This window comes from Siphateles boraxobius, unplaced genomic scaffold (genome assembly GCF_051911475.1).
Source record: "Siphateles boraxobius isolate OS27281-9 unplaced genomic scaffold, OSU_SipBor_1 8, whole genome shotgun sequence".
Taxonomy (NCBI): domain Eukaryota; kingdom Metazoa; phylum Chordata; class Actinopteri; order Cypriniformes; family Leuciscidae; genus Siphateles; species Siphateles boraxobius.
This window is the reverse complement of record NW_027509208.1, coordinates 14225060-14350179: the sequence shown is the minus strand read 5'-3', so window position 1 is coordinate 14350179 and position 125120 is coordinate 14225060. Positions and strand designations below refer to the sequence as shown.

The 125120-nt window shown below is 38.2% G+C and overlaps 2 protein-coding genes across 4 annotated transcripts; one reads left to right on the top strand and one right to left on the bottom strand.

The window, feature by feature from the left end:
* Positions 1-11743: 11743 nt before the first annotated feature.
* On the bottom strand, positions 11744-92579 carry cdc42bpb (CDC42 binding protein kinase beta (DMPK-like)). 3 transcript variants are annotated; one of them, XM_077219790.1, is made up of 38 exons: positions 91767-92569; positions 64109-64200; positions 54131-54214; positions 48611-48706; positions 47556-47704; positions 44387-44480; positions 42034-42234; positions 41392-41640; positions 40982-41216; positions 40100-40219; positions 39706-39839; positions 38116-38358; positions 36044-36154; positions 34743-34990; positions 32465-32570; positions 32263-32387; positions 31987-32092; positions 29125-29273; positions 28582-28679; positions 28265-28344; positions 27217-27267; positions 24587-24670; positions 24271-24345; positions 24025-24130; positions 23716-23852; positions 23443-23582; positions 22796-22877; positions 22480-22696; positions 21443-21505; positions 20754-21350; positions 19014-19111; positions 18831-18915; positions 17580-17700; positions 17379-17496; positions 15726-15917; positions 14827-14935; positions 14660-14730; positions 11744-13411 (listed from the first exon to the last, which is right to left on the bottom strand). In XM_077219790.1, the coding sequence occupies exons 1-38, from the start codon at positions 91939-91941 to the stop codon at positions 13283-13285; spliced, it is 5370 nt and encodes a 1789-aa protein (XP_077075905.1). In that variant the 5' UTR covers positions 91942-92569; the 3' UTR covers positions 11744-13282. The 3 variants fall into 3 exon arrangements, with proteins under 3 accessions (XP_077075905.1, XP_077075903.1, XP_077075904.1); XM_077219788.1 differs by lacking the exons at positions 15726-15917; positions 27217-27267 and having other exon boundaries at positions 91767-92579; XM_077219789.1 differs by lacking the exons at positions 11744-13411; positions 14660-14730; positions 14827-14935; positions 27217-27267 and having other exon boundaries at positions 15606-15917.
* A 9290-nt stretch (positions 92580-101869) lies between these two features.
* On the top strand, positions 101870-114145 carry LOC143728735 (protein LBH). The gene is made up of 4 exons (XM_077219574.1): positions 101870-102065; positions 107022-107131; positions 111011-111176; positions 113162-114145. The coding sequence occupies exons 2-4, from the start codon at positions 107045-107047 to the stop codon at positions 113212-113214; spliced, it is 306 nt and encodes a 101-aa protein (XP_077075689.1). The 5' UTR covers positions 101870-102065; positions 107022-107044; the 3' UTR covers positions 113215-114145.
* Positions 114146-125120: the final 10975 nt, after the last annotated feature.

The following is a 125120-nucleotide window of genomic DNA, read 5'->3' as shown; positions in this document are numbered from 1 at the left end:
GTTTATTTTTCAACTAATGCTGCTTTGCATTCTGAGCCGCCCACGCTCTCGCTATTTTCTCCGTTTCTCCTCACGGCTGCCCGCCACGGATTTCTCCGATTTCTTCGCTGGTATGTCACTGTCTAAGCCTGCAGCCTCTCCAGGGGATAGCCTATCACAGGCCTGCCCGGCCGCGTGTGGTGCCCTTATCGCGGCTAAGGATCTTCATCAGCTTTGCGTGGTCGAATTGCAGTTTCTCTTTTCGAGAGGCAGTTTCTGCCTCATGCTGCCTAGGAAGCTGCTTAAACGCCGTTTTAAGATGGCAGTGACACAGTGCACTGGGCTCAGCCCTTTAGACTCAGACGGGGGACACTGTGATGACGACGTGCTACCGGGGGCCTCCCGGGGCGCAATGTCTCTCATCTGGGCTGACCAGCCCAATCCCGCCTCCCCCGAGGAGGACATCTTCGAGGAAAACCTCGCTCTCGTCCACGAACCGCCCGGTTCTGGCGAAGAGGGGGATGCAGCCATTCTTGGGGTTTCAGAGGACGAGGAGGCCATCCCGCCTTCTGGTGTTCCCCAGGCTACCGCCCACGCGGCTCTGCCTCAAGCCATCCTCCTGGAAGTGTGTGAGCGAGCGGCCGGTCGTCTCAACATTGAATGGCCGTTACCTCAGAGCACCACTGACCAGGAGAGGGATATTTATGATGGGAAAGTGCTGGGACCCCCTCCCGGCCCGAGGAAACAACTCTTCCCTATCCTCCCGGCGTGTGCGAAGCACATGAGGAATTATTGGAGCGACCCGCTCCACTTCAAACACGGTCTCACGGGACTCGAGGTTAAGGACATGGCAGCGTACGGTATGGGCGAACCTCCCGCCGTTGAGCCTTCCATCGCCAGGCACCTTAACCCCGCTCAGGGCGGGCTGCTCGCTCCCCCTAAGCCGGTCTTGCCCAATAAAATGGACCGTTTTGCTGCCTCCGTTCACCAGGAAGCTTATAAGTCCTCGGCCGTGGCTGTCAGGGCCCTTAACGTTCTTTCGCTCCTCTCCGCCTACCAGGCGGAGATCCTCGAAGAATTGGGGCAACAATTGGAAAAGGGAAACCCTTCTGAAACCCTGTGGAAGGAGATCCTCACGGTGAACGACCTCGTCCTCCGTAACGCTCGGCAGGCTGTCCAAGCTTGCGGGCGCTCCATGGCGCTTTCCGTGGTGGGAGAGTGCGCGCTCTGGCTGAACCTGTCAGGACTCCCTGACAGTGAGAAACGGCGCATCGCGGGCGCGCAGGTGGAGCCCGGCCTGGCTCTCTTCGGCCCCGCCGTCGCACTGATGCAACAACGGTGTGACGATAAGAGGAAGGAGGATGAGGCCTTCAAGCTTTGCCTTCCCAGGAAGGCAGTCCCACACCAGGCGCCCCCTGTGCGTTTGCCTAACCCACCGGCCACGGGACGACAGTTTTATCAGGGCAAGGAAAAGCCCCGCAACAAACCACCCCTACGGCAACATAACCCAGCACCTACAAACAGGCACTGGGGTAAGCCCACTCCCGCCGTGGCCGGGGGACCTGCGAATTCCAACCCCACCGACTCGAAACGCAAGCGGCCTGCCTGATGTTCAGCCGATGGGGGCATCGAGTCCATGTTCATGGCCCGCGAGCCCTTCGGACTCCCCTCCTCTTCTAGGACCCCCGTCCAAGAGACCCAGGGGGTCCCGCGGATGGATCAGCTCACCGCCTGTCAAGACTGCTTAGCTCGTGTGTTCGAGAAATGTGTGTTTTCCCCCCACGTTCAGGGGGCCCTCTGTGAGGGAAAGTTTAAGCTCAGTGACACCACACTGCCCACACTCTGTTCCCCTCACTCTCTCAATAAAGGCTTCGGCCCCAGTGTTTGCCCAACACAAAACACAAAAAAATACGAATCGAATGAATTCGTTTCGGAGAGAAAACCTCTCTCCGTAGAGAGAACTCATCTAACTGCAGAGAGAGAAAATCCCTCCGAACCCCTGCATGTCGCCTCTAGTGTGTCCACTAGATGGCGCCATTGCATCACAAATAAACCTGTTGGTCTCACACAGCTACGCTCTGGCCCTAGCGGGACCATCGCGAGTCACGAAGCGGCTTGGCGAACCGTTTCAGCTCCCGAGTGGGTGATGCGTACAGTAATGCAGGGTTACAGATTGCAATTCGCAGTAAAACCCCCGCATTTCAACGGGATTCTCTTTTCTCACACGGAAAATGAACGCCTCTCACATTCTGAAAGAGGAAATTTCATCTCTCATAAACAAGGGAGCGATTCAGGTGGTGCCCCCCAATCTGATGAACCAGGACTTTTATTCCCGTTATTTTCTGGTCCCGAAAAAAGGCGGCTCTCTCCGCCCTATCTTGGACCTTCGAGTGTTGAACAAACATTTGAGGAAATACAATTTCAGAATGCTGACACAGGTTGCACTCGCCCGTGCCATAAAACAGAATGACTGGTTCACATCAGTCGATCTGAAAGATGCTTTCTTTCACATAAGCATCTATCCTCCGCACAGGAAGTTTCTTCGTTTCGCCTACCAGGGCATATGTTACGAATTCACAGTTCTTCCGTTTGGACTCAGTTTGAGTCCCCGGTCTTTCTGTCTGTGCGCGGAGGCGGGCTTAGCACCTCTGAGAATATCAGGCCTGAGAATCCTGACTTAATTAGACGATTGGCTCATCATAGCCGAATCAAAGGAGAAGGTGTTGCAGGACACCGGCCGTGTGCTCGCGCACATCACATCGCTCAGGTTCCAAGTAAATGTGAGCAAGAGCAATTTCACGCCCAGTCAGAATGTCATTTTCCTGGGCTTGGAGTTGAACTCGGTCTCCATTCGAGCGCGTTTCTCTCAAGAGCGCGTTCGCTCTCTGATGAACTGTCTGTCGCAGTTCAGAGAAGGGGCGAAAGTGCAATATCGCACATGTCTCAGGCTGCAGGGTTTCATGGCTTCATCCACCCAAGTTGTTCCGTTGGGACTCCTGAGGATGAGGGCGTTCTAGAAATGGGTTTTGTCACTACATTTCAGCCCGATTCGCGACCTTTGCCGCTTGGTAACAGTGACACGCGCCTGCTCCGCAGCCTTGCGCCACTGGGAGAGTGAAGACTTTTACGCACGGGGAACCCCTCTGGGGGCGGTTACAATTCGTAAAGTTGTGACGAAAAATGCGTCCTTAACAGGCTCGGTGCCACCCAGGAGGGCAGAACGGTGAACGGTCTGTGGCCAAACAGACTACGTTCAGCGCACATAAACTATTTAGAGCTTTTAACCATTTGGAATGCTCTGAATCATTTTCTGCCTCGCCTGCAGGGACATCACGTTCTAGTACGGTGCGACAATACCACGGCTGTGGCTTATATCAACCGTCAGGGCGGCATGTGCTCGTCGAAACTCCACACTCTAGCTTACAAGCTTTTGGTGTGGAGCAGACGGGTTTTCCTGTCGTTACGCGCAACTCACGTTCCGGGCATTCTGAACAGAGGCGCGGATCTGCTATCAAGGGGTAACCCAATCTACGGAGATTGGCGTCTTCACCCGCAGATAGTGGAAATGCTATGGATGAGATTCGGACGGGCGAGAGTAGATCTATTCGCCGTGCGCGAAAACTACCATTGTCCTATGTTCTTCTCTCTAAGGGACATGGACGCGCCCCTCGGGGTAGACGCTCTGGCCCACCCATGGCCCAGAGTGCTCCTGTATGCTTTTCCTCCCCTGTGCCTGATAATTCCCACATTGGCCAGGGTGAGAGAGCAGGGGCTGTCTCTCATTCTGATAGCACCCAGGTGGCCCAAGGCACCATGGCTGGCGGAGATAATTCCTCTGTTATACGCCGAGCCGTGGCGCATTCCCGTTCGCACGGATCTATTGTCCCAAGCCAACGGGGAGATTTACCACCCCCACCCAGACAGGGTGGCTCTCTGGGCCTGGCCCGTGAGAGGACGAACCTGAACGCACTTGGGCTTTCGCTGCGTGTCGTCGCCACTATTCATCGCCACTAATGCCAGGGCTGTCTCCACACGGTCCTTATATGGCTGTAAGTGGCAAGTGTTCGAAGGTTGCTACGATGGGCGCAGTCTCACATCTTATCGGTGCTCAGTTCCTGATATTTTGTGTTTCCTTCAAGACCTCATGGAAAAAGGAAGATCATTTTCCACCATTAAGGTCTAATTGGCTGCAATTTCAGCCTGTCATGTGGGTTTTGAGGGCTCTACTGTCGGGCAGCACCTTCTAATCCGCAGATTTATGAAGGTTGCACGCCGCTCCTTGCACGTCATCAGGAGAACTGTTCCGGAGTGGGAGTGTTCCTTTTCATGGTGCTGGAAGCGCTGTCTTAACATCCTTTTGAGCCTCTGGGGAGTATTTCCCTTAAGCTGCTGTCCTTCAAGACAGCTTTGCTCTTGGCCTTGGCATCTGCTAAACGTGTCAGTGAGCTACATGCACTCTCGGTTCACCCCTCGTGCACTAAGTTCTCCCTCAGTGGAGATTAGGTTTCCCTTAAGCCTAACCCGGCCTTCATGCCGAAGTGCTTCCCTGCGTTCACTTCGGAGGTGTTGGAGCTGTCCGCTTTTCACGCTCCACCTTTTACCTCTCTAGAGGATCAGAGGCTGAATGCTCTGTGTCCAGTCCGTGCTTTACAGGCATATATGACCAGGACCAACGCTTTCCAGGAAGAGCGACCAGCTCTTTGTTTCATGGGCCCCACCGCACAGAGGGAGTCCCATATCAAAGCAACGCCTCTCACATTGGGTTTTGGACGCTATAACTATGGCTTATGAAGCAAAGGGAGTTCAGCCCCCAAGGGGCATCAGAGCTCATTTCACAAAGGGCTTAGCCGCCTCTTGGGCTTTGTTTAGGGGAGTGTCACTGCAGGAAATCTGCTCTGCTGTCAGTTGGGCTTCTCCTCATACATTTGTGCGTTGCTACCGGCTGGATGTCACCAGAACCTCGGTAGCAGGTTTGGTTTTAGGGGTAGGGTCTTCTTAGCTCTTCCCTGTAACCCTGTTGGGAAAAAAACAAAAAAGAGTGAATGGGCCGGCTGGCCATGTTCTTTCCTGTCACCAAACATTTACTTCCCTTTATGGGTATAGTTTATGTGCCTTGGTGGGTTGGGGTTACTATCATGTATGTGCCTCATGCATGTTTCATGTCCTGCTTGTCCACAGCAGTTAGGTGTGGTGTCACCTTTGCAGGTTCATGATTAATGGACGTGTCAGGCACCGCCTCTCTGAGGTGACCGTCTCTCTCTGGCTTTCAGAACCTCACTGTGAGTGTATTGGGCAATCGGGGAGCTGTCCATGTCTCTCCCATAGGTGGATCTCGAACAGGAGATGATGAAAGAGAATAATAGGTTACTATCGTAACCCTGGTTCTCTGAAACATCGACTGGAGAGATCCACCAGCTTTGCCCCGCTTGCCGCACGAGAAGCGAATATACTTACTGAGGAATAGCAGCGCGCCCAGCTGTTATATGCCCGTAAGGGGGTGTGGCCTCACCTGGCATTGGCTGCGCGCTTCTGTCTGTCTAGCCAGACTTGGTGCAATTGGATGCTTCTGCAGAGGTCAGGTACGGATGCCCTTCCCATAGGTGGATCTCTCCACTCGATGTTTCAGAGAACAGGGGTTACGATAGTAACCTATTGTTTTAAATGATTTAATTCAAATCAAATTATATTTGATATTATTTATATAATTTGTGTCAGCGGTAAAATATAGTTTTCGACACGGTAAAGCGATAAAAGAACCAATTTGAACAAAGCTGCGTATAAAGAATTTCTTACATCAGGTCAATGTGAGTCTGCTTAATAAACATAAAATAAATAAAATAAGAAAATTATAAAAAAATATTGGTGGGCCTATGCCCTTGCTGCATTGGGTCTTAAAGAGACAGCAGCTTTAACTGTTGCTGTCTGTCTTTGGTGTTAATCAAACATCAAAAGCAAATAAAAAAATACTCACTGCTCTTGACTGAATAACTTTAGTATTTTTAATTCATACTGTAAAGGCTGTGTTTTTATATTCCATTATTCAACTTACTACTTTGGCTGCCCTTGCATTGTCCAAGTGGATTCTGCACTGGTGGTGGTTGAGGACAACCATCACCAGGTTTAAGACAACGCTTTACATGATTGTAAAGCGCTTTGGGTGTACAGTACAGAGGAAATGCATTATGTAATTACTTTATTCATTCATTCATATATACATTGCTACACATACAGCGTATTATTAGGGGTCCAAGCGCCGAAGGTCATGGAAACCTTTAGTGTTTATACTGATTTTCTTCTTCTTAATAGTTTTTTTGCCCTAAAAGTATATGTGTCAGAGGTATAGACTAGGGATGCACCGATACCACTTTTTAAGGGTCGAGTACGAGTACCGATATTTTTTTCCTGGTACTCGCCGATACCGATACCGATGCCTGTTGTACTGGGGGGTTTTCTCGTTTTATGTGGCAATTTTCTAAGAACAACACAATGAGACTAATGAACAAATCAGCATCTTTATTTTCAACAACTTAAATAAACTTAAAAAAATAAATCATTCTTATTGTGCTTATCACAAATTTTCAAAGCCCAAATTTCACAGTGTCCAATAACCTCCAAAGGGCAAAACCAAGGACATAATGAATGTAATTTTTACCTGCCTGTCACAAAGTTGTCAAAGTTCTAAAGAAATCACAGACAACAAGACAATCAAATTTGTCATAAAGTGCCAAAGAAATCACAGAACAAATGTTTAACATAACACTGAGTAACAATGTAATCACAGCCGAAAGTGTAAAGTGAAATATTAGAGTGTACTATTAAATCTATCAACACTATAACTGCAGGAAGAGTGCTCATAAGAATTAAGAAATATAAGCTAAGGATATACGTGAGGTATCGGTCTTTGGTATCGGGGTATTTTTACGAGTACGAGTACAAGTACATGAGCTTGGTATCGGGCCCGATACCGATACTGGTATCGGTATCGGTGCATCCCTAGTATAGACTGTAAAGAAATAGGTCAGAGGCCGTAAATTGAAGAGACCCCAAATTTAGCAGGATGGTCCCAATCATGCGCCGCTACTCAGGCACTCGCACATTTGCCACTAGGTGGCGCAATAATAAGGTGATTTTGGGCTAAAAATTATTTTTTTTTAAGTCGATTTAATTTTCATTTCATAAAAATTCTCCGCTATTTGGAATTTTCTGAAAAACCTTCACAAAATTAGGTACACAAGTCAAGTCAAGTCAAGTCACCTTTATTTATATAGCGCTTTTTACAATACAGATTGTATCAAAGCAGCTTCACAGTGATAACATGAAAATAATATAACAGAGTTTGTTTCTAAAAGAAAATTGAGTCAACGTCCACCTTAAGTAAGGCAGATCAATAATATTATTGAATATTAAATGTCCCCAACTAAGCAAGCCAAAAGCCAAGGCAACAGTGGCAAGGAACCAAAACTCCATCAGGTGACAGAATGGAGAAAAAAACCTTGGGAGAAACCAGACTCAGTCGGAGGGCCAGTTCTCCTCTGGCCAACGAAGGAACAGTGCATGATTTATGATTCGGGCAGCATTACAAGTCAGATTGGATCGGAACATTTAGAATATTTATCCATTTCCATCTTTTGGAAGTCCAAGTAATCACGCCGGTGTTGAGACGAGTTGTTGAGGATCAGTGCCGTCCACCATAGAGGGTCCATATCGCCGGTGTTGAGTCGTCTCTTCACAGGCTTTGTGATTGGGGTATCTGAAGTCTCTGTGAAAGGCTGGATACAAACTGGAGCTGACGAACGCCGTTTTTCTCGGGACTCGCGTCCCGAGATAACAGCAGAAAAGCAAAAAGGGAAAATAATTAGCGTAGCTGCTGTTCATAATGATTTCCATAACACGGGCGTAAATGATAAAAAACATGAAGACAGTGATTCTTGCGTCCCAGAGTCACCCCCCTCCGACACAGCAGCTAGGGAAAGCTAGGTGCTGGCAAAAATGTATCAAATGAATTAAAATGTTCCTGTATTTCATTTGTTGCCCATGTTACTCATTATTTGATTATTTGTTCCCCACCTGTGCCTTATTTTCCTCCTGTTACACTTTGCATTTATAGGCCTCATGTTTAGTTGTTCTTTGTCCATTCTTGTTGGTTTCTCAGTGGTTTGTTTTCTTCACATTGTTTGCCTGTTTCTCCTGCGTGTTTTGTTTTTCAATTTTGTGTTAATAAAAGATACTGCTGCAACTAAATCCTGCCTCAACTCTCCCTTGTTGTAAACCCTATTGGCAGTAATTTTGAGGATGCACACAAAGTTGCGTTGTAACAGAAAATATTTGTATAATCGGTGGTTAAAAATTGGTGTGCGTATTCTTTGAGGGACGTCCTAACCAGTGGCGGAACTAGAGTTTTATACATGGGGTGGCCAGGGGGTGGCCACTGCTACTTTCGGGGGTGCACAGTACACACACACAGTGGAAAAGCTTGTGGAAGGAATTGGGTCAATCTGTTTGTGTCGAAGTGTTGAACATCCAAAATATTGCAGAAAACAAAGCTGAAGCACCAAGTAGATAAGATACCGCATGTGTCTGTTATGAACTGCTGCATTTATTTACAAAAAAACTCACATTTACAAAAAAAAAAATTTAATTTAATTTAATCTTTTATTAGATATAGCAGGCATCAAGCAGACATTTCCTTGAAAAAGTTAAACAATTTTATTGCCCATCAATATAAAATCTTATCCTGGGAAGATTAAATACAACATAATTCTTTCTTTATAATAATTTATAATAATTCTAGTTCTAATTATTTAATTTATAATTATTTTTTTTGTGTTCATTTTTGGGTGAACAATCCTTTTAATCTGGCAAAATCATCTCAACTTAAATTCCTGAATTGGGTATGTGATTGACTGCCTGTGTCTGGTAGATGCTCTGACCTGTTGCTGGTTCTGAAGTCTGACCACACTGACTCTGACTAGCCAGTGGTGATGCAAGGGCTGGGGGGTCTGTTTGCACCTGATCTGCCTGTTAGTCCAGTCATTTTAAGCCAAAATGGGGGTCAACCTTGAACAAATTGCAACAAGCAAACTCAACTGATTTTGAATCCTCAATATGTCCTGAGTAAGGAAAAAAAGTCCCAAAGTATCCCATTAGGGAAAGTTTAGAAAAAAACACAAATATAGCCTTTTACTTACGAGAATAGGGTAAAAAGTTTAACCTTTAGATATCACCATGAAAATTGATTACTTTGATTGATTACTTACATCAAGACAAACAAAAAATGTATTCCAAGTTTTTAAAAATTGTTTGTTAAGATGGACAAACGGTGCATAATCTAATTACGTATGTGGTAATTTGCATAAATACCACAACAGATCTAAACATTGGGTCTAGCCAGGTGAAAATGTCTTGTTGAATCTTGTTGACACATAACAGTAAAATACTTAATGTTAAGGTCTGAACGGAACCCATTTAGGCTACCCATGAGCATTAATACATAGAGGCAGGAAGAAGTACTTTAGAAACCAGCCTTTTTTAATTATTAAGAGATGGGGTTTGGGGCTGGGTCTGTGCGACTGTTTCTGGGGGACGAGTCTAAGGGAAGAACAGGAGACAAGGGTAAGGAGAATGCAGAAGACAAAAGGTAAGTAAAATAAAAAGGGAATCCCCAGAAACAGATTTCGAAACTTTCCCCTAATGGGATTCTTAGGGACTTTGTTTCCTTACTCAGGACATAATGAGGAAACAAAATTATTTGAGTTTGCTTCTGTTGCAATTTGTTCAAACTTTTTTTCATAAAATGACTGGACTATGTTTGTGCTCATTTTAAAATAACTGATATCTCTCCCTTTCTTTTCATGTTTAATTGACCCTGTTCAAAAATATGACAAATTTAAAATATGATTCCAATCATAATCACATTCTAATCATCATCCAATTACCAACATTTAACTCTTACTTGCCAGTATAAAAAAAAAAGTGGTTTTGGTAATTTTCACAATTTCATGGCACCCCAGAATATTTTGTTGTATGAATATCTGTACATACCAAAAGAAAGAACAAACCCTGTGCTTTTAAAACAAAAACAAAAAAATAATGTTATTCTAGCCTCGTGCATCTTTTTTTTTAATCAACACTTGAATGTTGGCAAGTTTCATAAAAAGCAACATGAGCAAAAAGCTGAGAAAATCGCATTTTTATCAAAGACTACATCTAGATAAGATTCATAATGATGATCAAAACACAGTACATCGAGTCCATCAACAACCTACACCCATAAAGCTTCATAGTCCTATAGTGATCGCATTATGATATCGCTTGTTTCTGCTCTTCTTTGCCAGCGTTTTGATCTCCTATCCTCACATTAGCTAGAACATTTGTATACTGTAACGTACACACGGCAAGGTACTGTATATGCGTTTATTAGGCCTAATGCAGGCTATTGGGAGCAAACCACCCTGATGCTAAACCTTAAAAGCTTACTTCAAATATGATGTTTTCTTATTCGGTGAAGTTCGGTATCTTGCAACCGTCTCTCGTCCTCTGCTCGTCCGTTTGAAAACTGCGCGCGCAGCGCTGACGGCGAACGTAATTTAAAAAAAAATCAGCATCAGCAACTGCCAGTAGCAAATAAAATTTTGGGGTGGCACCCGGGGTGGCCAATCGCATGTCAGGGGTGTCCAGTGCCACCCCGGACCCCCCTCTGGCTCCGCCACTGGTCCTAACATATTCTCTAATTACTAATGTATTACTTCAAAAAAATCTGGTCTGCCAGGAGCCAATCAAATTTCAACGACTAACCAAATTAAATCTGAATCCATACATTTTGTGAAATTAATGTGTACCAAAATATTGTGGAAATCTGCCACAAGGAGGCGATATTGTAAGCAGCAAGTGTTTTTTTCTGAATCTTGAGCTCTAACAAGTGTGCATCTCATATTGATGATTATGTGTAAAATGTATTATCCATTTTAATTTTCTGAAATACATATTTTGGCAAAATCTTCCTAGGCCTTGAGTCAGATCTTCACTAAACTTTGCACACATCTATTCTAGACCAAGCTGAAAACATATTTGTCAAGTGGCCAAACATGACAATGTATTGCTGTCCAATAAAAAGAGAGTTTACAATTTATTATGCTTGGCACCGATTCCTACTGTCTGTACCTGTACTCTCTATTTTCTTTTGTATATTCAAAAGTAGTGCATTGTATTATATGTCATTAATTTACTAGTGAAGTCCAGTGCAATCCTAAGGATTTTGTAATTGCAATTCATGTACACTACATAATGTATAAAATATTCGTATTCGTCAAGAACTGTAGTATGATAGTATTGACTGTGATGTCGGTTACAGAATAAACAGCCAGCAGTAAGCAGTTTTGAACCCATCAAGACAAAAAAGAAAAGAAAAAAAGAAAACTTAATTTCCCTATGTGGATTCATCAGTTACTCTTAATCATTCTCTTAATTATCTAACACAAACTGCTTAAATTTAGAACAGAAACGGTTCAAAAAATGTTATGACATTCTTGGTTATGGAAAAAACTGTCTGGTAAATGTGTTGTCAACACAGTCCAAACTGCATATTTGATGCAAATAAAAAAACACTGTCAAATCTCAAAAAAACTGGCAATTGCCCTTAAGTGTAATGTTTTCACCAATTTATCAAACAAGACGTGTCAAAACTTTGACTTAAAATCACTAAAGAATAATTTTAGCCTAGATATGAAAGATTAAAATTCAACAACAAAAAAAAAAAAACAAGCACAACAGGTACTCTTTTTATTGTTCGTTCAAATTTATGTGGCTACCAAGTCAATAATTACAAAGATTTCAACCTGTGATTCTTTTTTTTTTTTCTTTTAAAGTAAAAGCAGTAGTGTTCTGAGGATAAACTTCCATCTGATGAAGCGGACAAGTGAAGTATGGGAGGGGAAGGAGGTACAGGTAAAACCATTCACACAAAATTATTTCCTTGGACTAAAAAAAATGTGCAAGTGTTTTACAGTATTTCAGAAGGGTGGGGGACAACATAATACATTACCGTCAGCCTCGTCAAAACCACTGAAATGCTTTAGCGGACAGTTTATTACTGAAATGGAAGTTGGCACTGAAGGCACACTTGAGTGATAATGGATCTGCCGGCCATGCATGCGGATCTCAAGCATGTCAACACACAAACTCATATCAGCGTTCCGATAGGAGTCTTTAACAGTGACGGTCCCACATGGCTGCTAGCATGTGTCAAACATCATAAACCAGAATCAGAGCATGGCTATGGTGAGATAACCTTATCACATATATATTTTTTTACTTTTATTTTTAAATAGAGCACACAAAGCAGCAGTAGCAGCTTAAGATGAACTACTGAAATCCTATGAATAGTTGTAGCTGTGTGCTGTTCTCTTTTGTATTCTTATTAAAACACTTATCTATATGTAAAGTCTTCATTTTTGTTGCTTTCTTTTTTCTCCGGGTGATGAGCTGAATTAAATATCTTTGTGGGAAAAATCTAAGTTAAAACATGAATATTATAAAGGCTGGTTTAAATGAGGAACTGGAGAGAGAGAGAGAGAGAGAGAGCGAGAGAGAGAGGAATTATATGACAATAAAAGTGCCCTCTGGTTTGGCTTTAAACCCCTAAAGTCTCAGTCACCGATCTATAGCTCATATGAGATGAGGCGAGACGTTTCACGGGTCTTTAACGAATCATGTTATGGGTCCAATTGGTTTATACAAGAAAGTCACAGTCCTATATCATCCTCGGTTCCATTCTTCCTGATACGTTCCTCTCTTCGGCCCCCTGGCCTTGATGAGTGTTCCTGATAATATACATTTAAAAACAGCATAAGAAGTCTCTTTCTGAAGGGAAGCTACGAATCCAGGAGCAATTCTGACACAGCAGATGCAATGCATGTTCATTTACTAAAGTAAAAAATTGCAATTAAGATTTAAAATAAAATAAAAGTCCATTATACTAATCTGACCCAGTTAATGTAATACCATGACATTTCCACCAGGAGGCAGGCTTTTATATTGTATCTTTTTTTTTCAGTGGCTCTGGGACGCTCAGGTGTTTCGTCTAATCCTGCCAGCACAAACCCAACACGTTCCACTTGTGGCGATTGATGCGTCTACCCAGCAGCGGGATTTAGGGTAAATCTTTTGCCCTCGTGTTGAGCGAGCAGGTGACTTGGAAGAGTCTTGGCACTTTTTAGTGAGTCCTAGCAGAGCGAATTGATAGTGGAGGGGGTGAGGGGGGGTGCCTAGGGTGTGTGCAGGGTGAAAAAGAGGGAGTTGTCCTTTTTCAGCCATCCAGTGATTGATCCAGGCTGTCCAGAGTGAGCTGACTGCGGTGGGGAGAGTTGGGGCTCGGGGGGCTGCTGGGGTTGGAGCTGTTGGAGGGGGTGGAATGTTTGGTCGAGTCAGAGTCGGGCTGCAACAAGGATAAAGAAGAAAAAAAAACAAGATTAGCAGATCAGTTTCTTGTTAACTAGTTAGTTTTCAAATTCTTGCAAAGTATAAAATGGTTTTTACAGAAGTGTTGCTATTGTTACCTAAAACTATTAAAATATTGAATACAGCTCAAATAAAATAAAGATATTAAATGAAAACCTTCAACTTTAACTTGAAAAAAAGTAAACGTGAAAAAAAAAACAGAATAAAAATTACAAAATTAATAAATCTCAAACTAGAATTGTATTATTTTAGTAATCCTAATACATAATTCTAGTTTAAGATTTAGTCATTTTGTAATTTTTATTAGTTTTTTTCTTCAAGTTTACTTTTTTTTCCAAGTTAAAGTTGAAGGTTTTCATTTAATAGCTCAAACAAAATTAAAGCAAAAAAACTAAGTTAGGGGTTAACGATACCTTCATGTCACGATTTGAAACATATCACGATACTGAACTCACGATACGATAATATTGCGATACTCAGACATATGATAAAAGGTTAACAAAAAAATTACTGTTGATTAAAATGCTAAATTTGATATTACATTGCGGGTGTAAATAAATAGGCTTGGACTTGGTATTGGTAACCCTATGCACAGGACAATAGTGACGCTGGAATAAAAATACTCATGATTCTGAAGCTGAAAATACAGAATTATTTTAGACGAACATGCTTGAATTCTGTCACTGACTAGATATATTTAAAATAAAGTAGGCCACAATTATTCCCCTATTGCATTATTATACATTATATTAAACATTATTTATAGTAGTTTAATGTAGTACGTGCACTAAAACTCTGAAAACCTGAATTTTTTCAATGATACTATCAATAATATATATGGTCATTATCCACGATACATATTGTTGCATTGTGTTGTGTTATATTGTTACAATACTGTATATTGTCACACCCCTAAAAGCACAACCAATTTACTAAATCTTATATTGAAACGAAGACTGAAAAATCCCCCCAAAAAAATGAAAGCCAATTAAAAATATTGATAATAGTACATAAATACTACTACAATAACACTAGTTTACAGCTGTAGTTTGTATTACTGTGAGAACTGGGGCAGTTATTACAGACCACAAAATTAGGACTCAAGAAAACTCGCTCAGTAGCCGAAAGCACCTCACAGCTCCTCTAACCATCCATCATGTCAACTCAAGCAGCGAGTGAAATGAATCCATATTTGACATCACTGGGGAGGTCATTAAGTTCGTACCTCTCTGTCATAGTCTTGATCTTGATCAGAAATACTGCGAGATGACCCAGCTCCTCCAAAATCTCCTCCTCCTTTAAACAAAGTACACATGTCAGGCATTTAGAAGGGTAAGCCGGTGTTTCGTCTTGCCTGTGCTAGTCGGTGTGTTTTTAAGGAATGGCACCCACCTGAGGCAGTGCGGGTGATGTGGGTCTTACTCCTCTGTTGCCGTGAGATGCTGGACAGAGGCCGTGGCTTGTCTTTAGACAGGTCGTCCTGAGAAGAGGGCATCACACTCTGCAGCAGAGGTACAAGAAGTCAGACAGAGTAGGCCACAGTAAGAGCTACCGTATGTAATCACTCTTTTTTCTTTCTTTTAAACTAGAAGACTAATTTTAGCGCTTTAACTTTTGCTTTTTTGTACTTTCTTCAAATGAATATTTGTTAATTACATGTTAACCTCAATCAAAGGCATTTTTGAGTATTATTCAGAATTGGCTGTCGCAATATATCAGTTGTCAATAACCGCAATAATATTATCGCAAAATATTTTGGCCAATTGTGTACTGAAAATATAAAATTTTAACAGCCTTAATTTGGAAACAATTTCACTAGGATTTAGGCCTAGTTTCACAGACAGGGCTTAGATTAAGCCAGGATTAGGACTTCATTTAAGTAGCTTTTATAATCGTGCCAAACATTACTGGTGTGCATCTTGAGAGTGCATAAGCTAGTTTACATCAATAAAGTTTGACATAAGCTAACAGCACACACAAACATAAATAGAATGATCGATTTTAGATATTTTTTACTTAAAATCAGTGTGAAAATATGTAGTCAAATTATAAACGTAAAAAAAATATGTAGTCAAATTATAAACGTGACGTATTAAGTTTTATTAACCTCCTGAAATGGCTCATTTGAAACATTTTCACTACCCAAAAAAACAATCAGTTCAGCAGGACAGGGATGGTATAACAGGAGAAGAGGGAGGAAAGGAAGTCCAGGGCCTGGAGGGTGTGGTGGGGGAGGGATGGGGAATTGAGAGGAAGAGGAAGTGGGGTCGGGAGGGGTGTTGCTAGCCTACCCTTCCTAGGGAGGATGTGGAAGGAGAGGAGGAGGAAGAGGAGAACTGAAGTAGGCTCTGCTGGGAAGAAGGCTCTTTCTGCAGATAGAGCCCGGCAGATACGGGACTCATGTGATAGACGTGCTCAAAGTTGATCGGAGGGGAGATCAGGGCATGGTGGCGAGAGGATGAGGGGGAGGGAGTCTCGCTCTGCTGCTGCCACGGCAACCAGAGGACAGAGCGAATCCACGACCAGAGCGAAAACAGAAGGAGAGAGACATGAACAGGAAAGAGAGACAGAGAAAAGGTTGTGAGGGTGGAAGAGTGGGGCTGGCTGGCTTTGAGGAAGAAACATGCAGAGAGAAGGGAAAGGTTTTGGCGCTGTGCAGTAAAATGAAAGAAAAGAATGTTAGGATGAGTAATAAAACCCTAGAAGTCAATGGTTGTGTCCAAATAGCACTTCTGTAAATTATCACAAACCCAACTGTACAACCCTCCACCACTGAAGAGCATTCAAGACTCAATTTGACTGGCAGAGACTAATTTATTAAATAAACTTTACCTGGTTCTCTCATAAAAAAAATACAAAATAAAAAAAACTTAGTGAACCGGCTGCATTATCAGTTTTCCTGGAAACCGTTAGCTGAGATCATTTTGAATATAAGTATATCAGAGGTGGCATGATTGCAGTCTACTAATTGGCCTTAATTAATAATACAATTACTAAATAATGTTAAATAAAATGTTTTATTACACACTTATATATATATATATATATATAATATATATATATATATATATATATATATATATATATATATATATATGCACACATACACACACAAAATATAGTTAATGATGCATACAATTTTAACTACAATATCATGTATATCTTTACCCACACACTGTAACTCACAACCAGTTAGTAAGTGGACTGATCCATGTCGCAATGTAATAAGTTTGCTTCACAAAAAAAAAAACTGGCTGAATAGAGTCATTTGCTCAGGAATCGTTTGGACTAATCTGGACACACTGTATGTTTTTGATTCACTAACAACAACGACGCTGAATAATTTGTTCAGAATCAGTAATCAGACTGCAATGGCTGTGCTGTAAGTTTTGTGCTGTAGATTCATAAGCGGTGTTGTAGCGACTGAATAGTAAAAAACAAAAAGTGAAATTATGTTCTGTTCCATGGTATGAATAAAAATGAAAATGGTCTAAATAAAAGGTGGTTCTCGGATTCCTCCTGCCCTAATTAGAATAGTGTTTCTTAATTTTGCTCCTGGGGACCCCATAGCGCTGCTCATTTTGAATCCTCTAGCTAACACACCTGATTCAAGTAACTGGCTCATTACTCATTAGCCGCTACTCCGTGACCTGAATTAGATGTGTCAGATTAGTGAAACACCTGAAGAGTGGAGAAGAAACTCAGGACCCAGACACTGCCTTATAGAAAACTGGGCTCAAGGGCACATTGTTGAAACTGGTATTTGCAGGATGAAGATTTCAAAACCTCTTCAGCTGATGGGTCGCCCCATGCAGATTTGACAATGGCATCTGTGTATTTCCGAGCAAGTCCCTGAGCTTTAAGCATCAGGTATGTTTTTACATTTAAATACTCAAATCTGGACACCGGGAGATCAGCTCCAGCTATTTTATTTAAGGCATTACCAGAGGCAGATCCATGAGGACTTGCATGCCGTCGCCTGGGCCCATGTGAGCAACATGGTTGAAGTTGGTGGGGTTGGAAATCAGCTTGGATCTCATTTCAGGATCCCTCAGCATCTCCCTATATAACGAAAAGGAAACAACATCACATGGATTAGGAGAAATGTGGCAGTGTGAGAAATGTACACCTGAAGCCACCCGTACCTTCTCTGTTGCAGCCGCTCCTCCTCAGGAACTTTAAAAAGGAACTTCCTCTTGCTGCGTGTCCTCACCATCAGCTTCTTGCTGTGGTCTGAGGTCTCGGGGATGGCTAGGTCACAGCCATCTGTGGAAACAGTGTGAATGAGGTTAAAAAAAATGGTTATGGTTGCTAAAATATAGCAGACCTTGGTTTCTGACATCCAAGCCACTGTTTCTGAACGCACTGTGGAACTTGCTGGCAGTGAGCCTAGAGGAGGTGTGACAAATGAGGTCATTTAAGTTTACCAAACAAAAGCGTCTTTATCAAGAGGGCAATCTGCCAGAGTAGGTAGGAAGTGAATTGTAAAGGCACCACAGAGGGTGGAGCCGTACATTTTATTACCTGGGCTGCTCTTATCATCAGTGTGTTCATACGAATCACTGTTTTTGAACAAATCTTGTAAATGAACAAATGGTTCCCATTCACTTCTATGTAGTGACTCATAATCAGTGTTTTTGAACAAATCTAGTGAGCAAACAGTTTTCTTTCACTTTAAAAGTAGTGACTTAGTGTTTTTAAACAAACTTGTAAGTGAACAAAATCAAATCTTTTTCATTGAAGGCAGGAAAACGTGTGCTTTGCAAAGAAGAGATTTCAAGTATGACTATTGAAAGAGCCAAGAGCATTCAAGAGTGGGGTGTGAAGAAATATTTCAATGGTTAACTGTACTGAACAAACAAGTCCCCTTATTAAGCTTCAAGTCTGAATTAGACTCAGAACAGCACTGAACAAGACATCTAATTAAAGAAATATTATGATGCATAAAACCCCTTTTAAATAGATTAATGTTTTTAACAAATCAGTTTACTGAATAATTCAGTGACTCATAACACTCATTCAGTGACTCAAAACATGATTCATAACGTTCAACTCAATAGGCAGAAAGGGCCACTGAACGAAACGGTGAACAAATCATTCTAGTGAACCGATTCAAAAGACTCAAGTTACTGAGATGAATCCAAATCTCCACCACTACTGAGCTCTAAGCATGAGTGGGCTTGCTAGTATTTATATACGTGTGCGTCAGTGTCTGTGTAGGTGGGAGTGATTGACATCACATCACTCATATCTACACAGGTGGACTATTGTGATCAGAGACTCTTGCTACATTAAGCAGTGAAAGAAATTCGGCCTCAGCAGTGAAGCAGACGCAAGGTTCAGTGTGTGGGAGATGTGTGTTGACATGGTGAAGTGTGTGTGGGGTGGGATCAGACCTGAGGAGTTGTTGCTGAAGTAGATGAGGTGGGGCTGCTCAGAGCCCAACAGGTTCAGACTGCCCTCCACATTCAGGGGCCGAATCTACAGACATATTTTAAAGTCAGATCAGCTTATCTCATAAGTATTAATTATATTAAATTCTGCTTTCACAAACCGTAAAATTAGGATACTCCACTCACCCTTCTTAATGAGATGGTCTGGACCCATTCTGTGGTGTGGACGTCAAACACATCAACACCATAATCGCTGTACACCGTCAGGTAGTTCGTGTTTGAGCCTGAAAATAATGAATATGGGGTTTGAGATCCCATGCTCATGGTCAGAAGAATGCCTAGGCAAATCATTCATGATGCCATTCTCAAAGGATTGCCTTACATGCAGTGAAACTGGGCCATAGGCCGGAGAGTTCTGTGGCTCACTATACTGACTGAAACATATGGGGCCCGATTCTCAAAATACTCTCAAGTATTCTTAAGTACCATTTTCTTCTTACTGCCTGACTTAAAAAAGTGGAAGGGCAAGTAATGTCTAAAAGATTTATGAATGATTTTATCTTTTTTACTTAACATCATTCCTGAGAAAAAAATTATTGTAAATAACTTAAGTTAGGATAACCGGTAACACTTTACAATAAGGTTCATTAGTTAACACATTAGTTCATGTATTAACTAACATGAACTAACAAATGAGCAATACATTTGTTACAGTATTTATTCATCTTTGTTAATGTTAGTTAATAAAAAAAGAGCTGTTCATTGTTTGTTTATGTTAGTTTATGGTGCATTAACTAAATGTTAACAGATACAATCTTTGAGGTTGAAATTAATATTAACTCAGATTAATAAATGCTGAAGCATTGATCCTTCTTAGTTTATGTTAAATAAGATAGTTAAATAATGTTAACTAATGAACCTTATTGTAAATTATTACCGGATAACCTCATACATTAATGCAGGGATCTCCAACCCTGCTCCTGGAGAGCTACTGTCCTGCAGACTTCAGTTCCAACCCTGTTCCAACACACATGCATGTAATTATCAAGTAACCCTGAACATCTTGATCAGCAGGTCCAGGTGTGTTTGATTTGGGTTGGAGCTAAAATCTCCAGCACAGCAGCTCTCCAGGAGCAGGGTTGGAGATCCCTGCTTTAATGGATTGATTGGATTTTTATATATATTAAACGTTGCAACATTGTATCATACTAGGTACATACAACAATATTGCCCTTATCTGCCCCCTTGACCATGCTTCTTTCCGTGTACTGATGCTCATTTCCCCCCCCACTCACATCCCTGAACGGAGTTGGCAACAACTTTCCAATGGCCGCCTCTTACTTTACGACATGATATCTAGGTTCCTGAGGAGAACTTTCTTCTTTGCACTAATTCCCTCAATGAGAATTGTCAGAGTTTTGATTTCAGTCCTACTTTTGAATTTTCATACTGTAATCTAAATGTACTTGTTCATTAAAACTGATTGATTTCAGTTGCAGTGCTTTTTTATTTATTTATACAAAAATAGTATAGAATTTTAATATCTGTCAATTATTGGTCATAACATGAAAACTGTATCGACAAAAATCATTTGATTGCTACCGGTCATTTAACTCATAGTTCTCAATTAGTTAAAAATAGTTTATTTTAATAAGCTTATGAGTTTTTTATTTTTTATAATGAAACCAGCTCCTGGTTGTTCATTTATTTCTATTTTAAGCCTCACATTCTCTTCTTTGTCTTTTCTACCTCCTCCCTGCTTTGCTGTCTCTCCTCTGTTCTATCCTACTCCTCCCTTCCTCCAAGTCTACACATGAAAAACACTGGAATTTCAGGAGGGCTGAAAACATGAAAACAAACACCGTTGCCTAGATACTTTCACCAATTATTTCTTACTTCCCACACAAGCTCTTTAAAAACACTTACTGCAGGCAAGTGGTGTGGAAGGCCACATCAGCTCCTGTGTTCGAGAGCGTCGTCCTGTCGCATCCACGTACACTCCCAGCTGACTAAAGCACAGCAGCAGTTCATTTGCCCCCACCTCCATAGCATGCAGCGCATCGAGGGACTGCTGGGCCAAAAAGGCAAGTGAGGGGTCAGCCGGGCTGACCAGACTCACCGGTGACGACTCCCCCTGCATGGCCAGCAGAGCAAAGCCTGATGGGTAACCCATGCACAGCCGATCACGAATAATCCCCAGCCACTGGGCAATACCGGGCGCCTGCACCTCCCACAGCTTGCGGTGATGGGGCTTTGCACGTGTGATTTCATAGCAGATGACCTGGCGCTTCACACCTGCTAGGAGACATGCTGGGCCACCGGGGCGTAGGGTACCTATGGTCATCGCCTGGCAGCCTTTCGTTTCGGTCAGCTTGGTATCGAAACCACCCTCTGCACCCTCTAGTGCCGCCCAGGCATATAAATGGACGTGCCGATTACGGCCAGAAAGCAGGGCCACCATCTTCTCTTTGGGGATGAGCTCAATCTGGCAGACTCTTTTACAGTCGGCAGCACGAACAATGACTGAAAAAGGATAATGAGAAATTAGTTAAAGTGAAAACAATGGCAAAGAATTAAGATTAGAAGTAAATCTGTGTAATACAGAATACTCATACTATCTCTGGTGAGCTCGACTACAAACAGGCCATCTTCTGTCCCCAAAATAATTCGTTCTCGATCTGTAGAGACAATAGCAGGACAGATAAGATTTATGAAGGGTTTCTTCACCAAAAATGAAAATTCTGTTGTCATTTACTCATCCTCATTCTGTACTAAACCCATGAGACTTTTGTTCTTATTCAAAACACAAATGAAGATTTTTTTTAAAGAAACCTGTGAGATATCTGTCGCTCTATTAAAAGTCCATTCCTCAAGTTTATAAAGCTACTCCCAGGTAAAACGGTCTCTGGCTATGAATTGCCATTTTTAAATACTGAAAATATTAAAGCTAGATATTACTATTAAAACATGAATACTATTACAAGAAAATATGCCCAAATGGACACATGTAAATGGCAGGCATATCTATATTTTCAGAGGAAAATAAAAACGAAATTCAAAAATGAAACTCATTTATGCTTATTTACAGCACAACTGGAGATGAATTTGAATGTAAAAGTTTACATTTAAAAGAGAAGCTTTTCACTTTTTCATCTTTTTGCCTTTTCTAGTTTATTTTAAATGGTCCTTTAGTATGACAAATGAAATTTAAAGTACAAATATTCCATGTAGTCCCTCAATTAATTAGTAACGTGCCATAATTATGCAACAATTAGAAACGCTGTCAGATTTTAGCATGTCACAGGAACAACTTCGGAAAGGTCTTTCATGTTAACTTCACAAAAAAAGTGCTGATTAAAATCACTTTGAGCTAAATAGGGATACTAATGGACAAAAAGGCTGCATTTCAGTGTAATACACTGATTATAAAGTCTCACACATACAAATTTAAATATGTGACGTACACAGTGACGTAACAACGTCGTTCGCTGGGCTCTCTAGTCAGTGGAAAAACAAACAGGTTCTGAGAAGGTTCACAAGTTGAACCAATTCTGAACCAACTTTGAACCAGCACCAGTTCCGAACCAGTTCTTTTTTGGTGGAAAAGAGGTACCAGAGGTTAACATCCCCGCTTCCCAAACACTATACTCGCCTAAGATTGCGGCAGAGAGTGTAGTTTTGATGGCAGGCAGGCTGCTGTCGTAGGCCTCATGCAGGACATGTACTACGCGGTTCTTCAGGCGGTTCTTGGCCAGGATGTTCTGCAGGCCCTCTAGGATGCCCACCCACTTCCTCTTCTCTGCCTCACTCTCAGCTAGCACCAGCAGAGGCACCGGTCGGATCGGGGAGCTTAGAGTGGAAGATGATACCTGCGCAGTTCAGGGCAAATATTGACAATTATCGTGATGCATGATTAGGCAAACATAGCAATGGAGTATTTAAAGAACAGGAAACATTTCAGAGCGTACCCGGAATATACAGGGAATGTCTTTACGACTAGCATGGATCACATCAGATGCCAAAACAGAGCTTACAGAGAACTCCTCGTCTCTGTGAGGAAAAGAACGAAAATGTCACACAAATGAAAAATACTACTTGCTATTTCCAAGTCATCATGTCTGGGTTTATTTTTTGATAATAACAGAAAGTATTCTTTACTTACACTCTTTTTTAATACTTTATTCATGTCTTTATAAATGCTTTAATGTCACTTTTGATCAATTAAATGTTACAAAAGATTTCCATTTTAAATAAATGCTGTTCTTTTGAACTTTCTATTTATCAAAGAATCCAGAAGAGAAAAAAAATTAGCGCAAATATTATTTCTTCAAGATAATGTGACTCTGGAAGACTGGACCAATAGCTCCTGAAAATTCAGCTATCACAGAAATAAATTACATTTTAAAACATTAAAATGGAAAACAGTTATTTTAAAAATGGCAATAATATTATGCAATATTATTGATTTTACTCAATAATATTGATCAAATAAATGCAGCCTTGATGATCATAAGACTTGAATGGTAGTCTTTTGAATGGTAGTGTAGCAGACCACTACATTATTCATTGACTGTGTGTTAAGTACATGCGACTTGAGAACGTGACTAATCCTAACCTCAAGTCGAGGACCTGACTGGCCATCACAACAGGCTGAGTGGACTTCCCTTCTGGCACCTCATAGAGGAAGAGTTTACAGTCACACACTACAGCATAAGCCCTCTGCCAGCCCTTCTTCACTCCTGTGGGCTTCGGGATCTGAAAGAGCAGTAAACGCACAAGGCAATTTAAGGTACCGGATGGCATTTAGTATGAAATAGGAGTTGAATGCAATTATTCAGGTAAAGTAAATAATAAGTGACCAGAAATGTTACTACATTGTCATTCTCACCCTGACAAAGCCTTTGTAGGCTGTGCCAATGCCCCTTTGCACATCAATACCCAGAGGCCTCTTGGCTTGCTCTGGAGGAATAGGGCAAACCTGGGGCGCGTTGTCTTTACAAGACACGTGGCAGATGAAAGAGCATACTAAAAGAGATGCAGTGAGGCAGAGAGAATTACTAAACATTCACATCACTGACAAGTGAAACTTGCATATAAATATTTCATCTCAGATCAAAAGCTCCTTATCAACTCCTTAAGCCACCGTTTTAAAGACACTGTCTCTGATCTTTTTTTTTATCACTAACACTCAGCTCACCCTCGCAGGCGTAGCCTTGTCGGATCTGGCCCACCATCAGTGAGGTACAGTGAGTACACTGGGTCGGGCTGGAGAAGGTCTTGATGCTCAGCTGATGAGCTTTAGGCTGTTGACACAAACAAATATTAACAGTCAGCCTCAGTATACGTTGATTGCTCTGAGAAGCAAATAGGAATATACTGACAAACATAAAGACCTAAAGGAACAGGCTAATGATGAGTCAGACACATCCTATGGCAGTTTTACCTTTGGCGCACAAAGAGTGGGCTGATACATTGGAGAAGGTGCAGCAGGGGTGGTCGCTTGAGGCTTGACTGGTTCCTAAAGGATTACAAAAATTCCATAAATAATAATTCTAAATTGTTTTGTCACATAAAAAAAATGCATAATAGCAAAACACTTTTTTTGTTGTTGTTTCAAGGAGACCATACAGCATTTTTTTTTTTTTCAAGCTTTGTCCTATCCATTACTATTCAGGAAATGACTCAATCAATGACCAATGTATCAGATAGGAAGTCTGACAGCGGCAGAATGTAATAGGAAGTGTTAGGTGGACACTCACATCCTGTTCTGAAGCCACTGATGGGGAGGAAGAGGGAATATCAGTCTTCTGGGGTGTGGCATCCACATCACCGATGGAGCTTGTCTGAGGGAAAAGACCACGTTTGTGAAACCGCTCAAAATGTGTATGAATCATTTGGTGGGGGTTATTTTTATTCCATCTACATGGCTTCTTTATGGTCATTAGATGAGGTCAAAAGCTTTAAAAACATCCTTTAATTTCCTCAATAAGTTACATTAACAGATAAGTCACGCAAACATCACCACAATGTGACTGATGACATTTGCGAATGTATTATGTCATAACTAATAATCACACTGCAGTCATGTGCTTACACATAAAAACCATGAGCAAAAGGTTTACCTATTAATAGAATATTAAATTAATTTTAGATATACAAGTTAAAGGTACAATATGCAGGAGGTCGCTAACCTCTTACAATAACAAAGGCGTATAATGATGACGTATATTCCACATTAAGCGCAAGTATGGATCTTGTCGTCAAGCTGATGGATCTTTATGGATGAGTGAATACATTGATGTTTTTAGCATGCCTGTGGTATGAAGCAGGGCGCGATTGCTAGACGTATTCCAGCGCCACACGCAATGCGAGTCCCGCGGATAAAGGAATAAGGACATTTCATTCTACCGAACTACACGCAAGTGCTGAATTAATACTCACGCAGGTCAGTTTATTAGACTAATTAAACTTGAGGTAACGCAGCACTGTTTCACTTGCTCTAACAGTTACACTATCACACTAAACAGCATTTGAGTGTGTTAAATGTTGTTAGTTAGGTTGTTTGTTGGCTTTATGAGACTAGCAGTGGGCTAGATCAACATTAGAATAACATACAGATCATATTCTAACATTTCATCATGTTGAACTAAATAACATTGATTAGTTTATGTACATTTGCTCACCTGTCTAATAAAGTACATGCAACACTCGCGTCTCTGTCAAGTCGAAGTTAGTCGCGGACGTGGAGCTCTCGGCATCTCGAAAGATGTTGATCTTCATTTTAGTCCTCTTTTTGTCTCAAAGTCTGCTTGCTATGGTCCATAATGTTTAAACAAAACAACAACAGCGTGAGCGTCTTGCTAGGCATAACCCGGTTGTCCACGTCTGTCGCCATGGTTACTGACGCAGTGCGAGCGCAAACCGGGCGGAAACCGAGGGTAACGTGGATATGACGCCATTGACTGGCGACTCCACCCTGCTCACACGTCCCATTTCCTTGGTTAAAATCGCAATTTTCTCACGATTTACAAATAGTTGGAAACATGTGTGATATTGTAAGAAATCAACAAAACAAAATATATAACATTGGCCTAGTGGTTTTTGGATATTTTACTGCAAAAATCCTGCATATTGTATCTTTGATGTTTTTGAAAAAGTATTTTATGCTCACCATGGCTCCATTTATTTAATCAAAAATTACAATTATTAAAATTTACAGTTTGAAAACAGTTGTTCTGTTAATATTTTTGTTGACACAAAGATTTTTTTTTTCAGGATTCTTTGATGAATAGAAAAGTTCAAAAGAAAGGCATTTTTTAATAGAAATCTTTTAATGAAAAAGTCTGACTGGCTGAATAAATGTATTACTATTTTACTGAAAAATCTCACTGAACCCAAACTTTCAAATGTATACATTATATAAATATATATATATAAAAAGCTTATGGGTTTTTCTAAGTCTTTGATCTCATGTGTAAGCAATCAGCAATAAGGCTAAGCAAACACCACTAATGAATGCCACCTATAATTCAACTTAATAGCTATTAGTAAACACTAAAGCACAATACTTGACTGACATTATCTATAATTAAACTCCAAAATGACACAAAAACAATACTTACCAAGCACTGTAAAACAAAAGATACTGATATGGTCTAATCTATGCAACATTTAAATACACAACAGTGTCAAGGGTGATGCAGAATTTTAGGACTGGCGGGTGATTAAAAAAAAATTTCCTCTGAGAATTACTGTCATATTCAATTAGCTTACAAGCACATACTCACCATCACCTCCTATATTGGTAAGTTATAAACAATTGAGAAACATTCCCCACAACTTAATCATCCTTCATCATTTTATTTCATCCGATTCATTTTACGGCTGGTTGCCTTAGTCATTCAATCTAAATGATGGATGTTTATTGTCCTAGCAGGCTCCAAGAGTTAACTAACGGCTTACTTGCAGACTTGACAAATGAAGAGTGACGTTATTCACATTAGCCGTTTAAGAGGTTAGAAGGCAATGGGGAGGTGGTTAATACTAATCGTAAGTCTCTAACCTTTAGCACCTACAATTAGGCTGAATTGGATCTAGGTTCTGATTGCAATTCGGCAGAGGAACGCAGTCAGCAGACAAAATAGATGAAGGGCATGCTGGTTAGGCTAAATGTAAGTCGCATAGTCCATAATGTCTGGCCTTTAATGGTGATTCAGGCATTGTTAATGCAAGTAAAGTGAGTGCCGTTTTATTTTGACAAAGCAAAAGAGGAACTACAGTATGAACTTCTTGACCATAAAGCAAACTTTTGAGATACTTTGTCTGCTGACAGATCACTCCTGCCGAGGTTAAAGGTCACAGAGGGAGGAGCTTTGTTTAACAAACTTACTTCATCCCAAAATGCAAGCAGAGAAGATGCGGATGAGGAGGAGACAGAGTCCTTTTTTTGAGGGGGACAAAAATAAGATGACAAGTAACAGCTTTTGTCTTTGTCACTTTACAGTCACTTTAGGCCTTTTCCCTACAATCCAATGAGTGTTAAAAGTATAGCTTGGCTACACCGGTAGACCTGGTCCCTACTTAAAGTGACACAATAGGGCTCCTCTCACATCCTCAATATGGAAGCGGTTTTGTTAAACTGAAAGATAGGCATCAGTCTTGCAAAACTCTCAGCTGCCTTTGTCTCTACTTAGGCAATCAAAGCATGATGGGACATCTGGCCCGAAGTAGAAATACAGCGGTTACACTGTTTTCCCTCTGTACACCAAGCAGTCCTGTGCTAATAAACACCACTTTCTGGGCACTATACAGAGGTAGGATGAAAAGGAAATGCCATCAAAACTTTTCTGAAGATGATCAGGAGAGGGGAACGAGATCGGCAAAGGACCTTGAGCCAGGAATCGGCACAGTTGTGCTTATGTTGAAGTGTTACCCATGAGGCTATCGGCTCGGATTACAATCATTTTACACACAAAAAAAACAAACAAGCAAGTCCAGCCAGGTGAGAAGTAGTAATGCATAAACCAAATGCATTACATTTCCAAAAAAGCAACTAATTAATGGAATTAGTTACTTTTTGGGGAGTAACACAATATTGTAATGCATTACTGCGAATGACAAATGACAAATTAAATTTCATTTGCAGAATGGCAAATTTTGCCAAAAGGCGACAAGGTATGGGAATCTACAGTCTAACGCATTTCATGAGGCAATTGAGTGAATCGGGATGTCAAAATCAGTATCCATGTGTTAGACATTCATAAACATGTATACTCCAGTGTTTCGGTCTAGCTATTATGGACGTCATCGTTTGATAATCTATTAGGTCTATGATGTTCTGAGGTCAGAGGTCATAAGGTTGATGAAATGAACAATGGGAAGCTTGTTACGGCATGTAACGCAGTAGCAGATGGCCAGATACTTTCAGAAACACTCACTCTGAACGTCAGGTCATGGGCGAGGGGAGAGGTATTGAAGTACTCAAAGATGGAGTCCTGGAAGTCCGGAAGTTTCAGGCCTACAGTTAAAAAAAAACTTTTGTTAAGAGTAATTTCTAGTTTCGAATAATAGAAGAATCCATTGTTAATTGTTAGTTTCAAATAATAGAAGAACCCATTCATTTAACAATCAGCAGCAGCATTTATGAAAGGTTCCCTTCAGATGTTCCTTCAAAAGGTGACATAATATGCTCATGGTTCAAGTACACTCAAGTCTATTAAGGGTGAAGTAATAACATGTGTATCAGCATTTTCACCTTTGTCTGATCGTGAGCGGCTCTCCTCCATCTCTTTCTTCATGTTCTCAAGCTGTTCCTCTAACTCTCTGTTCTTGGCATCTGTGTCTTTCAGTTTGCTGTAGGTGTGTAGGTGAGGGAGTCAAAAAAGTAAGGCTATCACAAAAGCTACATAAGGGGTCAGCAAACTATGGCATGTTTGTTATGTGGCCAAATGTAAATGGAACAGTTTTAACAAAACGGATATCTATTCGATCAGCAAAAACGCATGAATGACCAGCTGTAAATTGGCCCATCTGAAATATGTTCTTCAAAGTCTAATTTAAACCTGAAAGCCAACAAACTAAAGGATGTTGACAAAAGCCATTATTAATATTTGAAACATGTTTGTGTGTATTTATCAATCCCTCAACTAGATAATTTGAACTAATAACATACACCCATTTGTATTATCCACATAAGACTGAACCAGTTCCATGCAACACACACAGCGAGCGTGTTTATTATGTTTGCATATCTAAATAAAGGAAAAGGCTGCTTATTACAGCAGAATCAAAGACTGACCTCTCGAAAGAGATGTTGGCAGCTTTAACCTTCCGCAGCTCATCCTGAACCAGTTGCTTGGCACGGATTTCAGCTTCCAAGGCCGACTGCAGCTCCAGACGGGCAGACATGTCCAACTTTTGACTGCGGCGCACCTTCCACAAAGGATCCTGCCAAGGAATGGAGATGCAAGTTTTGAAAAGAAACCATAAAAAGGACCATGTTTACACTGAATCATGACATTGTCACCTTTAAAACATCATTTGGTTCATTGGTTGCTGGGTTTTTAATTTGAAGCAATTATTACTTAATGACGTATCATATTGTGTTAGTTTAGGAACTTTCGTGGGGTTCTCTATAAAAGCTAGGAACCATCCAATATTGTTTCTACAGTGTCAAGAAGCAGTGCAATGAAGTAGTTATTCAATATCACAAAACAAAATCAAAAAACAAGATGCTTTTCCTACAATAGTACAATGAAAGCAGCGTGCATGGAAAAATATGCATGCCCTACAGACTACATCACATAACATAGATACCGTAAATCCTCTCTAGCGCACGAATGAAATCCCTTAAGATGCATTTTCCATAAACCTGATGGCTCACGAGGGCTTATTTTAGATCTACAACAGTTTAATAGCTATTGATCTCAGCTGTCACATAGGCTCCATAATTTACACGTGTTGCTACAAGACAACATTTGTCTACTACATGACCTATGTAGTGACTAGACAGTCATTTACAGAAAAGAGACAGTGAACGGCTGCACGACAGCTGAATATTTGGAATGAATGAAAGAAGAGGATTACATCCATTTCATTGATTAAACAGATGAAGTGACTGCGGCTCATATGCGAGCTCCCACAGCTGATGGGAAGTGAGAGGTAGTGAAGGCAATTCATGGGAGTGTTCCTGGCCAAACTCATCAGCTTTACATTAGAGCTGCTCGTATTTTTCAGCGCGGCTCTCAAAAACGCTCACGATTAGCCATAATGCTGCGGCACTCACAGTTTTGTTCAAGCTTATCAAATTAGTGACTTCTCACCGAAACTGATTTGATGTCATACAATATCGTGCAAGCGGAAAGGTTAAGGGTATACACACTTGACCTCATGAGAACAATGGAGGCAAGCTTATCCGAAATGTTTCCCATGTTTTGTGAATTATGATCGGTAATGAGGAGAGCTGATGCAGCATTTCCATTCATCTGCCCTCTTTAACTTCAGCTTTAAAAAAATGTGCTATTCACAACCCTGATAGTTTTGCAAACTAAGTACGCAGACAGATGAATGACAGATTGATTGGCCAATAGCCAAGATAACAATCTTGTGCTCCGCCTTCTTTTTGGAGCTGCTCCACACTGAGTTTGATGGATAAACTCACCCGCTTGGTGACCCGAGGTGCCACCATTGACCTCTGGGTTGGGATGCTTACTCCAGGGCCTTGCTGATATAGCAATTAAAGTTTACACAAAAAATGTAATACATTCTCAACAAATCTATATATAAAATTTTATAATAAATATGTATTTTTAATATAATATTGACAAATATTTAACTGTATACATTTATACAAACATTCAAAAGTTTGGGGTCAGTAAATTGTAAGTATCTTAAACTCACCAAAGCTGAATTTATTTGATAAAAAAAAAACAGTAATATTGTTAAAAGAAAAAAGTTATTTTTTAATATATTTTAAAAATTTATTTATTCCTGTGATGCAAAGCTGAATTTTCAGCATCACTACAGTCTTCAGTTTCAAATAATCCTTCAGAAACCATTATAATATGACGATTTGGTGCTCAGGAAACATTTCTTATTATTATCAACGTAATTGTTTTTCAGGATTCTTTGATGAATAGAAAGTTCAAAAGAACAGTGTCTTTAGTAAATGTCTTTACTGTCACTTTTGATCAATTTAATGCATCCATGCTGAATTAAAGATTTAATTTCTTTAAAAAAATATTACTGACCACAAAAGTTTCAATGGTAGTGTATTTTTATATATATATATATATATATATATATATATATATATATATATATATATATATATATATATATATATATATATATCAAATTGAACAGCCTATTAATTACATTCCTTAAGAGACATTTGAGCGGGTATGAAGTAACGTTGTTATTTGAACAAGAAATGTCAATTTTGTTTACAGAAATGATATTTAAAATCAGAAAAACCACACCATGGCATTTTAATGAATTCAATCTGTGATTTTTTTTAACTATGACCCAGGAATTTTATGGCATACTTTGCATACACCAATTGCCAAACTCTATTTGTACCATATCCTGTAGAAAACCTGCAATTAAGCCAATTAGTTCAATTTGAGAATAAGCAACGTTGACCACATCTTTGGACGATGGCTTCAACCCAAACCTTCAGGGCTTCAGCAGATCCCACTATGGCAATAACAAACAACACTTTCAAGAGGGGGAGGTACTCATGCCAATCTCCTACATTCTGTTCTTAACCTTCTTAGAAAGGGATATTAAATCAAATGTGACCTCCATCACCTACAACATGTCACTTCCCTTCAATCAATTTCCATTAGATTTGCTATTTAAAGCAAATCTAATGTTACTCTGCTACGGCTCAAAGGAGTTAGAGAGAGCTTTCCACTCACTGACAAAATTAGAAGTCTCACTCTATAGGGATATATAGGGCATCTGTGATGATAAACTAAAAAATGGAGCATAATAGAAGATCAGCTGTTTAACGAAGTTCAGAGGTGAAAGCCTGATTATGCAGTTGTGGAAGGTAGGGCTGGATATCGCCACTGATTCCTCAAATCAATCATCGGTTTTATTCTCAGATCACAATGTAACCTCCCCTCTATTAATTTGAACTATTTTAACTGTTTACCAGAGTTCTGGATCCCAGACTGGAGCTGCGCAGAGACTCCAACTCTTCCGTCATCTTGGAGGCCAGAGCCTGAAGGTAGCCACGGGCATCTTTCTCGTCGCTCACCCTACAAAATACACACAGTCTCACACTCGGCCATTTGATGCAACGTCACCAAACCAAGATTTCCATTTTATTGCAAAGTTCACCCCAAAGATACCATTTTAAGATTTTTTTTTTGCAGACTACAATTGGTTATATAGATAACATGGTAACACTGTATATAGATTATCTCACCATTGGATAATCTCAGCGATCTGTGCTTCCCAGTGTGCTACACTCTCTTTTTTTGATGCTAGATCCTGGAGCTCATCCTCTAGCTGCCTGTTCTGAGCTGTCAGCTTGTCCACAAAAGTGCAGAGCTACAGGGGAGAAGATTTCAGGATCAGTGTCAAGTCCTGAATATTACTCCTGATATACATGCAATACGATGTCCTACCCTGTCTGTTTCTGCAGTGAGTTTACGGTTTTCATCACTCAGGAGGTTGCGTTCACGTTCATACTTCTCCTTCAGAGCACCCATGGACTCGTCCATCTCGGTTTGCCTGTGGACATAGAAATAGGGCTGGATTTAGTGGTCAATATGAGTTGTTTTTTTGGCTGATGACAGTGCTGCATTAAAACTAAATTGTTATATTAAAGTTGACACAATTAAAAATATTCATTAAATTAAAAAAGAATGGGGCGGTGCTTTGTGTGTTTGAAATATTTTACTGACAGAACTATGATTCATAAAATGGGAGTGCAGTGTTTTTGAACATTGTTCATTTCACTGGGCAGCATGTAAATGCTCCACACAAATCACATCTCAGAATTGGTTCGCTTTAAGTCAATGTTGTATTTGCTTTCAGCATGCATTGAGAAAATGAAGAGCTCCAGGTTAATAGCATTTGACCATGTGTTAAATGAGGAGAATATTATTAAAAAGCTAATGTCTACTATACATGCAAACTTAAAATATTTGCTTGGTTTTATCCCAAAATAAAGACATTATCATTCATTATGATTGTATAGCAAAAATATATAATATAATTCAAAAGTTTGTGGGTAAAGTAAAAAAAGATTATTGATTTTTATTCAGCAAGGATTCATTAAATTGATCAAACGTGACAGTAAATACTTTTCAATCATCAATGAATCCTGATGACAAGTTTCACAGATTTAACAAAAATATTAAGCAGCACAACCGTTTTCAACATTGATAATACGTTTTTCCTGAGCACCATAATTATCATCATATTAGAATGATTTCTGAAGGATCATGTGGCACTGAAGACTGGAGTAAAGATGCTGAAAATTAAGTTGACATCCTAGGAATAAATTACATTTTAAAATATATTAAAACAGAAAACCGTTCTTTTCTGGCTCGCGAAGGCAGCAACATAGTAAACAACAATGTGTGACATACAGCAGATCTTGTTCTTGCTTCTCAGCATGTGGCGGTTTGTCACAAGACAAGCACCGACATTAGGCATTTCTCAATAACAAGTACGCAAAGTTCGGACTTGGCAAGTCCGACTCAGGAGAATGACTCCCGAAGACCGGTAATTCTGCAAATGGAACAGCAGTGTTCTTGAAAGCGTCACTCAACTCACTCTGCTACTCCGGTTATTTCTGTATGTACATTTTAGGCAACACTAAAACGAACTTTGTTATAAAACACCACTCTGCCTCTTTTCGTTTTCATTTAAAGAAATCTTAAACATTATAGCCACTCAAATGTGGTTCAGGCAACGCGTATTGATTATATTCACTGCATGCATAACGTTAGCCTAACGAAATATAAAACTCAACCCTGCCTCTTTTCGGTTAAATTTTAAAAATATTAATATGGTCCAGGCAATATGTGCATTTGTACTAAACACATGTTACAGTAAACAACATTACAGTGATCATCCTCACTGTAATAAAATTAAAAATGACAAAACTCAACCCAGTCGTTTTTTGTTAAATTTCAGTTTTATCAATAATAGCCATTATATTTGGCCACAATATTTGGCCCTCAGCCAAAACGATTGGCCAGGGAACAAATTATAGATTCACAAGACCAAAGATCGCCGTTAGGTCTACACAAGACAAAATATGTCATGTTTAACCACTACAGAGACGTCAGAGTCAGTGGCAAATGTTAGAAGGCCTAGCCGAGGAAAGGCTGTTCCAGGTGGGGTAACTTACATGAGTGCCCGGTGATTGCCTGGAACAGATCTCACAACCTGGATCACATTTTCATACATTTTTATAGATAAACCACAGATTTTAGCTTTTAAAACTCTTAAAACTACATTTCGTGACACAAACAGTTGAAATGTAATACTACTGTTATTATTGAAATGTGGCGCTTCTTACGTTGTCATTCCCCTTGTAGCACGCGCAAATGACGATTCTCTGTCAACCAATCAACATTCTTCAGTGAGTCTAGCTCCAACCTTTAGGTACCGTACCACTGTACTAGTTACCCCAACGGAAGGGTACTGAAACGAGCCATTATATTATTGTTTAAAATACCGACCCCAAAAGTTTAAACTGTAGCGTAAATTTACAGGGTAAGTACATCAAATGTGGAGTCCACTACAAAGTACAAGTAAAATGTGCATGGGTTTCTCTCAGGTTTAGGCCTATGCTGATAACCTCATAAAGGTTAAACATCAGTCAGATAATCAGCCTGGCCAATATCAGTCGCTGGAATCACAAACCGGACCGTTGACAGAACAGCTTACCGTTCTCTCTTGGCCTTTTCCAGTTTGTCTTTGAGCACCAGCAGCTCTTTGTGCAGGGACAGATGTTGACCCTCAGAGTCATGAAGCTCCTTCCTCAATTTCTTCAGCTCTGTACAGTGGCTGGCATCACGTCTCACCAGCTCCTCCTCATAGAACAACACCTTCTTATCCAGCTCTGACTTCACCTTGGTGAGCTCCTGCTGAGTCTCAGAACTGAAGCTTGAGGCACGACCTGTTCCCTGCTTCACCTGAAAAAGAATCAAACAATCTCAATCAATTATTATCCTCAATTGATTAAAGTCTCAGGATTTTATCTAATTCAAACCCTAATACCATATACAAATGGAAGCATATCAATAGAAAGCAAAGGAAGAGGAAGAGTGAGCAAGGAGGCAAAGGAGAGCTTGACTTTCAAGCAGATGGAAAAAACATAAAACATAGCAGGAACATCCTACTAAAAATAACCCCACAGGATATCCTACACAAGGCAGGAGGAAAAAAGATAGGCGATGTTTGAGGTTAACAGGGTGAAAGGCACTAGAGAGGTAGATAAAGAACAGATGAATGGAAGAGGAAAATAATGAATCTCAAAGAAGCTGTCAAACATGCCATATTTCAGCTGAAAATTAGAAGAAATGAATAAGATATCATATTTTGCTGAAAATTAAGCATGCACAATATATTGGTACAATAGGCCTGTGTGTTAAGCGATATTAGAGATCAGTATTGGTCAATATAATTCCTTTATTTTCACATTTAGATGATCTCTGCTATCATTTTATGCTCACTTAAAGTTAATCTTTAAAAACACTAATTTAATAACTGTTAAATTTAATCTTCAGCAAATCTGAAAATGAATATATATTTGTCATACAGTACATAATGTTGTGATGCCTAGATTCACTTGTAGTATTTAAAAAGATTTTATTTTTTAATTTTTATTTTTATTTATTTAGATAAAGTAGTATAATTTACATTTACAATTTAAATCTGTAAACTGACCAATGGCAGACAGGGGGAGTGTTCAGGAAACCTGTATCAACAAACGAGTATATTCAAATTCAACGACTATTCAATGAGTATAATAATGCAGAGACTACACATTTTACTTTTAAATGAAGTACATAATAAATAACATTATTAGAATAAATAAGGTATTTTTTAAAATCACAATTTATTTTTATTTATACCATTTAAACTCTTTATTAACAGTATTTTGTTACCATGAAATTCACCATTGAAAGATTCACAAGTTGGCTGAAGTCAGTAGAGAGGCAGTGTATGAATGAGTGCACTCTGACCTTGAGTGTCTCCAGTTCACTCTCCAGTTGTTTAGAGTAGACTTCACTGTGCTCTCTGAGCTTACGCTCCTTAGAGGCTTCGGCACGCGCATCATCCAGCTGAGACTCCAGCTAACACACACACAAAGAAAAACAATCAATATAGAAAAAAAAAAGCACACGTATAGACATTCTCATAAACCCTTCAATCTTGACCTAATTTCAACCGCACACGCCCCGTGTGAAATTCAAGCACTGAAATGTCTTTGAGCCAAATGTCTTGAGTCTTCCTTGACAAAGATTTCACAAAAAAAAAAAAAACACACAAAAAAAAAACGTTTTCTCCCAGGATGATTCCGCCTAAAGTCTAGTGTAGGGCTGCAACTAACGATTATTTTGATAATCGATTAATCGGACGATTATTTTTTCGATTAATCGATTAATCGGATAGAAATTAAATTAGATTTTTTTTTATTATAACTAAATAAAACCGTAAATCAGGGTATTTATGTGTAAAAGTGTACTTTAAAAAGTGCAAAAGCCACACATTGAGTTTTACTAATATCAATATTTGCATTGTTTTTAATGATAATTGCTGATGGCAAGTTGACAAACATGATTATTGTTAAAAAAATGATATCCAACATATTATGTTTTAACACAATTTTTGTTAAAACAAATTTACACAGACATTTTGTTCAGATGTGAATATCTGAACTAAAAACAAACTAAAAACATCTAAAATATATAATTCATTTAATTTTTATTTAAAATTAATTATATATAAGGAATATAAGGATAAAGAATATAATATATATTATATATAATATATAAAAGAATAATATAAGGATAAATTGATTAAATAAATATAGAAAGACTGAAAACAATTGTGTGAACGTAGAGCCGCAGTAGATCGCGTTTGAAAAACAATTAAAACTTAGTAGACAAATGCTATAAAAAGAGAACGGAATGGAGGTAACGTTACCAGGCTTGAGTAAAGGACAGGAGAAATTATGCATTAGTGCACAAGCATTCGCTGAAAACCACTGAGTACAGTGACTAAAAAACAATATTTTACTGCTGCTGTTATTAACTGCCTTTATATTTAGTGCTTCGCTTTGTAAAGACCGTTTTAATTTAACCTATTTCTGCGGTAGCGCTATTTTAATCCATCACTTAGGTTGCGAGCGAACTGATTGCGCAACCTGATGCTCGAGACAAAATACAGACATCCCAAGATCCCGGAAGTCCCGGGAGTCTCCCGCATATTGATTGCGGCTCCCTGATGCCCGCGAATTAGTTCAAACTCCCGAAATCGCGCAAGCGAGACAGAAGAGACTGCTCTAAACCGTGTAGCGCGCGCGCTCGGCAGAGCGCCTGAGGGAGAGAGACCTTGCGTGTGTGTGCGTACCAGTAAACGCTCCCCGTGACGTAAGCAGACCAACTAATCGATAATGACATTCGTTGACAACGATTTTCATAATCGATTATAATCGATTTTATCGATTAGTTGTTGCAGCCCTAGTCTAGTGCATGGGAGAGACAGAAAAGAAACAAAAGAAAGAAGAAAAAAAGAAGGGGAAAAAAAAGTGTATAATAGGGGGAGGGTCTGAATCCAGCTGCAGTCAACAGTGGGCCTGCACTGCGGTCAGTGTCATCCATCTGGCTCAAGTTAGACACTGCTGACCAGAGGAGGTCATGGGGTCCGTGAGGCTGGCCTGCAGGGACAGGAGGGGTCGGGAAGGGGTGTGAAGACATTCCTGCTGTAGTCTAGGGAGATCTGGAGCTGCCGAGCCTGGCTCTCTCTGGAGCGTGACTGATGAACTTCAAAAATGTGGCGCATTCCAAGGCCTTGTTTTCATCTGTGCCCTCAGTCAGCCCCGGGTTGTTAACATGATGACGATGAGTAATAAACACACGGCGGGAGCCGGACGGCACCGGTTCGGAATCCCAGGATGACACATGCAGAGTGGATACGATTTCCTGATTGAAAGCCCCTGACAATCCATCTCTATTTAGTTTGAAAACACACCCAAAACAGTCATAACATTACAAGAGAGGGTGCATGACCCCCTTTCAATCACGCTTCTCACCTCCTTGCGGGCCTTCTCGGTTTTGCGGATGTCCTGGCGCATGGCGTCGATCTTCTGCATCACCACCTCCATCTCCTCCTCCTTGTCCCGCAGCTGCCGCGACAGACGCTGCTTCTGCGAGCGCAGCTCGGCCATGCGCTCATTCAGCTCGGAGAACTCCTGCATGGCCAGCTTCCTCTGCTGGTGGGCGTCCTTCAGCTCCTTGGTCTGAGACTTCAGGCGATCCAGAGACTCCACCAGTTGCTGGAAAGGGAGAGCAAGAGAAATGGATCAAATGGGATTGAGGTTGAAGATATTAAAACATAAAAACGATAGCAGGGAAACAGATGCGCGGGTGCAACTGTGAGAGAGGAGCAGTGGAAGGAGAGAAAAAGAAAGAGCAGCCGCGCCTCGAGAGAAAGGACTGAAAAAGAGGCTGAGTGAGAAATAGAAATCATCAAGAGAATTGGGAGTTCTGCGCTAGCTAAGAGAACGGGACACACATTCGTAAGGACGATATCAACTGGCACAAGTGAAATGAACAAACTTTACAGGAAGTATTTTGACTGAAAACAGATAATGGATCTCATACAACAGCCTTGCAGAGCTTCGGCTGGTAAGAGCCAATCGGGGCTCAGGGTCAACAGTCAAGTGGAACGGCCCGACAAATGCGATTAGCTAAAAATGTGATGCACAGTTTGAACTGCCTTATGTGAGGGGTTGATGACATTAATCTTGATGAACGAGCCCAGTGTTTATGAACTTCCTGATTGAATAAGGCTGAAGAGGACATGTTATCTTCAGCACGAGGACAGGAGAGACGAGGAAGAACCATTCTCTGGACGTTTTGTCATTATATTTTTGAGTATATGAAAACACTCATTCTGAAGGTGTTCATAGGATTTTAACAACTCAGTCTCTCTGTAAAGCAGGGCTGAGAACCGAGACTGTTCTTCTGAACAGCTGCATTTAAAAAAGAAAAAAAAAATTGTGAACAAAACTATACAGAATGACCAGTGTAGTCAAAACGATTCTCGAGCATGAATCAAACACACAAAGTAAATGCTGGGAACTGAAGTAGTGGCAGATCTTTTCTTTCGTATTGTGATGTACATCCGAGTGTAATAGATTATAATTTTTTTTTTTTTTTTAAGTGTCACAATAATATGGATTTTAAAAATAGATGCAGTGAATTTTAATACCATGCGGACTTTATCAGTGTATTTACTGCCTGGTTGTTTATTTGACCAAATATAGTTAACAATAATAAAAATCACTAAAAAAAAAACACTTGTTGAAAAAAACACACATATCAACTGCATCTCATCACTTGCCAATGAAATTGCATTGAATTTCATTATTTTCCCAAAAATGTCTTCCTCAAAGTACAAAAATAATTGTTAAATGGATAAGCTTTAGGGAACTGGAATCGTAAAGAGAAAGCAGAAATGTTCCATTTCTTTTGATTCCCATCCAGAAAGGAACTTGATCCAATGTTTAGGGGGCTGAATTTATGGCAATAATTTCTCTTACTATAAAGTAGTTCTTGCACACAGTAATACCTACACTCATACATTTTGGAGGGCAATTAAACTCTTTAGTCAATCATACCTTGTGTATATCCTCTTTCTCCAGCTTGAGGGCTTTGACTTGCTTGTCCAGGGCCTTTAATTTGGAGGAGGAACTTTCAAAGTCCTGTCGAAGAGTCACTGCCTCCTCAAGTTGGTGCTCCAGCCTATCAGAGTCTGGGGCGGGACAAGTCACTCAGAGTTAGCTGGATGTGATTAATCAGCCGACAAAATGAACAGCCAAATAATTAAATTATGATAAGTGGAAACAGCAATGACTCAGAAGAATAATATTCTTATCGAAGCACTTTTCTATGAGTGAGCATAGTTAATCTATAACGTAGGCGTGCGTTTAGTGCTTTGACATGACTCATAAGCTAACTTACTAGACTTTATCATATCATATATCATCTGACAATGATTGAGAGAGCCATTACCTGCCAGTTTCTTTTTGAGCCGGTCGATTTCCTCATTAAGTTTTTTAATCTCTTTATCACGACCTAATGTGCCGGCCCCACGCCCAGAGCCATGGAGGGACTGAACAGCCTGAGTGGATTCTAGGAAATAACATGTGGAACAAACTATCATTATATACTCAGAATACAATCTACTGATGCATTTACAAAAATGAAACAGAACTGCTGAAACTACGAGATGTTATTACAAGGTCTTAAAGTCATAATTCACCCAAAATGAAAATAATTGAATAATTTATCATAATTTTCCAAACACATAAGACTTCCAATCATCTTCAAAACACAAATGAAGATACTGGAATGAAATCTAGAGATTCCTGTTGCTCCATTGAAGTCCAATTCAACAAAACACTGAAGTTTGTTAAAACATTGTAAAATAATTGAGCGGTATAATCCAAGTGTTCTGAAGAGAAATAATCACTTTATAAAAGTCTTTTATATAAACCTTTTATTTATTATTATTTTAGTCTTTTATATAAACAATGATCAATGCACATACATACAGCAAATCGAATATGGTAAATGGAAGCTAAAACGTACTTGCATGATAAACCTCAGTGGTTCTCACACGTCAAGCACGCACGTTTGAGAAACCACTCAATTCAAATTACTGTTACTATGTCTATATTAACTTTTTGAACCATCAATGTTTTGCTGGCATATATTTTCAATGGAGGGACAGAAATCTCTCAGGTAAAAATATCTTCATTTGTGTTTTAAAGATAAACAAATTATTCAGTTAAAAGAATGATGTGATCGTGAGTAATTGATAACAGAATTTTCATTTTTGGGTGAACAAAGCTTTTAAGTAATGTTTTCTTTAGATATCAGGTTATTCATTACCCTGTAGTTTACGGTTGAGCTCCTGTTTCTCCTGCTCCAGGCAGCGAATCCTCTTTTCAAAGGCCTCCACCTGCAGACCCCCATCCGGGAGATCCTCCCCGGCACCTCCATCCACCAGCGAAACCCTCCTCACAATGCCACGGTCCGAGAAACAGCTCTCCGTGGTGTAGGTGAAGCCCACGAAGGGTAAGTGCTGCCCGGTGAAACCCGTGTGAGATACTGGGGGGGCAATGTCCTGCAAGGTGAAAAGGGAAGTAGTCAAAGGTCAAATACAAACAAGCGAGCACGAGTATAATCAAGGCTTCAGGTTGTTCTTGATGTAGCATGTAACAAAATACTTTTTCTTTTCCTTCAACGATAAAAGCCTTTCATTTCCTTCAACGATAAAAGCCTTTCAGAGTTAAACCAACCGGGTTTTTCAGGACATCATCGTCTACATCAAAGTTGGAGGTGTCTGAGGGAGAGCTGACGTCAGGGATGTACGGTGCCTCCGTGTTGCGGATGTTCTCCCAGTCGATGCCGGAAAAGAAGGGGTGCTTCTTGAACTCCTCGATGCCTTGCTGACCCAGCCGACGCTCTCTACTGCAGATCAACCGCTGGATCAGGTCTTTAGCATCCTCAGACACATCCGTGATGTGGGACGGGAACTGGAAACGCTCCTAAATAGAAAATTAGACCAGTTTACATTCGACATCAGATTTTCCACTTTGGTTAAGGAACCAAACCATAGACCAATGAAACTAAAAATACTACTCTGAGAGGTGGTTAGGGGTGACCAGATGTCCCGATTAAATTAGCGCAGTCCTGATTTTATGAGCCATTTTATGTATCCCAACGGAGTTACAGGCGGGATGTTATGTGTGATAATTACCTTGAGCTATATTTTTTTTATTGGCAATAAATAAATTGTTTAACTGATTAACTGTTTCATGCTTTTTCTATCATGAGAAATCCCCAAGATGCTAATGCGTGACTGTATATGGGTCAGAGGTGGTGAACATGTACAGTAAACTGGACAAATACCAATAATACACAATGATGAAGCATCTCACCTCGTGGTTCATGATCTTCCCGTAGGTCTCCACCAAAGATTCGGCGTAGAAGGGTGTCTCGCCATAGAGCATCTCATACATGCAGACGCCTAGAGACCACCAGTCACACTCCGGCCCGTATTTCCCCATGCCATCCTCCATGGCCTGCAGGATCTCTGGAGAGATGTAGTCTGGTGTGCCCACAGCCACTGACGACTGGACCTGCACAGGGGATGACAGGAAGCAAAATCACAAATGAGCCTGGATAGGTCTTTATTTGCAATTAAATACGACTAAAGCAGGGGAAAACCATAAGAGTGCGTACATTACCGTTCAAAAGATTGGTGTCAGTAAGATTTGGCTTTTAAAAAAAAGCCAAACATCAAACATTAAATTGATCAAGTGACAGTAAAGACTTTTATAATCTTAATAATGGAGATTTCTATTTTAAATATTAATATTAAAATGAGTTTGTGTGGAGCAGCATTTACTGAGTCGCTCTGAGATATTAAAACACTGGATCATGGGCTGTACGGTGTAAATAACACAGTGCCACGCTTCACTCTGAAACATACAGAGCAGATATTTCACTGAATTGACCTATTGGTTAGCCCCTCCCCTCAAACGTAGATGAGCCAATGGCAGTTGAGTATCAGTTGGACGGGGACCGGAACTCGGATATCTTTAGGTTTCAGCACCATAGAGAAACAATGGAAGATCCAAAGCTCCCGTCGGTTTCATGGTTTTTATGCTACAAAAATGGTAAAACGATGTGCATGTAGTGCAGCCCTACAATCTCTACTCAATATCTAAATAAAAGAGTAACATAAACATTTTATCAGGATTCTTTGATGAATTCAAAAGAACGAGTATCGTAGTTTACAAAAAAATATTAAGAAACATAACCGTTTTCAACATTGACAAAGTAGCAAATCAGCATATTACATTTTAAAATATATTAAAATAGTTATTTTTATTTTAATGTAACAGTATTTCACAGTATTACTACTTTTACTGTATTTTTGAATAAATAAATGCAGCCTTGGTGAACATGAGACTTTTGAATGGTAGAGTACTCAAATGAGTTATAGACACATTAAAATTAGAAAATTGCACAATAACAATACTATAAAGAACAATCTAGATACATCAAATTCACCGTGCCAAGTCTTGCTCAATCTCACTCATAAAACATGTGAGCACTCAAAACACGTCTTGAACGCCGGTTATTTTTGTGATATTTAATTGCTGAGGAGACAAAGAATGTCAACTGATGATAACACTGCAAGATATTGAGAGAATTCTATTGCCTTAAAGCAATATATAACGATCCCAATCCCCTATTTAGGGAAAATATTAAATTGGCTTGCTCTGATTATTTGTAGGGCTGCACAATTGGGGTAAACTTGTTGTGATTATATACCAATATGACTAATAATTATAATTACTATTATTATAATATAAGTTAATAATAATCATTTTATAATGAGTATTTTTAATGTAATTATCAATTTAATATTTCAATGTAAAATAAAAACCCATATATTTAAGAAAAACAATAATTTTATTTTACAGTACAACTGTAAAATTATAATACTAATATTTAAATGAGTTTGTGTGGAGCAGCATTTACTGAGTTGCTCTGAGATATTAAAACACTGGATCATGGGCTGTACGGTGTAAATAACACAGTGTCGTGCTTCACTCTGAAACATACAGAGCAGATATTTCACTGAATTGACCTATTGGTTAGCCCCTCCCCTCGAACGCAGATGAGCCAATGGCAGTTGAGTATCAGTTGCACGGGGACCGGAACTCGGATATCTTTAGGTTTCAGCACCATAGAGAAACAATGGAAGATCCAAAGCTCCCGTCGGTTTCATGGTTTTTATGCTACAAAAATGGTAAAACGATGTGCATGTAGTGCAGCCCTACAATCTCTACTCAATATCTAAATAAAAGAGTAACATCCACAAATACACAGGAATCTGCTCAGTTGGTGGAACACAGCACATGTGCAGCTGAATAACTAAAACCTTGTTCTGCCCTTCCACATGCTACTGGCACAAAGGACACACACACACAAGCCAGTAGATAAAAGCAGTTTTGGCCTTGGTCTTGTTATCAGTGCACTATGGTGACTCATCAGTCTGTGAGCCAGAAGGGTGGGCAGCGACGGGCCTTTCTAATTAGCCCTCCCCTTCAAGGCCAGAAGGGCCAAAAGCAGCTCTATTAATGTCACAAGCAGAGAGAGGAGAGGGTAGGGGCAGTGCTTTCACCAAACAGATGGAGACCACCCTGCAAGGATGACAAACAGGCTCTGGTTTTAGATCGACACTGGAGTTCAAAGATGGGACTTTCATCACATACTGACCGTGCCATCTTGCATCATCTTCAGACAGGAGCCGAAGTCAGCGAGACGGATGTGACCGTTCATGTCCAGTAGCACGTTATCGGGTTTTATGTCCCTGTGGGAACAGAAAATACAACACATAATTCAAGAAAAGCTTTAAAAAGCAGCGGTTCTAAACCAGTTTAGCTTTACATTAAGTGATGACCCAACTTATAATTAATATAATTAAATGAACTGCATGAGCCCACTAATATGTAAAAGTACTAACATGACATGGACTGAATAAAAAAAAAAAAAAATCTACAATTTTGGTTTCTAAAATGTCTTGAATTTCAGTGGTTTCATGCTCTCAGTAGTTACACAAACACAATGTGGTCAGCACAAACTGTGTTTATCCTCATTGCATGTTAACTTGGTTTAAAAGAAAAATTATGCAACCCAGACTTTATTAAATACATTAACCATAGATTTGTTTTTTGATGAGAGGATATCACGCAACCTGTCCAGGTCGATATTTGCCTTATTTGTCTAGATTGGCAGATGAATCCGCTCCAAAATAATGGTTTATTTTACACTAAGGTTTCATTTGTTAACATGGGTTAACTATATCAACTATTGGTTAACAAACTAACAATGATCAATACTTCTATAGCTACAGCATTTATTAATTCTAATGATTTAATGATAATTATTTTTCTAATACACTTAAAATAAATTGAAGTTCTGTTAACATTTGTTAATGTAATGTCAACTGATATGAATGAACAACTGAATTTTAACTGACATTAACAAAAACTACATACACGTTTACATTTACATACACGTCAAACGTTTACATACACCTTGCAGAATCTGCTAAATGTTAATTTCAACAAAATAAGAGGGATCATACAAAATGCATGTTTTTTTTATTTAGTACCGTCCTGAGAAATATATTTTACATAAAGTGTTAACATATAGTCAAGACAAAATAAAAGGTGAATTTTTGAATTTGAAAATCAGGTAAATTGTATTTTGTCTTCTGGGAAACATGCAAGTATCTTCTGTAGCCTCTGAAGGGCAATCATCGTGATCAACTGCGAAATTCATATCTGCATTTGCGCTTTGGCTGATGCTGAGCCAGAGACAGACATGCTCAGCACTCGTGATCATTGTTCTAAACCATATGTTTTTGATTGGGTGAGACAGTCCAAAATTTTACAAAATATACATTTCTAGTCTTCTGTTAAAATGACAGAACTCAGCATACGCTAGGTAATGGAGGATGCTAGGTTTGAAGGACTTAGTTCAAAGAACAGCCTGGTGTCAGTGCTTATAAGCTTTAAATTTGTTTGTTTCTATAAGTTACAAAATACTTGGAAGACCGAATCAATGCAGGACATATAGGCTTAATAGCCTATTCATAATGTTCTGGAATAGCGGCAGTAAAAGCGTTAATAATGCTATTGCTTCGATAATTTAAAAGTATAAATCGAAAATGATAGCATTGGTGTAATAATTACACTGAAAGCTTAAATAAAGTTTTATTATAAATATTAATAGCTTTTATTTGGGGGTTGTTTTTTTCAGTTCTGCTGATAACATGGAGCTTGATTGGATGCACATTAATGTCTACAACAAAAGATATTATATGGTAGGTTGTATATTATTATTTAGATCCAGAATTCAGAACAGACCTGCCACAATCGACTAGTTGAGAATCACAGAGGAGAAAAAAAACCATGGCATTCCGTGCCGTTCATCACACAGCTGACGCAGCCCTGCACTGCGAGGTGTTATTACACCAGTGGGCAACCCACCCTGACAGCAGCTCTCCAGGGTGGCTGTTTCTCCATGCCCAGCCATGCCCTGCTCTCCATGTAAACAGCCTGCCTTTGTTCAACATCCCCCTTTCTCACACACTCAGTTCCCTGTCTATCGACGACTGGGCCACACACACAGTGCCCTCTGATTCACAGCCCTGGCACCATGGCGAGCACAGCGGGTACAGAGTAAACATGGTGTCAAAACTCATCACGCACACACAAACCACACCATTCACAACCTCACTGGGTGTCAGTATAAGCAAGAAGGGTTGTACCGTGGACACACTTGTATACAAGCACTTTTATTTTCATTTAGTCAGTCGCTTTGGCCTGGCAGGGTGGTTACTGTCGGTGAGAATAATGGGATGAGTTTAAAAGGCTGATGAGATGAGTTTGATCATGACTCTCATGTAAAATGTATACGCTTCACTCTGAAACAGGCAGCGCATATATTTATTTAATTGAATCACAGCCTTTGCGATTTGATAGTCACTAAACCATATCACAAATTCGGTTTTATTTTAATTCATGCAGCTCAACATTCTGCTGCACATTTCCTTTAGTGGGTCAGTCATATGGGTTTGTAAATCACATGAGGGTCAGTAAACTACCCCTTTAAATGTCGCTACCGTTTCAGAGGAGAAGCCCTCGTAAGCTTCCATAGGAGGAAGGAAGAGGGGGCTCAGCTGGAGCGGATGGCAGCCCAGGACAAACAGCCAGGAAGAGGCCCATGAACCTGAACAGATCTGCAGCCCAGAACACCACAGACTTCTGCCGTCATTTCATTAATTGTTTCATCTGGGAGTGGACATGTGGGTGGGATGCTGTTGATCTCCAGTATGCCCATCACTCAAACAAGGGTAGTAACCACTCTGTCTTGCTTGTGAATAAATGTTCAAACATAAGGGCAGATCTTGATTGAAATGTTGTTTTATCTGGATCTTGTCTTAGATAACCCACTTAGACAGAAAGAGGGAATCAGATATTTGTGACCAACCACAGTTTGCTTTTTACATAACTTTTAGGTGCTGGTAAATATAATTCTTAGAACAAATCAAAACCATGCTGAAAAGACCAGCACAAATGCCAAGGTATTGTATTATCATAGCTAAAACAGCAGAACACGGTGCTAGCAATTCCTAGGTCATGGGTTTGATTAATGCAACGCAAGTCTCTTTGGATAAAAGCGTTAAAATGCATACATGTAAATGTCCAGGCTGGTTTATGCTGGTTTGGTGCCAGTCTACCAGCATGGTCTTTGTGGTAAACTGGTTGACTAAGTCTTTCTGGTAAAATCAGAATCCTAAGTAAGAATCCAGTCTAGGTCTAATTCTCATTTGTTCTTTAATTCCCTCTTTACACACACAAACACACAGTCATGTCACCTGTGTACATAGCGTTGCTGATGGATGGAGTGGATGGCGAGCACCATCTCCGCCACGTAGAACTTGGACATATCCTCTGGGAGTCGGTCTTCAAATTTACTAAGCAAAGTCAGCAGGTCCCCGCCCACATAATAATCCATCACCAAGTACTGTAGGAGGAGACATTATCATCTTATTATTACACAACACCACTTAATTACACAAACACTGACTCAGCACTTCATAATAATCAACCGAAAGACATCAATGAGTAGCATTATTAGCATTTTTTTATCACAGAAGCACAAAGAGTCGTAACATGCAGAACTCTGGATCACTGTGTTTGAGAATTGCACTATCAGAGGTTGAGTTACAAATAATCATCAGTCACTCTGATACACTTGACATTTTAATCGTGGTCCATTATTTTCTATAATTTCCTTGACAATTATATAAATATCACAAAATTATATATTAATAAAATTATATAAGCCATTTTATTTATGAATGTAGTTAAAGTAATTCAATAATTCTATTAATAAAAAGACTTAATTTCATAGCCTACATGCTTACAGGTTTTCTCTGAATAGCTTATCTTTTAATTACACCCAGAATGGACGTTATTTATGCATTAGAGGTGTTATTTTTACTTAAAACTAAAATATTTAAAAAAAACAACCTTTTTTCATTAATTTGACAAATAAATTAAGATAATAATATATTATGAACTTAAGCTTATTTTATTTACAGTTTAAGTTTTGAGTATTAAAACGACTATACTAAAATCAAATGAAAGCCAAGTAGAAATAAATAAATATACATTCATATACATATACACACATATATATATATATTTTTTTTTACACTATTAAATATGACAAAATGTCAAACTAAAATTAAAAATAATGAATTTTAATTTAAAATATTAAGAAATATTATAAAAGCATACAATTAATAGTAAAACTACTGTTAAGGTTTTAAAATATGACAGTTGAAGTTTTAAAATTTGATAAATGATGGCTCAAGTTCAGTTACATGCTATGAGAATAAGTGCATGTAGGGACAGAGATGCACACCAGGTAGTTGTCATCCTGGAAAGCGTAATGCAGGGTGGTGATCCACTGGCAGTCTCCATTCACCAGGACGTTCCTCTCTTCTCGGAAACACGCCGTCTACATAAGTTGCAAAAAGACTTGTTAAATCAAAATATAAAAAAAATAAAATAAAAAAACTGACAACCTTATAAAATCAAATTGGCACAGCAGCCCATTTCCTTTCATAATACACCTGAACTTGGAAGTAGATATTGGTCGACCTTTCAGTACCTCTACTACTTCTACACTGAAGATTAGAACTTTATTAAATTCTTTATTATTATATAATGAGATATTAACAACATTATTATTATTATTATTATTATTTAGAATATTAGATTTTTTTTATAAAAAAAAATTATACATGTGTGTTACCATGAGTTTTTTTAGGAATTGTAGTAAAACCTTCAGGCCTCTTTTATGGTTTAAATACTGAAAAGAGTTTGTGTATCTAGTTCACAGTACAGTTTATTTCACTATCTCCCTCATTTATTTTATTAATTGTGCAGCTCTAGTTTTTAGGGGGTAAAGAAAGATCGGGTAACTCATTCAACGAATTAAACTACCTCCAGTGCAGTGATGATGTACATGGCTTTCCCATTTCAGATGTGAGTCTAAGATCTGCTATCTGTTTGAACTGGGACTCTGGACATGTGAGGAGGAATAAAGAGAGCCCAGTGAAGCTCAAAGAGGATTACTGACAAGCCAAAGAGACCAGAGTTCTCCTGACATGCCTCTGGGAGGCCCGTGGGCACTGTCAGGACTGATCGGGCTTAAACTGGGGCAAGCAAGAACTGGAGTAGAAGGGAAAATGACCTTGTACTTATATACACTTCACTAGGAGAGGTTTGATTGCAGTCAATAAGCCATTAGGAAGAAGCTTGATACTGACTAGAAGATCGTGTTGCAAAATATAACAATATTTCGATAAGTATCGATACTAAAATATCTGAAACGGTTTCAATACTCCTTTTCTGCAGTATAGATACACCGATGCCAGCTATTCACTCCATCTTCTCTCCGACGGCGAATTGACACACACACACCCGCCTCCTATCACTTCATGGTGCAAACGTTTTCAATTCATTCCACAGGAATTGATACAGTCACTCGTCTCATTCGCTCTGATTGAATCATTCGCTCTGATTGAATCAGGTTTCGCGCTCACACCAAAAGCACGCGCACCAATGAACTATGTGGCGCTCAAATATAGCCGCCTCTCAAACAGCTCGCGAGTATCAAATTGACTTTTTTGTGGCTTAATGTGCTTAAATGGTCAAATGCATACAAAATGATGTCAAAATGCCATCTTGCAGAGTATTCAGGTAAATACAGTCGGTTTTGTAACGTAGTTGAGAAAGAAAACGCATGTTTTGTAACATTACATTGGATCCGTGCTTAAGCTCTTAAAGTGACAGCAGCCTAATAATCCTGCTGCTGTCTGTCCATTTACTATGGATTTACTGTAGTAACACTAACTGGACCATGGTATAGTGGCAGAAATGTGGGATATTCATATTGAATTTAATTAGGGCTGCAACAACTAATCGATAAAATCGATTATAATCGATTATGAAAATCGTTGTCAACGAATGTCATTATCGATTAGTTGGTCTGCTTACGTCACGGGGAGCGTTTACTGGTACGCACACACACGCAAGGTCTCTCTCCCTCAGGCGCTCTGCCGAGCGCGCGCGCTACACGGTTTGGAGCAGTCTCTTCTGTCTATGCGAGACAGAAGAGACTGCTCCAAACCGTGTAGCGCGCGCGCTCTTGCTTGCGCGCTCTAGATTTCGGGAGTTTGAACTAATTCGCGGGCATCAGGGAGCCGCAATCAATATGCGGGAGACTCCCGGGACTTCCGGGATGTCTGTATTTTGTCTCGAGCATCAGGTTGTGCAATCAGTTCGCTCGCAACGTAAGTGATGGATTAAAATAGCGCTACCGCAGAAATAGGTTAAATTCAACAAAGTGAAGCATTAAATACAAAGGCAGTTAATAACAGCAGCAGTAAAATATTGTTTTTTAGTCACTGTACTCAGTGGTTTTCAGCGAATGCTTGTGCACTAATGCATAATTTCTCCTGTCCTTTACTCAAGCCTGTTAGCTTGCTGGGTAACGTTACCTCCATTCCGTTCTATTTTTATAGCATTTGTCTACTAAGTTTTAATTGTTTTTCAAACGCGATCTACTGCGGCTCTACATTCACACAATTGTTTTCAGTCTTTCTATATTTATTTAATCAATTTATCCTTATATTATATTCTTTTATATATTATATATATAATATATATTATATTCTTTATCCTTATATTCCTTATATATAATTAATTTTAAATAAAAATTAAATGAATTATATATTTTAGATGTTTTTAGTTTGTTTTTAGTTCAGATATTCACATCTGAACAACATGTCTGTGTAAATTTGTTTTAACAAAAATTGTGTTAAAACATAATATGTTGGATAACCTTTTTTTAACAATAATCATGTTTGTCAACTTGCCATCAGCAATTATCATTAAAAACAATGCAAATATTGATATTAGTAAAACTCAATGTGTGGCTTTTGCACTTTTTAAAGTACACTTTTACACATAAATACCCTGATTTACGGTTTTATTTAGTTATAATAAATAAAAAAAATCTAATTTAATTTCTATCCGATTAATCGATTAATCGAAAAAATAATCGTCCGATTAATCGATTATCAAAATAATCGTTAGTTGCAGCCCTAAATTTAATTATATTTTTAATGCAGATATGCATTATATGCAGTATGCCAGAAATTCGATGGGACAGACTTGACTATCAGCATTAGCCTCGATGGCGATAGAAAAGGCTGTTGAGACTCAAAACACACAGATAACCTGTACAACCAAGTAATTGAAGTCTTTTTGAGGAAAGAAATTAGGATGGATTGTGTAAAAAAATAATCAATAATCAAAGCAATTTTGGTGTGTATAATGCTTTTTTTGCCCCGTTTTTTCCGTGGCTTAATTTTTCTTGTAAATTTATGATTGTCATTTTTTTTTTTCTCTCAAACATTCATACTATTGTAACGTCTGACAAGGGACTATTATAACCCTTGGAGGACAAGACAAGGGAGGCTCCGTTTCTGAACTTATAATTGGAACGCAAGAACCACTGTACACTAACGCACAAGCCAAACTCACTCACTCGTTTCTCTCTACCGGCCTTTTCCGAACTCACCGCATTAACCCTATAACTGCTGGTGCAGAATAACAACAGCAATTTCACAACAATTAAAAAGAGTCGGTGCGCTGCTACACTATTAAAAGTCCTAGGTGTGAAATGCACGGACCGCCACTGATTATTTTTAATAAAACTCAAGCAGTTAGAATATTGAAATTTGACCATACAGAAGTTTGGCTGTTACAATTTTTACAGATGTTATTGTTAATGGACATAAATTTACATCTGCATTCCAACACAAACTACTACTACTGTCAACTCAAGCTACTGTCAAATGTGCATTTCTAAGAGACAAAACAAAAATTAAAATTGCATGCACTACGAACTGTGCCACGTCAAAGTTTCATGTTTCATGATTTGAAACAATATCACCCGTTAGAACATGCAGAAAGTAAGAAATAATTTTTTCTATTAAGATATTTATTTTGCTCATTAAAAATGACTGGAAAAGTGTAAAGAATTCAAAAACGTGAAGTGTTTGACATGCTCTGACATAGGGCTGGACGATATGGCCAAATTTTATAATCACGATATATTTCTTAATTTCGGTCGATACGATATAATTCCGATATCGATAAGAACAATATAAAAGCCTCAGAAAAACTGCCAAGAATGCCCATAACAGATGTCTGTTCCTACAATCTTCTGAAAAATGAATTTGCCAAGTCTATGAAATCTGCTGGAGTCTTTCGCTACTGCACCATAACAAACTAAATGATGCAATGAAATAACCCATCATAACAATAATATTCTCTTCTCAATACCTGCTACAAGACTATGAAAGCATATGGGTAGCAATTCAGTTTGAAATGTAATATGCAAAATGACAATGTAATATGTAAAATGGCAATGCATTTCTGTTTTTAAATGTACATTTGCCATAACATTTGTGCAACATTTGGTACACAAAATGGGGGAATTTTTTCCCGATTTAAATCCCATTTCCTGCATTTACATAAATTTAGGGACTATGGTGTTACAAAATCCAGGAAATAATTAAGTTGATTATAATGATAAGTTCTGCCAAAAATAAAAGTAGGCTACTAAACAATGTATAACAAAAATATGTCTTTTTCAAGACTTGAGATAATCATTTTATAAAGTCAAAAATGTTCACCATTAATGTTTTTAAGACCTTTAAGATCTGTCGCTGATGAGAGGATCTTACGCATTTAATTTTCTCATTTGGCTACTCTTAACTTCCATTTAAGATTTTATTTAACTCATTTAGACTGTTCTTGTGAGGATACTATTGACAAAACGGACAATTTGGCATAAATGTGTGTGTTATTATTCAAGCGCTAAAGAAAGAGAACTGGATTCTGCGCGTCGTGTGCGTGTGCGTGCGTCAGGACATTCACAGGGAGCGAAACCTTCTCATTAGAACTTTCGGTGAGCTATTTTTAGAGTGTGGACGCGACGTTCCTGGCCGCGGACGCGCGCATCGGCACAGTCTATCTCCTGATCCTCGTTTGATGTGTTCCCGCTGCTAGTCGGACTCGGCAGTCACACTCCGGCACATTTTGCAGCACGCTGAAAGAACGAAACACCACTGAATTTATACCACTGAATTAGTCTTTCCTCTCTTATCAACTATTTTGTATGCTTTCTCCTCACTTGTGGAAGCTCGTTCAGTCACATTTGCATTGCGGTCAGGGGCGCTCATTCTGTGGCTGAAACTTGCCGCGTTGGAGATCCGCTGAGCAGTGGCTGCGTGTCTGTGGTGTACGTCATCAGGAAAGTAGCCAATTGTGTTCTGCTCTTTCTGACGGCTGCGCGCCTAACGTCAGTCAGTGACAAATGCTGCTATGTATATTGAAATATCGAAAATGTGTTTAAAAATCATATCACCGTTATCGAAAAAAAAAAAATATTGCGATATATATTGATATTGAATTATTGTCCAGCCCTACTCTGACAATTAACACAATTTTTGGGGACAAAAAGTTTAGTGTAATTTAGTCAAATGCACATTGTTAGATACATAATCAGTCAATAATAAGACTAATATTAAGTCTGACGAACCTCAAGTACATTTCAAAATGGACATAACCAAAAACAAACAGTGGTTCAGTGAAGGACACAATAATAGATCTGAATGATTCACTGAATGAGTGAGTCTGGTTGAGTGCTAACTCCTTTAAAGGTTTGAGCTTTGTTAATCGTTTCGACTGACTTGTTAAAAAGAACCTGTTAAGAGGAGTCATTTGTTTTTGACATTTGCAACCATTTTTGAAGCCATGAAAGATAGAACAAACGAAAAAGACCCATGAGCAGAAATCTCTTTACCTCGGCCCTCTTCAGCATCTCCCACTTGTTGAGGATCTTCATGGCGTAAACACGCTCGGTGTGTTTCATCTTCACCACAGCAACCTAGAAGCATAAAAACAAATTAAAACTCAGCAGGATTCAGAGGCTGTGGGGAATTTGACCATTTTTATTTGCCTCATTTATTCATCGTACGCACTCGTGGCCCACTTAGACTGAAAGTCTACAGGGAAAGAAACTCTGAATGAGATGGTTTTGATCTCTGATGCCTCTGAAAATCAAAAAAAAAAAGAAAAAAAAGGAAAAGCTGAGACTTGAGACTGATGACTTTTGCCTAAAAAGAGAGACACAAGAACTGGCAAATTTGGGCCACAAGTCTGTAATGCAAAAAGAGTTTGAGGTCTTCCCCTTAAGGGAAGTGACTCAATATTAGGAAAGGGACAGGTTGGAGGAGTTACCAGTTAGAGATTATTCATGTGGGGTTTGGAGAGCAAACACCCTGCCATCAGGAAGACACACCAGGCAGTGAGGAGATGTATGAATGCAGTGATAACGCAATGAGGGACTGTCAAATTGGTGACTGATTAGTAAACAATAGGGGTGTCCCCGACTAAGGATTTTCATAGTCGAATCAGAATCGTCAAGTCTTCCCTATAGTCGACTAATAGTCGAATTGTTTGTGGGGTTGGGGAGGGGGCGGGGCTTTAACATTTTAAAGCCGCGATGTACAGAACATCACACAAAGATATAGAAGAAAATGTATAAAAACATTTCGGATCAATAACTGCAGAAAGGCCACACTGCAGACAGATTAAATCGGCTAAATTGCCTGTACGAGCAGGCTCGAAGTACAGAGCGCAAGATCGATGCACCGAAAAATAATCAACAATTTAGAGAATTAAATTAGAACAGAATATACCTTTCTAATAAATAAAAATACAAAACGAAATAAGTCTGAATCAACTCACAAGATCCAGAACAAATGTGTGGAAAGTGCCTAAAGTTTAGGGGAACATATATTCAAAACACAAGCCACAAATAGTTAAATAAGATAACCCTGTGTGATCAATAAATACAATTAAAATAAAGAAATTCTTAAAATAACAAAAATATAGCCAGAATTGTCAACTTTGTCTTTTTAACTGTAGAAACATTAAACACTAAACTCGATTGACAGTTTAGCTAAAATTGTTCACAGCATCCAAAAATCTAATTAGAACCGGCTGAAATGTTTGTACCCTTGTACCCTACCTGATCGAGAGAAAGAAAATCTAGTCTTTCAATCTGTCTGTGTTTCTGTGTCCGTTTGAGTCTTTTCAAATTGTGTGCGTGGATAAAATACATTCTAAAACGCTTAACATGAAAAACATTTAACGGCTTAATATCATAAGACAGTTATATTAAAAGATCAACTTCTGTACACAGCTTATTAATAAATACTTCATAGCCTACAGAAAAGCAGATGAGCCCAGAATATGAACGCAATGCGTTTAATTAAACCTTTTCCTCCCATTGAAAACAGTTATAGAAAACGCTTTCTGTGACTTTCTATAGGAGGAACACATTGTTCATATTCTGGGGTCATCTGCTCATCTGCACATGGTTTCTTAATAAGATATGTACTACATATATTAAGCCACGTAAAAGTGCCTTTTACGAGTTTTAAAAGCTTCTTTCACGTTAAGCGTTTTAGAGTGTCCCGATTCCGAAGAAAAAAACAACTTGTTAACGTTGGCCTGCAGAAGTGCGATCATGGTTTTCCTTATGCTAAATCCAGCCTTGGAGAATATCCTTTCTGATGGTGTGCATCCACACTTTAGATTTTCTTATCCCAGACATGTTTAAAGATTTAAATCCCTGCCGCCAAAACGCTCCTCTCTCGGTCACGTATCGAAAGTGAAACTTAAATCTGTCATGGGGTGTTTGGATTTATTCACGCACGTTAAAAATATTCATTAAAAGCTTCTTCCTTTGCACATTTGTATTTACAGCATTATTATAATAGGCTCCTATATTAACGTATTGACAGAAAACCGTTAGTTCTATGTGGAATCAGACATTGAGCACCCTCATATAACCTCTGCGAAGATTCGACCATGAGATTGGTAGTCGAATCAGACTCCTCCTATCGATGCTTCGAATCTTCGACAAGTCGGGGTCACCCCTAGTAAACAACTAACTTGTTACCAAGGATCACAAGTTTTAAAAACAGATTTTCATTATACACTATGAACCGCTTCGGCTAAGTATGTTAGTGTCATGATTTAAAGGGACACTTCATCCAAAAATGTATAGTATATTTTTTTATAAGCCTTATTACTTAATTTCTTATTTTAAAGACAAGAGAGAATTTTTTTTCTCATTTTCATACATAGATTTTTAGTTATTACATTTAATAAAGCTCCAAAAAACAACAACAAAAAAGCACTACAAATGACTCGTATCCTATTTTGAACAATTTAATGCATTCTTGCTAAATAAGTGTTAATTTATTTAAAAATTAAATCTTACTGACCCAAAACTTTCGACCGGTAGTGTATATAGCACACAATTCATAAGGATATGATGACCAGACGTCCCGTTTTCCCCGGGGCAGTCCCGTATTTCAGCTCTATTTTTAGTGTCCCAACTTATTAATAAAAATCATATTTCTGTCCTATACTCTATTTGGTAAGTGATATAAAAAAAACAAAAAACGAGTAATAGTCTTCTGTCATGCAAGAATATCCGAATTAAAGGTAACCAATCTCTTCATAGTATATTTTGGAAAACAAAATTATCATCCAATCACAATTTGTTATCGATTAACTTGCAGTTAGTGAAGGCGGGATATTAGAGAACGCGGAGGAGATCAAGTCAGACGTGAAGATGTCCATCCCGTCCAGTATTACACCATGAGAAATCTGGTCACCCTACAAATAGACCACATTTTCTTTTTTTCCCTTTAGAGAGCCTGAGACCCATTAAATAGATAAGAGCTGTGGACATTTCTCAAAACATCTTCTTTGAAGAAATTAAGTTATATGAGTTTGGAACAACTTGAGATTAAGCAAGTTTTTTTAAAATGTTTGTGTAATATAAGCCTTTAAACCAGACAGGAGCCATTCATAAACCTATAATATAATTATTATATCTCTGTGAGATCCAAGTGTTTGCCCCATGACTTATGTATGCGTGACCTTTGTTATTCTGATATCTTCTGTCCACTAGCTATTTGTGACCGTCCAGTCGGCTAATGTTAAGTGGAGTCATGAACTTCCCTGTACTTTGCCTCGCTGCTCGGGACACATCACATGATGTGCTTACCCTCAGTGGAGGAACAGTGTTCCCCTCACGTGGACTCGCATACCTGCCCAAAGCACAATGTGCTGCTTCAGCAAAGAACAGTTCAAAATGTAACTTTGCAAGGTAAGGGCAAATTAGGAGCCCTGCTGCTGTTTTCCGCTTTTTTCGACCTTTTGATGTTCTTTAGAGTGTGTTTGTGCATGTATCAAAGTATTTGAAAAGTACACTTTGACGACAAACTCAAACAGTCTTAAATCACACACATGCTTCTTATCTGTAAGGCTCCAAACCGCAGAAGATAAGTGACCTCATTACAAAAACAAACTGAACCCTGAGTGCTCAGAAACCCCCAATTCCTCCTCCCACAGTGTCTCCTGTCCTCTTTCCCTCTCTCCTTTTTTAGACACACTTCCACAAAGGCAGCTTGACCTGATTGAAAATGCAAGGGAGGTGCATGAAGGAGAGAAAGCGGGTGACCAAAGTGGATGTTGCAATGCGATTGTCACCAACACGCTCACATCCAAATAAGAGATCATGTACGTAAGGCATGAGGTCAAAGGTCAGAGTGTAAACAGTAACTCTTATGTAAAGATCTATACAGCAAGACAGGTGCTAAGCAACCGTGCAAACCCGAGGATATGGAAGGGGTTGCTTCATTCTGAATATGCAATTTAAGAGTGTGATGCAGGGCTCAACATTATAAATCTGTGATACTGGTACAGTTGGATCAGTAGTTCAGATTAGAATTTTCCAAATTTTCACTTTCCCCCTGAGAATTATTGAAAAACAAAAAAATAAGAGAAAAAAATAACATTAGTTCTCTGTAGTTTTGCTTGCTTGTTGTATTTGACTACATCATAAGCAAAATACTTAAATTCCAATATAAAAAAAAATTGGTTTACAATTTAGAGCCCCTTCTACCAGAGACTTCCGAGACAGTCATAAGATACTTGCGTAAATTCACAAAAAAGCTGTAAATAAAGATTGTGATTTTAACTGTAAAAATACTTAAGTAAAAACCTGTTAATTATTTAACAATAAGTTTCCTTACTATATATGGTGAATATCTGTATTAGATCTAACCTTACATTTAAAGTAATTTTACAGTAAAATAATGTTAAATGTAGTTTTTAAAGGTGAAAAAGAACAATTGTATAATTTACAGTGAAAACCGTAAATTCATATTCCCAAAATTCCCTGTGACACTTCACATTTGATGTATTTTCATAGTTTCTTCTTATTTTTTCTTATCAGTTATGTAGATTCTGTTACATATTTATGTTACGTCTAATGTTGTTAAATTAATGTTTATTGCATGTCTTTAGTGTCATATGTGTTACCATGATGGTGTTTTGCGTTTGTGTGAATGACACCTTTTATATATATAGTATTTGCTTTCTCAGCTTGTGGAAAACCTGCTTGAGATTAGCTTTGATTCATCATGTGACTCATCACCACCTGTTTTTGGTGGTAGTCAGTGTAAGGTACAAAACAGGCATTAGTACTTCAATAGTTTGGTATATTAACATTATATGTATTAATGAAATGTAAATTTAAGTTAAATCTGTAAAACCTAAAATGTTGCTATATAATTTTTCACAGTAATGACAGCAGCTGTTTTTTACTGTAAATTTAACTTTGCAGTGCATGTCAGATAATTCCTTTTCTGAGAAATTCAAATGATGGAAAAATTTACAAAATGGTAATATTCTAAATAAGTCAGTCAGAAAGTAAATAACTAACTCAATCAATAAATGTTAAAAACACTTAACCAATGAGTACAACATCACTGAAACAAGAATGTAAATGTTGACCCAATCGGGCAAGAGCGTCCAGTGAATTGTCCCAAAATCCTGTCACACCAGTCCTGGAGATCATTGGGCATCCTTAATATTGAACCTTGTAACAGCTGGGAAACAGAGTTTCATATCTTTAAATAACTTTTTTTTAAAAAGATTATTGCAAGGCTCTTTAAGATAAATTACAGCCCTCTTTTTGTTCTATACCAGATTTGATATTGGACAAGTCAACACCAAATAACAATGCTATTCAACATGCTTTGGGGACAACAGGAACCCTGCAATAATAAAACATTGGACTTCTGCCAAGACTCTGCACTAGGACCAGCATGTGGGACTGTGAATCCATCTCCAGCTTGGAGTTGGCAAACAATCTTAATTATGTCAGTGTACCTTCAGAGAACAGAAGCCGCCATCTTCACTAAATCAATATGAAGGACAGGGTCTGCATGTACTTTGACCTAACCATTCATTACATGAGTGATTCACTCAATTGAACAGATAAACAGATCAACGCTCAACCTCAACATGTAGAGGGTTCTGACTCTGTAGTGGTCATCACAGGCGGTTTTGTTTGCTATGTAGTGACTCACAGTGACGTTATGTAAAAAATGTCTGCTTCAATCTAGTTCTCCTTGATTCCCCTCCCTGTTCCATATTTTCTTTCTAGTCAACAGAATAATTATTCTGAGTAAGTCTCAGGTGAGGCAAAAAGGAGTGCCATTTAAAGTACGTCAACAAAGTCTTTCAAAGGGTTAGTTCAGTCAAAAAAATACAATCATGTAGTTACAAACACTGATGACTTTCTTTTTGGACACTGATGGACATTGTTAGGCTTAAAAAAAAAAGTTCCATAACAAGTAGTTAATATGACTATTCAAAGTTTCCTGAAGTCGTACGTTCTCAAATTTCACTCACCTCCACAAATTGTCTTGCTGATCATTTATTGGTATCAGTAAATATTTCATATTTAGATTTAAATAAATTTAGGTTCCAATTTCTTTTTTCTTTTTTTTTTTTACAAGATTCCCTTGAAGCACTAAAAATGATTTTAGTCTTTCATGGTTTATTAATTTAATGTTTTATTTAAACCACATTTTTCATAATTTCGAAATCAGCCATTAATCTGTTATCGGCATGAACCTGAACATTTTTGCCACAAAAATTGAACATTGGGTACATCCCAACAAAAGTGAGATTTGAAAGATAATCAGTATAAAACTAGGGATGGCCCGATACCATTTTTTTTCAAACCGATACGAGTACGAGTATTTACATTTGTGTACTTGCCGATATCGAGAACCGATATCGATATTTCTAACGCAAAAGTAACTATAGGCTCCCAGAAAAGAAGACAGAAGACTATTTTAGAACACAGGTTAGAAGACTGTTTTTATTTTCTTCTCTGCTTGTTTTAACAAGTCTAAAAATAAATAATAATGAGTAAAATAATAAATGTATTAACACACAAACCACTGTTAATTTAACATAAAAGCAAGCAGTTACTGCGTGCATGGTCTGACATGACTGAATGCGCCCAAAGTGCGCTCCCTTAATAGTCTAATTCCTAAAAAGCTGACAGTTCATCGCGATCTCACACATCTGTTATTATCAATGAAGCTGACTGCACAATGAATCTTTCATAATATCCACACTTTGTTTGTTATAATTAGAGGATTTGCCAGCATACAGAATTCAGCACTGAACAAAAAAGTTTTGAGCAGTGAGGGGAGTCTATCTTAAATGCTTCTGATTAGCCATTGCGTTCAAGAAATCAACACACATGTCTGTGATTGGCTACATCGCTCAACGCTGCAAACATGTTATGAATAGAAACTCTGGCCTGTAAATCGTTTCTATTTTGTTTTAGTTGTTCTTCTTGCTTTTCTGCAACAGATGAATGAAAATCTATTAGTTTTAATATGTTGTATTCATAGATATTTCTAGTTTGCGGGAGTCCCGCGAATCGTTTTATTCTCCCGGAACCCGCACACACAGAGTGAGTGCATTACCGCCCGCGCTCGCGCTCGGCCATCAGATCTAGTGCCGCGCCGCACTCTTTTGCGTTGGGAGTGCACGTCCCTATGCCTCAGTTCACCTCGAAAAAGCAGTCGCGGCGGCCAGTTTCGTTTCGCAAAATGTACGTGGTATCGGGGCGTGGTATCGGCGAATTTTTATGAGTACGAGTACGAGTATATGAGGACAGTATCGACCCGATCCCCGATGCCAGTATCGGTATCGGGCCATCCCTATATAAAACTATGACTTAAAGTGACAATGAAAAATGAAGTAGTGACAGATATTTTCCTCCTTATTGTGACACATTTGAGTGAAACAGATTTTTGAAAACAGACTTGATTCTACCCATCGGTTGTTGACTGGATGAAGGCAGGTCTGAATGCAAGCCTGAGGTCATTTGTAAGAAAGGGGAGGGGTTTAAGGGGTTACTTAATGATTAGATAAGTCCTCTATCGTTCATCAGAGAGAAGTATGTAAATTTAGCGGACGATCGAATTATGACATCTTGATTAGGATTGCAAGATTTTAAATATTAAAAAAAGAAAGAAAAATATGCTTGGATACATTGTTTGCAATAAGATCAATAATTATTTTCAGAATCTTGGAATATAGCTCAAGAGTCGTGAGAAAGAAAATGAAGCTTGGAAAAAGTGTTTGACTGAACTATTCTTCTAAGCAGTCCCAAATTCCAGGCCTTCAGCTGGGACCACAACATCAATCATAAACCGGAAATGCAAGAGATTTATCTGGAAGTACATCCTGTAATGTTAGAGCCACAGGAAACGGCTGGAAAAGGGAACAAAACAGCAGCATCATGTTCACACATGAGCCTGAACGCACTGAAACCGACACAAGCAGTAGCACAGGCAACAATAGCCTGGCTTGATAACAGAAATACTGCAAAATCCCCCGAAGATCTGAGTCATCATTAGATCCACATGACAAAAAAGCCCAGCGACTGAGAAAGAAGGGTTATTGAGGTCTCGGTGGCTGAAGAATGGACAATGAACCGCACAAATAACATGGAGAGTGAGACACTATTTTTACGAAAGTCACTCCTTAGAGACGGTTCTGGTTTCCGGAGCATTTCCTGACAGCTGCACCGTCCTGCCCTGCTTCCTGTGCCACCACTGCCATTCCTGACAGGAATCTACAGTAAGGCGAAGTATGGACAGATCTCTCCCCAAGATAAAGTCTTATTCAGCTTCAGAATCAAGCGATGAGACGCCCTATTTGTTTTGTTTAAAGGGACAATGTGTAGTTTTTTTTTAGGTATTTTATTATCTTAAATCAATATTTTTATTCATAAATATGTCCTCAATGGTGTACAAATACCTCTGCCAATTATCTGACTTATAATAAATTCTTCGTTTACGAGGATCTTTATATACATGTGACGGGTAGGTCCACGGAGGCTTCCATGTAGTTCCAACATCTTGAAAAACTATAATAGCAGAGAGGGTCAAAAATTACTAGGCCAACACGTTTCAGAGCCAGCGTCACGTGACTGAAAGCAGCAGAAACGGAGGAGCAGAGCAGTGAGAGGCGCTTGTCACTGCCCCGGCAAGTCAGTCAGTCAGTAATTCATACTGTAACATTCGTTTGTTTGTTGTGTCAAGTTGCAGTTTGTTTGAAATAAAAAACCTGTTCTCCCGAAGGAAAACTCGAAGAAATGCTATTAGAAGACATCCTGTCATAGCTTTTTGGTACATAACAGCTACCGTAGATGCAACACGCATTTGAAAAAGCGAGGCGCTGGAGAGCAAAATTCGTTGAATGCAAAATACAATTTCACCGTTAGATGGGAGAAACTCCTACACAATGTCCCTTTAAGCAGAGTTAACTTCTGAATTTTTTTTTCTTTTCTTTTTTTTCAGATGAACGGAAATACTGAATTGGGTGCATTTGGAAATGAGTCAATTACATAGTAATTTACGAGGGAGGTGTAATGACAGAGCAGAAAGGTGTGACAACAAAATGTTTCTCCTAATTCAGAACTGGGAATTTTCAGTTGGCTGAAATCCAGTCCGTTTTTTTTTTAGAGTCTACCTAACAGACCTATTTTTTTTATTTGCTTTGAAGCAAAAAAGTATTTGAAAATCAGACAAAAACACTTCATACTTGTGTACTTAACAGCTTTAATTAGGGAAAGAACTACAATCCCCTGAAGCACTGCGAATTAAATAAAAAAACAACAGAAAAAAATAAATAAATAATTTAAAGATTTAGGGTATCGTTAAAAATCTATTTCCCTGTGAAGAAAATGAATATGATTTTTACTTCGAGAACCCAACTGTACCATGATTATAACTGTGCATGTAAACATACTTATTGATGATGCAAACAAAGGGTCTGTTCACACTTGTAGTTCGGCTCCCGAACTTCAATCGAATTCAATTGTGGTGATCAGGAGGGTGAGTGAAAAAAAAATGAAAAAAAAAATAGAAATTGTAGGCGAGAAACAGTGATGGAAGGCAGATTGGTAAAGAAAAAGAAAAGTACACCGTGCGACGTGTAGTGAATAGTTCAAGTGTTATAGTGCAGGAATGAGTAGCACATTCCCCTGTAAAACAAATGATTTAGTCTAAAATGCCTAGATTTGTGCCGGCCCAAGAATAGCAGTCCAACTTCAAGCCAAGATCCCTGGGAAATTGGCAGGGGGGAGAGAAGGGAAACTCAGATGAGAGGAAGGGGTTAGAGGTTTGTGGCTGCTGATAAGATACTTGAGGGGGACATGAATACTTCACTGATAGTTTGGGGTTTTCATTGGACACACAAAATGGGTCATGAAAACAAACCACACAATATGGCAAAGGCTGCAGAGATTCAGAGGTGATTTCCCTGCACTTTAAAACATGCCAAAAAAAAGGCAGCAAGGGTTCACTGAATTCCTTACCTCTCCAAAGGCTCCCCTGCCGATCACTTTAAGCATTTCAAAGTCGTCTCTATGAAGGCGCATCTCCTTCACTGTGGTTGTGAATGGCTTCACTGCAAAGAGAGACAGAGATCATTAGTTATGATCTCTACTTTTTAATGGTCGTCAATAGAGAAAGATGCTAACACACCAAAATAGCAAAAAATTTAGCCACTGATATAGAAGCACCAATATTAAAATGCTGGCATACAGAAGCTAATTATTGTGTTATGGCCACTACTACACACACACACACACACACACACACACACAGGTAGTAAAGCACTATAATATATGGTATGATAAACGTATATTCATTTTGCCTAAAGATTTAACAGTGCTATTAAATTATACCTGTAAGTATTACTAAAATATTATCTTAATATAATTAGAAATAAGATGGAAATGAGCATGCACAATAAAGAAAATTAATTTAAAAAATAAACTAAATAAAAATAAATAAATGTTTTATAAATGTAAAAATAAATACATTATTAATGTACCTTTTTTACATTAATACTAAATAAAGTAATACATAATACTTAATAAAAAGAAACAAATAAATAAATAAAAATAACTGATATGGTACCAATATATTGCCCTAATAACAATCTCGCTATATACAAGTATGTCTAGTATTTATTTATTTATTTATTTATATGTGTGTGTGTTTCTGTGTCTGTGTGTGTCAAGTCAAGTCATCCTCATTTATATAGCGCTTTTAACAGTGTGTGTGTGTGTGTGTGCGCATACATGCATGTATTGTATATATGTATGCATGTATGCATGTATGTATATGCTACTAAATGGAGTTTGATCTCAATGTCACAACAATCTGAGCTTCGGTGACTCCCATCACATGCAGCGATTAAAGAGACGATGTAACCTAAACAGCGTGTGATACATTTCATGTTGTCCAACTGTCGTCCCTCCTGCTTTACGAGGCACTGCTGGGGACTGGGCGAGCACCCAAGATACCGCTAAACCAGCCTGAACGCCTCGCCATATGAGGACATACTCCGAGTCTCATGTAGTTACAAAAGGCATTTATCACTCATAAGGGCTCTAAACTCTAAACACTAAACACACGCCAGGCCTGCGCCTCAGCCGTTCAGATAAAACCGCACGCTCGAAGCTGCATGGAAAGAACATCATCTGCTTTTAATGAGAAGATCCCTCAAAGTGGCCCAGCATCTATTAACAGCTTTATAGCCCAGAATGCACGAGGCCAGCTCACTGGTATGTCCCTCCCAAGACAGCAACAACAGAAAAAAAGTCAGACATTATCACTCATTTAGGAAGCTACTAACAGCGCCACTGACAACAGAAGTTTATAATGTTGACTCATGAACTGGTGCTCATCCACCATGTCAACCCATTGACCACGCAGTGTTTCTTCCTGTAACCTATTCTTAGCCTCAGACGCTGTGGGCCATACATGGAATATTGAATATGCAAGATGTCATCTTCTGAGAATTAGGATGTATAACTGCTCCGCTTAAGGAAATGGACTGTGTATGCATGAGAGTCACAGGCCATTCTTCGCCGTTGATAAATCTGAATAGTTTGAAATCAAGGGTTAAGAGTTTGTCGATCATGTGTCTCCAGTGAAGCTGAACTCTTCAGGAGTCTGCATTCAATTCACACGGCCCGACCGACGGTCACGCACAGTAACACACGGTCATGCAGGCTACAAATGAATTCTGATGGTAAATGAGGTAGTATTATATGTTTGCTTTTATCTTATCAGTAATAGAAAGGCAAAGTAAACACTAAAATACTTTTTCGTGTACAGTTTACTTTGTTGAACATTTCTATCAAATGACGTTTTAGACAGAACTGTTAAACAGAGACCGTAGATTAATAAAGATGGCTCAGGTGCTGGCGTTCTTTTAAATAAATTAATAAAAGTCTGGAGTGCCGTCTGTGCTGCCTTCCGTTAAAAAAAAAAAGCCAAACATTGTCCGACCACTAATTCTGAACAATTATATTGAGAGACAGGGAAAATCAAATAAATAAAAGAGAAAAATTAAATTATAATAAAAATAATAAAATGTAAGAATAAAAAAAAATATAAAAAAAATAGGTGACATGGAGGGATGGATATTTCCCGCTGAGCAGTAGTCTCAGCCTCAGACGTCATGCCCACGGACTGTTGGCTGAACGTCTGATGCATATGGCACACAAAATGGGAAACAATTCAGGAGTTAAGTCGTCGTGTGTGTCGTGTTCTTTAACGGTCTGCCTAGAAACAAAGCCGTCGTGACGCCAAACCCCTCAGTGAAAAAGAAAGCAGTTGTGTTTGAAACTGTGACAATGAATGCTTATCAGGATCAACTAATCGCTGGATTCTTAAAAGTATGTGAAATTCGTGGCTCCAACGCTCTTGAATGAATAATAGAGATGCACGCAGGTCTGTTATTGTAGGTACTTTCCATTTTTCATGGCCCTGAACGATGCGGAACAAAATGAACTGTGATTGGTTGCTTTACATGTCAGTCAGACATGCTCTTGGGAGGGCCGTGGCCAATGAAAGCTGTGATGGAGTCCAAACCGTCAGCCGTCAGTCAGAAGCTCTGGCTATGCGAGACTAGCTGAGAAGTAAATCATTACAAATAATGTTAATTCTCATTACAAAAACCTAAACACTCGCATACACTATTTTAAAAGCACTCCTTGGGGACAAAAACAGCTTTTCATATTCAAAATTGTTTGCTTTGTGTTTCATGCATGTAAACTGATAATCCTCCCAGGCCCCAAATATAATGAGGCATTTCTCCAAGTCCATGTATTCTTGATTACAATAAACTCTCATCACTCACATACTAAATGATTATGGCAACATCAAAAAAACAGCTGCAGGACTGAAAATATGAAATGAGCTGCTAGAAAAGTTCAGGTGTCCAACAGAAACATGGAGCCAAAAGTAAAACTAACAATTCATTTTGAAGAAAAAGCATTGTGTTAAAGGGATAGTTCACCCAAAAATGAAAATTAGTTCAAATTAGACGCTGGTCATGTGTGTGATGCGTGTGACGTACAACAACAGAAGAACAGCGCTATATCACTAGTGAACTGACTCGAGCCCCACAGAGAAGGAAATGAATAGTTGAAATAAAGTCATCATTTTTGTTGTTTTTTGCGCACAAAAAGTATTCTCGTCGCTTGATAAACTTTAGATTGAGTCACTGTAGTCACTTGGACTATTTTAACGATGTCTTTAATAACTTTTCGGGCTGGCAAGTTTCAATCCCTGAAGAAGCCTATGGAGGAGTGATCCAGCTCTCAGATTTCATCAAAAAATATCTTAATTCGTGTTCCGAAGATGAACAAAGGTCTTACAGGGTTGGAACAACATGAGGGTGAGTAAATACTGACAGAATTTTCATTTTTGGGTGAAATATCCCTTTAAGCTGGAAGCAGAGGCTGTCTGGTTGTCTATATAAATGCGCACCAACACACACACTAAAAATGAAAAAGTTTGGAGTCAATAAGACTTTATTTTTTTATTACTTTTATTTAGCAAGAAGGATCCATTAAATTGATCAGAATTGATATATTTATAATGTCACACAAGATTTCCATTTTTGAACTATTCAAATAATCCTTGAAAATATTGGAAAAAAAAGATTTAAATAGCACAACAGTTTTCATTAAAATAGAAAACCGTTTTTTTTTTATTTGACATTATATATATATATTTTTTTTTTTACTATTTTTGAACAAATAAATGCAGCCTATGTTAGCATAAGAAAACATTGGAATCAATTTTTAAATGTTTTTTAAAACTTATGAACATATATACACACACATATATATATATATATATATATATATATATATATATATATATATATATATATATATATATACATACACACACACACACACACAGACAGACACAGACAGACACAGACATATATATATACACATACATACATACACACACACTAATACTGATCTAAATGACTTCAATTCTGTGCTCATGCGAGTCAGATTTTAAAGTTGTGAAAGGCATTCAGTGGAAGGACAGTTATGTGTCAAGTATAACATTGCCAACTCTATATACAAGCAAACTATGAGGGCTTGTATCATAAAATAAACACAATTTTTTTCACTTCCTCGTCTTTGTTTTTTATATTGCATAAATTGCTGGCTTCCGCGACAGATCACACCATAGACAAAGATTACTTTAATGTCGTGCGTGTTAACTTCCATATTACTGTGTGACGTCTTTTTCGCATGCAAACAACAATGTGAACAGCTATACAAAAAAATCTGATCTGAGCAATAAATTGGAATTGAGGACTAAGGCTCGCAGTGTGAACGTAGCCCAAGAGTTCTTGTCTAAATGGTTCTGGCTGTCACGCTGTATCACTTCCTGCATCCAGAAGAGTTGTGCGGTTAGCATGCACGCTCCATTAGACGGAACACTGGAGCACTGTGAACAAAGACTAAACTGTGCTAGATGAAGCACTGAACCTCATCCTCTAGTAAACCTGTCTCAATGCTACAGACATAGTAACATCACTCACTGTAACTGCTATTCTTAAAAATATCTTCACACACATCATCTTACGATGTTTTCATGGAGGACACGCTTGACCTGACATACAAAAGCTCCAGCTTTATGAGTTTAAAATAGACTGCTTGATCCCATGTGTGTCAGAGCGGAGCGTCTCCAATCAATATGACACAATTAAATATTTAACAATGATGATGGGTCATAGCAAAACTAAAGCCAAATTAAAAATACGCTTCCCTATTTTTATATCTAGTTGCTTTACCTGGTTGGTAACACTTTACTAAAAGGTTCCATTTGTTAACTACATTATTTAAAAATGCTTTAAAAGGTGACATAGTATGCCCCTGTATGTAGTATGCCCCTGTAAGATGTAATCTATGGTGTTCCCAGAATGTGTCGGTTGAATTTCAGCTCAAAATACCCAACAGATCATTTATTATAGCTTGTCAAATTTTCCCCTTTTTGGCTGTGAGCAAAAACGCTCAGTTTTTGTGTGTGTCCCTTTAGATGCAAATGAGCTGCTGCTCCCCACCCCCATGCAAAAGACGGCCGATCCTTTACACGAGCTTCGGGTACAATAACAAAACACATGAATAATCTCTCATCCAAAATCTCAGAAATAACCAGTAGCAGAGTGCAGCCTTACACAGAGACCCAGGAAGAGGTTGCAACATTTAGACGCACCTGGACGTTTCTGAATGGTACAGTTGTTCTCAAACTTAAAGTGCCACCTCAGAAAATATTTGGCTCTCCAAGTACCACCATAATGACCAATATGAAAATACAGTAGCGTATTAGGCCTAACTATTATGCACAACTCAAAAATGAGGCAGTTTTATTTCTAATAATAATAATAATAATAATAATAATAATAATAAATATTATTGTCAGCCACTTTAAACAATGTAAAAACACAGTTTGAATATTAACACTGCACTGTGGTGCTTACATACAGGTAAAGAAAAAAACTTAATGATTAAATTAAAATGTATTGCACCTAAAAGTGAAATAAAAACTGTACTTAAAAAAATGAACACAGGCTGTGTATTCATATTTAACCTTTTTACACGTACATTTAAAATATTCTGGCCGACCCCTGTGAGTTTTTCAAGGCGACCGTATTGTTTCCATCGTGATGTGATGCATCATTGCTTGTCACATGACACCGTAGCTACAATAGAGCTAAATGACTGATGATCTGCTTCATTTCCTTATTTATTCAAAATATTCACAAATTTGTTAGCTATGGCAAGAAATATTTGATATTCCGATTGTCAAATATGTGCAAGTATGGAAGTGTTTTGTTGTTTAAACACCTTTATAACGATCACGTTAGTTGAGCTATATGCGCCGCCATGTTAGTTTGTGCCACTGTTCAGAGAATCGGATCTGTTTGGATTTATAACACGTGAATTCCTCCACTTCTCCCGAAATACATGAAAGTGGCCGGTGAACTGGAAGAATAGAGTTAACTTTAAAGTTACTTACACAATGTGTATGTGATATGAATAAAACATGTCTAGTTATAATGTAAATTATTATTATTTCAAAAATTCTAAATGTATTGTTTTTTTAGTACTTATGTAAATTTAAATGTCTGAAACTTAAAACAAACATTATGTGGTTGAAAACACTGAATAGTTGTGATATATGACAGCACTGAGCGAGTCCGTCTCTGGCTCAGCGCCAGCCAACGTGCAAAGGCCCGTTTGAATTTAGCAGTTGATCACGTGATGCACTGACCGTTCTACTCACACCGGTGTAATCGTACACTCCAGGGACCAGCCAAGACTGATCACACCGGTTTGATCGTACGTGCGAAATTCAGTGATTTCTCTGCGTTCCACTAGAGGGAGCCTTGAGAACCACTGGGTTAGAAGATTAATTTATGTAGATGTTGTGGAGTTACATTGATTCATCCGTTTCTGGGGGATTTCCATTGAAAATAAAATGAATCCACTGCTCTCGTCTCATCTGAGCATGGGACTCTAAATAGTGTTCTGTGTTCGTCTGCGCAGCCAACCACAGAACAGTTTGCATGCTTTGCTCGAACTTCTGTCATTGCGTTAGAACTGGTTACACTAGTCGCCTGCGAAAACCAAATGGTGGCGCTGTGGGTAGAAACGTGCAGATTAAGGGGCGGTGATATTATAATAAGAACCCCTTCATACTTCAGAAGGGGAGCGAAATCTGATTACCTAGCTTATTTTTTGACATGCTTGCAGAGAAAGGCTTACCAATACAAAGTTACGGGGATTTCACTTTTCACATTTTCTGGGTTGGTAGATTCCCTGGGGACCTGATTATAACACATAAACACGAAAAAAAATCCCTTTATGTTTAAGGGATAGTTCACACTAAAATAAAAATTCTGTCATTACTCACACTCATGTAGTTCCAAACCCGTAAGACTTTTGTTCATCTTCGGAACACAAATTATCTTTTTGATGAAATCTGAGAGCTTTCCGTGTCTCCATCGTCAGCTACGCAACTACCACTTTGACGCTTTAAGGGGGCTTTCACACTTGGTTCGATTATCTGTTCCGAACCAGAGTTCGATTGCTCCCCCCTCCCCCTGCCCTCGATGGACTGTGTTCACATTATATTATTTGTATCCGAACCGCGGTACGCTTGCGTCATCAAGCTGCAGCTGCCACGTAATCGTGTTGCTTGGTAACTGGCGCCGCTATGAATGAAAAGACGTCAAAATGGTTAGAATTGCTCACTTCACATTTGTTCTTTTTTAACCTTTGGTTTTGTTTTCAAAGAAAACATTCAGAAACACACTTGCGTCTGTTTGCCGCAAAAGTACTAAAATCGTTCCAAAGACAGCTGGCTGTCAGCCAAAGACATTTTTTGCGGAGGCAAGCATTAATCATCTCTCTGCTTGCAGTGCGTCAATCCCGCTTTTCTTCAAGGTAAGTGTATACACACACACACACACACACACAGCGACTGTCCTGTCGACCACATTATACATTATACGTCATCAATAGCGGTTCACTTCCGTGGTTTGGTTCGATTGCGTTCATATCAGCAGCGAACCGTACTGGAGTTCACATGAACCGTACCCCAGACCACCTTTTTAAGCGGACCCGAGTACGGTTCGCTGGCCACCAGAGTTCGGAAGACAGCGTTCACATCATCCAAACGAACCGAACTCTGACGTCATTCGAACCCGGGTGCACACCAAAAGTGCTAGTGTGAAAGCCCCCTAAAAAGTTCATTAAGAGATCGTAAAGTTAATTCATATGAATAACTGGGTTTCAGTCACGTGATTATGATGAGGATTATGATGAGGCGGGAAGGCTGGGCGATTTCAGATGGAGGGCAGGAAGTAGGGCTGGGATAAACGATTATTTTTTAAACGATTAATCTAGCGATTATTTTTTCGATGCATCGATTAATTTAACGATTAATTTTTCAGTCCGATTCGATTTCAATTTGCTAATAGCAATTTTTACATGTTGATTTACATATCTGAATGAAAAAAACATGAATTCCTTAACATTGCAATATTAGTTCATTGCTCTTAAAATTCCAAAATAAAAGACTATACAAGTGCAAAGTAATGCATTCTTAGTCAGAGGTAGCATTCAATAAAACCTTGAAGCCTTGAAAACACACAGGCCTAGTTTACTGAAAAAAAGTGCAATCCGTCACGACACATTAAAGAGCCAAAAAATAGTAGGCCTATTTATGGTATAATTTTCTTTGACTGACCAAATTTGAAAGTTGAGACTTAATAAAATGTTACCTTCTTGGTCCTGTCTGTCAGCGCGTTGTCCGTGTCCTCCATGTATTTGTATAATACATCCTAGCGCCGGGTCTGAGTGTGTAATTTACTCTTTAAAATAAAATACTTTATTTTACTAATTTAAGACTGCTCTTATGAGGACACTCGACAATACGGACAGTTTGGCATAATTTGTGTGCGTTATGGTTCGTTCAAGCCCGAAAGTACTGACGCACAATTTTCTGTGGGTTGTGCGTGTGTGTGTGTGTGTGTGTGTCTGCGTGTGTATGCGTGTACTTTAGAGGAACGATCGTGCCGCCTTGCACTTCTGAAAGTCTGAGGAGCCACTCCTGTTGCTACTACTCTCCGGCGCCGCCATCTTTCACATTTCTCACCTATGAATGACAATCTTTGGTATTCTATAAAAACCCTTTCCCTTTTCTCGATTAGAACGATTGGAGCAGCCGTAAACTACACAAAACATTGATGGCAGATCCTCAGCTATTTCACTTCCTGCCCTCCATCTGAATTTTCGCGCTCTCGTGATGCAGCAGCGTGACGTCACGTGAAATCAACCTATTGAGCGGTTTAGGCAAAATTTTCAGAAGAGACTCGATCACTTTATATGATGAACAGATTACATTTAGGCTTTTATTCACTAAGAAACATTCATCAACTCACATCTATTGAGGTTAACGGAAGCTCAAGCATTTTTCGCTTGACGTGCTAGAACCAATTAGGTTCGTTCTCATGTTACGCAGCACGTTTGAGCTTCTACAAGAACCAATGAGGTTCATTCTAGTTCATGCTCTGTTTTGGAGGAGGCATGGCTTTGGAGACGCTCTGAAGTAGGGGTGGCACGGTCCGCCTTTTTTGCATCCGATACCGATTCAGATACCTGGGACTCAGTATTGGCCGATACCGATTCGATACTAAAATAATAATTAAAAAAACAGTGCCAAATTACCTAATAAACTGTATCTGTATGCCTCACTGTGGGGAAGAGACTGTGATTATTCTTTTGTTAAAGGCATCAAAGCTTGACTTAAACATTTTCCTTACTTTGTAAAACAATACAGACAATATATATACTATATAATTAAAAGACAATTATTTTTAAATTTTAAGCGCAACTTTTTAATGAAGCAGCAACATATGATAGATTGGACAGAATAACTAAGGCTATCAATAAACTGCCATTGCGCAAAAGTATTGTAATATGAAAGCCTCCAATTCAGAGCGGCACGAAACACTTATGCGCTTCCCGTGCGCACAATGATGCGCTCGAAGCAACATGGGGTCACGGCGCGGAGCGCTTTGCATTGAAAAGTTCAAAGCACAAAAGTAAGATATACTTCTTTATTCATTAGTTTGAGCCTTTTAACAGTTTTAAATTTCAGTTAATGTGCGCGTGAAGAGCAATTATATCGCTCTCTACTCCAGTGTTGTGTTCACTGATCAGTTGTGTTGTGATCTAACAGACACCCGGTAGAAAGTAACATGTGAAACTCCAGCACGTTAAAGTGCTTTTATGCAAACCATAGACCTTTATCTACAGATCTACAGTATAATAATAGGAACATTGACTCATCTTGGAGAGAGTTTCATCATTTTGACTGTTTTACCCGAGTGCTGTTTGAATGCTGAATGGAGAATGATTGACAGCCGCAGTGCAGGGAAGCACTTAGGTGAAGATTAATTTAACGATTTAAATCTGTACCTCACATTAAACTATATGTAATGGCTTCAGAAAACTTGGAATATAGTACACGGAAACATTATAGCGCTTTATAATGTTTTTGTGCCTTTTGCGTTGTATAACAATAACATTCGTAGGCTACAATATCGGATCGGATTTGGATGGTCTCGTCTGGCGATACTCGATCCGGCAAATATTTGTAGTATCGGAGCAATACCGATACTGAGTATCGGATCGGCGCACCCCTACTCTGAAGAGAGGGTGGGAGCTTGCTATTGCTAGCCTTTCCGAAATGACCAACTCTCCCTTTAGCTAAATGGATTAACTAAAGTTGTCCAATGGAACCCTGTTACCATTTTGTTTAATGCCACTCCAATTTGTAAAGGTAGATTTTGTCTCAGCCTATCATCACTCTTTCCCCTTCACACAAATAATAGGGATATTTTCCATTAAAAAAAAAGATGTTTGCAGCACCAAAGACATTGATCTTCATTTAGAGTTGGGATGATTTACTGCGTCAATCAGAGGAAGCAGACCACTGTATGCTGACGTACCGCAGAAACAGAAAGCCACTCGCTTCCAAACAAACAGCGATTTGAATGACTGTGGCTCTCTGGATGGAAATTTTCCCAACAGCACGTCTCTGTTAGCATATGAGTGTATGATTCCAAAACAGCCGGAAAAGATGACCAACAGGACAACATTAGTTTTACATTCACAACTAACCGAGTCATCCATCGAAGTGATTTTTTTTGCAACAGAGGAGATAAGACGACTATTGTTCAGAGTGAGGCTTTCCTCTGGGTCTGGAAAACACAACCCACACTGTTCTGCCATACCCACCAGGTCACAACACAGAGCTAGAGGGGCCACACTACGATTAGGGGACGAAACAATGTTTTATCCAGCCAATGGTTAGTGCAGTCATGAAAATATGTATTATGCAACTCCAAATATGTGTAGCAGCATAAGAAAGAGAGAACGGAAGAATCAAGAGCTTGTTGGCTGAAATAAATTGTGTTCTTAGATGTAATGAAAGAGATATTTGTACATTTGTAAAACAAATTGACATCTATGGACGTTCTAAAGAGGTCTTTACTTCCTCTTGACCGTATATGCTGCTTGTTCCCTTAGAATTAAACATTTCTAATAACCAATAACTCAATAATGGTTGCCGTATTTCACAAAGACTTGACCTCGTAGGTATAATAAGTAGGCCAATATTATTATTTTATCATGCAATAAATTGAGTTATAATTGAACTGAATTATATCATTACATCAAAATTAAAGCTGAAGTGTGTCATTTTTTTGGTTAAAATACTAGTAAACTCCTTGCACCAGTGTTAATTAAATAGTTGTCAGGGTAATATAAGAGAGTAAAGTATAATACATGTAAACTACAATTCAAAAGTTTGAGGTCAGTAAGATTTTATTTTCTTTAAAAAAATTATTCTTTTTTTAAGCAAGGATACAACATTACATTGACCAACACTGACAATAATTACATTTATGTTTATGTTTAAATTACGTTTATATTACGTTAGTTCTGTTGAACTTTCTTTTTTTAAGAATGAATCCTAACAAAATAAATATTAAGCAGCGCTGTTTTTGACATTGATAATAATGAGAAATGTTTCTCGAGCAGCAAATCAGCATTTTAGAATGATTTCGGAAGGATCATGTGACACTGAAGACGCAATATGCTAGTAGCGCAGATATTACACAGTGCTCAGTTTCCAAGTTTCTGTTTTTTATAAAACTCACCAAGAAAATTATTGTTTTTATGTTCCAAAAAAGAAAGGAAGTCATGTGTTTGGGACGACATAAGGATAAATTAACTTTCATTATTGGTTGGACTATCTTTAGGAAAAGTTTTCATAAATATAAAATAGTAACTGCTTTGTGAAGGAAGAATGGTTCCAGTCTCTTTTCACGTGTGTGTCATTTACCTGTTTTTCAACATCCACACACTCCTCATTGAGCCAGACACTTAAAAATGACAGACTTTGAGACCCTGAACGGCTCTGGAGCTCAAAGTGCTGCTCTAGACATCACCGATTCTCCCTAGTAACATCTTTTATTTATTAATTAGCTATGTGCGCATCTTAACAAGTGTGCCATAGATTAGCATATATAAAAAAAAAGGTTAAATGTAAGATTCTCAAAATTAATGCAAAAGTATGACTAACATATGTTGGTGTTAATTAACATTATTAAATATTCCTGCATCTTATCTAAATGTCAGGTCAGTCATTTCTGAGCAGGTGGATAACATTGACTAGTGATTTAAAGCAGTCAGTGAACATGTATAATAAATTCCTTGGAAAATGGAAATCCTAAGCCTCTGCGCCACTGCCCTGCTTGGAGTTAGGCATACAGTTTCCTGCTGAAGATGAAACTTTATCCAGTGAGTAACTAGCATACTCACTCAGAGACCAGACCACAGACACGAGCTAGAGAGCAGAAAATGGAGGCTGCTACTATCACAAGGCACACAGTAAGATTCAGAACACAGCCCCTCCAGCTACATTCACAACTCAAGATGATCGTTGCTAACTCAGCTTTCATTCAAAGAAAAACTAGGTCGAATACTTAAAATGCAAGAGCAAGTCTTTGCCGTAGCTTTGAACATGCATCTTAGGAATGATCATAAAATCATCAGGGGACACATTAAAAATCCAAACTAGACTTTAATGGGACACAATTGAAGCCTGGAAGCAAAAACAACCACTGGCACAACAGTGATTTTCCAAGTAGGTTCCCTGTATGAACTTTATTGACCCTGATCAATTGGACCGAATGAGATACGTTTACAGTAATCCTCTGCTCAAGCCTGAACTTCAAAGACCTTTCCTGGATCATGCTCTGGCAATGGCATTATAGCAATCGTAGTACCAGTATAAACTTTCACTGGACAAGTCTGATAAAAATGTATCACGATAATTGTTTTATATCAGTCAATATCGATAATTATCAAGACAAATGTCAAATTTTTATATCTTTCAAGTTTAAAGGCAGAAGTAAAAGTTGTAGAAACCAGAGCGTTAATTGTGTTTTAAACTACTCTTTATTGTCAGAACATTTCACAAATCTCAGGTAGAACAACAAACTCAAACATTTGTCAGTTTTCCTTAACAAAATAAATAGCTTAATAGAAACATATATTTCTTAGTTTCTGCATGTGCTAATGGGGGATATTGTTTGAAACAGTCTTGAAACAGGTTTGTGTTGCCTGACTTTGATGGCACGCATCTTCTTAAAGTCAATGTCGCATGAGTAAAAATAAATAAACAGTAAAAATGAACATCAATAAACTAAGGCTGCAAAAGCTAATCAATTAGTAATGAAAACTGTGCATTTCAATATCGATTACTTGGACTTTACCGGCTCCCTTTAGGTTTTATTATATATAAAAATATAATTAAATACATTACATAAATATATGTATATGTGGTTATTATTTTTTTAAATGCGTTACATGCACTGTTCAGTATGCACATTAAAGGAGAAGGCTAGATGAGGATCTTCAGCACAGTTTGCAGTGCAGGCTGCAATATTAATATTACATGTTTTGTGTCGAAACGCATATTTGACAGTGAGCTGACAGTAGTATTAGCTTGAGTTAGGATCCAGATTTACTATGTTAAATGTATGTTCATTAACAAAAACAGTAACATCTGTTAAAAAAAAATTAACGACCTCAATTTCATTTGGTAAAGTGTAATATTCTGACTCTGAGTATTATTAAAATTAACCATTTGTCATCCAGTATCATGCATTTAGATCATGATAACCACAGATAAAACCAGGCATAGCCTATAACACCAGGGCATTCATATCATGGCAAAATGTAACTTTATGGTTTCTATGGTATTTGTATGAAAAAAAGTAGCCTAAATACATTATTAAATACTGTAATTATATTCCGTTAGTCCTTTAATATTGTCCTCATTAATAATATAATAGGTATATCCCACATTTCATGGAGTTAATATTACTAGGCTAATATCACTACCGTGCAAAGGTTTGGGGTTGGTAAGTTTTTTGGGTTTTTTTTATGTTTCTGAAAGTACTTATACTCAAATATGCACAAAGGCTGCATTTAATTAATCAAAAATGAAGTCATATTTTGAAATATTACAATTTAAAATAACTATTTTCTTTTTATTTTATTTCTTTTTAACCATTTCATTTATTCCTGTGAAGCTGAATTTTCAGCTTCATTACTCCAGCATTCAATGTCACATGATCCTTCTAATCGTTCTAATATGCCGATATGCTGCTCAAGAAACATTTCCTATAATCATTATCAATGTGGAAAACAGTTGTGCTGCTTAATATTTCTGGCAACTGTGATACATTTTTCAGGCTTCTTTGATGAACAGACAGTGCAAAAGAACAGTTGTCAATATCCTGAAGAGAGCCATATTGATGTGCTCAATCAGTGAGCAGGCCTGACCGCCACTAAATGGCTTATTAAACATTGATGAGGAAGTCATCCTGAGACAGCCGCGGAGGGACTGATGGCTGCTGGACGGTTTGGCTGGTCGCGGGAGTTAAAAGCATCAGAGCCCTGCCCCGAGTTAATCCATTATCCTGCACCAGCTGCCACACACTCCCAGCCCCCACCAAAACAGCCATTTACTGGCAGCTTCCTGCTGAGAGACTCACTAACGCACAGACCAGTGCTGGACGCGTGGCTGGATCATCACTCCAGCTCACCTAGGTTTCTTATCTGGATACGGAGACAAGATGGATGGCAGAGAGGCTAACATGGGTTTACATCCAATGCTAACCTTAAGACTTCCTTTGTGGAAATCAAATAACTTTCCTCATTTAAGAGAAAAAGGAAATAAAAGACTTAAATAGGCTTGTCTTTTAAACAAGTGACACAAGGTTACAGACATGTCCAGAAGCCTTTTACTAAGATTGCATGTCTATCAACCCTGCCATAACCATCATCTGTCATTTGCTTCCAGTAAAGCCAAGTGAAATCTTACTCTAGTGGATATTTTTTAAGCTTATTATAATCTATTCAAAATTCACATACATCTGCTGTCTCTGGTACCCGCTCAGCTCATTAAAACTATTTAGTTTCTTCTACAAAAATCTGTGTTTAAGCAAACAACTTCCTCTCATCATGACCCAGTCCTCAACTTCTCCTGTGGGAAAGAATAAACGAATAATATGACACTGTGAAACTCAATATTACCACATGATTACCATCATCCTTAGAGTAACTGCCAGATGCATGTACTGTACATGGTCATAAACCTAAAACAGTAACTTGAATCAGATGTATTGGTGTCACTTTAGGGTGTATTGAATATACATTTAGGACAAAGATGTATGCAGTGCTGCAGATGTGTGAATCGTAGCAATAAAATTAAGCCTTTTGGTCCTAAAGTCAATGTCGCATGAGTAAAAATAAATAAACAATAAAAATGAACGTCAATTAACTAAGGCTGCAACAGCTAATCAATTAGGAACGAAAACGGTGCATTTCATTATCGATTAATGGGGCCTTACCAGCTCCCTTTCGGTTTTATTATATATAAGAATGTAATTAAATGAATTACATAATATATGTGGTGATTTTTTTTTGAATGCGTTACATGCATAGTGTTCAGTATGCACATTAAAGGAGAAGGCTAGATGAGGAACAGTCGATTGATTGATTCAATTAATCAATTGAATAATCTAAAATCCCGATATTTGTGAGTTGCAGCTAGAGCTTTCAGGATTATGACATTGGATTTTATGTGGTGATTAACTGTCATTTAAATAATTGGGTCAGAAGAGTTGAATCTCCACTCAGACTGTCTGAGATCATGCATGATTCGACTGGGGAGAAAAACCCAATGCATTTTAAAATTCATCTTTCAGGTTGCAAAATATGATTTAAAATTCAAATGCACGATAAATGCTTTCTCTTAAATCCTCACAATCGGGCGATTATGTAATCATAACACCATGCTTAGTCACAGCCCTACTTCTTAAAGTGTTTCAGTGGCAGTGATGACACTAGATTCGTGACACTGTGAGAGAGAGTACTAAAATGCCAAGTAAACTAATTTTATTACAAAGTCACAGACTTATCAAACTGATAAACATCACTAGTCAGGATAACACAATACAGCTCTTGATTGAATCAGTGTGCACTGAGGACAAATATAGTCACAAACTTTATTACCCAACAGCAAAAAACCACAATAGCTGCTGCTATTAAGATAATTTGATGCAAATGTATTTATTTTAGACATACTTAAAAGTTAAAACACTGACATCAAGATTACAACATTTATTGTCATAACTGATCCAGCGATAGCTGCCAAAATCCTTACATGGACTTTAGACCAGAATCCAGCTGGTGTTACACAATAATGAAGATGTAGAAGACACAAATAAAGCCAAGGGGGAAAAAATGTGGCCTCCCACCACAATTGGACTGATGGTAACAGTCACCACCATTGGCATGAATGGGTCAGTGGCTTTCCAAACAGACAAAGCAGTGTGTCTCAGGGACTGAGGCTCCGTGTCATTCATTACTCGTGTCTTCAGCTGTTAAAGCAGACATTTACGCATATCACATCCATCAAGCAAGACTAGGTGAGTCGCTTAAAAGTCTTGCCTAGACAAAATGGTGCACGCATGTAACTTTCAAATTTACTAAAATCAATCAAATACTCTCTTTAGTCTTTCACAAAGCCCAAATGTAAAAACTGATCCCACAGTTTATATTGAAAACTGATCACAGTTGATACGATGAGGGGGAAACCTGAGCATAAGGACGAGATGACTGTATTGAATAATTTTGAGGTCAAGTTTGAATGGAGCGGCTTTTATTCTCCTGAAATGCAAAGCATGTTTAGAAAAGGGCTGACAGGAACAGTGTATCTGCAACATGTCAGAAATAGCAGGAATAAAAGACGAACATTCATCCCTTAGTGGGTTGGCACTTTGACTAATGAGGATCCTGTCCATGCCGTATTATTGCGAAATTTGGAGAGGGAGTGCGAGAACACTATGGGGATACAATAAAAAAAAAGAACCCAGAAGACTGTCTCTGAGTGAGTGAAAGAGCTTGGAAGAGAAGAAAAAATAACATTTATTGGAGTTGTATGGGCGTGACAGATCTAAATCTAGAAAATAGTGGGCTGTGCCCTCCGTTCACCTTCACCCTCGATCAGATCGTGAAAAGAAAAAGCACTGGTTAATGTTCCAGAACAATTTCTGAGTTTCTAGAAAAAAAAACAATGTACATCTGCAATAAGCTTATACTGGGGGGCACAAATATTGGAGGAAAAAAAGAAAATGACATTGTGATCATTCGTTTTTTTCTGCAATATATGTTGCAATGTGAAAAGATACAGGAAGTTTCACCAGATTACTTGGATAGCTATATGTGATCAGATTCCAGAAGCCCTATAGCTTTAGCCAAGCAGCATGTCATGTCACTCCGTGTAAGATTTCCTCAAGATCTTTGCATCATGTTATGTTGAGTGCTGGCTCCTTTGAATCCAGACAACCTGCTCTAAATAAAAATGTGCGATTTATTACAGTTTACAAATGTTTCACAATGTTATAAAGCAGAACGTGGCACAAAAGCCTTATTTCTATACGGTTTACATGCACATCGACGGCGACTTTTTACGGTTTTACGTCATCATATATATAACAAAATAATACATCCATTTAATTGTTACTGTAAAAGTAATAAAATAACATTTATTTTATAGTAAAATTACAATACTAACATTTCTTCATATTCAAATGGTATACCATCAAATTTTGATTTTGAAGGGCTGCCAGGAAATAAACGAATGCCCTGCCATTTTCAGAGTAAAGGCTTTGTATGTTCACTTAAAAGTGTGCAGCTCACAATGTCTCAGAACGACTGGACTCACAGTACATGAACCAAGCCGTTTTGACACTCTGAAACACTGTCATGAACAACGTGTGCAAATGACACACTTCACTCCTAAACTGGTAGCACATATGTTTACGATTTGACAATTGCACTAAGCCATATTGATTTTATTTTGATATACCGTGCAGCCCTAGCACACGTCTAATGTTAACGTACGTCACAACGAGGCGCATAGGCCTCGTGCCTATAGGCTAGGCTTTACAGGAGAGCTGAGCGGCTAATCTGTGTCATGCTTTCGGCCAAAGGCCTGAAAGCGGAGGAGGGGAAGGAAGGGGGAGGGGGAGATCACCCACACATGCCTTATGTTGGGGGAAGATATTAACAGGAATGACTGGAATTCACTTTAGTCCAGCCACCGCTTTGGGTCAGGTGACCAAGTCCTGAGGGACACAGACTTTTCAACGTACAATCCTCTAATATATTCATCTCACAAACCGTGAGTGGTGGATCACAACGTATTCATCGCGGTCCATACATCTGTAAAGATCGGGAGTGAACAGCGTTTGTTTTGAGAGGCATTCCTGACACAAGCCCTGTCCTGACTCCGCACCTAAAGCACGCCGAGTGCATGTCAAGAGTGGTATGCAACGATTCAGGGTGGCCTGGGCTGTGAAAGAGAGATGCCTCACACAGTATAGACCATTTGGCCTGTTCACGGGCAGCAAAATAACTCGTTCTGGACATACCAGACATTTCAAATGTAATGGGAGTTGCAGCTTGCTCATTTCCTCCTGTTAAGAGTGGCACGTGCGTGTACCAGGGCTGGACTTGTCTGTTCGGCCAAATTAAAGAGGTTGTGTCTTCTCAGAATATAAAGGGGGTGAAATTGATTTAGATGTTTTTTGTCATAGAAAGAATATGAAAGTGGACCATGAAAATGTTGTACCTTTTGCTTTGGTGTTTGAGTGCATTTTTGTCCTTTTAAATGAAAACCATAACAGGTGATTGAGCTTTGCCACCACAGGAATAAATTGCATGTTAAAATATATTTAAATAGAAAATATTTATTTTAAATTGTAATTCGATTTCATATGGTTGTTTTTGCTGTATTTTTATCAAATAAATGCAGATTTAATTTAAAAGAGACTTCAAAAAAATCTTACCAAACCCAAACTTTTGAACTGTACTGCAACTGCATCAAAGAAGATGCTGGCTGATAAAACATGGAATAGGATGTAAAAGATTTAAACTGTGTGCTGTTCACCATCAGGGAACATCTGTGAAGGCAAACAATAAAATTAACCATCTAAAACCGTGAATAGTTTACTAGTCGGCCTAATTAGCATATAATTGCTGATCTTGCTGTGTTGAGTAGCGGTTTAATGTATAACGTTATGAGGGTCTAAATTAGGAAACACTATAGAACATACACAAAAGGGTTGATAATGATATTCAACATATAATAAAAGCAAAAAACTAAATGCTTGGCAAGGCCTTTAAAACTGTGTGCGTGTCAGAACGGCAACCAGGAATGTCATGAAAATGAGGCAGAGAGAAAATCTCAGCAGGTGCAGACTTAAAGAGTTGCAAAGCAGCAAAGAGTGCCTGTAAACAGAGAGCACGGCCAAAACCCAAGCTTACACAGCTCGATCTGAGCTTACATGGCAGGGCGCACAGCTTTTCACTTTCTCTCAGACTAGCAGTTTCAAACAGTCTCTCCAACCACTGCAGTTACTAGGTTATTTGCTGCTTGTTGTGAAAGTAGGCTAGTCAAGGCATCTCACACCAGTAGGAATAAGGGGCAGCAGCTGCTGTGAATAAGGACATGTGCCCCGTCTGCTGTACGCCGCAACAAACAGGACGATTCCTCCATCAAGATTTGCCCAGGTGACATGTCAAGACCCCTCTTTTTGAAATGCAGGCTCATGAGGGGAGTATCGACTGTTTAAAGCCCCTGCCGGCACACATGTGCTTGACTACCAGCAACTATGATGCTCGAGGCAAGAGCCAGCTGGTAAGTCAGGTACAGTTGAGTTTACCAGCCCCACGTCATACTTTTAAATGGGTGAAATACAATAGAAAGGCATAACCTGCTTTACAGCTTCATTAGGACAGTAAGGTGAACACTACGGCAAAGGTCTGTCTGTGTACAAACACAGGGAGTAGGCAGAGGTTCTGAGTGCTCCTGTAGCTCAACAGCTAAAGCATGGCTGGCATCGCTAATGTCACAGGTTCGATTCCCATCAAGCAGATACTGAAAATTTTTATGTCATTTTGATAGGTATGCCAATAGCAAGGACTACCACAGGTTTCGCAATTAGAAGGTGGGATACTCCTGCAAACATTTATGCACTATAGCATGTAGGTTGAATGAGCAAATAAATCCAAAGAGATTATCAGAGCAAAACAGATTTGAAAACTTTCTGCGCGACAGTTTGAGTGATTCAGCGGTAATGCGTTTTCTCGCTCTCAAAATGGGCAAATGGCCTCACATGAGCACATTGCTGCTGCTGCGATATAAGATTTCCACTTGCGTTGCGGGATGAAATTTTCACTTGCCCAATTGGGCCAGTGTGGCAACATCACTAAAGTTTATCATTTGCACGTATTGTTTTGAGTCTTGTTCATTTAAATGTCAATTTCTGTGGTATTTCTTACCTAAATCATACCGTTACACCTACCTGAAAAACATAAAGTGCTGTTTATTTCATTTGTATCTTAGTAATATTATATTTAATTGTGATACTGCTTATAATTTATTTGTAATTGTTTTATTACCGACTCTTTACAACGTTTGAAATCAACCTTCCTTATGCGGTCTAAGCTTTTGTAACAAAATTACTCGAAAGTAAAATACAAATACATTTAGTTAGCAAACATTTAGGTGAGATTGTAATTCAGTGAGGGAATTCATGCACTACATTATAAATGTACAGTATGAAAAGCATTTCATTTAAGTGAGCAATATAAGAAATCCTAATGTAAAAGGTACACAACAAAACATACAATATTGGCAAATTAAAAAATCTGTAATAATGAAAAAAATCTCTGATGACGGCTAAACAATAGGGTGCCAAATTTAAGAACTCTCAAAATATTAATTTCATATACCGTCATGATTCCTAAATTAATTAGTAAAATGTAAACATTTTATTTATTTTATTATTAAACAATTATTAATTTTTTACAATTATCTAAATAAATAATTTTTTAATAATACAATAAAATGTTTATATTTTACAAATTAATAAAGTACTGAATTTGACAATCTGCCAGGTATCAGACAGAATTTTTTTATTGTGCATCTCAAAACTGTGCCGTTCCAAATTTGGCCCAAATAAACAATGATTTATGTGCAAGGAGATATGCGTTTCATTTAACAACACTGGCAAATACAATATATCAAATTGCATGCTATTGTGCGAGAGAGAGCAGTGCAAGCCTGTACAACTAGCAACTGCAACCCCATTAACAGTTCACACCAAAACCTGCCAAGGAGGGTAAATACTATAGTCTGCGTTCATTCTGCTTAATGTTCTCCTTTAATTGGCCTTCAGTCTGCTGTCGAAGAGGAAGTCTGACAGGCATAAACACCTGCATACTTCTCTCTCTGTCACCACTGACCTTGGAAAGCTGGGTTTGAGAAATCAAGTAAAGGAGAAATACACTGCAATGATTAATATGTGCTCTGCTTGTTGCTTTGGCAAGAGAGCGCTATCATAAACTCAGTTATTAGGAGCATGCGATAAATTCATGGAAGCTTGACTTCCTGTCAGGCTCTTACAACAAAATGGATTCATGTGCACTAATTCAGGTTCATTAGCATTTCTTGTGCAACACTGAAGAGGAATTTCTCCAGTCAGAGCTCGTCCTCTCTTGGAAAATTGCCCCAGTGAGACAAGATGGACTGTGAACTAACAGATCCGGTCAATAGCAGAATGTGAGGTGCAGTCAATATGTCTGTCAGTGATAATGAGGTGCAGATCCCGTAGGGATCTCAGACACAAAAATCTTTGTGAATGGTGACATTTTTAATCATGTTCTGAAAACTAAAGAATCAAAATGTTCTAAATGTTTGATGAAATCATTAAAAACACAAATAGGTAACAGTTTACTTAAAACATAACCCCTATAGTAAGAACTTGAAGTTAATTATTACACAGTATTATTGTGATTAAACTGTAACAATGTTACCTTATAATATAGTGTAACATTAAATTGTTCAAATATCCATTGACAAAGCTGTAAAAATTTTAACTGACAAAGACTTAGAGCACTATTAATCATTAAAAGATTGCAATCTAAATTCAAACAAAATAGAGTAAATCACCTTTTGAAAGTAACTTTTCTAATTAAGATTGTATCTATCACATAATTACACCAGTAGGTGGCGACAAGTGACTTCAAAAATGTATTTGGCATCATTTTTGGGATGCTGAAAAAACGGATTTCATGTTGACTTGCGATATTAATATTACGGACGCATCGATACCACTTTTTCCAGAACGAATCTGATACCGATACTTTCATTTTTAGTACTTGCCGATACCGATTCCTGTATTTTCACTAGATTTGTAATATATTGGGTTGAGAAACCAAAAGAATTTGAATCATATTAGATGGCTTTGTTTAGTAAATATATATTTCCTCCAGGTTATTTTCATGCATATTTATGCCTGTTAAAATGTATTGAATGAGCTTCTGTTACTTTCACTGTTCATTCTATTGCTCTTTTATATTTTGTCTTTAATTTAATTGCACAGCACATATTTAGAGCAGCTCCAGCAGGGATCGCGTCAGTGGTTCAAATGTTTAAGATATCAGTGAAATATCAAAATTCTCTATTCCAATTTTGATACTACAGCATAAACTACTAGCCTAATTAATGTAAATTAAAACATTATTAGAATGACTGAAGACAGGAGTAATGATGCTGAAAATTCAGCTGTGCATCGCAGGAATAAATTAGGCTACATTGTATAATATATTAAAATAGAAAAGTTATTTTAAATTGTAATAATATTTCACAAAATGATTTTATATTTTTAATCAAATAACTGCAGCCTTGGTGAGCATAAGAGAATTATTTTTAAAACATCTTCCCAAACTTTTGAACAGCAGTGTAGGTCTAACAGTAGTTTTTAGGTTCATAATTTCAATAAAGTCATCAAAATGTAAATAATACTGCATGCTCACTGTATAAATTAAATCTAGATGAATCTTTATAAATTTACAAAAGTAATTAAGTCAATGGCAGTGAGTGATTACCTTGTCTTTTGTAGTTTGACTAACAGTCAAAAACACAGCAGCAGGTTTATTAGACTGATGTCCCTTTAAGACCGAATGCACGGCTCCATTATAGCCTAGCCTACTGTACATGTGTTTTCTATGTTTACGTTCATTAAGATATACCCGACTATGTTTACCAGGAAACGTGCCAAAACTGATGTTTTACATAATGTTGTGTGAATTTGTCCATTCAAGCACAAGACGTGAAAGAGAATTCAATATGCTTGTGTCTGAGGCAAGCACTTTCAGGGCAACTACTTCGTATGTTTGCATTCATGAAACTTCTTGACCTGCAAACGTCCTGTAATAATGTAGGGAACCACTCGTTATAAATCACGTAACAGTTCATGTTTTACTTACACGATTTAGTTTAAATCCAAATTATGCATGTGTGCTGAGTGAATGATCAGCAATGTCACAAATGTAACTTTTCTTTCCATTCATTACTTAAATAGCTAACACCAAGTACTTCTTCAACCACAGCAAAAACTACAAGCCTTAGCCTAACTAATACATTTCAAACATTATTAAAGACAAGTGAACAGTCAATAATAAAATAAGAACAAATACATCAAATCAAAGTTAAAAAATAAAAGTAAGGTCTAACAATAGTTTTCAGGTACATAAATGTAATGTGTAAAATAACACTGCAGTGTTCACTGTAAAATATTTTTTTTTTTGTTAAAGCTGTGTTTTGTTGTTTGATTACTTTTACATAATTATGTGTCCGCACACTGCAGTGTGTACACAACAACCCTATTATGGTAAAAATCAACTTTATTTCCCCATAAATCAGAAAGTGTCTCAAAATATTCAGGAATGCTATACAATGTGACATCAAAGTAACAGGCCCACAACTAACGGCCCCATTAGCCCCAATACAATCCGTTACTCCCCTAAATTATTTATAATAAACCCTTTAATATTCAATTAAAAACTAAGATTGTCAATTTTGATATCATAGTTTCTTTAACGGCCAATGCCAATATTCATAAAATTATGAAATATTGTCCTATCCCTAGTTGTAAAATTGAAGGAAAAAAATTTGTATTGAAGCTACAAAATACAAATTCTGTACACAGCTATAAAATGATGGGTTCAAGGCAAGCTCCTGAGGTCGGGACTCTCTGCAATTAGATGTCTTAAGTCAAAGTTTCAGGGATGCTCCGAACGACCGGTCGGAGAAAACTTGATTTTATGACCTTTCATTATACTTTCTAGGGCTGGGCGATATGGCCTAAAAAAACAATACCCGATTTTTTCACAAAAAATCCGATTTACGATTTAAATCGATTTTTTTCTCTCCCTACTTAAAATCAATCTGCAGATGACAAAGAAGTTGTTCAAGTTTTAACTTTATTTTGTTTTAATATTCCCTTCTGGGATTTGATCTCCATTAAAGTGCAATCAGAAACAACAAGCCAAAAAGACAAGAGGACAGGCCCTGTCTTTGAAAACAATGAAAATGTAACAAAATAAAATGGGTGGATTGGGATTGGGGGGATTTGTAAAAAAACTAAAAACTTGCATCACAATAAGTGTATTGTGATTGTCAAATTATTTGGTAACTAAACATAATTTTATTAAGTTTACTGGTATGCTACTGTTTTTATTATTGCTTTTTATTATTGCTTTTATTATATACACAAATTTCACAATTTCAATTAAATTCTTGTGATTTGATTCTGATCTTGATTCAATATAAATTCCTTTGGATAAATAGGTACAGTAGATACGTTAATATGTAAATTGTTCTCCAAAAAAAAAAAAAAAAATCACCTAATGCTGTAAACATACAGAGAGCCCTGTCAGCTGGTATTATTAAAGGTTAAAACTAACTCAAATTAAATATAATGCGTTTTTTATTTTATAATGCGTCTAACTAACATGCGTGTTATGGGTCATTAAAAGCCATCCTGAGGTAAATGTAACGTTACGTGACATATGTTGTTCTCCAGCTGTTTTATGGACATCTTTCCGCGGTTGAAAAACACTGATCGATCGATTTTATTACATTTTGGTAAGTTGGTAGTAAAGAGTAACAGATGTTCGGTTCACGTGCCACTTGAACCGAGATCTGCCAGCGTTCTTTCACGTCACATTTACATGCGCCAAAACGGTGTTTATGGTTTGAATTTTGTAATAAAATTGACAGAATCTGAGAGGTGAGAATCTGTTTCATATCGATAGTAACCTGCTCGGTCTTGTCTATCGGTGTCAGTGTCCTCTTTGCTTCGCGATTTTTCTCTGCGTGAGAAAATGGATGTGTGGCGTGAGCGCGTGTAAAAAGGGACAGAATTGCGTCTCTCACAGTGAACTCGTGAGAGTTGGCAGCCCTGCAGATTCAGCTTGTAGCCTAAATGTTTTCGGGGGGTGTGCTTCTGCTGCCGCGGCCTTGCTCATTTGCCATATTGTTTGTGTATCTCTATCATGGCAAGCGCTGAGCCCGGTCGGAACTACGGGAGCCCAGATGGGTGCGTCGGCGGTTGTTAAAGAGAAAACCGATTTTCATTCAAAAAAATCTGCGTAAACTACACATTCGAGTTAATCGACAAAATCGATTTATCGCCCAGCCCTAATACTTTCTAATAGACATCATGTCAAGCATGAATAATAACAAAATAAATCAAGAAATTGCTTTTTTTTTTTAAGTGTTGTAACATAAGAACTTCCTAAAATGATCAAAATATATTTTCTTCAAAATTTGTAATGTTTTCTATCAAATGAGACCGTGTTTTTGATGATATCTTGTTTCTTATAGTTATTATAAACAATTACTTTTAAGTATGCCACTTAATGTGAAATCATTTAAAATGCCTTCAGTTTGTAAGGGGTTAACAGCCGATCATGATGGAAAAAAAAGTCGGTAGTCGGTAGTGGCTGCAAAAATCCTGATCAGAGCATCCCCAGTTTCAGTCAATAACAAAGTTTTAAAGAAAATGACACAATTACTCCATGCCTTCTGGGCTGGCTGTACGAACGTGAGGCAGGAGACAACATCACAATGTCGTCAAATTGACAAACACTGAAACGAAGTCAGTCAACAGACTACTGAAACCGTTAGAGCTTCTCTTCATTTCTTACTATATTTCCACCAAAGATGTTTATCGGTCACTTCCAGAAAGCCATGTGTAAATAGAAGATAGGGTACATTTCTTTCCACCACAAAAGGTAAACCAGCAATTCCAAGCGGCCATTCTAAGATTTGGAACACTTCATAAAATGGAAAGCAAGAGAGCTACCACTCTGTCAATACTGCACTTTATAGTAGCATTAGTGCATTACTTCTGTTTAACTGGCGGAGGCATAACATCCTCCACGTAAATCATTAACTTCCACAATCAAGGGCGCCATAAGAAAGCGTGTGGCCTACCAGTGCTGTAGTAAGACAAGAACAGAGGAGTTTGTGACTCCTGGAAATTGGGTCATACTATGGCTCAGTCACAGTGATGGGATGTGAGGTGGCACCTGCTAGTGACGGGTTGCAGGAGGACAGTGGCGGTCTTTACAGGAGCAGACACACTGGGGTGTAATCTCATTACTGACGTCAACCCAACACCCAGGACAGAGAATCTACTCACGGTGAAGGCCAACCGCAACCGACAGGACCAGGAATAGCTCGAAAAGGGGCATCCCACCTACTGCAGTCCTGTTTACCCTTTACACTGAACTCTACTAGGAAGTGACTGAAGCCACGGTGCCTAAAAAACAATACTGTCAGACTGAGCATCACCCTCATGCAAATGGTGATGGCAATAGCAACAATAAATGTAGCATAAATGTAAGAACATCAACAGGAATCAATGTCCCTAGACTATATAAATGGAAACATTTACATTGCCCTTAAAACCAAAGTCCAAGATTTACATTTATCATCAATATCTGCCTATTGTGTTATTAGTAGTACATGGATTTCTAAGGTCTCTAAAATTATTAGCATGACCAAAACTTGGCTGAAAAACCTATTGTACCCAATTTTCTATATGCTTTCTATCCTCTGACTGATAGTCCATAGTTTTTTTTAGCATGTAGTAGACCTTTTAGTATATGATTTTTATAAAGAGTGTACGAGTATATATTCACACTTTGAATATACAGTTATTAATATTTAAAAGTGAATGTACTTGAGTGAAGCTTTAGGTTAGGTGTACTTGATTATCCATATTTATTTATTTGAAAAATCATGTCTGAGTGAGTTTTAATCATGGTCCATCAGGCTTTTTATTAAGGTTTATTTGAACATCTATCAATCATCATTGTATTGCATTATATTAAATATCTCCTTCCCCCCCACCACCCCCCACAATTAAAACTACAGAGATTCGATTATTCAACTAGTATTGTTCAAACAACGAGGCCAGGAATTCCAAGAGCAAATGTCACAGCAGCAATTTTGACAATAGCCTGAAGTCAGCTGGGTGATTAAGACAAATGTAATAACAGATTAACAGCTCTTAAAGGGGCACGCACTGATTTATATTCCCAAATGCAGTCAATACACCCAAATTCATCAACTTACCCCATTCCAAAAAGTCTGTCACGTGTTTTTCCCGTTTTAAGGGCGAGTTGCTGCACTCGTTGTATAAACATATGAGAATATCCAGCAGTGTCTCCACACTCAGTGACTTCTCGTTCTTCTGATGGCCATCCAGCAGCAACTGCTCCAACTTCTTCAGGCGCACCTTCGCAGACATTTTCTACCAATTTAGCGGCCTGGCTACCACTCCCACAGCCAGAAAATATAAAATAACACTTGTCGATATTAATATAACAGGGATTCGCGCTATAAATATATACAAATGGGATTTATCTGGCTGATATGTGTGGAGATCTGAAGTCCCAGACTCCAACTGCTAGCCAGCCATCCAGCTAGCCAGCTAGCAAAATGTGCCCAACATTGTACTCAGATAAACGAAGACCTAATGCGCCTATTCCCGTTGTTGTCCGCTGGTTTCCAGCGTTTCTACCCCCCTCCTCACTCCCGAGGCCCTGTCGGCTCCATTTGCCTTAATCCGGACAAATCTGCACTTTCCACTTTGCGGGATGTGTCGGGGCTTTTTCTCCCGTCGAATCTCAGGATGACTGGACACTCATTCCGCTCTGCTGTAACCGTTATATCTTCAATAATAAATCCCCTAATAGAAGAACTACACACTTATTTACCCTACATAAATACGCCCTCCAAAAACTGGGAGTGGGTGCTTTTTCTAAGTAGGCGAATCCTTGCGTGTAAGTGGACGCTAGCCGGTCTGCTTCTCCCTGAAGCCGAATATGGCTGCATTCGTGTTCAGCCTTGTCTGGCGCTCCCGAATGAAGAATCCAGACCGGGATCGCGGAGCCCCGCCCATCACACCGGAAACGCTGGGGATATATGACGCCATTGTTTGATTGACACCGGGAGGCAGCTAGCACTGACCTCATCAGGAGCTCTATCATTGAGAGCAGCCTCTCATTGAAATGAACGGGAATTTAGAGATTACAAGTTTCAGCAATTACATGTTCTTATGTCTTTTACTTTTGTATTTTAATTGCAATTCAAATGTTTTCATTATCCTTCTATGCATATTTTTAATGTGATTTATTAATATTAATAATGTTTAATATAATATGATTGATAATATTATACAGGCTAATATTTTATTAGTCAGATACATATTGAAATATTTTATATTTTATTATATTGCCACAACTATTTTAAATGCATATATTGAGAATGCAATTGACTTTGGTTAAACATCCCATCTGGATTTATAAATATATTCACAAAAATGTATTTTTAAGAGATAGTTTCTAGGTAGTTGCCCCCTGTCTAAACTTGTGACAAACAAGCTCAAGTGTGTTTTTTTACACACAGTCCAGGTTTCCAATGTTCAGGTTGCAGGTTCCAGTACAGATTATTAGCCATTTTGGTGATATTAATAATATTGTGCAATATTTTTTACATTTTGGGTTTCAACGTTTAAAAGCAAAGGTTTGCATATCTGTCAACAAGACAATCAGCAAAGTTCATTTCCAGACGTTTTTATTAGTCCCCTTTAATGGAGGGACGTTTGACAATAATGAAAATACCTTTTTCTGAATCATTTTTAAAAATTTCTGCTTTCTGCAAATACCTCATTTAAATACACATCCACACTGATTTATTTGTAAATCATGTTTTCAAGTAGGCTATTCTAGCTCCACACAAATAGATTAACTCAAACATCAGTCTTTAAGGTGTCATCTCATGGAAATGTACTGTGGTCAAAAGATACAAAAATGTTCCAAGCCATCTGCAGTGTAAGAGTCACACCTATGACCTCTTGATAGCCTCTCATAGCAATAACATTTACTCAACACAGATTATAATTGCCTGGTCATTCACTAAGCCATTAGTCAGTGACCTTTTCACTGCCACTGCAGTCTGCTCTCATGATCCAAGAACATTGTTTATGATCAATATTATACTATTATAGTTATTTATTCATTTGTTGATTGGTTAGTGCAAATGTTAACACTTTACAATAAGGTGCATTTGTTGATTGGTTAGTGCAAATGGTAACACTTTACAATAAGGTGCATGAGTTAACATTAGTTAACTACCTTAGTTAATATGAACTAAGAATGAACAATACTTCTTCAGCATTTATTAATCTTAGACTATATGAATTTCAACATTTACTAATACGTTATTAAAATCAAAGTATGTATTTGATAACATTAGTTAATGCACCGTGAACGCATGAGCAAACAATGCACAGCTCTATTTTTATTAACTAACATTAACAAAGATTAATAAATACTGTAACAAATGTGTTGCTCATTGTTAGTTCATGTTAGTTAATACATTAAATAATGTTAACTAATGAACCTTATTGTAAAGTGTTACCGTGCAAATAATATCTATATTCATATAGCCATTCAAACCTAGCTGTAGCATATATGTCACATCGTGATCTTGGGTAGTTATATCATTCCTGAGCCAACATACTTTGTTGATCCTGGAACAACATTCCTGTCTGAAAATGTAATCAAAACCCTATAACCCCTATAATCAGAGGGAAATGATAGGTGAATAACACTGACGTAAAAGCACCTAACCCTGGTTGTAAACTTAACATTAACTGTAAACTTCTCCCACAAATCTGATTGGCTGATTGGAATGTTGTTTCTGGATCAACAAAGACGTTGATACAGGAACGTTGCGATTGGTGAAATCAAATTCTGCCACCAAATGAGCATCCTATAATCCTTTGAAAACATTGACCTCTGGTGGTGAGACTGAGTGGCCCTTTTATCACTCTCTGCAGTTTTAGCACCTCCTATTGAGCTCTTTTTTAATTGTCCATCACCCCAGACAGCTCTGGAAGACAGAATTGTGTTAGTGGCTGCTCAATATTTTATAAGCACAGGGCTTAAAATCTCTGTGGGAGCTTGTAAGTGTCCGGACGGATTATTTTTACTGCCTCAAGAGTAATTTCTGCCTTTTGCCTACATTTTGATGCCCTGTGGTCTTTTTGGGGACACACCAGGAAAAAAGGAAAGCGAGAGATTATTTGAAGTCTTCGCTTCAAAATAGAGGGGAACCTCTTTCTGGTCCGTCGTTCTCCCAATCCATTTTGACTGATGGGGGAAATGGACCACATGCTACTCATTCACTGATTCTTGAATGTCACGCTTTAACTTGCATTCCTCTCCTTCTATCACCCTGAAGCCTAACAGCTTCTGTTGCCAAGTGATAAGGATTCACAGAGGGAAGCACCTCTAAAAAGTCAAAGTAAGTTACTGTTGTTTATATGTGTCACACTGGAACGCTAGAACTGTCCGGGGGTTATATGCATTTTGTAAAAAAAAAAAAAAAGCCAGTTCATGTTTAGAATATTACAGTAAACTGTGTCATATTGCATTGAACATGTAAGACATGCTAATTTTCTTTTATCTTTGTTACATTCATTATGCAGCAGAGGGAGCAACAGGCCTTCGCATCTGCTCTCTGCACAAGCAGTGTGACGGATTCATTCATTCATGTTCTGGGATTGCCCACCGCGCCACTGAGTGCATCTGGCACAACACAGCTTGGGCATCATTAATACATCAAAGCTAAAACTGCATGGCCTTTAAAAACATGAGTTGGTTAAGGCCTTAATGAAGATGACCATAATTGACTGTCCTTAACATTTACTTTTTTTCACTTACCAGTTTCTTAAACAACGTCTTGCAAATACTGCATTTTTAACATGATGTGGATACGCTTTAAAAGCATGCATGATTATTGTAACAGTTTAAGGGTACTGTAGTCTAATAGTCTTTCTTCATTTAGCAGACACCTGTCATACTGTGCAACAAAAGTAGGCTATAGGCCTACATAATAAATTTCATGAATATGTGTTTTTCAAATAAATGATTGTAGTGTTGTTAGCACCATGTTCTACCAGTTAAACTTCATGACATCCAATTATTCTTGTGTCTTAAAGTCCCCCTGTGGTGAAAATCAAGCTTTTAATGTTGTTTGTGTCTATGTGGTGTTTTTAATATGCTTTAAGACAAACCATGTGTAAATTCATAAGTGACACCAATGATGAGTATTTTCTCCTCAAAACTCCAGTGAACCAAAAACAGTCTCAAAATCGCGGTTTGAAATCACTGGTGTTTCTGACGTCATAAACGACCTTGTAAACAATCACGTCAACGCGTGATCGTCAACGAGTGGATCTTTGAACTGGTGCAAGAGTGGAGGCGGGGATAATTTGCATATTCATAGAATGAGGCAAGGGTGTAGAGCTACATTCAAGCTATTTTAAGGCGTGAATAATTTTTTTTCAAGGAAAAAACGTTTTATGTAGTAATTTTGGTGATCAAAAATGAGTTTTAAGAGATACAATTATTGACTACAGGGGGACATTCAAAATAATAGGAGGAAAAGTTTGATCCCTTTGGCAATGTCTTCCAGAGTCCTATTTGTACCTTTCCACATTAGCTTTTGAAGTTTCACCATAAAAAGAATGCTAAAGACTTTACTTTTTTGTAGGTGTCTGGATAATGGATTTATAAATATATATTGACAGATAGTTGCGACCTGTCCAAACTTTTTCACCAACAGATGCTTTTTAAACAGTACTTTAAATATTTAGATTGTTGGCTTCGTTATCAAGTTGAACTTGTTTTTTAAAAAAGGAATGAGATAAATTTTAGTTTTATAAAGAAATTCATGTCACAATGTATTACTTTAACACCAGATGAAACTCAGTAAAGTGCTTTGAAATGTTGATTGTAAGCATATAAAGTATTAGACTGTAGTATGCTGTACTAGGCTATATGGTGAATACGATGTGAATAATTATTCCAATTAAATAACTTGTAGAGATGCCACTCAGCACACCAATAAGATTTATATTAATTCTTCAATCAAACATTACGTATCTGATGTTAGAGATTCCTCTTCAGTTGGAGGACATCAGGATATTGAAAGAAATTTCATTTAATTACTTATTTTCCTCCGAGGTGCTTTCAATCTGAGACTTCCACAAAAGCTAAGGGAGAGTAGGCAGATGCATGAAGTGCTAATTGGTTGAATGAATAGAGAATGTCAGAAAGCAGGCCTGAAGTGAGTTTATACGAGACGGCAAAATTACTGAAAGGTCACTCTATTACACTCCTCCACATATACGCAGAGTTCAGAGCTCTTCATTCAAAGACACAGCAGTGGTATAAAAGAGTGAAGAGGAAAGGAGAGGAGAAGCTCTACATTTCAATTACTCGAGAAAAGTCTGCAAGCCGGTTTCACTGTCCCAAGCTTGAACCTCTTGAACTTGCTTTGGAAATTGCATTTCAGATTGTGTTTGGTGTGAGACTAGAGAAACTGGTCTGGTCTTTTTAATGAGAAATAAATGTCAGCAATACAGTGGCCCCAAAAACTTAAAATTGTGGAATTGTCTTTGCACAAAATATTAAACAAGTGGCATTTATTTAAGAGAGATAAAGCACTAGCACATTTTAAAGCAAAAAGAAAAACAAAACTTTTCTTGTTAAAATTTGCTATTTGTTAAAAGCTTAGAACCTCATACTTCAATGACTAATGATGATATTGACACTAGCCACTTTAATTTCATTGCAAAAACTAGCCCAGACAAGAGAAAATGTCCTTTATAGCTGACAATTTGTTGACAAATTTTTATAACACAACAATATTCCTATATTTTTAAGTGTAACTTGAGTGTACAAAGGCATCCAAATACTTTTTGATGATCATAACTAATATTCTTTTATCTTTAGTGCAGGAATACATGATCATTGCACTGAACCGACACTGACTCTTTCTGTTTAAAAATTAACATGCACAGAGGTATATGTGTCAAAATGGATACCTTTCCTTGTCAAGTTACAGAGCCACTGGAAAATTCTGCCTGCCAAGAGGCTGAGGTCTGGGTTTTACTGGATCCTGAGCTGTGAGATGATCGCCCAAAGCATCTATATGAACAGCAGCATCTCCTTTCACTCGCTACTCGCTGTGACATCATCGTCAACACTATCAGGGTTGAGCCAGTAGGAATTTGAGGTGCTATAACCTCTGACATTTAATTTCTCTCCGTTTTCCTTCACGCTGTGTAATTTGACACAGAAATGCCAGCACATAAGGTACCAGTGTGTGTGTGTGTGAACTCCAGAGGTCTTGACTTTTTACATCACAAATACAATCTCTTGCAAACCGGTTTAAATAGCCACTCACTCATAGTTAATTTTCACATAGCTGACTGTTATTTCTTAGTAATACGTTTTTAAAAATTATTATTTAAAAAGGAATACATTATTTCATGGTCAGGTTAGATTGAAGTTATAATAACAATTATGGCAACAGATATGTATTTGGATGTAGTTCAATATATTAAAAAGGTGCAATTTAATACTCATAAGCAGCGTACCAATTCAGAGGCTGCATCCTTCGAAGGTGCTGTGGCGAGCAGGACGAGGCCGAGGGACTTGAGAGAATGGCCTGGGGAGTAATTGTTAATGAATGACACCTGCGAGACGCACCGGTCTCGCATATCTCACGGAGGAGCGAAATCATAAAGGAGGAGTGACGACTATGGAGATCGAGAGAGGACAGGCCTGTGTTTTATTTGTGTTTGGTTTTTATTTTGGGTAGCCAGCAGTCGTCCGCGAGGGGCTGCTGGCGGTACTTTTGGGTTTGTATTTGTTTGATTTTGAAAATTAAAATCTTTAAATGTTCGCCGGTTCCCACCTCCTTCTGAATCATAAACCCGGGAAGAGGGAGGAACGTGCTGTCAAAGAGTCCTCGCCGCTGTGGGCATCGAGCATGGTGGGCAGAGTCGCCACCGCTCGCCATGGGCCGGAGCCTGTTACCGTCCGCCATTGTAGGGGAGGAGCAGGGAGCGGGGGACTCGCCGCCAAGGACACTCGAGGCGGTGCGCTACAGTGAGTTGCCGGGGGGACGGTCGAGCTCGCTGCCGGCCGCCTGGGTGTTGGAGGGGGGGCTGCTGTCCGGTAGGGAGCGAAGGAATCGCCCCCGCTCGCAGTGGGCCGGAGCCTGCTACCGTCCGCCATCTGAAGGGGAGGAGCAGGGAGCGGGGGACTCCTGCCGTCTGCCTGAAGCACCCGAGGAGCCATCGCCGTCCACCAGGCGATGGAGGAGGAGTGTCGGAGGAGGAGTGTCGAGCCGTCCACCAAGGGCTATCCAGAGCCACCACCAGGCACTTTGGAGAATATCGCCCAGCTGTTGGGGGACCAGATGACAGCGCGTTGTGGGGACCGGACAAAGGTTTTTTTTCTTTCTCTCCCCTCTCTCGGATCTGTTGCTCCTCATGCTTCCGTCTCTGTTTCCCTCGACTCGTCGTCCATCCCCCCCAGGGATCACCGCCGAGTAGAGCACAGTCTCGTGGGTACCCCCGGCCTGCGAGGGGTGATGGGGGTATGTGGCGAGCAGGACGAAGAGAGAACGGCGCGAGGCCTGTGGCATGATTGTTAATGAATGACAGCTGCGAGAGGCACCGGTCTCGCATCTCTCACAGAGGAGTGGAAGCATAAAGGAGGAGCGACGACTGTGGAGATCGAGAGAGGACAGGCCTGTGTTTTATTTGTGTTTGTTTTTTTTATTTTGGGTGGCCAGCAGTTGTCCGTGAGGGGCTGCTGGCGGTTCCTTTTGTGTTTTACTTTGGTAGCCAGCAGTTGTCTTCAAGGGGCTGCTGGCGGTACTTTTGGTTTTTGTATTTGTTTTATTTTGAAAATTAAAATCTTTAAATTTTCACCGGTTCCCCCCTGCTTCTTCCCTGAATCATAAACTTCGTTACAGGTGCATTTAATGGCTGAATGTGTCACAGCGGCGCGATAAAGGCTGTTCTAGTTCGAAGTCTCCTTCAAATGCATCCTCCGAATGTGTCCTTCTTTTCCTGAGTAATGAAGGATACAACAGATGGATCCTGGCCTTGCCTACCCCAGAATTCACCAGAATTCATTACACACTGGTGACGACATTACTTTTCTTAGGATTGGGTTTCAACTAACTTAAATATCTAAATGATACAAATTTAAAGTAATTTTTTTAAAGCAGTTCAAGTGTTGACATATCTTAAGATCCAATTATATATATTTTATGTTCTTTATTATATACAAAAATGTAGACAGTTTGTGAACCCTGTTTTGTTTTTAAAAAACGTTTTAAAAAAATCCAGTACAAACGTTACTGCCGCTGGTCAACGACAGCTGTCACAGTTGGTAGCAACAAGAACAATCCTCTGCTTGACTGTCCCATTTAAAAACGCTCTGTCCGACCTTCGTTTGAAGGTGTGGCCTTTGAAGTTCACATCCTTTGAAGGATGCAGCCTCTGAATTAGGACCCAGCTATAGATTAATTACTTAGAAGATAATGCAACAAAGTGCCCTATGCCATAAGAAGGTATGGATTGGTTTAGGTTATATGGTGTTGCAGCTGTGATTAAGGTCAGTAAAAAGTACAAAAACAAAAGTCTAGTCAAATATGTACTTTAGTGAAACTTAAAGGTTTAAATTGTTTGAAAAAGTAATTAATTGCACCACTTAGTTACTTCTTATGAAAAGTAATGTGCTTCAACAGCAAATAAATTGGTTAATAAAGTGAGATTAAATACATTAAGTATATTTGTGTAATTTAACATATTTAATCATTGCAGGTTTGGATAATATGCGTAAAATTCTGAGGAATACTAACCCCTGGTTTAAGGGCTTAAACCTTAAACCTAAGTCTTAAACGCAGGCTTAAACCTAGTCCCAGAATGTTTGAGCTGTTTTAACTGAAAGCAACTTGCACTAACATATCTTAAAATATGTCAGTGCCATTTTTGTCTCAAGATACACACCAGTAGTGTTTTTTAAGGCATGTTTATAAAAGCTATTTAAATGCTATAATTGAACTAAAGCTTAATCCTGGCATAATTTAACCCTTGTCAGTAAAACCAGGCCTAAATCTGTTTTTGTGCAAGTGAGATGAGTAAATACATGCTCACATTTAGTCTTGAATTAATAAGCATATTGTTTACACAGCACACAGGATTTCTCTCAACATGGGGACAGGAGAGGTCAATAAATGAGAAAACAAAGTAACTTGCATTACTAAATTTCAAAAGTAATGAATTACTTTACTGGTGTCACATATATAGGCTAGGTGTTTAGGAAATGCATGATGCAAGGGAATCACAGGCTACTAATAAACAAGGAGTAGAACAAGGAAATACATACACTAACACCACTTAACACACAACAAGAAATTAACCGACCAGTGAGTATATATACACAAAATTAACAAGGGAAATTAATGATAAACAGGTGAACATAAGCAGTAACCAAGGAGACTAACTATGACACTAAAGACTAAACTAAAAGGGTAAAACATGAAACCAAGACAACAACACAACTAAACAAGATGAAACACTGACAACCTTTTACTTGAAAAAAGTAATCTGATCAAATACTGTACTTACCCACAACACTATTTATAATTATATATTGTGGTAACTAAAATGGTGAGGAGAAATGCCTTGATCCAGCCCTTAAAACTAATTTTGTTTGTGTATTAATATTGAATAAAAACAATTAGCTCAAGTGTATATTTTTAGAAAAATTATTTAAATGAGTGATGATAAGTCATGATTTTCAGAGGATATGTGTGAAAATGTGACCATTTACTTTTAAAAGTATAGCCCGGCATGAGGAGAGATTCAATATTTCATAAACCATTATTATATAAAATTCTTGGTAACACTTTATTTTACAGTGTTCTTGTTACATATGTTACATGTAATTACCATAGTAATAACACTAAATGATGCATAATTACATGCAACTAACCCTCAACCAAATCATAATCCTACCTTAACCCTATAATAAGTACATGTAGTTGCTTAATGTTACTCAGTACTTAATTATATAATTACACTGTAACAATGACACCTTAAAATAAAGTGTAACCAAATTCTTATTCCTACATTGCTAATTGGCTACATATTTTAACAAGGATTGCAATAAGACCATATCCAACGTCTGAATTATGGTAAATGTTTAATAGTAATGTACACTAAACTCTCTGCATCTTAAAACCATCGTGAAGCCAAAGGTTTCTCTCTCCCGATCGCGCGCGCACACACACACACGCACAGACACACAGTCGTGCTCTTGTGACTTGGATGAGTGCGCGTGAAATTACAGTCGCTATCTCAGTCGCGCGCTCTGAGGTAACAGAAGCAGCGCTTCAGTCTGGGAGAATTTGACTTGAGTGAGTCTAGCACACATATCCACTGGAAAGAACAGTCACGAGCTTTACACGGAGGGACAACACTTTTGAAGGCTACAGGTAAGCACTTTACACATCAGCCGTACAAATGCCGTGCACTATGTGCGCTTGAGCTTGAACTCACACGGTCTGAGGAACACTCGAATGATTCATCAGCATTAAGTGGTCCAGGTTTACTGCATGATATGTGAGATATTTTCGTATTTTGAGAAAGATGCATTGCCTTGTGCGATTGATCAAATTGATATTGCTATAAGCAAGTCTCTGAGGTTACGCTTACGCAATATTTAAAAAAACGAAACGAAAACCCGCAGTTCTTGATTCTTGTAATTGATGTCAGTGCTGTTCTGTGACCAATATTGTGTTCTAATGAAAAGTAACTGTCAAATGTATCTAAAAAAAAATCATTATTTTAGGTTCCCTAAATAACCTTTCAAGGAATAGTTCTTAAAATAACCTAAAAAATAACCTTTTGTGCAATGGAAAGATTGCATGGTTCTTCCTGGAACCACAGATGCCAGTAAAGAACCCTTATTGTTAAGAGTGTTCTGTCATAATTCAATCATGCTCATGCTGTTCTAAACCCGTACTGTATTCTTTCTTTCATTTACAGTGTTACATTACTGATTACACAGTACACAAGTATCCCTGAAATCAAATCAGTACCATAATCTTTTTAAATTACCTTTTTATAGGCTAGTCTTATCTCATACTTTATTGGATAAAGTGGTCTATCTATAACGGAGAGTTCCGGTCTGGATGCTTATTGGTCAATAATTGTCCAGGATATTCAATTCACATTCATTAAATTCAAATCACATGTATTTGTATATTGATACTTGGATCATTAATTTTTTGCATCACAATGTCCTGTTATGCTATAGGGACTATATTCTAGTGGACGAATGGTATTTTGGCAGCTGGTCATTTGGAATGGTAATTTCAGTCATAAACGGTCAAAAAAAATAAAAATAATACAATCAAAGTATTTTTTAATTTGTGTTATTAATATTTTTATCAATTTTAAAAGGCATTTGGGCCTTGCTTTCATCACAGGTGGCTGTTGCAAGAGAGCGCACAACAAAGGAAAATTCCAGGAAATAGTATTTTAACCCAAACACTCAAGAAACAGGCAGGGGAAACTCAGAAAACAACCACTTCAACATAGACAAGACAGGACCAAGAACTGAACAAAACAGGGAGTACTTCTACCAGAAATAAATCCAATGAGTTAATTAACAAGCAACAGGTGAACTAAATGAAAGTGACACAGACTAGAAACTAGGTTAAGGGGCTGTTTACATGACAGTTTTGAACTAAAAACGTTAAACTTTTTATGCATTTTTAGCCGTTCGTTTATACGACAACAAATTTTTGGGTGCCTGAAAACGCAAACTTTTGAAAACGGGTTACGAAGTGCAAGTTTTTGAAAACGGTCTCCCAGGAAACAACAAAACGTGAATCTCTAAAGACGATGACGTACTGCGCACGTGCATTATGTGTTCAGTCTATAGTGTTTCATCCCTATCTAATGGTCTGGCAGCAGAATACAGCGTTTTTAGTCCTTTTCACGGATCTGTGTGAATGGGGATCGTTTTGATAATGGTGTCGTCTATATGCGACAACTTGAAGGAAAAACGTATCCGTTTTAAGCATATCGTTGTCGTGTAAACGTAAGACAGGAACAACACAATGCAACAAAACGCTGACAGTTATATTGTATGGAAGCTTGTTTTTCTGTCACGGAATAAAAAATAAAAAGGGTGATTTCGCAGTTGTGAGAAATAAAGTCAGAATTATGAGAAATAAATTCAAAATTGTGAGATAGATATCGGAGTTTTTCATTTTTTTATTTTAAAAACAAGCTTCCATAAATAGTGAATAACAACGTGCCTTTATTTGTAACTCTCAGTATGGCAAGATCTCTCTTACCTGTGTTTTCACTTGCAAGAATAAGCTTGTACTTTGATTAAAATATAAAAATGACTAAGTGATAATGATCGAGGGTCTACTTTCGGGTTGCACAGAAGAAATAAAGCTATATGGGTTTGGAAGAACATAAGGGTGAGTAAATGATGTCAGACTTTTGTTATGTGCTCAACAGTCAATTATGTTAAAGCTAGTGTGCTATTTTACATGTTTAATTCATGTGTGAGTGGTTTGTGATGGTAACGAGAGTTTTGCTATTGACCCAAGCTGACTGCAGTTCAGTATCGGTCATTTGCCTAGATTTGAGTACGATTTTCCATGTCACCAGGAAGTGGGTGAGGTCTGTCGTTGCACCCAGTCATGTTAAATTATTCAGATGCCATCTCTATTTTTCACAGAAACACAGAGCGATACTCAGCGAGACACCTTTAATTGGTAGAAAAGTCACCATGCACCATCCATGGGGTTTTCTTTAAAACAACGGATACTCAATAGTGCAATGACCCGCAATAACACCTGCACCCGTCCGAAAATATTTTGATGATCATATAAAGTCTTTGTGCGGCCGCCTACAAAGCCAGGCTTCTACAGTGCTTTGTCTCACTATAAATGGCACCAAGCACACGCACAGCCCTTTGATCCCTTACTCATGTCCCCTTTGTCTTTGCCGTTCACTTTCACCAATGAAACAGCCTGTATGCTAACAAGGGTCCAGGGAGTGAGCTGTATTTGTGCTGGTCACCACTAACATAATAGCGGCATGAATAATCAGTCCATTTTCAATCAACATTAAAGGCAGAGAACATAAACAGCTTAGTTTCTTTTTCTGTCTGCCATCCAGCATCTGTGTGGTGCTAATTAATCTGAATGGTGCTTTCAGTTGAAAAGATTATTTATTTATTTTTGGATGATTTGCCACGGTCACTCTTTGAACTGCTGTGATTTCATAGCAGTGTGTAAGATTGTAGCTTGTTTTATCAGGCATATAGGTGCCGTTCTTTGGTCCAAACTGTTTATTTCTTCATCGTTTCATTTTCACTGTCCTTTTATCGTTTTTTCTTTTATAGTACTGCTCATTGCTGCTTTCTTTTATCTGTTCACCCTCACATTTTTCCACAGTATCCCTTGTCCTTTGATTCAGTTGAGTCACCCAGTTCCCAAATGGAATCAAGGGTAAACTAAAATGATAATGAATGACAGTATTATAACCTCTTTAGGCTCTAAGGTTTCTCAAAAATATCTTTAAAGCGGCTGATCTGTAGTAAACGACTCTCTTATTTCATCAGTCGAATGTGTGGCTTTTGTGTGACATCAAAGTAGGAGAAGTATCATTGTGGTCTCTTCACAGCCTTATCTCAGATCAGCTAAGCCTGGATACTGGTTTTATCCATGCAAATGATGAGGTGATAGTATATGTGTCATCAGATTAAAAAAGCAGGCTTGTTTTGGGAAGGTGCATGTGCAATATAGCGAACGAGCAGCATTGTATACATGCACACCTTTGATGCAGTATAATAATAATAATAATAATAATAAAATATTACAGTATAATAAGCAAGGGTTTACATAGTGAAATTGTTCAAACACTATGAGACTAAACTACAATGAACTAATGAATAAAACCCCATTCTTTAGCAAACAAATATCATGTGCTGATGCCAATGCATGTTTTCATGGTAGTTGTTCATATTAGTCACCCTGCCTTTGTCATTCACACATGGTGTGCACGTGCCATGCGGAGGGCTGAGGACCACCAGCTGCTCCACATTACATCAGACCATCAAATCATGTGGCAGACAGATTATGCAAGCCAACTGTACTCATGTGTAAATATGACCAGTCTGTCCTGTGAATTATTTAATCAGTATCTCTCAAGCAAGAGTACTGTCATAATGATTCTTAATAAACAGCTCCGTATCTTGTATTTTAGATGCAATATGAATGCTCCGCTAACAAAATGTTTCCAAACGAGGCCATAACAGAGTTGTTGCTTGTTTTTGATCAACACCCAGTGATGTTTTGTTCCTGAATGAATCGAGTGAATGATTCAATGAATTTTTTGTTCATAAAAAGACACAGTGTTTTTGAATGAATCAGTTGAGTGAATAATAAATTGCGTACTCATAAATACAGTAATTTGAAACCAGTTTTGCTATTCATAAAAATAAAATAAATATGAGATGAAAACTTAAAGTAAAAACAACAACAACAACAAATATAAATGTCGCCTTAGCAACTAGCTGAAATGAAATACGTTTAAAGTGGAGCACTACATTTAATATAAAAATGAAAATATAAAAAGAATTCAAAATATGAATAATTAATATAATAGTATATAAAAATAGCACTGTCCAGAAAGCTGCTCTACCAATCTAATTATAGTAATTATAATTATACCTAATTATAGTAGATAACCTAAACATTTACTTTATGTGGTTTCATTATTAACATGGATTTACTGAAGTTAAAGATATTATATAATGTCTGAACCACTACTTCAGGTTAAATCAAACAAAAGTCATTTTATATAGTATAACTGCCAATAAATGTTTTACAGAGTTTTGAAAATTTATGTTTATGATATTCACCTCAAGAATAAAAAAATGTATTGCTTCTTTAAACTTAAACAAATCTGTTGATCTGAGATTTTAACATGGGACCAAAATGTAATAATTTCATATAGCCCACTTCTCACAATTGGATGCTCAGCACCATTCAATTTTTATCTCCTATGAGTTTTGCATTTAGAATGAATCGGAGAACAGCCTTGATATTATTCGTACCCACTGAATGTATCCTTGCTCTTGATTTTAGTTGATGAGCGTGAAAGTAATTTCCTTCGAAAATGGTGGAAGTTGATTTGAATAACAAACTATGTACAGACTTGCTCTGCATAAAATCATGGTAGCTGCACATGGATTGGCTGGATGGTTTTGCCAGGATCTTTTCATAGATGAGAAAATAACCCAGCTGTGGTTATTGCAGGTGGCTCATCTGAATCAGTCTCTCCCTCCTTCACAGGCAAATGAGTGGACCGAGCGACGCTGTGTCTATGAGATTCTAAATGTACTTCCTCCTGACTTGTAGGTTAAAGTGTTTCACTAGGCAGTATGACGGATGTGATGAACAGCTGTGACTCTGCGGTAGGAGACTACAATGTGAGCGGTACGTCCGAGGAACAGAACATCTCTTTACAGGTGAGCTTGCACTCCTTTGGATCTCTCTTGAGATTCATATAAATAATTTTATTCAAGTCAGAGGAACAAGGGTTAAAAAAAACCCTGCAATATGCAATTTGCGATAGCGACGGTACATTCAATTGCTATTTGCCAAAAAAAAGAAAGAAAAAGGAAATGGATGGACATGAAATATTGATTTGATCAGTGTTGGGGGTAACAAATTACAAGTAATGCGAGTTACATAATCACATTACATATTTAAGTAATTAGTAACGCATTACTTTTTAAACTTACAACAAAAGATCTGTTACTTTTTCAAATTAGTAATGCAAGTTACTTTTTCCCATTTACATTTTCCCATTTATTGACTGACATCTCTCCTATCCCCATATTGAGATAAATTGGATGCAGAGGTGTTGTGTGTGCTGTGTAAACCTTTCTCGACCAGTGGTTTCCATATCCCTGGGGTACGTGACGGGACAGAGGGGGAATGCGATCAAAATGCTGAATTTTGCAGTTAATTTAATCCTACCCCACTTTAAAATAACATTTAAAACCAAGTATGCATTTCCAACAGGCAAAATGCCATAAAAGGTCAAAAACATGACATCCAATCAAATTGCCTCATCTTTTGCAGTCAAAACTGACTGCATCCACACAAGCAGTGCTTATGAGTATTCATGCAGAGTATTCAGCCTTAGCAAATCGCAATACATTGTGCAAGAACAAATGTAAGAACAAATGCAAGAACAAATGTAGACACATCGACTTAAGACTCAAACTCTCTTAAATAAAGACACGTATACCCTGTGTGAGTTCTTGATTGGTAATATATTATAAGAGCAAGAATGAAAATGTTTTCCAAATACCCACATGATTGCACATTTGACATAGATTTTATACAACTGTTCAACAAACAAAAGGGTAATATTAAGTGATATTTTAAAATGTATCATTGTCAGTATTGTTTGCTCTATTTTGGAGTGAAATAATAGTTTCAACAAAAGCCACAGAAGAACTGCAACGCACACCAGAGTTTTGTGAACCAATCTGCGTCTTTGAACGAATGGTGAGAGACAATGATTCAATGACCCATTCATAAATATAGCCACTTGCTCGCTTCCTTACTGAATGGAATAACTCACTCACTCACTCACTCACTCACTCGCTCCTAAAGACAGTGACTTACTGCCACCTATGTGTGGTTTTAGTTTATTATTAAAAAGTATTACTTAGTTTTTTTTTACTCTCAGTGCATATTTTTCTTTTGAACATCTTTTATTTAAAACATTTTTTATTGTAAAAAAAAATCCACTGGAAAATCAGTCAAAGTCCAAGAAAGGGGGCATGCGAAAGGATGTTAAATGCCTCAGGGCTAAGCCACTATAAAGAGTTTGGAAACTACCGTTAATGTGAGCAGGCTTTTACTGAAATGCAAACTCAGAATATTATGCAAACCTGCAATAATTAAATATTTTAAATATACAGTGCTTAGCATAAGTGAACACACCCATGCTAAAGTTGATTAAAAAGAGGAATAAAAAAATCATCTTTTGGAAATTGATCTTAATGCCTTAATTTAAAAAATGAGGAAAAATCCAACCTTTAAGGACACCAATTTTCTTTGTGAATGAATAATGTATCGTAAATAAATAAATGTTCTTCCTTAAAATACAGGTTGCATAAGTCAGGACACCCCTATGTTAAATTCCCATAGAGCCAGGCAGATTTTTATTTTTAAAGGCCAGCTATTTCATGGATCCAGGATAATATGCATCCTGATAAAGTTCCCTTGGCCGTTGGAATTAAAATAGCCCCACTTCATCACATACCCTTCACCATACTTAGAGATTAGCATGGTTTTATTTCAGTTAGCCTAATAGCTGGTTTGATTTGCATTGAGAGATGATCTATGGAAAGTACCCCATGCCAATCTCTAGGTAAGGTATGGTGAAGGGTATGTGATGAAGTGGGGCTATTTTAATTCCAAAGGCCAAAGGAATCTCTAGGACCTCCAATCTCTAGGACCTCTTAGATGAATTAAATGAAAGATTTGTCAAAGCTGTGGTGTGGACGTTGCTATTCTCATAAAATTAGAACGGTTATTGAAACTACACTTTTAAAAAAGGTTTTCGCAGTGATGCCATAAAAGAACCATTTTGGGTTCCCCAAGGAATCTTTCAGTTAATAGTTCTTAAAATAACCATTTTTTCCCCTAGTGTAAAGAACATTCTAATAATCTAAAGAACCCTTTTCCACTATAAAGAACCTTTTGTGCAATGGAAAGTTTCCATGGATATTAAAGGTATGCCAATATAGAACCTTTGTTTTTGTTGTGGATGTTGAGCATTAAATGTTTGAGCATGAAATACCATGATTGACAAATCAAAATCCAGTATTCCATAGAGCCAGGTAAATAATAGGTTATATTTTAAGTCATAGTCATGCAGACGTACATGCTGAGTGTTTTTCTAGTTCCTGGATAAATGACAGGTCTCCATGGATCTATTTTGAGCTCCATCATTTCAGCCTGATTGAAGCCCCTTTTATTTTGCTCACATTGCTACGAAAAGCCAACCGGATGCATGCTCGTTCATACAGCCTGATGCTGGATGAATTCAGATTCCTCTCAGACACTCAAGAGAGACTCAAAAGGTAACAATCTTTTCAGGAAACGATCATCATTACCCGGTCTTTACCAAAGGATAAGCAGTGGCATTATATGCTAGCTGAATGAACCCTGTCATTCACTCTGTCATGTAAGCTCTTTCTGTGCTGTGGAAACCAACATGCCAGTGCACACCCTTTTCCACAGTTGGAACAGATGCTTTTAGACTTGATACCCGACATGTTGCAAACATACAGATACACACTCAAGATGCTCTTGTTCACACTTCACTGCATCTACACAACATGAGTCACATGCTGCTCTCGTGAACTCTAAATGACGCTGCACTATAGCAATAGAACTCATGCAAGGCATGAGGTGAATGCCAAACACCTCATTAATAGATATCCATCGAGGATTTATTTTTATTTTTATGAAACTGCTGGGGGGAAGCTTTTGTAATCATATATTTACTCATATTATAAGTGATTGTCCACAAAAACCAGATTCTCCTCTCTGATTGCTTATAATGGGAATGCACTTAAAACTTCGAGTAGGCATTATTGCTGAATGCTGAAAGGATAAATGCTTTCATAGATTTTAATTGTACTTTTGCCAGTAAATATTTCTAAGCATACATAAAATAATAGTCTATAAATTGACATAAGGTTTAGATAATATCATGAATTATTTAATTTAGTAACACTTTATTTCAATGGCCCAGTTTAGATATTCTGCTAACTATCAGTAACTTTCCAACTACATGTCAACTAACTCTCATTAGAGTTTAGACTGTTAGGTGTTAGGGTTCCGGTAAGTAGAAGTTGACATGTTACTTCTAGTCAGTAGAATGTTTGTTGGGTATGGCGATTATTATCAGGAGAGCATTATTGTAATGCACGATTCTCTGTGCTCGCATGCAAATTTCCTTCTCTCCTGCACAAAACTGGATGCAGTCTCATAAATATACAGTGCTCTCTTCCCTCTGGATTAAACGTTAATGGACTATTGAAATAAAGCGTATAACATTAGATTTTTATTAAACCCATTTTAACACATTGTTTTTCTTTTAAGAACAAATGTAAGTTTTGTAAAGTATATGCTACAGTTAGAACTACTGCTTCCACCTGGATGGTTTAGAGAGGTCCCCAGATCTTGAATACAAGAAGAAAATATCAAATTGTGCTGTTTCATGAAAACGGTAAGGTCATTTTGAGGGCTTTCAGACTTAAAAATACATTTTTAACACACTGTCATGTAATGTGGCTTCTTATGACCCAATGGTATAGATCTGCCCAGACTCCCATGAAAGGTTTCCCAAGCTTTCCAAACGCCTGCCGTCCATCGTGGTTGAGCCCACTGAGAGCGGGGAGGTAGAGAGCGGGGAACTCCGCTGGCCTCCTGATGATTTGAGCCCTACAGACGACCCCAGAGACAAACAGGCCCAGGCTGCAAGTAAGCTCAAAGCTTTGTTCTCATAATCCTACAGTTTAATATCATATTTTTTTCTATCTTTAGCTTCAATCTCGTTTTCTTTATTTTAAAAACTTTGACTTATTGTCTTAAAAGGCCTATTATTCTCGAAAGCTTACAACTTTATTCATATGATGTTGATATTAGATTTTTGTTTTATTTTAACCTTTAAATTCATGACTGTTTTGCCAATCATTATTACATATTCGTGTTTTTAGCGACCGGGATCTAAATCTAACACGGATGGATCTCTACCTGTTGCAATAACATAAAACTGTCCTGATATTAGAGTAACAATTACAGAAGAATAAAATAAAGCATATTTTGTTACTTTTTGAAGCTTGGAAGGGTTCAGTTTGAGCAGATGTTTTATACCATCATCACTGTCCTCATCAGAGCTAATTTTCCAGTACATGCGGCATCTGAATCATATTTGCGATCTCAAACATATTCTCAAAATTATCATTTTCAACATCTTCAAAATATACTTTTTTGATTGTGGACAGCTTCTTCACCAGATCCACCATCACGTGAAAGTGACACTAATATTTGATTGCGTTCAGTTCTTGCTTTGCTATAAATCGCTGAGTCATTTCAAGTTTTGCTGATGATTCTTCCTATTATTTTGTTTTCTGTCTGCGGTAACTACAAGCGAAACTTCACTTCATCATTGTGTATCAGACATTGCCACCTTGTGGAAGAAAGGTGATTTGCACTTATTCAGTCATCAAAGATTGAATTATTTTTGTGCAGAAAAAATATACTTACACAACACAGTCTCATCCCAAGGCGTCATCTAACTGACGCTTTTGACCATGCGGCAACATGCCGACGCACATGGCACCCTTTAAACGTCAATATAAGACGCTCATCCTCGGGCGTCATCTAACTGACGCTTTTGACCATGCGTCTAAATCCGACGCACATGGCACCCTTTAGCGTCAGTTAGATGACGCTTCCGTTATGGGTAGGTTTAGGTCTGGGGTAGGGTTAGGGTTAGACCACTAGGAGGCGCCTCATATTGACGCTTAAAGGGTGCCATGTGCGTCGGCATGTTGACGCATGGTCAAACATGGTCAAAAGTGTCAGTTAGATGACGCCTTGGGATGAGACTGGGCTGACTTACATTGTTACACACCTTGGGTCATTAGCGACCCTATTAATCTTTTCTTGTTATATTGTATAATTATATATAGTTTTTTATTGTTTATAATGAATTGATTGAGGAATACTAAGAAGGTTGTGTCTAACTTTAAAAAATAAATGAGGAGGTGGGAATGTTAACATGACACTAAAACGTCATTATACACTATGTAATATTGATACTCTACCGTCCAAAAGTGTGTGGTTGGTAAGATTTTTTTAATGCTTTTAAAAGAATTATTTTTATGCTCAGCATGGCTGCATTTGTTTGATTAAAAATAGAATAAAAATATTGTGAAATATTTTCAAATCAAATTATTAAAATAAATTCCTGTGCTGGCAAAGCTTAATTTTTAGCAATTACTGCAGTCTTCAATGCCGCATGATCCTACAGCAATCAAGAAACATTTCTTATTATTATCATCATCGATGTTGAAAACGGTTTTTGCTTAATATTTGTGTGGAAACTGTGATACTTTTTCTTTCAGAATTTTTTGATGACTGAAGTTCAGAAGAACGGCATTTATTTGAAATATATATATATTTTGTAACATTATAAATGTATTTACACTTTTGATCAATTTAATGTCTTTGCTGAATAAAAGTATCGATTTCTTCAATAAAAATCTCACTGACCCCAAACATTTAAAGAGCAGTCCAAGTTAAAACAAGTTTTTTTAAATTACATCTCAATTGCAGTTTGACACATTTTGAAATGCAAAAATGTGGGAATTCGATATTGCTCATAAAGTGTTCACCCTGTTGCAGCATCAGATACGAATGCATTTGCAGGGATGTTTGAGTATATTGTGTTTGTATTTCAGGTGACAAGCTCACGGAAGACAGCAAAGAGGTCGGACCGGGGACGGAAATCTAAGAGGCAATGGTTGGCACTACTCCAGCCAATCACTGTGAATGTCTTCATTACGGACAGGAGTGAATGGGAGACTCCACCAGTTAGGTCTGCCAATCATCCACACTAGAGCCGGCCACCTTATGACCTCCACTCCCCTAGGTGGAGCCGAGGCCTGAGAGACTTCTTAACTGAACTAACTCATGTGCCAAACTCTAGTGGTAGTCAGCTGCAGTGATTGAGTTTTAAATGATCTCCAAAAATAACACCATGATACCCGTTAGAAGTCACCTACACTGTATCCCTGCTAAATTAAAGATTAGCATTCATTTATGTATTTATTTGCTTTGGACCAAAGTCTTTCATTCCTTCCTATACAAAGGATCTTATTTGACGTACTATATCAGCATACTTTAAGTGAAAAAAATAGATTTCAAATAATATGTAAATGAACTAGAGTGCATAATGGCAACTTTGCATATGTAGATTTTAAACCCTACACAATGTGCGGTAGATCTCCGTGTGTTTACACATACACACAATATAATAGGGTTTCCTTTTTAACACGCTTTCCAGATATACACATTTGCACATATTCTTTGCCATTCTCTGCTGCTTATTTACAAGTGTTCGTCAGAGCTGCTGTAAATGTAGCTTTCTTTGCCTTAGACGTTTATTTGTACTCACACCATATGTATGTCATGATTTAAATGACATTACTGTTTGTATACATATGTTTGGACCCTCGATATTTTTCCCATTATATGTATCTGTTACTTTCCTTAAGCGAAACTCTTTGGTGCTTCAGAGTCTGTTAATCACTGCATTCTATTACAAATCTACTGCTATTCTCTTGATGTTTGAGTATTGGTCATAAAATATAAATACTCTGTGGGAATGGGAATGAATGCAGCACAGTATCAATTAATTTAAGCATTAAAGGCAGTTATTTCTACATCTGTGCTCTGTTGATTCATTAAATGAACATATGTAGGATCCAGCCTTGACACCACACTGATTTCTTGTGGGTGGATGTCAAGCACTAGCCAAAGGCTCTTTCAGTTGAATGCTGTGCTGACACAAGAAATAGTTATTCTAACTCGACAGCATCCACAGCTCTGAACAGTCTGCTAGAGCCCCCTTGTCTTTCATCTCATTACTCCTAAATTTTTTTTAGTTGGAACATTTTTAAATCTGTTATAAAATGATGGTTCGTAGTTTGCAGAAAACAGCAACTTTTTTAAACTTTCAAACAAGGCTATACTGTATTAAGCTACATTCAAAGTTAATCTTGACAAACTTTCCTATTGGGGTTATTTGAGTACTTTAAAGAGCAGGCAGGATCAGAAAGGATCACAAGCTAAGGCTCCTATCCACTCGTTTATCAATGCGGAAGTGAGCTATTTCCTGTGAATGTGCGTGACTTCCGATTCATTCGCTGCTGTGGGCAAATAACTAAGAATGACAAAATGCAGCGAATGGCAAAACTATTTGCGCTACAAACCAGTGTGTTTGTGATTATAATAATAAATGTAATAATGTGATAAATACAACAAATTGCAACAACAAGCAGCACAATGGACTGTTAAGTGGCTGCCACAGGAAACCTTGAACATTCAAGTTAAAAATGTCCACATGCTTTTACCTTAAAAATTACCTTTTTGACACCAAGGCCCCCCATTGTTCTCAACAATAGTAAAAGGTGTTTTTTTTTCTTCAGTTGAGACACATTTTCAGTTGGACCCTCATTCACTTTGATTCCCTGCTTGATTCCCTCATTCATTTTTCTCTAAATTACCAATTCATTGAATGAGACATTGAAAATGAGTCAGCGAATTTGGACACTGAGCACGACCAAAGTGCTGGGTACGACATCTTTTGGTGACACGTAGGAGTTTAATTAACACATCGATCACAGTGCATTGGTATTCTCTAGCGGCTAGCTGATAAGTGTACATTGGTTGTACACTTGTTAATGAGGTGCAAGATTGAATGAGTGCACTCTATAGTATCCATACAGTTATAAATGTCTGTGCCTCAAATATTACATCATATAAGGGTATAGTGAATGTCAGTTGGGTCCAAAATAAAATTGTACCCCATTGACATTGTATGGAGATAGATAGATAGATAGATAAGATAGATTGAACTCTATCTAATTAAAGCAGGATGGATTCTGATTGGCTGTCAATGTTTTTTTATCATTCATCCGCTGGAAAAAATTGTAGTGAAAGTGATTCCTATTGTTTTTACTAGGGCTAAAGGGACATTGTGAAGGAAAAAAAACATGAGATGAGAGGAAAAAATTGTCAATTTGATAGATTTTTTCCTCCAATCTCAATCCTGTTGCGTTCCCCCAAGAAACTTTACATTCGCTCGTGAAATGTTTTTATTTCTTGCGAACGCAGAGGTTTTGCAATCAAAAGCAAAGTTTCTTGTGGGAATGCAATTCTCCCATTCCATATGTTTTCCCACCAGCATGTCCCTTTAGTGACTCTGTAGTACATTTCTCTGTGCGGTTAACTGTGGTGTGGACTCCTACCAGAATCCTACCCTTTCCCAGACTCAATGTCGCTATCTCCTCTCTAAACGAAGCAGAGGACCAAGCATGTTCACAGAGAGCTGTCACGTCGCGTTTGTGCTCTCCAGTGGAGACTGACTCTCTCCGGACAGAGCACTAAAAGCACATCGTCAGTAGGGCTCCTGAGAAATGTGCCACTGTTGAGTTCAGCCACCTCCAGCGAGAGCGGCGAACTGACAGGCCGGAGATGATTTTCACTCTTTTTCTGCCAGTGTTGCTGGCACAGCTAGTGACCTTGTTTGGAGCCGCAGGTTTCCGAAAATAAACTTGTCACTCTCAAAGGATCTCGAAAGTACTAAAGCTCGCTCGAGTAAAAGATATTACCGTTCCCCGTCACGGAAGCTGCAGGTATGAGTCGGCTCTGATTTATAAGTGTTCCTACGCATGCTCATGCACCCACACGCGCAGAAATACACAACTACAGTGCAGCCAACACACTTGAACATTCTTAAAGGCTTTTTCCCGTGTCTCTGTGAATAATTAAGGTTGGAACCGTAGGTGGACCAAACATGTCGTGTTATTTTGAAGACTAAAGCTTTCTGGCTTATTTCTCAGAGTTCTTGAATCCGATGCAATTTTTTTTTATTAGACTATGTGTGTAGCTACCTCTAGCCTCCATTAGTTCTTAAATTAGCCTAGTATTTCATGGTCTCGGTCTTTCAGATTGATACAGCCCCTTTGACTCAGTGATAAAAAGGAGTTTCAAGCCCACGCTGCTATGATCCGTGGCTCTGCTTCATGATATGTCAATTGGCGCCGACAGCGGGACGTGAAGCATGTATCAGCGGCAGCGGGACGCATGACATCTACCTATTATAAAGTGAGCGCTGCACACCTGCCCCATTACTCTCTCCCACACCGCCCACCTCCATTTCCATCCTTTTATTTATCATTTCATCCCTCCCTCTCTTCTTCACTCGTTCTCTGTCTCTCGTCTACTGGAGAGCTCTTCTGGTGTGCTCGTCCTTTAGGACTTTGAGCGGTGGTGTTACCATAGCAACCTCCCTGTCAGGCAGGCATCAGAGTAATGTCTTTCTCCAGCTGAGCGCTCCCTACTGACCCACTCACATCGTTTGAGTCGGGACTTCATCATAATACATTTTTGTGTGCTATATTAGTGGCGCTATTAATCAGAGCAGAGGGGAGGCGAAAACAGTGTTTCTTTGATTGGCTTTTTTTATATCAACCTATATCAGACCGAACCTGCGGCATTATGCATCAAGTTAGGCAGAAACAGCTTTCACGTGTGCCCGCGTGTACATTTGCATATTTCTTTAGGTAGGCTATCCTTCAGGTCACAATCTTTCCACCCTAAAGACCTGCGTTGTGACCATCTTATATGGTGTTTTGGATGCTGAGCCAAGCCTCCCTTTGTAAACCACCCAGGCAGGAACATAGTGTTGGCCCAGATCCGGGCTGTGTGGATTCCCGGTGTACCAGATGTGGGCCGGATCTGGGCCGAAACTATGTTGTTGTTTGGGCAGCTTCATCTATCCTGGGCTGCGTTTCCCAATGCATCATATGCTATGGCACCAAACAAGCAATAATCCAGCTTGGTCCAGCAGGGAAATTCAACTTTTTCAAGTTCTTTTGGTTATTGGGCTCCGCAGAAATATTGACAGTGTCTGTGTTACCAACATGACATCATGACTTTGCGTAAACATACACGCCACTTTCAAGTCAAGTGGCGTGTTATCTATACGCATTTTGAGCTATCCGTGTGTATGTCCACGCCGAAATCTTTTGCGTGTATGTCTACGCCATTAAATATCCGAGTGATTCCGCGTGTATGTGTACGCCGTTAAATGTCCGAGCGAAACGAAGCAAAATCTATATCTACATCTGTGGAGCGATCTTTTTTTTCCTAGGATGGTAGGAGAACACTCATAAATGGTATTAACCCCAGTGACGGGTAGGTTTAGGGACGGGGTTGGGGTAGGTCATATATCTATATATACATAATACAGTAATATAACGTTAAGTCAAAGGCGTTGATAAACACGCTGAAAAGCGATTATGCGTGTTGATAGCACGCCAAAAATGGAAATACGAATTGGCGTGTCATACATACGCCATTTCATGAGATCAGTCTGGTGTTACAGTCTAATATATTTAGGTAGGCTACTGAGTAATAATAATTAACTACATGTACTTATATCGTTAGGATTAGGATGTTGTTGAGGTTAGTTGCACTTTATTTTATAGTGCTTGGGTTAGGGTTAAACCGTGATGTCATCGTCCAGCTCAGTTGAGTTCTTGTATAATAGTGTCAATGCAGGCAGATCAATATTATTTTTGAATATTATTAAATGTTTAATTTAATGTCCCCAACTAAGTAAGCCAAGTCAATGGCAACAAAGGTGAAAAGGCGTTTTGCAAAACACTGAGGCCAGTGTTTGCGATCTGAAGAACGATCTTGTTAGTGATTTGGACAGCGTAATAAAATCGTTCGTTTTCGATCTGGCACCCACTGATGGCACAGAGGGGCAATTTTGAAGAGTAATTTAAAGGGGAAATATACAAGCCAAGCTGTGAAACTGTGATTTCCATAGAAAGAGAGAGGTGAGATTGGATGAGAGAAGGTTAAAAAACATCGAAAGGGAACTGAGGATGTTCTTTGTTCTGCCCGCTGAGCTCCAAATAAATAGCCTCAGGTGAAATGTCAGCATGTGAAATGACTTCAAAATTCTTCCTCCTTGTGCGGTGCCATCTTCTATTGTAAATCCAGCGAGCTCCTATTGTGCAGTGCTCCTTGATTTCTCTGCTGAGGTCAGACGGTGGATGAACAATAAGAAAATGAGAGAAGATGTCAGAGCAATTCAGTTGCCAAATGAATCTAAAATACATTTCATATTCACACCCACGCCAACAATAAAATAGATCTTTAAGAACCATCTTGACATCAGGTATGTGTGAGTCTGGTTCGGTGTGGAGGGTTCTCACGCGGTTCCTCTCCTCCATGGGACTGCAGCGCTCGGTGGTGTGCAGCCCAGCTGGGATCAGAGCACTCACACTGAGTCAAAGCTCACCCTGCTACCTGCCAGCCACCCAGATGCCACACTAAAATAACAGCTGATATTTACGGTGGAAATGTCAAACCCAGTTGTTTCATCCAGCTGAGCTGAGCTCTGGCTGGTTTCCTTACACACATGCACACAATTAGAATTATATAGTGTCAATTTAAGCATATTGAAGTACATTATTTCATTGTCATATTTGTTAAATTAAAGGCTACATGTATATATAATTAAGATGAAAGCACACACAATGTAATGCAGCGTAGATGAAAGTCTATTTTGCCTCAGTGAATCAAAAAGTTTCTTTCCACATGAAACTATTGAACAGTACAGCGACTCAGAGGACATCAGTTCCCAAGTGTGTATAAGAAAATACAAAGAAATCACAACAATAAAGTAAACGCACAGGTAAATTACTTAATGTAGCCTATTGTTTGAATAAACTTTTTAAATAAGTAATTTAACAATCAAGTGAAAAATTTGGTAGAGTCCAAAACTGCCACGGTTCTGCTACATAAACACTAGTGATGTTCGGTTTTTGAATGAATCGTTCTTTTGAGCCGGTTCATAGGAAGTAACCGTTCCGGGTTGATGACGCAAGGTGAACAAGCCGATGTAGCACGTCCGACTAAAAAATAACCGAATGAGCCGGTTCAACCAGCTGTCGAAGTTTGCCGAGGATTATCGAGGAGTCTGATGAGGGAGTTGGCGATACTATCCAAGCCTATCGCACGTACTGTAAATAGGCTATGCTTATTAGGACTACTGATATTAAATAACATTTTATTAAAACCTGCAAAAACCTTTCTGTCGAGAGATGTAAATGAAATTTACTATAGGCTAGTTTATTGTGCATTCAGATTATATTTTAAGTTGTTAAGCGAAAGCAAGGAGTTTAAAAGGGAGTTTTTTTCTCTCTTTCCATATAGCCTACTTTAGACATGTAGAAATAACATATCCACGTTTGGTCTAATGTGCTGTTGGTGCGAAACTTTTAGGAATCGTATCCAATATGTAGGCTACTCAATATTGGTGGTCAGTCATATTTGACATAAAATTAAACTGTGAATTAAACCTCAATTTAAACCAGAGGAGAACTTGCCCCGACTGAGTCTGGTTTCTCCCGAGGTTTTTTTTCTCCATTCTGTCACCTGATGGAGTTTTGGTTCCTTGCCACTGTTGACTTGGCTTTTGGCTTGCTTAGTTGGGGACATTTAATATTCAACAATATTATTGATCTGCCTTACTTATAGGGTCAATGTGTAGTTTTTTGGGTATTTTATTATCTAAAATCAATATTTGTATTCATAAATATGTCCTCAATGGTGTACAAATACCTCTTTCAATTATCTGACTTATCCTCGTAAACGAAGAATTTATTATCCAGGGAGGCTTCCATGTCGTTCCGCCATCTCGACAAACTATAATAGCAGAGAGGGTCAAAAAGTACTAGGCCAACGCGTTTCCACAACGAGTTTTTCGTTCAGAGCCAGCGTCACGTGACTGAAAGCAGCAGAAACGGAGGAGCAGAGCAGTGAGCGGTGCTTGTCACTGCCCCGGCAAGTCAGTCAGTCAGTAATTCATACTGTAACATTCGTTTGTTTGTTGTGTCAAGTTGCAGTTTGTTTGAAATAAAAAACCTATTAGAAGACATCCTGTCATAGCTTTTTATACATAACAGCTACCGTAGATGCAACACGCATTTGAAAAAGCGAGGCGCTGGAGAGCACAATTCGTTTGAATACAAAATACAATTACACCGTTAGATGGGAGAAATTCCTACACAATGTCCCTTTAAGGTGGACGATGATGCAGTTTAGAAATAACTTTGTTGTATTATTTTCATGTTATCACTGCTAAGCTGCTTTGAAACAATCAGTATAGTAAAAAGCGCTGTATAAATAAAGGTGACTTGACCACAAATAGCCTATTAACTTAAGCAAATGAAAGCCAATTTTCTGCAATATATGCGTTCAAACAAATAACTTTTAATTTGAATGTTTTAAGATTGACACAAATGACTTTATTTGAATGTTTTATTGATAAAACATGGCACTGATTTGTTAAAAAATAAATGCATAGTGCCATCATTGCTTGATAACCTAAGGAACCGATGAATCGATTTTTGAACCGGTTCATTAAAAGAACTGTCTTATTTTTTTATTTTTTTTATTTTTTTATTTTGGACAGGGAAAATGCAAAATATACATTAACCTTAGAGTGGAGAGATGCATTTTACCAGGTTGTAGCACTTGTGCTAATTTCCACCTGTAGTCCCTGGGCAGGCTGATGTCAATAAATACACATATTAAAAATACATTATAGACTCTCACATACACATCAATTACAATACATTATGTAAACATGTTTGTTTTGAAAGTAGCCATTTCTTGGCCCGATGTGAAAAAAAATTAAAATTTACACATGTGGTCAATTCTGTTGGCAACTTATTCCATTGTCTGATGGCCACACATGAGAAAGCTGAGCTGCCAAGGGCTGTTTTACACTGAGGAATCCTACACTCGCCCCGAACAGTCGACCGAGCGACTCTTGTTGTAATTTCTGAGCTGAGTGAAATAAAAAAATTTAACGGAGGGGCTGCGATACCATTTGTTATCTTAAACAAAAGACAGATGTTTGAATATATAATTATGTTTTCAAAACCTAATATACTATGTCTTTTAAGAATATGACAATGGTGAAATAATCGAGATTTCTTGTCATGAACCTTAAGAGAGCTTTTATACAATGATTCCAGAGGCCTTAATGCTGTTTTACATGCCTGTGACCAACTCGTTATGCAATATCGAAAGTGCTGAATTATCATCGCATTTGATATAAATTGGATGCCTCTGTGGTCAAAGAGTTCCTAATATATCTAAAATGTGCTATATTAAGTTTTAGCATGTTTGTAATCTTTTTAATATGTTTTTTAAAATTTAAATTTGGGTCAAGAATGACTCCTAAATATTTAATTTGGTGAACCCTTAAAATTTCCTGTCCCTCAATAATGATTTTTGGTTCAGTTTTACATAATGAGAACTTATGACAGTTTGTGAAAAACATAGAAACCGTTTTGTCAACATTCAAAGTTAAATGAGAATTTTTTAACCAAATGGAAATCTTTTTCATTTCCTCAGTAAGCTTTCAGGCAACATCCTTAACAGTTTTACCATGAATATACACTACTGTGTCATCAGCATACATTACCATTTTAGCATCGCTACACACAGACAGAAAATATTTATAAAAAGGGAAAACAACAAGGGCCCTAATATAGAGCCCTGCGGCACACCCATAGTGCATGCTGGTAAGGGAGATGATACATTATTTATCGATACACATTGCTGCCTAGCACTGAGAAAAGATTTAATCCAATTGATTGTACTTAAACTAATAGAGAAATGTGTTAATTTATCTATCAGTAATTCATGGTTTACTGTATCGAAAGCCCTACGCAAGTCAAGAAAGACCACCCCTACAACTCATCCTCTATCTGGACTTGATTTTATTTCCTCTATTAAATAGCAGCATGCTGTCTCCGTTGAGTATTGTTTTCTGAAACCAAACTGGAGAGGATGTAATACAGCATTGTAATCAAGATGTTCCACTAACTGTGATAAAACTACTTTTTCAAAGACTTTGGAGATCGTAGGAAGAATGCTTATAGGTCGATAATTTGAGACCCGGAGTTTGTCTCCTGACTTGTGTATCGGCTTTACTATTGCTGTTTTCAAAGCTGTAGGGAAGATACTTTCTTATAGAAGAAGGTTTGCAGAAATTAATCAGAATTGACTCCACTAATAAGCATGAAGAAGGTGAAGGTTTCAAACAATATTTAATCCACACAAACAAACAAACAAACAACAAGTGCGCACACTCAACTATACATGAACAAGACGGAAAAAGGTGAACTGAAAACACAGGACTTGGTGGTAATTAACGATAACACCGCTGACAGTGATGACAAATCAAATTAGAAACCATGATGACAAACTAGTGGCAGGAAATGATGCAACTGAGTCCAAACAGGGAAACTTTGTGACAAAAACAAAGAGGAAAAGAAATTAGGGACCATTTAGATTTATAAAAATGGTTGTAGCCTACAATAATACTAATAATAAAAAAAATAAAAATAAAATAAAAAAAAACCACACAAAAAAGATTACTGCCCAGAGAGCAACATAGGATGCAACGTGTACCAGATGTGGGCCGGATCTGTGCAGACACTATGTTGCTGTATTGGTGACTGGACTATTACAATAAAATATATTAATGATAAGTATCATTATCATTATTTTAGTAGTTGTACTAGTTCAATGATAATTTAATTATTGTTTCAAAAAGCAGAAATAAAACAATAATTAAAAATAGGTTCTTAAACACTAAACATAAAAAGTTAGTTATATCAGCACTGGTCATAAAATGGTAATATCGCTCAATGTCTTTTACTACATTTGAAAGAATGAATTCATACTATCATACATCTCCAAATAACCATGGTAACATAATTTCTTATAGAGCAACATGTGAATTAAATCACTGCCTCATTATCTGAATGATTACATTCATCTGTGCTTAATGGGATCAATTATCATTACGTCAAACTCGTGATACGCTTGGCTGGAGTCAAATCTGGATGAATGCTCAAAGGAGATTTCAGAAACTAGACGACACACACACAAACACACACTCGCTCTCATCACTTCCTATTCCTTCACACCTGAGTGGTCAGCTGTGTCTTGGCAGGATATGAAACCTCTTTCAATGAATAAACATTGATGTCCAGTGCTGAGCAATATCTCCTTTGAGTATTACAAATCCAATTACCACTGAACAGCAGCACTCTTTAGTCACAATCATTTAGCTCTCACGTCCTGTCTGTCTTGCTTTTTCTTTCATTTATTCTCTCTTCAGCAGCTCTCTCTTTGACTAGACCTTATGCCAATAGCCTGAGATTCCTGCCTCTTACAATAAAACTGCCTGCCATTTTCAGGAGATTAAAATAAAGAGCTGGTTCAGAGTGGGTTTAAGTAAAGGCCAGGACATGCTTAGTCACTTGTACTGACATGTCTCAGTTTGTATGTGTAGGTCTAAGTGCCACTATAATGTTCCCAGAACATTCTGGCTAAACACCATTCCACTACTGTTAATAAAATGTGTGCTAAAAATGTTATCTGGTCTTTAATGTTCTCAAAACATTATCAGAAAAACATTATTTATACATTGTTTATGGAATGTTTTTTTTTCCCTGAAACATTATTGTTGGATTTCCGTCTAACATTTTTTAAATGTTACTGCTTGTTATAGAATTTTTAAAATTAACTCCCATAATGTTTGCAAAATCATAAAATGGAATGTTTCCTTAATGTTTGTATAACCAAGATAAAACGTTTCAAAAACATTTTAAACTTTTTTTGAATGTTCAGACAACATTTAGATATAACGTTGTCATAACTTAATGGGAATGTTTGGAAAGTGTTTTTAAAATATATTTTTGTTCTGGGAAAGCATACCAGTACAGCTCCTATTTGCTTGAATTAGAAAGACTACGATCTCCAAAACATATATATCAGCAATACAATCTGACAACTATTTTCTATTTTTAAATAGTTTCTTGGTTCTCACTATTCTGTTATCAATAAAAATAGCATAATGACAAAACAAAAAAAGATTAAAAAAGGAGAGTATTAAGTTTAACTGGGTTTTGTTCTACAGACACGTTTTTCATTCATGCTGAAAAGACAAAACAATTAATCAAATTGAAAATACATTTTTCACATTAAACATGGGACTTCCATTGTGAAAAAAGACATGTGCTTAATTGTATTGATTGTGCACTTGAAGTTTACTTCAAATTTTAAAAGTATATATTTTTAAAAATGTACTTGCTGATAATATAATACTAGTGAAATAAAAGTAAAAGACTTTAGTGAACTTAAAGGGGATAGTTCACCCAAAAATGAAAATTCTGTCAGTATTTACTCACCCTCATGTTGTTCCAACCCTGTAAGACCTTTGTTCATCTTCGGAACACAAATTAAGATATTTTTGATGAAATCTGAGAGCTGGATCACTCCTCCATAGGCTTCTAAGGGATTGACACTTGCCAGCCCCGAAAAGTTATTAAAGATATCGTTAAAATAGTCCAAGTGACTACAGTGGCTCAATCTTAAGTTTATCAAGCGACGAGAATACTTTTTCATGGGTACCATAGAACTGGTACACAGATTAAATGAGGAAATTAATAAACAACAGGTGGACAGAATCATTAATCAAACACACTATAAATTGGGTCAAATTACAGGACACACAGGCAAACAGGAATAGAC

Coding starts and splice junctions, on each gene's coding strand:
- cdc42bpb (XM_077219790.1), bottom strand. CDS start 91,941: ATGTCTGCGAAGGTGCGCCTGAAGAAGTTGGAGCAGTTGCTGCTGGAT. Junction 29,274..31,986: donor GTCTGGGATCCAGAACTCTG/GTAAACAGTTAA, acceptor ATTCCTTGGCAG/GATCCTTTGTGGAAGGTGCG. Junction 24,671..27,216: donor TGCTTGCATTTTGGGATGAA/GTAAGTTTGTTA, acceptor CTTTTCCCTCAG/ACAAGCTCCATCGGTGATGT.
- LOC143728735 (XM_077219574.1), top strand. CDS start 107,045: ATGACGGATGTGATGAACAGCTGTGACTCTGCGGTAGGAGACTACAAT. Junction 107,132..111,010: donor AACAGAACATCTCTTTACAG/GTGAGCTTGCAC, acceptor CCAATGGTATAG/ATCTGCCCAGACTCCCATGA. Junction 111,177..113,161: donor CAAACAGGCCCAGGCTGCAA/GTAAGCTCAAAG, acceptor TTTGTATTTCAG/GTGACAAGCTCACGGAAGAC.